At 53.9% G+C, this 111,484-nt stretch overlaps 1 protein-coding gene, 1 long non-coding RNA gene, 11 other non-coding genes and 1 pseudogene across 16 annotated transcripts; 13 read left to right on the top strand and 1 right to left on the bottom strand.

Annotated features, from left to right (window-relative positions):
• Positions 1-10,729: 10,729 nt before the first annotated feature.
• Positions 10,730-12,702, bottom strand: ARL4D (ADP ribosylation factor like GTPase 4D). The gene is made up of 2 exons (XM_055258892.2): positions 12,562-12,702; positions 10,730-12,002 (listed from the first exon to the last, which is right to left on the bottom strand). The coding sequence occupies exon 2, from the start codon at positions 11,928-11,930 to the stop codon at positions 11,325-11,327; it is 606 nt and encodes a 201-aa protein (XP_055114867.1). The 5' UTR covers positions 11,931-12,002; positions 12,562-12,702; the 3' UTR covers positions 10,730-11,324.
• Positions 12,703-15,548: 2,846 nt separating this feature from the next.
• Positions 15,549-15,648, top strand: LOC129470800 (uncharacterized; annotated as a pseudogene).
• Positions 15,649-22,314: 6,666 nt separating this feature from the next.
• Positions 22,315-35,157, top strand: LOC129470755 (uncharacterized). 4 transcript variants are annotated; one of them, XR_008653292.2, is made up of 4 exons: positions 22,315-23,846; positions 25,886-26,000; positions 33,772-33,911; positions 34,145-35,157. It is a non-coding gene; the product is annotated as an uncharacterized lncRNA (long non-coding RNA). The 4 variants fall into 4 exon arrangements; XR_008653290.2 differs by having other exon boundaries at positions 34,141-35,157; XR_010118210.1 differs by having other exon boundaries at positions 23,521-23,630; positions 34,141-35,157.
• Positions 24,721-24,910, top strand: LOC129470916 (U2 spliceosomal RNA). Its single transcript, XR_008653433.1, has one exon. It is a non-coding gene; the product is annotated as a U2 spliceosomal RNA (small nuclear RNA).
• Positions 35,158-52,366: 17,209 nt separating the features above from the next.
• On the top strand, positions 52,367-52,557 carry LOC129470892 (U2 spliceosomal RNA). The gene has a single exon (XR_008653409.1). It is a non-coding gene; the product is annotated as a U2 spliceosomal RNA (small nuclear RNA).
• A 5,908-nt stretch (positions 52,558-58,465) lies between these two features.
• Positions 58,466-58,656, top strand: LOC129470900 (U2 spliceosomal RNA). The gene has a single exon (XR_008653417.2). It is a non-coding gene; the product is annotated as a U2 spliceosomal RNA (small nuclear RNA).
• Positions 58,657-65,168: 6,512 nt separating this feature from the next.
• Positions 65,169-65,359, top strand: LOC134735393 (U2 spliceosomal RNA). The gene has a single exon (XR_010118439.1). It is a non-coding gene; the product is annotated as a U2 spliceosomal RNA (small nuclear RNA).
• A 6,525-nt stretch (positions 65,360-71,884) lies between these two features.
• Positions 71,885-72,075, top strand: LOC134735392 (U2 spliceosomal RNA). The gene has a single exon (XR_010118438.1). It is a non-coding gene; the product is annotated as a U2 spliceosomal RNA (small nuclear RNA).
• Positions 72,076-77,986: 5,911 nt separating this feature from the next.
• LOC129470898 (U2 spliceosomal RNA) lies at positions 77,987-78,177 on the top strand. Its single transcript, XR_008653415.2, has one exon. It is a non-coding gene; the product is annotated as a U2 spliceosomal RNA (small nuclear RNA).
• A 6,513-nt stretch (positions 78,178-84,690) lies between these two features.
• LOC134735391 (U2 spliceosomal RNA) lies at positions 84,691-84,881 on the top strand. The gene has a single exon (XR_010118437.1). It is a non-coding gene; the product is annotated as a U2 spliceosomal RNA (small nuclear RNA).
• A 6,528-nt stretch (positions 84,882-91,409) lies between these two features.
• LOC134735390 (U2 spliceosomal RNA) lies at positions 91,410-91,600 on the top strand. The gene has a single exon (XR_010118436.1). It is a non-coding gene; the product is annotated as a U2 spliceosomal RNA (small nuclear RNA).
• Positions 91,601-98,125: 6,525 nt separating this feature from the next.
• On the top strand, positions 98,126-98,316 carry LOC129470883 (U2 spliceosomal RNA). The gene has a single exon (XR_008653400.1). It is a non-coding gene; the product is annotated as a U2 spliceosomal RNA (small nuclear RNA).
• A 5,911-nt stretch (positions 98,317-104,227) lies between these two features.
• Positions 104,228-104,418, top strand: LOC129470884 (U2 spliceosomal RNA). Its single transcript, XR_008653401.1, has one exon. It is a non-coding gene; the product is annotated as a U2 spliceosomal RNA (small nuclear RNA).
• Positions 104,419-110,931: 6,513 nt separating this feature from the next.
• Positions 110,932-111,122, top strand: LOC129470904 (U2 spliceosomal RNA). Its single transcript, XR_008653421.2, has one exon. It is a non-coding gene; the product is annotated as a U2 spliceosomal RNA (small nuclear RNA).
• Positions 111,123-111,484: the final 362 nt, after the last annotated feature.

The following is a 111,484-nucleotide window of genomic DNA, read 5'->3' as shown; positions in this document are numbered from 1 at the left end:
AAGAAAGAAAGAAGGAAAGAAAGAAAGAGGAAGAAAAAGAAACAAAGAGAAACAAGGTGGGACAAGGGCAGATAAGGGTTGAGGCCAGGCCGGGAGTGAGAGTAGAAAAAGGACTGGGTTGCCAAGTGTGGATAACAATCAGGGCTGCGCTTGCCCGGGTCAGCTCACTCTTCTCTTCTCAGGCTACTCCCTGAGTGGATGCCTTGGTGCTCCACCCAGATTCCCGGTGCTGACTGTGAGTTTTGGCTGCCAATGGCTCTCCATCTCTGGACTTGCCCTTGGCCTAGAGGGCAGCCAATTAGCTGATAGGGGCATAAAAAACCAGCCTCCCTGACTCAGGTGGGATCCTTTCTGTCATGCAATTGTCCACCCAGAGCTTCCCACAGGATCAAGCCAAAACCAGACTCATCTGTGAAGCACATCCTTGCTTCCCCACTTTCTGCCCCACCCTGCTTCCCTTCCTCCCTTCTCCTGAGAGTTTGCCCCACAATAAACCATGTGCCGCCCAAATCCCTATCTCAGTCTGCACATCAAGGGAACCAGATCTAAGACACTTCTTTGGGTACAAATTGCACCTTAGCTCCAGTGCCTAGGATGCTGTGTCAGCCCCTAGTCAGCCTTCAGTGCACAATAAAGATTTTAAAAAATTTTTCGGCCGGGCGTGGTGGCTCACACTTGTAATCCCAGCACTTTGGGAGGCCGAGGTGGGTGGATGATATGAGGTCAGTAGCTCAAGACCAGCCTGGCCAACATGGTGAAACCCCGTCTCTACTAAAAATACAAAAATTAGCCGGGCCTGGTGCCGTGAGCCTGTAATCCCAGCTGCTCAGGAGGCTGAGGCAGGAGAATCACTTGAACTCAGGAGGCAGAGGTTGTAGTGAGCCCGGATCACGCCACTACACTCCAGCCTGGGCAACAGAGCAAGACTCCGTCTTGGAAAAAAAAAAAATTCTAGTCTCTCATTATGAAACTACAGTAAATAATGCTAAATACTATTCGTATTATATGTGGTTAATTGAAAGAAGGAATGATTGGTTGAATTAATGCTCTGGATGGGAGATAAGTAGGTGGGGGAATTTATTGTAGGACCACCCCCCCGTATACACACACACGTTAACCAGATGCCCATGGCTCATCCGAGTACATCCTGTCTACATATAGGCCACCTGCTTATACCTATGCAAAGTCAGGGACAGATAATCCAGTTTGTGGATTATCCAGACCCCCAGCTGGCATGTTCCTCCTCAATATTGCCTCCCTGAGCCCTCCCTCTGCTCCAGCACTTTCCGGAGGGTAGAGGGTGGGCAGAGACAGGCAGCAGGGGAGGGCAGGATGGTGAAATCTCAGTCTGTCAACACTGTTGCTGCTGCCTCAGCAGTCTGATGAAAGATTAGAAACTATTGGGTAAAATCATGTTAGGAATTTTCTGTGGATTCCAGGTATCTGTCCTCATCACCAAGTAGACAATTAAGAGTTGTTTGTGTGGTGACAACACCTTGAACAAGGCCAGGAAAATAACCTGCTAAGTAACCAAGTTTGGATCACTAGGAATCATAGTATGATAAGATACCGTCTTAAAACGATTTAAGATATGCAAAGTCCTCTCCTATTCTGAAAGCTTTCCAGGAAAAGAAGTATGTGGATCTTTCAGGCTTTTCAGTCCTTCCTATCAAGAAGGCCTTCCTATAATTTACCTTCCTTCCATACTGTTGCAGTTCTGGTCTGTTTCTCTTTTTTTTTTTTTTTTTTCTGAGACAGGGTCTCACTCTGTCACTGAAGCTGGAGTGCAGTTGCAGTTATTTGAACACAACGACTGCAGCCTCTACCTCCTGGGCTCAAGCTCTCCTCCCTCCTTAGCCTCCTGAGTAGCTGGGACCACAGGAGCCACCATGCACGACTAATTTTTCTTTTTGTAAAGACAGGATCTTCTTTAGTTGCCCAGGCTGGTCTTGAACTCTGAGTTCAAGCAATCCTCCCGTCTCAGCCTCCCAAAGTGCTGGTATTACAGACATGAACCCCTGTGCCTGGCCCTGTTTCTCTTCTGATTTCAGACAAAAAGAAGAACAAGTGTTTCATTCTTTTACCCATAATGCTCCTTCCAAATATGTGAATGCACTATCCATAGAAACAGAATGTGAAGCCAGGCGCAGTGGCTCACGCCTGTAGTCCCAGCACTTTGGGAGGCCAAGGTGGGTGGATTCCGAGGTCAGGAGTTCAAGACCAGCCTGGCCAACATAGTGAAACTCCATCTCTACTAAAAATACAAAAATTAGCTGGGCATGGTGGCAGGCGCCTGTGATCCCAGTTGCTTGGGAGGCTGAGGCAGGAGAATCGCTTGAGCCTGGGAGGCAGAGGTTGCTGTGAGCCAAGATCACGCCACTGCACTCCAGCCTGGGCGACAGAGCAAGACTCCATCTCAAAAAAAAAAAAAAAAGAAAAGAAACAGAATGTGAAGAATGTGAGCCACATATGTAATTTTAATGTTTCTGATAGCCACATTTTTAATGTTAAAAAGAAACAACTGAATCTAATTTTAATCATTTTATTTAACTCTATATAAAAAGTATCACTTCAACATATGTATAATCAATATAAAAAGTATTAATAAGAAATTTTACATTCTTTTTTCATGTGAAGGCTCTGAATCTGTTGTGTATTTTACACGTACAGCATATCTCAGCTCAGACCAGCCACACTCCCCATGTTCAATCACCATGTGTGGCTCATGGCTGCCATATTGGACACCACAGGTCTAGAGCTTGGGAGTTCCTTCCTTGACACCTGCCCTACAACCTACTCTTCTGGAGTAGGAGGTAGAGAATGCGAATCTAGATACAGCCTATCCTCAGCTGACAGTGGCAGGAGTTGAAGGACAGGGGTGGTGGACAGGGGTGGTGGACAGAGTCTGGGAGTGTCTCAGTCCAGGTAATTACAGGGAAAGGAGGAACAAAACTGTGTCTATTAAACCTCAGACTCAGGCCTTTCCTCCCGAGCAGTAGGTGGAGCCAAGAAAAGTGCTCCGAAGCCTACCATTCTCCAGGTCCCTCGTTAATCAGAATACTTAATTCTGGCTCCAAGTTGACTTCTTTTCCTTACCTCCTCCAGGAAGCCTTCCCAGATAAATTCTCCAACCTTAAAAATGAAAGAATTAGCTGGGCGTGGTGGCACATGCCAGTAGTTCCAGCTACTTGGGAGGCTGAGATGGGAGAATCGCTTGAAACTGGGAGGTCAAGGCTGCGGTGAGCCAGGATGGTATCTCTGCGCTCCAGCCTGGGTGACAGCAAAACTCTGTCTCAAAAACAAGCAAACAAATCAAAAACAAAAACAAAAACAAAAAACAGAGATGAAGAGAGAAAGACTATTAAAGAGCTTCCCATGCCCACCTTGTACTGAGAACTATAGAAAGTGAACTAGAAAAGATCTGCTATTGCCTACTCAATCCTCTCACTTTACAGATGAGTAAACTGAGGCCAGGAGACTAGAAATGGCTTGGTCAAAGTCACAGAAGTTGGTGGCAGAGCCAAGTCTTAACCTGTATGTTGCCTTGTGGGCTACTGTTTGGGGCACTGCATAGTCAGACTGGTGGCTCTGTTCCTCCCCCATCAGGATGGGAGAGTTCCAGAGAGTGAGTAAGCAGTTCTGTCTTCTCTCTCCTTAAGGATAAGAGAGGCATCTGGAATGCAAAGCAATGGTAATCTTATAAAAACAAATACAATCAAAAGCACAGAACTTCACTTTCAACAAGCTTTTGAAACCCAGCTGTCCCCCCACCCTCCTCCAAGGGATTTCTCATGAGATTTAACAAATTTAATAGGAGGAGGTGGGGACTGCTAAAGAGATAAGCTCTCCCGCTTCCCCACCTCCCCACCTCCCCACCTCCCCACCTCCCCACTCCACTGAGGAGGGGCATAGACCCAGGATTTTCCCAGGAGCCTTAAGTCAAGCCCCAAACACTCCAGAGTGACCAAGATATCTGCTACTTCAGGCTTCTGCTTCCTTTTACAAGAGTCCTTGAGCTATAGCAGTTGGTGGGAGTCCCTACATGGGGGTGGGGTGTCTGTATGGGGGAGGTCCAGGGCTCCACTGCTGCCCAATTCATTCGGGCTGAAGTTTCCTTCTCTGTGTTCCCTTCAGAGCATACCATCTTGGTCTCAGCCTCACTTCCTCCCTAAGCCAAATCCCGGGAATCTATTTCAGGACTTGTTTCGCCCACTCTGCCTGACGTCTGTGACAAGCTGGGTGCTAGGGAGTCCTCACCATCTGCCCACCTCCGCCACCAGCCAAGCAGTCCCAGGTGGCAGCTCAATCCTTAGCCCCAGAAAGTGAGCCCAAGCTTACTCGCTACCCCAGCAAATCCTCTGCTGAGTTGCTGGTGATTTTATTCCTTGCCTCCCAAAAAGCAAGGGCACCTTTACTGGCAGCTCTGGTGAAAAAATAAAAATTAAAAAAATAAGGAGGCCAGGTGTGGTGGCTCATGCCTGTAATCCCAGCACTTTGGAAGGCTGAGCCGGGCAGATCACCTGAGGTCGGGAGTTTGAGACCAGCCTGACCAAAATGGAGAAACCCTGCCTCTACTAAAAATACAAAATTAGCCAGGCATGGTGGTGCATGCCTGTAATCCCAGCTACTCAGGAGGCTGAGGCAGGAGAATCACTTGAACCCGAGAGGTGGAGGTTGTAGTGAGCCGAGATCATGCCATTGCACTCCAGCCTGGGTAACAAGAGTGAAACTCCGTCTCAAAAAAGAAAAAAAAAAAAAGCAAGAGCACTGTAATGTCTCCCCTACCATATACACACATCTCAGCTTGAAAAAGCCTTGAGATCTGGGGATAGAGGATGAGGAAGCTGGATTAAATTTCCCTCCCACCCAAACCTCTACACAAACACATAAACTTTGGCAGTATCTATGACTACTTTAAATATATATACCCTTTGAAACAACAATTGCAACTCTAGGAGTATATCTTATGGGAAAGCTTCCCCAAGTGTACCAAAAAATATATATGCAAGGAGGATCATGGCTGTGGGCAGACTGTGTCTTCAACAAGTGATTTAATTAATGAATGATGGTACATTCATACAATGGAATCTCATGTGGTCATCAAAAAGAATGAGAAAAATCCAGATGGAAGCCTTCCCTTCCGAAGCCCCTCCTCGTGAGGGCAAAGATGGCAGTGGTATAATGGAATAATGGCATGCATGGAATAATGTCCAAGATATAAATGAGAAAAGAAAAACTGTTTGCTTTATATAATTCCATATATGTTCTATAGACCTACCTCTTTTGTACATGCAGAGAAAAAAATTCCCAGAAGAATATATAAAAACCTGTTCACAATGGTTAGCTCTAAAGTTGAGATTATAAAGTTTCTTCTTTTTCTTTTTTTTTAGACAGGATCTTACTTTGTCCCCCAGGCTAGTGTGCAGTGATGCAATCTCAGCTCACTGCAGCCTCGACCTCCCAGGTTCAAGATATCCTCCTGCCTCAGCCTCCCAAGTAGCTGAAACTACAAGCATGTGGCACCATGTCTGGCTAATTTTTGTATTTTTTGTAGAGATGGGGTTTCACTATGTTGCCCAGGCCGGTCTTGAACTCCTAAGCTCAAGGGATCTACCCGCCTCAGCCTCCCAAAGTGCTAGGATTACAGGCATGAGCCACCGTGCCCAGCCGCTTTCTTCATTTTCTTTTTCTTTTTTTTTTTAATGTTTCATTAAACAAGTTGTGAGATTAGGTTTCTTCATTTTCTAAATTTAGATTTCTTCCACATAGAGATCTATAAGATCTATTACTTTTCCAATGAGGGAGAGAAAATTTTTCTTTTTAAAAAGAAGGAGCTGGCTGGGTGCAGTGGCTCACGCCTGTAATCCCAGCATTTTGGGAGGCCAAGGTGGGTGGATCACCTGAGGTCAGGAGTTTGAGACCAGCCTGGTCAAATGGCGAAACCCCATCTCTACTAAAAGTACAAAAAATTAGCCAGACATGGTGGCATGTGCCTGTAATCCCAGCTACTCCAGAGGCTGAGGCAGGAGAATCACTTGAACCTGGGAGATGGAGGTTGCAGTGAGCCGAGATCACACCACTGCACTCCAGCCTGGGTGACAGAGTGAGACTCCGTCTCAAAACAAAAACAAAAACAAACAAAAACTCTCAGGGTAAAGTAAAAATTAAAAAAAAAAAAAAGGCCGGAGGCCGGGCGCGGTGGCTCACGCTTGTAATCCCAGCACTTTGGGAGGCCGAGGTGGGCGGATCACGAGGTCAGGAGATCGAGACCACGGTGAAACCCCTTCTCTACTAAAAAAAAAAAAATACAAAAAATTAGCCGGGCGTGGTGGCGGGCGCCTGTAGTCCCAGCTACTCGGAGAGGCTGAGGCAGGAGAATGGCATGAACCCGGGAGGTGGAGCTTGCAGTGAGCCGAGATTGTGCCACTGCACTCCTGCCTGGGCGACAGAGCGAGACTCCGTCTCAAAAAAAAAAAAAAAAAAAAGGCCAGTAGCGGTGGCTCATGCCTGTAATCCCAGCACTTTGGGAGGCCGAGGCGGGTGGATCACGAGGTCAGGAGATTGAGACCATCCTGGCTAACATGGTGAAACCCCGTTTCTACTAAAAATACAAAAAAAAATTAGCGGGGCATGGTGGCGGGCACCTGTAGTCCCAGCTACTCAGGAGGCTGAGGCAGGAGAATGGCATGAATCCGGGAGGCGGAGCTTGCAGTGAGCCGAGATCACGCCACTGCACTCTAGCCTGGGTGACAGAGCCAGACTCCATCTCAAAAAAAAAAAAAAAAAAAAAAGGAACATGGCTGGGTGTGGCTTGTATTGTTAATCCCAGTGCTTTTGGAAGGCCAAGGCAGGAGGATCGTTTGAGGTCAGGGGTTCCAGACCACCCTGGGCAAGAGGGCAAGACCCCATCTCTACAAAAATAAAAAATAAAAAAAATAGGAATATCTAACATGTTCAAAAAAAATTTTTAAGGGAACAGTGAATACCCTCTTCTGGCTCATCCAGAGGAGGAGGTCCCATGCATCCACCCACAAACTCCCCAACAGATGGCCTTGGAAATGAAGTGCAGCCACACTGCCCACCCTTTCCAGCCGAATGCTGGCCTGGGTCTCTCTTGCCACCCTCACTCCCTCCCTTTCCTCTACCCACTGGCCCCATTCAAAAAGGCTTGTGTTAGAGAACATGCTGTCCTGTGTGCTCCTAGCACTTGGGCAGAACTCAGCACTTCCCAGGCCCTGGTGGAGGTGTCCATCTCAAGAAAGACTTGCAATGACACGTGGTCAGGATAAAGGGAGGATGGGAACTTCTGGCCAGATTTGAGGCCAGACCTCTTCTGGGCTTAGGAGATAAAGCTCTCACTCCCCAGGAAGGGGAGTGAGAGAGTGGAAAGCTGGTCCTTAATCTAATCAAGGAGAGGGAAGAGGGAGGGAGGGGGGAATCCGAGCTCTGAGATAACTGTGCTCGCTCCCTGTCTCCTACCTCCTATCCTCTGCCCTGGGAGTACAAAGATCTGGCCTGGGAGGAAGGAGCTGGGTGCACTGCTAAGTGGCTGTGTGTCCTCGGGCAAGTCACTGCCCACTCTGGGCCTTAGGGACTTCTTTCCTTCCTCTGTCTTCCTTGAGCCCTTGCAGCATGGAGAGGACTGGAAAGGGTATGGGAAAGCGGGGGACCACTGCCATCTTTGCCCTCATGATGAGGAGCTCCAGGAAAGGAAGCTCCTTTCCCATGCATTCCAACCTGTGCAAGAAGGGGTGGCTGGATGGGGAAGGGCAGCTCAGAAGAAAGCCTCAACTCTGGGGTTGGGCATGGTGGCTCATGCCTGTAATCCCAGCACTTTGGGAGGCCGAGGCAGGCAAATCGCTTGAAGTCAGGAGTTCAGGACCAGGCTGACCAACGTGGTGAAACCCCATCTCTACTAAAAATACAGAAATTACCCAGGCATGGTGGTGCATGCCTGTAATCCCAGCTACTTGGGAGGCTGAGACATGAGAATTACTTGAACCGGGGAGGTGGAGGTTGCAGCGAGCCAAGATCACACCACTGTACTCCAGCCTGGGTAACAGAGCAAAGTAAAAAGAAAAAAAGCCTCTACTCTGGAACTCTGGGTCTACAGCAGGTTTCCTTCAACTTCACAGGCACCTAGCCTCAGCCACACCACTCCTGGCCCCCAGGGAAGATCACCTCAGCACCCATGCCAGGGTCTTGAAGAAATCCTACTTAATAGAGAAGCCAGGCCGGGCGCGGTGGCTCACGCTTGTAATCCCAGCACTTTGGGAGGCCGAGGCAGGCGGATCACGAGGTCAGGAGATCGAGACCATGGTGAAACCCCGTCTCTACTAAAAATACAAAAAATTAGCCGGGTGTGGTGGCGGGCGCCTGTAGTCCCAGCTACTCAGAGAGGCTGAGGCAGGAGAATGGCGTGAACCCGGGAGGCGGAGCTTGCAGTGAGCCGAGATCGCGCCACTGCACTCCAGCCTGGGCGACAGAGCGAGACTCCGTCTCACAGTACAGGGCAAGTATAACCTCACTCTCCATCCTGCTCACACCCTCATTCCTTGCCCTTGCCCTGAGTTCAAAATGCAGAATCTCCGGGCAGGACTGGAGAGTGAGAGGTTCTCTCTCCCTCTCTTATCCTGCAGACAGGAAGTGATCCCCTCCCTTCCAGCTCTCCAGTCCCTTTGATGAGCCAAGGCAGGAGAATTATTCCAAAGCTCCTGACTCTGACCCGGCCACAATTTGTGGCTTTCTACTCAGAATTCCCCAGTGTTCCCCTCTCCCCACTACCCTGGCAGAGCAGTTGGCTTCTCCATCTCTCTCTGACGCCAGCCCCCATCTTCCTTTAGTGCCACCAGCTGGACAGTCAGGCCAGAGGGATTGGGGAAGAGCCTGGGACATTCAAAGGCCTCCTGTGGACCACGATCCGTGACCGCCCCCAGGGCTGGGCATGGGGAAGCAGAAGATACCTGTTTTAAGCAGGTAGGGAAGGAGTGTGGTTGGAAGAGCCAGAATCAGGAGCTGACATCTTGGAGGCCCCTCTGCTAGGGATGGGGAAACACCTCTGCACCTCTTCCCCCAAATCTGGAGACCTAAGTACACCAAGTGACAAGAAATGAAAAGATATAACTGAAGATTTTAAGACAAAAGAGCAGAATTTGGGTGGGGTGGGGTGGGGAGGAAAGATCTCCTGGCAGGACAGAGGGTCAGTTCTGGCCAGTTCCTTTCCAGCCTGGACTGGGGCCTCAACCTGTCCTTGGGCTATAGGACTGTGCCCCAAAAAGACTGGGAGAGGAGTCACAGGTGTGTCTGGGGGAGGGGCAGGTAGCACATGTTCCCAGCAGAACCAGCTCAGCAGTTCTGTCAAGCAGGCCCCAGCACTGACGCACACTTGGGCACCCTTCCGGATCAATGCACATCCACCCCCATCCTACCAGCTACAGGGATGGGGAGGGGACCAAATCTGAGCTTCTGGCAGCGCTGGGTAGGAAGAAGTAAGCTCTTTAGGAAACCTTCCCCAGAAGTGGGGGTTGCCGGCACCTTCTCTTTCTCCCCAGGTCCTTTCACCTGATTCCGGAGAAGAGGAGACAGAGTTGGGGAGAAGCGGGGTGTGAACGCTGAATCTGCTCTGGGGATTCTGTGTTTGCACAAAGGGTGGCAGGGGGTGGCTGGAGGGCTGGACAACTGGAAAGAATTGTGCTTGATTTTTTCTTTTTTAGAGACATGTTCTGCCTATGTTGCCCAGGCTGGTCTTGAACTCCTGGGCCCAAGCCATCCTCCTGCCTCAGCCTCCCAAAGTGCTGGGATTACAGGCGTGAGCCACTGTGCCCAGCCTTGTGCTTAGTTCTTACTCACTGCTCCCACCCAGAAGATTAAGAGGATCTAAGTGTTCTGCGTTATCAGACATAGCTGGCCCTGGTGCTGGTGAGTAGGGGCACTCAAGCTCTTGTAATGTTAGCATTTTATTCTTACAATCACCACAAATATTGGGGGCTTATGTCTTCCCCCTTCTATCTTGGAGTCTGGAGGGTGTATGTCCAGCAGTCCTCTCCGCCACCAGGCACAAACAGCTACTACTTCTGCCCCTCTCGTGAGAAGAGCTACCGTTCCCAGAACTGGAAAACTCATGGCTTAGTCACCAGGGCCAGGCTGGCTCAATCCAGCCCAGACCTCCCTAGCACCAGCCGCTGCCATCATGCCAGTGAGCCAGTCAGCAGGATTGAGTACACAGAGGTGACTTAAGGCCAGGGAGGAATTACTTTCCATTCTCACCACATCTTACAAGGAAGAAAAAAATCAAACCAACCTGAGACTGGGGAAGTGGGGAGGATAGGAACAGAATGGCTCTTCGAGGACTTACTATATAGACTTAGGTGTCACCAAGGTCAAGAACCTAGGAGCAGCTCAGACTAGCAAAATTTGAAGTTAAATCTGCAAGGAGCAGTTGATATAAGGGACAAGACCCAGAGGATGAGGGGAGGGATGTTAAATCGGAGAAAAAGGAAGTGACCCCACCCAAAAAACTACAGAAATCAGGCAATAGCTTGAGGGGTTTTCCACTCCCCCCTATAATTTTCACAAGCCATCCCATAACACACAATCTAATTTTTATAAGTGCTTGCTTTGCAAATTCAGCTTCAAGATAAATCTCCCTCCCCCAGCGCCACAACCCCATATAGAAATCTTGAATTGTCTCTGGGGCAAGATAAGGAGAGGAAAATGCCCCAGACCAAGGTAAGAGCTACAGTTATCAGTCTTTAATAACTTACAGGCAAATGCTAAAAAATAGTTAATAATAATACAGAGGACACACACGGCTTATAAAAAGGGTCATGGATCTACAAATGTGGGGAGGGGTTCTTGGCACTTTCACAGACACAAAAATAAAAACTATGTGACTGGTATCCCTAGAAAAGCAGCCTGGGGAGACTCCCCAGTTGGGGGACAGAGGAAGGGGAGATAGTTATTTCATCCCAAACACATTCTCCAAGTCACTTCCATCCCCCCCGCCCCCAAACACATCCAATTAAAAAGCCAGAGAAGAAAAACAAGAAACAGGGTCGAGGTAGAGTCACAGTTTACATTTACGTCTCCACAGTCCTGCAGCGCCCACTTCTCCAGAGAGGATGAGAGAGATGGGCAAAGACATCCCATCTCCCATCCCCACCCCAGTGTGGCGCCAAAACAGGACCCCCCCAGCTCCTCTCTCCTTCATTGAGGTGGACAGGTCCTGCACCCCAGTCTGACTGAGAGGTCACAGGCTGGCCCCACCCTGCTGTCCAAGTGTGCAGACCCCTACTAGGTGGGAGGAAAGGGAGGGGGGGCTCGGGTCACCGTCTCTTCTTGCCACCCCGAGCTGCCTTCTTCCTCTTAAGGATCATCTCATAGAGGCGCTCCAGGCCCTGCTGCAGGCCCAGACCGTCCACAGCGCTGCAGCCTTGCACATGAGTGAGAGTGGCGGCTGCTAGCTCTCGGACTGCCAGCCTCTTCTCCACCTCAGCAGCGCTCAGTGCCCCAGGCTGGTCCTGCTTGTTGGCCAGCACCAGCACTGGCACACCCTGGTTGTCCGAGGCCCGGCTGATTCGGTGCAACTCCACCTTGGCCTCCTCCAGCCGCTCAGCCTCCGCAGCGTCCACCACAAACACTAGACCGTCTGTCCGGCGGGTGTAAGAGCGCCACAGTGGTCGCAGCTTCTCCTGCCCCCCGACGTCCCACACTTGGAAGGTGATGCCACGTGATCCCCCGAGGGGCACCCGGATCTTCTCGGTGTTGAAGCCTTTGGTGGGGACACTCTGGACAAACTCTTTGAATTTGAGGCGGTAAAGGAGGGAGGTCTTTCCAGCAGAGTCCAGCCCAATGACCACGACATGCAGGGCTTGGAAGTGGGGCAAGAAGGAGGAGGCAGTGGGCGCCATCTCAGTCAAGTGGTTCCCCATAGTGAGCTAAGGCGCCTAGTAGAGGCAGGGAGGCCTTGAAATTGAAGGTTCCAGGGAGCACAGCTGGGTTATCTGAACCAAGAAAAGGTCATGGGAGAAAAAGGAGACGTTTAATAATACACACAAGATTTGAAACTTCTTGATCCCTTCCTAAATCAGCCGCCCATCCTTCATTTTTAAAATTCCTTTCCCTTTTTTTTTTTAAGGTATAACAGAGGTGTTCCCCCACTCCCTGGGGGGTCGTGAGGGGGGCGATGGGACCCAGAGACTCCCAGGTCCTGGGCCACTCAAGTAGGGGGTGAGGGCTCGATCCATGGACAGTGGGCTTCTAGAGCCTCTTCTCAGAGCTTATGGTGCCATCCCCCAGGCAAGATCCCCGCGGGACGGGAGAAGTCGACAGTGTCCCCAAACTAAGAGTTAGGGTGCAGACGCTGAGACCGGAGATTGAGTCCGGCTCCCACCCGCCCTCCGCAGCCCCAAGCCGTTGACACGGTGCCCTTCCTTACTCCGCGACCCCCGCCTCACTGCCCCGCGATACTCCCCTGCCCGCCCGCCCTCCTCCGATGGCGGACCCCAGCTCCAGCGGCCCGGCACCGGGGCCGCCTCAGCACGGTCTGCAGTGTCCGTTTACCTCTCGTGAGCCACGCTCTCCTCGAGCCTTTCCCGGTGAAACACCGCAGCCGCCCCGCGAGACCCCCGCAGACACCTAGCGCGCCTCCAACCGCTGCCTCTGCAGAGCCTGCCTAGGGTTCGGCCTTAAAAACCCGCGTGTGACGTCACAAGGCGCGGGACAATCAGCGGCGGCGGGGCGGAGTGTGGGGCTACAAGCGCTGCAGCCCCCACCGGAGGGACGCTTGCTTAATCCGTGGCTGCTCTATTTGACCTTTTCTACCACACTCTAATATTTGGAATTAAACTTGGAATTAATCCGGAATAGAGGGTGGGAGGGGAGAAAGGAACGTGCCTGGCAACGTTTGACTCGGGAGGAAAGATATGAATACTCTTAATATTCGCACTACCGTCGCATCCCCCTCCACCAGGCAGAGATACCACCCCACATGGACACTCCTTCGGCCAAAGGATCTACTCGGAGAGGCTGACAAGTCTTTCTCCTTTATCTTTCATAATTCAATTGTCAAACCTATGTGAACCTGGAGCCCCATAAAACAGCTGCTTCATAGTGCTAAGCCCATTATCTACAATAACCTGTTAGGGACTGTTGTCCGCCTTTTACAGATAAAGCCCTGAAGGGTTAAATGACTTATTTGAGGTTACACTCAACAGTATGTTTAGGCGCAGTGGATCATACCTGTAAACAGCACTTTGGGAGGCTGAGGCAGGCAGATCACTTGAGCTCAGGAGTTCCACCAGCCTGGACAACAGGGTGAAACCCCGTCAGTAATAAAAAGACAAAAATTAGCCAGGCGTGGTGGCGGGTGCCTGTAATCCCAGCTACTCGGGAGGCTGAGGCAGGAGAATCGCTTGAACCCGGGAGGTGGAGGTTGCAGTGAGCTGAGATAGCGCCACTGCATTCCAGCCTGGGCGACAGAGCAAGACTCTGTCTCAAAACAAAACACAACAAACAAAAAAAAATGTGTTTATTGGGCCAGACACGGTAGCTCACGCCTGTAATACCAGCACTTTGGGAGGCCGAGGTGGGTGAATCACCTGAGGTCAGGAGTTCGAGACCAGCCTGGCCAACATGGTGAAACCCCGTCTCTACTAAAAATACAAAAATTAGCCGGGCGTGGTGGCGGGGCCCTGTAATTGCAACTATTCGGGAGGCTGAGGCAGGAGAATCACTTGAACCCGGGAGGCGGAGGTTGCAGTGAGCTGAGATCATGCCATTGCACTCTGGCCTGGGCAACAGAGCAAGACTCCGTCTCAAAAAACAAAACAAAACAAAACAAAACAAAAAAAAAACAGTGTGTTTATTGACCTCATTCATACTGTGTGCTCTGAATGAGGCAGAGAGATGGTGGAGAAATAGAGGATGTCTCAGCTGTAGGACCAGGCCTCAAAGGGCTTAAGACTTAAGACTGGTAGTGACAGAATGAGACAGCACATGTATTGGGTCTTTGTAAATCATGAGATAGCACTTGTAGGATTTCAGAGGAGCGAGAGAATGTGTCAACTGGAAGCTTCTGGAAAGGTTTATAGATGTTCTTTAGCCCTATCTAGGACTGGTTAGGATAGGAAGGGCACAGGAATGAGTAGGGTCTCCCCAGCCACTGCAGCCTGCTACAGTCTGGGCAGCCCTGAAAGGAAGGAGATGCCACAAAGGGGCAGTGTGACCAAAAGGGTAACAGCAATTAGGTGGGGGAGGGGAGAGGGCCAATCAAAGAAGAATGAAATTGTAAATTGTAACTTTATTTATTTATTTATTTATTTATTTATTTTTGAGACGGAGTTTTGCTCGTTACCCAGGCTGGAGTGCAATGGCGCGATCTCGGCTCACAGCAACCTCCACCTCCCAGGTTCAAGCAATTCTCCTGCCTCAGCCTACCGAGTAGCTGGGATTATAGGCATGTGCCACCACGCTTGACTAATTTTGTACTTTTAGTAGAGACGGGATTTCTCCATGTTGGTCAGGCTGGTCTTGAACTCCCGATCTCAGGTGATCCGCCCGCCTCGGCCTCCCAAAATGTTGGGATTTACAGGCGTGGATTATTTTTTGTGTAACTCAGTATTAATCTTTTTAAAGGCTATGTGTGAGAGGGATTGGAAAAAGGAGAAGGGAAGTCATTGCCAGACAGCAGGGCCCAGCCTTTTCCTGCCCACCCGCCTCAATCAAGTGCTGATAAATAAGCTTCCCATCTGTTTGTCACCAGTGTGCTTTGCCACCTCCTTCCCCGCCCCCCACTAAAAAACCAGCCACCTGGTTTCCCCAGCAATGCAGGGAGCCTCCCCAAATCCCTAAAGACCTTAGGAAATTAGTCTAAGATTCTAAGATTAAGACCTTAGGAAATTAGTTTGTTACACCCCAAGTTGGAGGGTGACAGGTTGCAGCAGCAGCTAATGTACAGGAGACAGAGCTGAGCATGGTGAAGTTAGGAGAGGGGAAGACGGAGCAGGCCCAGCGGTTGAGAACCACTGCACTGTTGAGTGGCCACTGCATACCAGGCTCTGGTCTAGGAACTTTGCTTACTTTTCCTTTTTTAATACACAAGTCAAGCCCATGAAGTAACTATGGTTAGTCTAAAAAGAAGAAACTGAAGCACAGAAAGGTTAGGTAATTTGTTGAAGGTCATCCAGCTAGAAACAGGCCAAACCTGGCTTTGAACAAATGTTACAGTGGCTATGAGACTGAAAACACACAGAAACTGAAAACACACAAGTTGTCTTGTTTCTTCCACAATCTTCGAAGCTTCTTTAACATGGCTCCTGTAGTCTATCTTGGGACTTACATCCAAGATAGAAATTGTCACTTATCTGATAAAGGAAATGAAACTGACAATCCTACCCCACCCTTCCGTCTTTCATGTTTGCCAGAGGAGGTGTTAATGAACAAATGGGAAGGAAAAGGTGGGGCTGGGGAGGGGTAAAGAAAGGGGCCCAGCTTGTCCAGGTAGCACTAAGCTATGGGCCTACACTAATCCCTGCAGAGAACATCTGAACATTTGTACATTAAGCAATCATTTTTTTTTGAACGATACAGAGATTAGCATGGCCCCTGTGCAAGGATGACATGCAAATTCATGAAGCATTCCATATTTTTTCAAAATTAAAATAAAAATAATTTTTTTTTTTTTTGAGACGGAGTCTCGCTCTTTTGCCCAGGCCGGACAGCAGTGGCGCTATCTCGGCTCACACAAGCTTCGCCTCCCGGGTTCATGCCATTCTCCTGCCTCAGCCTCCCGAGTAGCTGGGACTACAGGCGCCCGCCACCGCGCCCGGCCAATTTTTTTGTATTTTTAGTAGAGACGGGGTTTCACTGTGTTAGCCAAGATGGTCTCAATCTCCTGACCTCGTGATCCACCCGCCTCGGCCTCCCAAAGTGCTGGTATTACAGGCATGAGCCACCGCGCCCGGCCATTTTTTTGTTTTTTAACAGACAAGGTCTCACTCTGTCACCCAGGCTGGAGTGCAGTGGCGAGACCATAGCTTACTGCAGCCTTGAACTCTTTGGCTCAAGAAATCCTCCGCCTCAGACTCCCGAGTAGCTGGGATTAAGGCGCGTGCCACCACAGGTGGCTAGAGAACTACTTTAGATTGGTGGAAGAGTGTGCAGGAGAACCTTTCAAAGAGGCGACGCTGAGCCAAGGTTTAAGTGACACTGAGTCAGATAAGCATCATTCTTCCTCAGAGCTGTCTCCTCCACCAGACTAAGTGATCAAGGGCAGCAGCTGGTTCTTATCTGTAGCTCTACCATGCCCAGCACCATGCCTGGCACACATAGGCAGTCAGAAAATCTTGAATGAATTAATGAATGCATGATGGAATAAATGTACTCAGGGGGCTCCGAGTATGAGAACCAAACCTCCACCCTTAGCGTGGGAGTTTCCCAGCCTGGGGTCCTTGGGCCCTTGGGGGTTCTGTTGATATTGGGTTGGCCAGGAATTCCTACAAACCCTGCATTTCTAGGCAGTGTCTGAGTAGTATAGAACTCTCAGGCCTTTATTGGAGAGGAGGAACTTAAAGGAGAAAAACAGGGACCAAAAATGGGGATGACACTGGAGAGAGAGGTTGCCCTTAGGACATGCTGGAACACCGGACTGAGATTCAGTGCGTGAGTCCCATCCTTCTTCCATCCCTCGCTAGTAGAGTGGCTTGAAAAAGTAAAAAGCCATTTCCGGCCGGGCACAGTGGCTCACGCCTATAATCCCAACACTTTGGGTGGCTGAGGCGGATGGATCACCTGAAGTCAGGAGTTCAAGACCAGCCTGGCCAACATGGGGAAACCCCGTCTCTACTAAAAATACAAAAAAATTAGCAGGGCTTGGTGGCGCACGCCTGTAGTCCCAGCTACTCTGGAGGCTGAAGGAGAATAGCTGGAACCGGGAAGGCGGAGGTTGCAGTGAGCCGAGATTGCGCCACTGCACTCCAGCCTGGGCGACAGAGCGATACTCTGTCTCAGAAAAAAGTAACTTCCCCGCCTGGGAGCCTCGGTTTCCTCATCTTGTAATGAGGGGCTTTAGATGTCTCCAGGTCGTTTCCCCATAACAGTCCATGTTCTGAAGTAAGGGAGGGTAGGAGGATGGGTGGAGCTCGTCTAGGAAGTGGGTGAGAACATCCTTGTCTCTGCGGCATCTTAACCAAGTACCTGTCTTCGTGAACAAACGAGGGAAAGGAGTCTGCAGGAGTAGGGGGTGGGGTGGGGGACTGGATGCCACGGAGCAGTTATCAGCTCAGGAATCACGAAGGCCCATTTTTCAAATCCCAGTTCTGTTTCCTCATGAACAAAATGGAGAAAACCCAACCTATCGCTAAGTATGGGTGTGGGGCAAAAATGTGTGAAAGGGCCCCAAAGATACCCTTCTCCCCAATCAGGAACTCTTTCCCTGGCAACCACCTCAAAATGAAGTCCTAGGGTGGAGCCAGGGGCTAGAAATAAGTAGATGCTGCCCCCTCGTGGATATATTTGTCACCGCCTGATTGGTGAAGAAAAGCGGAGTCGTAGTGGTTGAAGTTATTCAGGTTCCTTTGCCGGCTCCCGAAGTCTCCTTTCAGACAGGGCCTTTCCTACAGTTTCAGGTTAGAGGTAGAAAATACACCCTCTTCAAGTTTTTAGTGTGTGTGTGATACCAAATTAAAATGAACACTATTTGAGCAGAAACTCTAATTTTGTTGACATTTTCCATGTGTTTACAGAGGGTCTAATAGGTCCAGGGAACACTGAGGCAGGCAGGAGAGGGCTTCAGGGTGGGGAAGATCTTTTTTTTTTTTTCCTAGAGAGGGTCTTACTCTATGGCCCAGGCTGGAGTGCAATGGTGTGATCTCAGCTCACTGCAACCTCCACATCCTGGGCTTCAGTGATCCTCCCACCTCAGCCTCCTGAGTAGCTGGGACTTACAGGCTCCCACCACCATGCCCAGCTAATTTTTTTTTTTTTTTTTTTTTTTTTTTGAGGTGGAGTCTTGCTCTTTCACCCAGGCTGGAGTGCAGTGGCATGATCTTGCCTCACTGCAACCTCCACATCCTGGGTTCAAGCGATTCTCCTGCCTCAGCCTCCCGAGTAGCTGGGATTACAGGTGTGTGCTACCATGCCCAGCTAATTTTGGTATTTTTAGTAGAGACGGGGTTTCAACACGTTGCTCAGGCTGGTCTCAAACTTGGCTCAAGCAATCTACCTGCCTCGGCCTCTCAAAGTGCTGAGATTACAGGCGAGAGCCACCAGGCTCGGCCTCGGGAAGGTTTTCAAGAGCTCAGTTGCAGCCATGGTGTAATGTCTGCAGGCTATCCAAATGGGGACAAATGTCCAGAGTCCATTTGCTCAGGAGCCTGGAGCTCAGGGGAGGCCTTAGTTGGAGGCCTTGGGTTGTCAGTGAGAAAAGAGTCCTGAGATGGGTGGAATTCCCCAGAGAGCAATGGGGTGAGAGGAGGAAAGTGGTTCCATAACACTGTCATGAGCATCTCCACATTCAAGGCAGGGAAATGAAGTGAAAGATGGAGAAGCAGCATCTGGAGAGGTAGAAGGAAAACCACAGGACTTTAAAAGGCCACAAAGCTGCAAGTGCCTGAAGCCAAGGAAAGTAAGGACTTGAGGAAGGAAAAGGAAGTGGCCCTCAGCATCCAAGGACTGAGAGGCCAGAGGGAATTTGGACAGCCTGGGGATGGGGGTTCCGGGGGAGGAATGTCTAGGGGTGGCTAGATAAGGGGGCTGGAGATTTGGAGGAGAGTTATCTCAACAGAGGTGACAGTGCCAAGAAGGGTTCTCTCCAGAAAACGTAGAGTTGAACAAGGACTAAGCTGGCATTGGAGAACTTGCAGGAGACCAAGGGAGCCATCAGGAAAGCAACAGCAGATAGGGGTCACATCCTTCTGTGACCTTGCAGACAGGCAGTCATAGACCACCCAGGATTAGCCCTTATTGGACACAAAAGGAAACTCACAGGCTCTTAGATATGGGTAAAATGAGAATACCCCAGTCTCAGCAAGAATGTCAGTCTCAGAGCCAGATTTCATGGCCTGGGTGCCAGGACTTCCTGAGGAGCAGAATGAGGGCCTTGATGGTCCAAAGAGGTGTTATGGGCTCTTGGGACTTGGTGCGTGAAAGGCAATAAGCCCATAGTTGCTGGGGTGGGGGGCTCCTCTGCCTCCCTGTGGGCTCTGGAGACCACCGAAGACCAGCTGCATCCTCCTGACTGCATGCTTTCAGCATGTGCCACCCTTGGGGAAAGCCACCTGTGAACTATGTCAGGATGGTTGTTTTCATTTCCCCCAAAATTTGGAGCCCACTCTGAGGTCTAGCACAGCTCAGAGCTCTAGGGTAACCAACTCTCCCTGATCACCTGGAACTTTGCCAGTTTTAGTTCTCAAAGTCCCATATTCCAGGAAACCCCTAATCCCCTAGCAAACTGGATGGCTGGTTACCCCACTGGGAGCTCAGACCTCCTACTTGACTAGTGAGTTTTGACGTCACAGGGACCATCCTAAGTTGTGGGACAGAGGGCCTCTGGACTCCTGCAAGAGTCTGCACTCTCTTACCTGTGTCCTGTGCCTGAGGAGTGCGATCATAAAATAGAAAGCGAAAAACATGGTGACAAGTGGAGAGAGAGGGAAGAAGAAAGAAAGAAGCTTCATATTTTACTACATTTTTTCCTTTTAATAGTGATGGTGTCTCACTGTGTTGCTCAGGCTGGTCTCAACCTCCCGGGCTGAAGTGATGCTCCCGCCTCAGCCTACCTGAGTAGCTAAGACCACAGATGCACACCACCATGCCTGGCTAATTTTTGATTTATTATTATTATTTATTTATTTATTTTTATTTATTTATTTTTTTTGAGACGGAGTCTCCCTTTGTCGCCCAGGCTGGAGTGCAGTGGTGTGATCTCGGCTCACTGCAAGCTCCGCCTCCCGGGTTCCCGCCATTCTCCTGCCTCAGCCTCCCTAGGAGCTGGGACTACAGGCTCCCGCCACCACACCTGGCTAATTTTTTTTGTATTTTTAGTAGAGACGGGGTTTCACTGTGTTAGCCAGGATGGTCTCGATCTCCTGACCTTGTGATCCACCCGCCTCGGCCTCCCAAAGTTCTGGGATTACTGGCGTGAGCCACCGCACCCGGCCTATTTTATTTATGTATTTATTTTATTTTTGAGATGGAGCCTTGCTCTGTCGCCCAGGCTGGAGTGCAATGGTACCACCTCGGCTCCCTGCAACCTCCACCTCCCAGGTTCAAGAGATTTTCCTGCCTCAGCCTCCCGAGCAGCTGGGACTACAGGCACGCACCACCATGCCCAGCTAATTTCTGTATTTTTAGTAGAGACGGGGTTTCACCATGTTGACCAGGATGGTCTCAATCTCTTGACATAGTGATCTGCCCACCTCGGCCTCCCAAAGTTCTGGGATTACTGGCGTGAGCCACAGTGCCCAGCCTAATTTTTTTTTTTTTTTTTTTTTTTTTTTTTTTTGAGACAGAGTTTTGCTCTTGTTGCCCAGGCTGGAGTGCAATGGCACCATCTTGCCTCACCACAACCTCCGCCTCCTTGGGTCAAGGGATTCTCCTGCCTCAGCCTCCCGAGTAGCTGGGATCACAGGCATGCGCCACCACCCTTGGCTAATTTTTTATTTTTAGTAGAGATGGGATTTCTCCACGTTGGTCAGGCTGATCTCAAACTCCCGACCTCAGGTGATCTGCCCACCTCAGCCACTCAAAGTGCTAGGATTACAGGCATGAGCCACCATGCCCGGCCTATTATTATTATTTTGTAGAGACAGGGTATCCCTATGTTGTTCAGGCTGGTCTTGAATTGCTGGGCTCAAGTGATCTTCCCACCTTGCCCTCCCAAAGTGTTGGGATTACAGGCATGAGCCACCACCGCTGGCCTCCTGTATAGTTTTTTTTTTTTTTGGTCTATTTTTTTACAATTTTTATTTTTATTTTTAAAAATTATTTGTAGAGATGAGGTCTTGCTATATTGCCCAGGCTGGTCTCAAACTCTTGGGCTCAAGCAATCTGCCCACTTTGGCCTCCCAAAGTGCTGGAATTACAGGTATGAACCACCGTGCTTGGCCTTTATATACTTTTTTTTTTTTTGAGACAGAGTCGCACTCTGTCACCCAGGCTGGAGCGCAGTGGCATGGTCTTGGCTCACTGCAACCTCCACCTCCGGGTTCAAGCGATTCTCCCGCCTCAGCCCCCTGAGTAGCTGGAACTACGGATGCATGCCATCACACCCAGCTAATTCTTTTTATTTTTAGTAGAGATAGGGTTTCACTACATTGGCCAGGCTGGTCTCCGACTCCTGACGACGTAATCTTCCCTCCTCGGCCTCCCAAAGTGCTGGGATTACAGGCGTGAGCCACCGCGCCTGGCCTTGGCCCTTATATACTTATATAGTTCCATTTTTTTCACTTTGAAATCTTTGGCCCACTTGGCATTTATCTTGGTGTATGGTGAGTGAACCGTGATTGTAACACTGCACTCCAGCCTGGACAACAGAGGGAAACCTTGTCTCAAAATATAGATAGATATGGCCAGGCGCGGTGGATCATGCCTGTAATCCCAGCACTTTGGGAGGCCGAGGCGGGCGGATCACGAGGTCAGGAGATCGAGACCATCCTGGCTAACACGGTGAAACCCCGTCTCTACTAAAAATACAAAAAATTAGCTGGATGCGATGGCGGCGCCTGTAGTCCCAGCTACTCTGGAGGCTGAGGCAGGAGAATGGCGTGAACCCGGGAGGCGAAGCTTGCAGTGAGCCGAGATAGCGCCACTGCACTCCAGCCTGGGCGACAGAGCGAGACTCCGTCTCAAAAAAAAAATATATATATATATATATATAATCAGTCCGGTGTGGTGGCACGCGCCTGTAGTCCCAGCTACTTGGGAGGCTGATGCAGGAGAGCCGCTTAAACCCAGGAGGCGGAGGTTGCGGTGAGCTGAGATAGCACCACTGCACTCCAGCCCAGGCAACAGTGCGAGACTCCGTCTCAGAAAAAAGAACAGATAGATAGATAGACAGACAGACAGATAGGTAGGCCAGGCGCAGTGGCTCACGCCTATAATCTCAACACTTTGGGAGGCCGAGGTGGGTGGCTGCCATATTGCACTTCACAGGGTAATAGAATGGAGATGACAATGACACGGTGGAGATTGAGGTAAAGTGAAATGAGGGAAATACTTGCTGAGAGGTTAAAAAAAAAGTAAGGGGGCACCAAAAGACTCAGCAATCCAGATAAATGGCTTGATTGTCTTACAATCGAGATAAGATATATTGCATTGAACTATTATTTATTTTGATTACTGGAGGGTTCTGGAGGAGCACCCCCTGAAATTCGAACCTAGAGGACTGACCTCACCCTAATCCTGGCCGTGGCTAATAATAACGCCCATCTCTTAGGGCTGTTGAGTGAATTAAATGAGATAATGCACGTAGAGCCCTCGGACCCGAGGCTGGCATTGGGAAAGGCACAGTTTATATTTTTTGACCTGGTTGTTCACCAGGCATTCCCTGCCATCCCGCTTTCCATCCTGCAGGGGGAGCATGACTGACTGAGTGTCACTATCGGATCTATGATACCTTCTTGCTTTTCTGAAATCAAATAAAAGAGACAGAAACTCTCATCTCAACTGTTGTGTTAGGAAGGAGGACGGGAATGGTAAATGCTGACGCTACAGGCGGCAGTCTGTGCCTCAGAGAGAAAATTTATCCCAACCTTGCTGGGGGCCTTGACGCCCATCTTCCTCCAGAGCACCCAGACAGTCACCCCGCCCTCTGGGGTCCTCCCACACCGAGCCCGATCTTCCCCCTTCACGCCTGCCCCGGGCCAATAGCCTCCTAACTGCGTCCTCTCTGATTGTGTCGTGCTCATTATGCCCTATCCGTCGTTTCTTCGCTCCACAAACGTTTACTGAGCGCCTTCAACTTGCCAGGCACTAACTAGACTAGCGCAGGGAAACGGGGATAAGTACTGATGAGGGTCCCAGCCCTCAGCGATCGGATTTCAGAGGGGGAGATAAAGGATTGCCCAGAAGGGTAGTGAGTGGAATAGCTGATATAAACAACGGGGTGCGATGAAATACACAGGAGGGCTGCTAGTTACATAGGAGGCGGGTGCCGAGGGCTCTTAATTAAGGGAGGCTTCCTGGACGGGTGACACCCAAGTGGAGTCCTGACGACCTGCGTCAGAAGTAGCCAGGCCAGGAGGAGGTGAAAGGAATCCACGTCCCGAGCAGAGAGGCAGCTTTCCCTACACAGCACAGGACACGGTCCGTGCACCGAAGCCACAGGAGGCGCGGGCACAGGGGCTGGGGAGAATCCTTGCTGGGCCCTCGCCGTCCACGCGCCGCCTCCCTCTGCCCGGTGTCTGGTGCCAGCCTCCTGCCTGGCAGAGGAACTCCCGCCCCTGCTCCCCGAAGCCCCTCCAGGCCTTCCGCTTCCCTGACTCGGAATGGGCCCGTTGTCCAGTGGGTACGAGGCTGGTCTCCCTGCTCGCTGGTGACGACCTAAAGATCCAGCGCAGCCTGGATTCCTCTTGTGATGATATCTTGCGACCTCGTCTTTCTCCAGGAAAACAGGGACCGCTCTCCGCCTACAGGTCTCTTCCACAGACCTATCTTGCTTTCACCCCCTGTCTCTTTTGGTTCAGTCTTTTCGCTCATACAAACAAGGAAGTCGCCGCTAGCCCAGCCGTGGCTCCTTAGCTGGAGGCGGGCCCGGGAGTGGAGTCAACCGCGGTGGCCACGCCTCCTGGGAAAGGGCAGGGCATGCAAATTCGAAATGAAAGCCCGGAAACCCCGGAATTAGAACTGGCGTAAGATTTCTCTTGTTTTGTTGTTGTTGTTGTTTTGTTTTTGTGGGGTTTTTTTTTTTTTTTTTGAGACGGAGTCTCGCTCTGTCGCCCAGGCTGGAGTGCAGTGGCGCGATCTCGGCTCACTGCAACCTCCGCCTCCCGGGTTCAAGTGATTCTCCTGCCCAGCCTCCCTAGTAGCTGGGATTACAGGCGCGCGCCATCACGCCTGGCTGATTTTTGTATTTTCGGTTTTTTTTTTTTAGATGGAGTCTCACGCTGTCGCCCAGGCTGGAGTGTAGTAGCGCGATCTTGGCTCACTGCAACCTCCGTCTCCCAGGTTCAAGAGATTCTCGTGCATCAGCCTCCCGAGTAGCTGAGACTACAGGCACGTGCCACCACACCCGGCTAATTTTTGTATTTTTAGTAGAGACGGGGTTTCTCCGTGTTATCTAGAATTGTCTCTATCTCCTGACCTCGTGATCCACCTGCCTCGGCCTCCTAAAGTGCTGGGATTACGGGCGTGAGTCACCGTGCCCGGCACGCCCAGCTAATATTTTTTGTATTTTTAGTAGAGATGGGTTTTCCCCAGGCTGGTCTCGAGCTCCTGAGTCGAGATGGGGTTTCTCCACGTTAGCCAGAATGGTCTCAATCTCCTGACCTTGTGATCCACCGGCCTCGGCCTCCCAAAGTGCTAGGATTACTGGCGTGAGCCACTGCGCCCGGCAGATTTCTCTTTTAAAACGTGGAGAATAAGAAATCGGCCTGCGTGTATAATGGCGTCAATATTGGTGTGGACGAGACAAAGTGAATGAGGCAAGCAGCGAGGCTGGGGCTCTCACCGCGACTTGAATGTGGATGAGAGTGGGACGGTGATGGCAGGGAGGAAGGTGACAACATAGCTTCTCGTCCTTTTGGCTAAGATCAAGTGTAGTATCTGTTCTTACCAGTTTCATATCTGATACGTCCTCCATCCGAGGACAATTATATTAGATGGATTTTTGGAGCAGAGATGAAATAGGAGCTTGCTCTGTCCACTCCACACATCGACCTGGTATTGCTGTACCTCCAGGAATGGTGCACCCTCTCCTGGGATACAACGTGTTTGCAAGGTTAGAAAGAAAAGACTGCGCCGGGTAGTTTAGGATAGTTCGTAGGTTTTCTTACTCCTTTAAGTATCATAAGGTTCATGATTTATGGAGAGTATCCTAGGACCCAAAACGAGAATATTCATTTCCGAGTAGGGAACATGTTCGACTTTACTTGGAGGGCTTTAAATCTCAGCTTGGCAGTGGAGGGGTGATGACCTTTCAAAGGGATGGATTCCAGTGGTGTGTTGCCCAGGCTGGACTTGAACTTACTCTTTTTGTTTGTTTGTTTGTTTTTTGTTTTTGAGATGGAGTTTAGCTCTTGGTGCCCAGGCTGGAGTGCAATGGCGCCATCTCGGCTCACTGCAACCTCTGCCTCCTGGGTTCAAGCCATTCAACTGCCTCAGCCTCCCAAGTATCTGGGATCACAGGCGCCCGCCACCATGCCCAGCTAATTTTTGTATTTTTAGGAGAGACGGGGTTTCACCATGTTGGCCAGGCTGGTCTCGAACCCCTGACCTCAGGTGATCCACCCGCCTGGGCCTCCCAGATTGCTGGGATTACAGGTGTGAGCCACCACGCCCAGCTGAACTTCCTCTTCAGCCCCTGGAGTAGTTCTACTTTAAGGCAGGCACCGGCCGGGCGCGGTGGCTCACGCTTGTAATCCCAGCACTTTGGGAGGCCGAGGCGGGCGGATCACGAGGTCAGGAGATCGAGACCATGGTGAAACCCCGTCTCTACTAAAAATACAAAAAATTAGCCGGGCGTGGTGGCGGGTGCCTGTGGTCCCAGCTACTCGGAGAGGCTGAGGCAGGAGAATGGCGTGAACCCGGGAAGCGGAGGTTGCAGTGAGCCGAGATCGTGCCACTGCACTCCAGCCTAGGGGACAGAGCGAGACTCCGTCTCAAAAAAAAAAAAAAAAAAAAAAAAAGGCAGGCACCAATGTACTGGCTACAAACTTCCTTTTTTCCCCAGGAAAAACCAAGGCACAGGTAGTTTAAGCTACCGAGGAACGCACAGGAGCAGAACTCGAGTCCAAGCATCGTGGCTCCACCCTTCATGCTTGATGCATCTTTAGGCTCCATTCTAGGTATGTATATGGTTCACAGAATCAGCCACCAGCAGTTGCCTTGCAACCATGATGACAAATCTCTCCTGGCTCTTTTGGGTCTCATCCCTGTATCTATAAATTGCATCCCAGCATAAAGATCGGAATGTTCCTTTTGCTGACCCAATCTCTCACCCTTTCCAAACTCCAGAAATCTTGTCTGGCCTTGGCAAAACTTCCCCCTGCTTCTTTCTCTAAAGGCTATCTTCAGGCCGGGCACTGTGGCTCATGCTTGTAATCCCAGCACTTTGGGAGGCCCAGGTAGGAGGATGGCTTGAGCCCAGAAGGCCACAGTGAGGTGAGATCATGCCATTACACTCCAGCCTAGACGGCAAAGCCAGAGCCCCAACTCAAAACAAACGAACGAACAAACCAAGCACAAAAGAAACAGCCTAGGCAAGGTAGTGAAGCCCCGTTCAGGGTGACGAATATCTGTACAACAGCTATTTCAGAGGCTGAGGCAGGAGGATCAATTGAGTCTGGGAAGTGGATGCTCCAGTGAGCCGTGATTGCACCACTGCACTCCAGCCTTGGTGACAGAGCCAGACCCTGTCTCAAATAAATAAAAATAAAAATAAAGGAAAGAAAGGGTGGAAGCAGAAGTGGGTCCCATTGAACTTCAAGCCTTCAAGCTACAGCCGTGGCTGGACAGATTGAACTAGCAGACATGAGCAGTCACCATCTTGGCAGGGATTAATGGCCCTGATCCATCATCAGGAAGAGGGAGTGGTGCTCTTATGCAGGGAGGGCAGGTGGAATATGTGTGAACTCTGGTGATCTGTTTGGGTGCCACGTGTTACTCCCAGGTCCACCTGTGACATGAATGGACAAGTGCAGGAACCCTAACTTGAGAAAGATGTGGCCTCGAGGGGTTTAGACTTTTCAGGAATGAGAATTTGGGTCATGGTAGCCAGGGAAACCACCAGGATTAACAGAGGTGATAGCTGAGGAGGAGGGGGGATTTGGAGGGGAGAGGACAGGAGGCACTGGTTGAGTACCAGGGGCAGCCCTGTGACCAACTGCAACAAGAGGGGCTGTCGTTTGACTCACTAACTTTCTGTAGCTCTATGCAGTACAAAAGAGCAGGAGATGAAAGAATGGCAAGCAGAATGGGAGCCGGAAAATAACTGGAATGAACCCACACATTCCTGATTGACATTGACAGTAATATACAGGCACAGGCAGGCAGAGGCGTTTTCTCTTCAACTGGTTTCGAAATCAGTCTCTCTGTTAGAGCACAAGGCTATCTGAAGGTACACAGTGACCATCAACACTTAGCAAGCTTTGGCCGAATGTTAAGTGTCATTGTTGTTGGTTTAATTTGATATTGTTCTCTATTAAATAACATGCACAACAAATTTCTGGATTTTTATTAAAAGAGCATCTCCTGTGCTACATGCAAATATATGATCTGAGAAATTCTGACTCCTGGCTGTTAAAGTAGAAAAAGGTTTCCTTGTCTCAGAATAATGTTAGAACAGACATCAACTCACTGCTTCCAGAAGAGCAGCCACTCTTTGATTTCACAAACTCAATAAACAGTCTCAGTTGTTGTTTAGTATCATTAGGAAGACCACTATTTTGACAGAGGTTTCTAGGGCATGTCACAATGACATCAAATATCAAAGAAATGAGTAACAGGTTTGGTTATATGCAATGGCTACCTTCAACCCCCCAACTTCCTGTCCAGTGAAATTCCCTCTGACCTGCTCTCTGCATCTGCCTCTCCAGAAGCAGGGCAGACACAGGATTGTCAAACGTGCCTGCTTCCACCCTCTCCCCTAATGGTGACATGGACTCTGTTCTCAATAAGCACCTCCTGCCCTGCCCAAGGGTCCCTACCACCTCTCCCTGGCTCTGGGTCCACTTCTCTGTACCTTGGACATGGGCACAACATGTTGCCTATGAGGCACAGGATGAACAGCAGGGGCAGCCCTGTAACCAGCTGCAGCAAGAGGGGCTGCTGTTTGGCTCATGACCCTTATGCAGCTCCATGCAGTACAAAAAAGCAGGGGAGAGAAGAATGGCAAGTGGAAGGGGAGGCAGAAAACAACCGGAACAAATGCACATATATGATCGTGGCCTTGGGTTTTCATTTCCTTATGAGGGCTCCCGTGTCATGTAAAACTTATATTGAGTGTCTATGCTTTCCTCCTGCTAATCTATGTCAGTTTGAGTCTCAGGCCCAGCAGGGACCCTAAGGAGATAGAGGTAAAGTTTTTCTCCCCTACACAGTCATTGCCCACTCCCACCCTCATCTTGAGTTAACCACCGATCTACTTTATGTCTACAGAGTTCCCTTTCCTGGCATTTCATATGAAGGGAATCACACTGTATGTGGTCTTTTGTGTCTGACTGATGTCTTTCTCTGAGTGTGATGTTTCTGAGGTTCATCCCCATTGTGGCATGTGCTATTATGTTGTACCATTATGTTTTTATTCCTGAATATCACATTTTGTTTATCCATTCACCCACTGATGGACGTTTGAGTAGTTTTCAGTTCAGAGCTATTCGAATAATGCTGCTCTGAACATTTGCCTCTAAGTCTTTATAAGGACATATGTTGTCATTTCTCTCGGCCTGCCTGCTCATTACACATTGGTGTTCCAGGGATTCTGAAACGTACTCCTCTTCTCTTACACAAAATAGTATCTTTGTGTCATCTCTCCCAGTCCATGGCTACTGGGGACCACCTGTATACCTCACTCCTGATCATAGAAACAGAAGTCCAGTCTCTCCATGTTTTCAAAGGCCTCCAAGATTTTCAACTAACTTTCTTTCTTTCCTTCTTTCTCTCTCTCTTTCTTTCTTTCTTTTTTCTTTTCTTTTCTTTTTTTCAGGTCTCACTCTGCGGGCCGTGGTGGAGGGCAGTGGCATGACCATGGCTCACTGCAACCTCGACCTCCCCAGCTCAACTGACCCTCCACCTCAGCCTCCTGAGTAGCTGGGACTACAGGCGCATGCCACCATGCCTAGCTTCATATGTGCTTGCTTCCATCCTCTGCCCCTAATGGTGCCACATACTCTGTTCTCAATAAGCACCCCTGGCCCATGGGTCTTTAGACAGCCTTGCTCACACGGATTTGCCATCTCCCTTCAGGCCTTTCTGCCTCAACTTGCTGATTCTGTATTTTATAACCCCAGAAAGTGTTCTAAGATCCACTCAGCCACCGGGGTAAACATCTGGAGTTATAACTGTATCACTTGTTATCCAAATCCATGTGGTCCCCAAGTTTCAGATATTGGTAGTGAGAAATGAGGTCTCAAAAAACATATTTGCTTCTTCTCTCTCCCTCAGCCTCCCTCCTTCAGTCATCAAGTCCCAGAGCAGAATGCTTCCCAAACTCTGATGTGCATGTGCATTCTGGGGGAACCTTGTTAACATGCAGATTCTGATGCAATAGGTCTGGAGCCAGTGATTCTGCACTTCTAACCCACTCCCAGATGATATCAATGGTGCTGGTCTGGGGATCACACTGTGAGCAGCAAGACTGTAGCAAGATGCTCCATTTCTACTAAATATCTTTTTTTAAAGGGGCATATGGGCTTGGCACAATGGCTCACACCTGCAATCCCAGCACTTTGGGAGGCCGAGGGGGGAGGATCGCTTGAGGAGGAGTTTGAGACCACCCACGGCAACATAGGTAGACCTCATCTCTACAAAAAAAAAAAAAAAAATTTTAACAAAAATTAGCCAGGTGGCTGGGCATGGTGGCTCACACCTGTAGTCCCAGAATTTTGGAAGGCCAAGGCAGGTGGATCACTTGAGGTCAGGAGCAAGACTAGCCTGGCCAACATGGTGAAACCCTGTCTCTACTAAAAATACAAAAATTAGCTGGATGCACACGCCTGTAGTGCCGGCTACTCGGGAGGTTGAGGCAGGAGAATCGCTTGAACCCGAGAGACAGAGGTTGCAGTGAGCCGAGATCGTGTCACTGCACTCCAGCCTGGGTGACAGAGCAAGACTTCATCTCAAAAAATATTAGCCAGTTGTGGTGATGTGCGCCTGTAGTCCCAGCTACTTGGGAGGAGGAGGCAGGAGGATTGCTTGAGCCTGGGAGGTCAAGGCTGCAGTGAGCTGTGATCTCTTCACTGCATTCCAGCCAGGATGGCAAAGTGAGACTGTGTATCAAACAACAAAAAAACAGCCGGGAACAGTGGCTCATGCCTGTAATCCCAGCACTTTGGGAGGCCAAGGCAGGCGGATCGCGTGAGGTCGGGAGTTCAAGACCAGCCTGACCAACATGGAGAAACCTCGTCTCTACTAAAAATACAAAATTAGCTGGGCGTGGTGGCACATGCCTGTAATCCCAGCTACTAGGGAGGCTGAGGCAGGATAATCGCTTGAACTCAGGAGGCGGAGGTTGTGGTGAGCCGAGATCATGCCATTGCACTCCCAGCCTGGGCAACAAGAGCAAAATTCCGTCTCAAAAAAAAAAAAAAAAAAGAAAAGAAACAAAAAAAGGAGACATATGGAACACTAACTTTGCTGGCTACTGCAGCCAAACAATCTCCCTTCCCCCACCAAGGCCACACAGATTGGCACAGTTCTGTTTCTGTTGCTATAAGTGAAAGTTTTTGGTTGATAACTGTGAAGAGGCCCAGGAGGGAGAGAAAAGAATGGTGGGGCTGGGCAGGGGGTGGGGGTGGTGGAAGGAGTCAGAGAGGAGGCAAAGGAAAATAGGGAAACAAAATGGTATCTCTCTCCAAGCAGATCTCTTCAACTATCTGTGAAAACTGATGTGATGAAAAGGGGAATTTGAAGGAGCCATTCCAGAAGACGGGGCAAAAACTGAGGTGCAATCAGGGCCAAGAAAAACAGAAATAGCAGGACCTGGAGTTGCATAGGTTGAATAGTTGAATAAGCTGCTTTCCCCAGCTGGCAGGAAACCTGGCAGCCTTCTGGTGCCCAAGGACTGAAAACCTTAGAAGCACCTGGAGTTGGCAGCCTTGGCATGGTCAGCTTGGCACCTCTGGAGGTGCTCAGGCTTCCCTGGCAGCATTGTGAGCAGTGGATGGTGTTGAAGGGCAGCCGGAGGAGGAATGGAACACATGCTCCTTGCTAACCACAGGGACAAGGCCATGTTCACAGGTACACAAAGGCAGGTACACAAAGGTAGGTACACAATCAATCAAAAGTTTAAAAAACAGCCACGATACAGAAGGCTCTTTTGTTTAAAAGAAAGTTTCAGAAATAGACCTAAGTATATATGAGGCCTTTATTATATGATAAAAGTGGCATCTCAGACTGATGAAAAGGTGGGCTACTCCATATATGATGCTAAGGCAACTGGTTAGCCATCTTAAAAAAACAAAAGTTGGATGTGTAACTGAAATCATAGACTAGAACAAATAGGTTAGGGATGCAAATGCAAAGGATCAACAATTCAAAGGCCAGTGGGGAAAGGATCTGAGCAATCAGCTCATAGAAAAGAAAATAGAAGATCTTAAGCATGAAAAAGGTACCCCCCCTTACTGGTGTAAGAGATTCCACCACTTTTTTTTTCTTTTTCTTTTTTGAGACAGAGTCTGGCTCTGTCACCCAGGCTGGAATGCAATGGCATGATCTCAGCTCACTGTAACCACTGCCTACTGGACTCAAGCCATCCTCCCACCTCAGCCTCACAAGTAGCTGGGATGACAGGCCTGCACCACCATGCCCAGCTAATTTTGGTATTTTTTTGTAGAGATGGGGTTTTGCCAATGTTGCCCAGGCTGATCTCGAACTTCTGTGCTCAAGTGATCTGCCTGTCTCAGCCTCCCAAAGTGCTGGGATTACAGATGTGAGCCATGGTGCCAGGCTGGAGGGCGATGGTAAGATCTCGGCTCACCGCAACCTCTGCCTCCCAGGTGTTAGAAACAAGTGTTCGGTGCCGCAGAGAAAAACCACCACTTAAACAAAGAATTTCTCAGCCGGGCACGGTGGCTCACGCTTGTAATCCCAGCACTTTGGGAGGCCGAGGCGGGCGGCTCACGAGGTCAGGAGATCGAGACCACGGTGAAACCCCGTCTCTACTAAAAATACAAAAAAAAAATTAGCCGGGTGTGGTGGCGGGCGCCTGTAGTCCCAGCTGCTCGGAGAGGCTGAGGCGGGAGAATGGCGTGAACCCGGAAGGCGGAGCTTGCAGTGAGCGGAGATTGCGCCACTGCACTCCAGCCTGGGCAACAGAGCGAGACTCCGTCTCAAAAAAAAAAACAAAAAAAAAAACAAAGAATTTCTCAGCAAGGCACATTTACTTCTGCAGAAGGGTACGGCTTGTCTCTGACTGATCCCAAGAGCACACCAAGTAGGGTAGAGCATGGGTTTTTATCCCTAACACAGTTTCTGTTTCTGTGTCCTTTCCCCATTTGCTAGAGTCAGACAGCACAGTCTAAGCTGACCTAACTGACTAGTGCTTGAAATTGAATAAGGCCAATTAGGCGGGAAGGGAGAGGCTGTCCATTACCAACTAGGCGGGAAGGGTTGTTTACCGAGTAAGAGGTTTGCTAGTTACCCATTAAACAGAGAAACAAGTGCTCACTGGGCACAGTGGCTCACACCTGTAATCCCAGCACTTTGGGAGGCCGAGGCGGGCGGATCACGAGGTCAGGAGATTGAGACCATCCTGGCTAACATGGTGAAACCCCGTCTCTACTAAAAATACAAAAAATTAGCCAGGTGCTGTGGCGGGCGCCTATAGTCCCAGCTACTTGGGAGGCTGAGCCAGGAGAATGGCGTGAACCTGGGAGGCGGAGATTGCAGTGAGCCAAGATAGCGCCACTGCCCTCCAGCCTGGGCAAAAGAGCAAGACTCTGTCTCAAAAAAAAAAAAGAAAAAGAAAAAAAGAAACAAGTGCTCGTTCCTGATTAAGCAGGAAGGGCTGTGTACAGAGCAAGAAAGACCAAAGAAGCTTTGAAGAGGAACTTACTGTTTCTGGCAATTTTCCCCCTCTTGACTTTATAGTTCTTCCTCTTTAAATTCCTCTAACATATTTTGGCTTTGTTGCTCCTCTTGGTTGTCTAGAAGTAGGAGTTTATCTGAGTAGGGTGGGGGAGAATGGAGAGGGGTTTGGTAAGAGCTGTTTCTATAAGCCTTTGCACAAATCCACAAATGCAAGGTATGACACAACCTACAAGAATGAGTACACCGGTAATAATTGCAAGGGAGGTAAAGATTGAGGTCATGAGTCCCTTCCATTTCCAAACCATTTTTCCATGAGACCAGAGAAGGGGTGTTCAAGCGATTCTCCTGCCCCAGCCTCCTTAGTAGCTAGGATTATAGGCACGCACCACCACACCTGGCTAATTTTGTATTTTTAGTAGAGACAGGGTTTCTCCATGTTGGTGTCAGGCTGGTCTTGAACTCTCGACCTCAGGTGATCCACCTGCCTTGGCCTCCCAAAGTGCTGGGATTACAGGCGTGAGTCATCGCGCCCAACTTGCTAAAAGATCTAATCCCAGCTACTCAGGAGGCTGAGTCAGGAGACTACCCTGAACCCGGGAGGTGGAGGTTGCAGTGAGCCAAGATTGTGCCATTGCACTCCAGCACTCCAGCCTTGGAAACAGAGCGAGTCTCCGTTTAAAAAAAATAATAATAAATTAAAAAAAAATTTTTTTTTTTGGTAGAAACTGGGTCTCGCTGTGTTGCCTAAGCTGCTTAACCTCCGTCTCAAGGTTTCCTTCTGTAGGTAACCTTTGCGAGTTTGTAATGAGGAGAGCACTTATCACACAGCCTAGGCCAAACAGTAAATGCTTCCTATTGTATTGTCGGCAGGCAACGCAGTTGCTCAGGGGCTTCGGTATCACAGCCAAGACCCCTTCGGGAGAAGCTAGTCGGATACTGGGACCCACATTCCAGACTACTGAGCCATGGCCGCCCCCTTCGCTCCGTTTCTGCTCCCTCCACCCCACGAGGTAGGCACTGGTGTTTCCACTTCCCAGCTGGGGAAACTGAGAGTCCAGAGGTTAAGTAGTTTGTCCCCAGTCCCCACCGAGAGGGCAGGGAGCGGGGCGGGGCTGTGACTCCCAGGGCGGCAGCCCCTTCAGGGCGCGATCTCGCAGTCGCAGTCGGACTTCTCTCTGCGGCCCTGGGAAGGAGGTGGGGGCAGGGGGCTCATGGGCTCCGCTTTCGCCTCCGACCCAGCCAGACCGCGGAAGCTCCACTCTTCACAGTAATGGCTTTCCTCAAAAGAGCTCGGACCACTCTCCTCCAACTTCCTTCCGCAGACACCTCGTGACGCCCACGCCCATTTCGCTTGGTCACTGTCTTGACCCCGGGTGGGTCCATCAGCTCGTTGCAACCTAATTTTTGTATTTTTAGTAAAGACAGTGTTTCACCATGTTGGCCAGGCTGGCCTGGAACTCCTGTCCTCAGGTGATCTGCCCTCCTTGGCCTCCCAAAGTGGACAAAGACAGCATCTCTTTTTGAAAGGAGATACAGGCCAGGTGCGGTGGCTCACGCCTGCAATCCCAGCACTTTGGGAGGCTGAAGCAGGTGGATCACCTGAGGTCAGGAGTTCGAGACCAGCCTGACCAAAATGGAGAAACTCTGTCTCTACTAAAAATACAAAATTAGCCAGGCGTGGTGGCACATACCTGTAATCCTAGCTACTCAGGAGGCTGAGGCAGGAGAATCGCTTGAACTCAGGAGGCGGAGGTTGCGGTGAGCCTAGATCGCGCCATTGCACTCCAGCCTGGGCAACAAGAGTGAAACTCTGTCTCAAAAAAAAAAAAAAAAAAAAAAAAAAAAATTAAAAGAAGAAAGAAAGAAAGAAAGGAGATACAGTATGCCCCATGAGATGCTGAAAGGGACTCACCTCTTTTGAGACTAACCTAAGCATTTAAAGCCGTGGCTCCCTTTGAAATGGAATGATTAGGAGAAAATGCATTCTTGAAGAAATATACAGCAGTGCCCACCAAATAAATGCTGTATGGACTGGGAGAAGGCCATGTCCATCTTGATGTGGGGACTTTTAATGCCTTGATTGTACTTGCCTGTATTATTCTATGTTGTCAACGTGTCCTCTTAATACCAGGTCCTCCATGATAAGTTGCTCCCGATCCAGAAGTATTGCCCTAGCTGCAAAGAGCCCTGATTCTCAAATGTGGTCATGATCATGGTTACTGGTTGGCCCATAAAAAGAAAGTAAAAAAAAAAAAAGACATTGTCAGACTCTTTATTTGCTGAAGTGGCCTTCTTTTTATAGGATGGGGGTGGAAGGCCGCCTTCCATGGGTGTGTTTTCCACAATGACCTGCTAACAAAGGTGCATGGATTTCAGAGTCTGATTGGCCTACAGCAGCATTTGGCTTGTGGAGACAGTGGTTCCCTGATGAAAAACTGCCATGATGTAAGGAAGAGCCTGTCAGAGCGAGGCTGGGGTGCTGTGTGTTGGGGAGGTGGAGGTGTGGCTTCCCGGGAGAAGCTCCACCCGCTGGCTAAGTCTGGCACATGAACCAGTCTGTGAGGGGATGGCTGTGGGTGTAATGGGGGCAATTACAGTAGGAAGGAGCCCACGTGGAACCTGCATTCTCTGGGACAGGGCATTGCTGCATTCTCTGGGACAGGCCAAGGCCCAGATCCTACCTTCCCAGGTGGCTGGAGGGGTCGTAGATATACGAACCGGTCCCCTCATTTTCTCTTTTTTTTTTTTTTTTTTTGAGACGGAGTCTCGCTCTGTCACCCAGGCTGGAGTGCAGTGGCCCGATCTCGGCTCACTGCAAGCTCCGCCTCCCGGGTTCACGCCATTCTCCTGCCTCAGCCTCTCTGAGTAGCTGGGACTACAGGCGCCCGCCACCACGCCTGGCTAATTTTTTTTTGTATTTTTAGTAGAGACGGGGTTTCACTGTGGTCTCGATCTCCTAACCTCATGATCCGCCAGCCTCGGCCTCCCAAAGTGCTGGGATTACAAGCGTGAGCCACTGTGCCCGGCCTCCCCTCATTTTCTTGTTGCCCTGTGCTTAACTTTTCTGTACCTTTACTGAGGCTCTTTCCTCCGACTCCAGTGCCCAGACCCCCCTTCTCCCGAACATGAATGCCTGTCCATGGAAATTCAAGTCTCTGTCTCTCACCCAGGCTGGAGTGCAGTGATGCAATCTCGACTCACTGCAACCTCGACTCACTGCAACCTCTGCCTCCCAGGTTCAAGTGATTCTTGTGCCTCAGCCTCTGGAGTATCTAAGATCACAGGTGCACGCCACCATGTCTGGCTAATTTTTTGTATTTATAGTAGAGATGGATTTCGACATATTGGCCAGGCTGGTCTCGATCTCCTGGCCTCAAAGTGATCTACCCACCTGGGCCTCCCAAAGTGCTGGGATTACAGTTGTGAGCCACCACACCCAGCCTGTCCCTGAAATTCTATTGAAATGTGTGATAAAGTTGTTTTGTTTTTGTTTTTGTTTTCGCTTCTTGGCAAAGCCTAGTGTTTCTATTTTAGTGGATTCACCTGGCACTGAGGACTGCTATGGTGGTCTTCAGAGGCTCCTGGTATCGACTGCTTGTGAAACCGCTTGTGCAAAATTATGACTGAGACAGTGAAAGAGATCTAACGTAACCCACCCAATCTTGCTTCTAACCTCCAAATTGTCCTTATTCATTCCTGAGCATAGCCTGAACTAACTTTGGGAGAAGCTTAGTTTATATTTTATTTTATAGTTTAAAACAAAGATGTTAACAGCCCTTTCCCAAGGTAGACCTCCTTCTTGCCTGGGGACTAGATTGCCTTTGGAGGACTAACGTTAGCCACAAGATTAGAAATTATGGGCTGGGCCTCGTGGCTCACCCCTGTAATCCCAGCACTTTGGGAGGCCATGGCAGGTAGATCACCTGGGGTCAGGAGTTGAAGACCAGCCTGGCCAACGTGGTGAAACCCCATCTCTACTAAAGAATACAAAAATTAGCCGGGTGTGGTGGCACATGCCTATATACTCCCAGCTACTCGGGAAGCTGAGGTAGGAGGATCGCTTGAACCTGGGAGGTGGCTTGGAGGTTGCAGTGAGCCAGGATCTTGCCACTGCACTCCAGCTTGGGTGACAGAGACTCTGTGTCAAAAAAAAAAAAAAAAGGCCAGGCACGGTGGCTCAAGCCTGTAATCCCAGCACTTTGGGAGGCCGAGGCGGGCGGATCACAAGGTCAGGAGGTCGAGACCATCCTGGCTAACACGGTGAAATCCCGTCTCTACTAAAAACACAAAAAAATTAGCTGGGCGTGGTGGCGGGCGCCTGTAGTCCCAGCTACTCGGAGAGGCTAAGGCAGGAGAATGGCGTGAACCCGGGAGGCGGAGCTTGCAGTGAGCCAAGATTGCGCCACTGCACTCCAGCCTGGGCGACAGAGCGACACTCCGTCTCAAAAAAATAAATAAATAAATAAAGTTTAGAAATTATGGTTTAGGAGTCATGCAGCTGGAGGCTACAAGATTCTGACCCTTCCTAAATTGCTCCTAAGATCAGTGCTTGAGATATTCTGCAGACCCTGCACTTGATGGATCAGCTGGCACCACCCAGATTGATTAACTGGCTCATGTGATCTTGGGGCCCCCACCCAGGAACTTAATCAGCACAAGGAGACAGCTTCAACTCCCTATGATTTCATCCCTGACCAGTCAGCACTCCTGGGCTCACTGGCTTCCCCCTACCCACCAAGCTGTCCTTAAAAAGTCTGCTCCCCAAATGCTCGGGTAGACTGATTTGGGTAATAATAAAACTCCAGTCTCCTACACAGCCAGCCCTGCATGAATTACTCTTTCTTTTTTTTTTTTTTTTTTTCTTTTTTGAAATGGAGTTTCACTTTCGTTGCCTAGGCTGGAGTGCAATGGCAGGACCTTGGCTCACCGCCTCCTCCGCCTCACAGATTCAAGCGATTCTCCTGCCTCAGCCTCCCCAATAGCTGGGATTATAGGCACGTGCCACCACGCCTGGCTAATTTTTGGTATTTTTAGTAGAGACAGGGTTTCACTATGTTGGCCAGGCTGGTCTCAAACTCCTGCCCTTAGGTGATTCACCTGCCTCGGCCTCCCAAAGTGCTGGGATTACAGGTGTGAGCCACTGCGCCCAGCCAAATTACTCTTTCTCTGTTGTAATTCCCCTGTTCTGATGAATCAGCTCTGTTTAGGCAGCAGGCAAGGCGAACCCCTTGGGCATTACACTTGGACAGAGGTGACATCCCCCAGGTAGTGAGTGCAAAGAACTAATGCTGCAGCTGTCTTCCATGTATCTGCCACTCACTGTAGAATGACCCTGAAGTTCTGCATTTCTGCTCTGTATGGGTCAGGCCCAAGAAGCCTCATCTCTTATCCCGTGTCTGATTCCTGAAACCTTGCTCATTTTCCTACTGTCCTCTCTATTCCCAGCCTCCTTTCTTCTTTCCCTCTATCCTCCACTTAGGACATTGATTGCTTTCCTTTCTCTGTTGGTTCTCCCCACCCCTCATTCCATTGTGCCTTGTACCCATACTGCCCACTGCCTCCTCTTATTGCTGTCATCTGTCCTGGTGGCCAGTCACTCTCATGCCAACACTTACTTATTCCTTGAAGGTTTTAGCTCCTGGCTCACTTTCCAACATAACTCCTGTCATCAATTGACACCCAGTTCCCCAGTTCCTTGACCTAGGCCTTACCTACCCCAGCCACTCACTTCCCTGGTCTAAGTCTAGATCTTGTCATTGCTGATGCCATTACGCCATCCACCATCCACTTCCAGGGTCACACTCTCCAATCACCTTCTACCACCCCTCCCTCTGTTACTCTGTGGTACATGTTACTCCACTCCCCCACTGCCCATCCCCTTTCATGTTTCTTTCCTCTTTAACTCTTACACCTTTTTTCTTTTTCTTTTTTTTTTTTGAGAGAGTCTCAATCTGTCACCCAGGCTGGAGTGCAGTGGCACGATCCTCTCACTGCAACCTCTGCCTCTCAGGTTCAAGCAATTCTCCTGCCTCAGCCTCCTGAGTAGCTGGGATTACAGGCGTGCACCACCATGCCCGGCTAATTTTTGTATTTTTAGTAGAGACACCGTTTCACTATGTTGGCCAGGCTGGTCTTGAACTCCTGACCTCATGATCCACCTGCCTCAGCCTCCCAAAGTGGTGCTGGGATTAAGGCGTAACACCGTACCTGGCCTCTTGAAGACTCTTTTTTTTTTTTTTTTTGAGACGGAGTCTCGCTCTTTCACCCAGGCTGGAGTGCAGTGGCGCAATCTCGGCTCACTGCAGGCTCCGCCCCCCGGGGTTCACGCCATTCTCCTGCCTCAGCCTCCCGCGTAGCTGGGACTACAGGTGCCCGCCACCTCGCCCAGCTAATTTTTTTTTTGTATTTTTAGTAGAGACGGGGTTTCACCGTATTAGCCAGGATGGTCTCGATCTCCTGACCTCGTGATCTGCCCGCCTCGGCCTCCCAAAGTGCTGGGATTACAGGCGTGAGCCACCGCGCCCGGCCTTGAAGACTCTTAAGTCATTTTTGGGAATCAATGGATTAACTACAGAAGATTTCCCAGGATGATGAAACAGCAAATCGTTTCAAGATGCAGAAGAAGTAAGACCGCTAAGATCCCACAATGTGTCTTGGATTTTGGGAAAGAGAAAAGCAGAACCAGAAGTGGGTCTGGGATTCACAGCCAGGCCATACCCTGTGTCCTGGCTAATAGGATCGACTGCTGCTACTTTAGCCAATTACGGCTTTGGCCTTCCTCTACTCTTCCCTCCTTCTTGGTGAGATTTGTTAAGATCCTCAATCATAGACTTACCCCCACTTCCTGAGAGCATCCCAGAGAAAGGACGCCTCAAACCACCTAATACATGCCCAAATCCTATAATAAACCATCCCTGACACCCTCTTACTTATTTGCCTCACAGTTCCCCATAGCATGCAAAACGTTCTTCCTCAAAGCTAACTCATGTCATGACAGGTGTGTTCCTGGTGGCCTTTGGCTGGATGGTGCTGACAGATTATAAGAGGGTACCAATAGATCTATACGGTCATTGCAAGACAGAATGAGTTTTATTCTGTTTAAAAAGGGAAGAAAACGGTAGAGCATGGTGGCTCACGCATGTAATCCCAGCACTTTGGGAGGTAGAGGTGGGCAGATCACTTGATGTCAGGCGTTTGAGGCCAGTCTGGCCAACATGGTGAAACCCTGTCTCTACTGGAAATGTTGCAGGATTCCGGAGGACGAGAGAGACCTCGGGTTGAAACAGGAGAATCTTTATTGAGTGCACTCAGGCCCACCTGACTCAACGTCCAAAAGACTGGGCCCGGAACAAAGACAGTCCTTGACTTTTATACATACTTCACAGACGGTGGTGGGCTAGCTTGAAGCAAGCTTACAGTGGCGTGAAAAGCAGGGATACAGAGGCAGGACAAAGACAGGATTGCACATGACTGTTGCCAAGCAACCCAGATGTCCGTTATCTAGGTTTGTCTGGGCATGGACTTATCCTATAACCTTCACTATGGTGCCCAGGCAGCTGTAGTTCAGGCCTATTCAGGCTTCTCATGACCTTCATTGTACTTCTTAGATAAAACAGAATACTTGAAGTCACTAGTTACATGTAGGCAGAAACCTACCCAGGTGCTGAGGCAAGAGACTGAGGGCACAACCTGTTCCAATATAATAAAGAAAATAGTTAGGGCTGGGCGCAGTGGCTCACGCTTGTAATCCCAGCACTTTGGGAGGCCGAGGCGGGCGGATCACGAGGTCAGGAGATCGAGACCACGGTGAAACCCCGTCTCTACTAAAAAATACAAAAGATTAGCCGGGCGTGGTGGCGGGCGCCTGTAGTCCCAGCTACTCGGAGAGGCTGAGGCAGGAGAATGGCGTGAACCCGGGAGGCGGAGCTTGCAGTGAGCCGAGATTGGATTGGGCCACTGTACTCCAGCCTGGGCGACAGAGCGGGACTCCGTCTCAAAAAAAAAAAAAAAAAAAAAGAAAAGAAAATAGTTAGAATAAGAAATGTTATATTAGAAATAGGATACAGAGCCACGTGCGGTGGCTCCCAGCACTTTGGGAGGCCAAGGCGGGCGGATCACGAGGTCAGGAGATTGAGACCATCCTGGCTAACAGGGTGAAACCCCGTCTCCACTAAAAATACAAAAACAAAAAATTAGCTGGGCATGGTGGCAGGTGCCTGTAGTCCCAGCTACTCAGGAGGCTGAGGCGAGAGAATGGTGTGAATCCAGGAGGTGGAGCTTGCAGTGAGCTGAGATCGTGCCGCTGCACTCCAGCCTGGGCGACAGAGTGAAACTCCATCTCAAAAAAAAAGAAAAAAGAAATAGGATATAGAGATGATTATATATGGATATTATCAATCATTAGTTTTTAGTATGAATCTCTGTATTATTATTATAACCGAGGAAAGACCAGCCAATACAGAGTCAGGAGCTGAAGGGACATTGTGAGAAGTGAGCAGAAGATAAGAGTGAAAGTCCTCTGTCACATCCCGATAAAGGCCGCTTGAGGACACCTTGGTCTAGCGGTAGCACCAGTGCCTGGGAAGGCACCCGTTACTTAGCAGACCTTGGTCTTGCGGTAGCACCAGTGCCTGGGAAGGCAACCATTACTTAGCGGACCAGGAAAGGGAGTTTCCCTTTCCTTGGGGGGAGTTAGAGAACACTCTGCTCCACCAGCTCTAGAGGGAGGTCTGACATTAGCCAGGCCTGCCCGCAGTCATCCGGAGGCCTAAACCCCTCCCTGTGGTGCTGTGCTTCAGTGGTCACGCTCCTTGTCCACTTTCACATTCCACCTGTACACCTGGTTCCTCTTTTAAGTTCCTAGAAGATAGCAGTAGCGGAATTAGTGAAAGTATTAGTCTTTGATCTCTCTGACAAGTGCATAGAAAAAATGCTGACGTATGCGGTCCTCCCTCTCTGCTTCGGCTACCACAAAGAACACCCCCATGTGACTTGCTTGACCTTATCAATCACTGGGGATGACTCACTCTCCTTACCCTGCCCTCTTGCCTTGTATACAATAAATAGCAGCATGTCCAGGCATTCGGGGCCACTACTGGACTCCGTGCATTGATGGTAGTGGCCCCCTGGGCCCAGCTGTCTTTCCTACTATCTCTTAGTCTCGTGTCTTGTTTTTCTACCATCTTTGTCTCTGCACACGAAGAGAACAACCCGCAAGGCCCAGTAGGGCCGGACCCTACAGTTACAGAGAACAGGAATCTATAAACTCATTCCATAAAACAAAGGAAAATTTGTTTTTCTTCTCCTTATGTTGAGGGAGTGCCGAGAGAGTCTCCAGAGCACATTAGATAATATTATCAAGACTTTTCCTGGGTCTGGGCTGTGCCTGTTGCTGCCTCTGGGACAAGTCAGCCTAATACACGAAAATTTCTTTCTTTTAAATTTTATTTTTCTTTAATTCCCCACCTTAAAACCACAAAAATTAGCCAGGCATGGAGGTGCATGCCTGTAATCCCAGCTACTTGGGAGGCTGAGGTGGGAGAATCGCTTGAACCCTGGAGGCAGAGGCCGCATTGAGTCAAGATCGTGCCACCGCATTTCAGCCTGAGCAACACAGTGAGACTCCATCTCAAAAAAACAGGGGGTGGGGGGGGGGGGAAGAAAGAAACGTATTTATTTCATTGGAAGACCTGTAAAAGAACAAAGGTCATGAAATATCAGTATGTACATCTAGAATTGCTCCAAAAAGAAACGGAAATGAATGGGGGCTCGGGGTGGGAGAAGAATGGATTAGTCAGCTATAACTTTGGGTCCAAGGGACCCTGGTGGTATAGTGGGGGTTAACTTTGCAATCGCTGACTCAGGTGAGCCTCTTAGTGTTGAGAAGTGAAATCATCCTGTTTCCCTAATGTATAGATCTTACATTTTCCAGACAGCTGATTCTCACTTTCTTCTTCAACCTCCAAAGAACCTCAGCTGACTACCTTGCTTTCTATGTCCCCAGGGGAATAGAAACAATCAGAGGAAACTTCCGTGAGTTCCCCGGACACATCCACCCACCTCCTCCACGTGTAACCACCACCTCTACCTTCCCCTCTGGTGCTGTGGATGAGCCATCCGTGCTCCTGGCAAAGGCCCACCTGACACTTGGGCACAGGAACCCATCCATCCCTCCTTACCTCTGGCAACTCTCCCTCTCTCCTGCATCCTTCATATTCTCTGGGTTGTATTCTCTTCCAGCCCCCGCCCCCTGCCCACCCCCAGCAGGTAAAATGCTGTTATTGTTTCCACTGTAAAACAAACCCTAAAAATAAATAAATAAACCCTAGCTTGACCCCACTTCACTCTATAGTTACCATCTCATTTCCCTTCTTTTAACAGGAAAACTCCTCCAAACACTTGTCTATATTTGTCCCTGTCATTCTCTCTCTCTCCCCTCTCTATTTTTTATTTTATTTATTTATTCATTTATTTGAGACGGAGTCTCACTCTGTCACCCAGGCTGGAGTGCAGTGGCATAATCTCGGCTCACTGGAACCCCTACCTCTTGCGTTAAAGCAATTCTCCTGCCTCAACCACCTGAGTAGCTGGGATTACAGGCGCCCACCACCTCGGTGGGCTAATTTTTGTATTTGTAATTGAGATGGGGTTTCACCATGGTAGCCAGGCTGGTCTCAAACTCCTGACCTCAAGTGATCTGCCCACCTCCGTCTCTCAAAGTGGTGGGATTAGAGGCGTGAGCCACCATGCCCGGCCTATTTATTTTTTTGAGACAGAGTCTCCCTCTGTTGTCCAAGCTGGAGTGCAGTGATGCCATCTCGGCTCACTGCCACCTCTGCCTCCCAGGTTCAAGCGACTCTCCTGCCTCAGCCTCCCTAGTAGCTGGAATTACAGCCATGCACCACCACACCTGGCTAATTTTTGTATTTTTAGTAGAGATGGGGTTTCACCATGTTGGCCAGGGTGGTCTTGAGCTCCTGACCTCAGGTGATCTGCCCGCCTCAGCCTCCCAAAGTGCTGGGATTACAGGCATGAGCTGCTGTGCCCAGCCTCAATTATTTTAATCTCTGAATAACTTCAGACTTGCAGAAAAGTTAAAAGACTTACATGGAGAACTTCTCTACCCTCTTCCCCATCCCTGCAAGGTACACAGTTGGTAAAGCAAGAAGTCTGGGGTTCAGTGACACACTTCTTAACTCCCAAGTTCGTGCTCTTTCTTTTCTCTCTCTCTCTCTGTTGTCTCTCCCTCCCTCCCTCACTCCCTCTCTCTCCCCTTGATGGCCACATTTACTTTATAATTTTCTCTCTCTTTCTCTGTCTCACTCTCTCTCTTACACAGCACACACACTCATAAGAAGACACCTATATACATTTTTTTCCTGAACCATTGGTAAGTAATTTGCACACGGGATGTCCCTTCACCCCCCAGTCCACCAATACTTCGGTGTGTTTCCTAAGAACAAAGGCCTTCTGGAAGTTTCACATTAATTCCATACTGGAATCTACAGTCTGAGTTCAGATTTCACCAATTGTCCCAATAAAGTCTTTTAGGTTTTTCTGGCCCAGGATCACTTGTCACTTTTGGTTGTCAGGTCTCTTTAAGTCTCCTTCAGCCTTATGTGTTGTGGCTTTTTTTTTTTTTTTTTTTGAGACAGAGTCTCACTCTGTTCCCCAGGCTGTAGTGCAGTGGTGCTATCTTAGCCCACTGCAACCTCTGCCTCCCGGGTTCAAGAGATTCTCCTGCCTCAGCCTCCCAAGTAGCTGGGATTACAGGACACTGCCACCACACCAGAGTAATTTTTGTATTTTTAGTAGAGACAGGGTTTCACCACATTGGTCAGGCTGGTCTTGAACTCCTGACCTCAAATGATCCGCTCGCCTCGGCTTCCCAAAGTGCTGAAATTACAGGCGTGAGCCACTGCGCCTGGCAGATTTTTTTTTTTTTTTTTTTTGAGACGTAGTTCCGCTTTTGTCGCCCAGGCTGAATATGGCAGTCGCTCTGGCCAAACCCTTGGAGTCATCCTCCACTCCTTTCTCTCAACCCTCATTCCAACTGTCCGCAAAGGCCATCAGCTCTGCTTTCAAAGTACACCCAGAATCTGGCCACTCCTCAGCTCCCGCACTGTCCCCATCCTGGCCCAAGCCCTCGCGCTCTCTTTCCTGGGAGGGTGCTATGGTCTCCTCGCCGGTCTTCCGGTTTCTCGGCCCTGGCTCCCTGTGGCTTGTCTGAGCTCTCGCGTTCACAGGGAAGTAGTGGTCGCGCTCACTGTGCTACCGCCCTCCTTCTGCGCGCCCCCTCCGCGGGCGGGGAGCCCACAAGACCCAGCCCGATCGGACGCCCACCGGGGTCACCTCCCGGACCCCCGCTCCTCCTGCCCAGCCCACCGCCCCGCGCAGCCCCAGCCACTCCGTCCTCTTGGCCCACCCCAGGGCGTCGGAACTGGTGGTTCCCTCGGCGGTTCCAGGCCCCTCTCCTCCTTCCGCGGCAGAAGCAGCTTCGCAGCGCCACTCAGTGAGCGGAGATTACCAGGGCCTGTTTCCCAAGGCTCCGCCCAGCCCTCGAACCTGTAGGAGCAAGCGCTGCCTCCCCCGGGACTGCGCCCTCGCCTTAAGGAAAACGCCGGTCGAGACGGTTGAGAAATGGCTAGAGGGACGGAGACGTAAGTGCCTGTTTCCGTGTGGTCAACTATACAAAATATGTAATTACATGTCTATAACACATATAATAAAGTAAGTCCAGGCCGGGCACGGTGGCTTACGCCTGTAATCCCAGCACTTTGGGAGGCCGAGGCAGGAGGATCACGAGGTCAGGAGTTCGAGACGAGACTGGCCAACAGTGAAACCCCGTCGCTACTAAAAATACAAAAATTTAGCCTGATGTGCTGGTGTGCGCCTTTAATCCCAGCTACTCGTGAGGCTCAGGCAAGAGAATCGCGTGAACCCGGGAAGCGGAGGCTGCAATGAGCCGAGATGGCGCCACTGCACTCCAGCCCGGGCAACAGTGCGAGAATTCGTCTTAAATAAATACATAAATCAAGTCCGCAAAATGATGTTAGTCGGTGATAATAGGGCCAGCCTGCAGGGAGGACGGAGCTCGGCGCTTGTGGGGCGGGGCATGCAAATTTCAGATGGCTGTTTGGCTCGGGAGCTATGGGAATAAAAAGAGAAAGTAAATATCCCCCGAAACTTATAACAGTATTACTTATGCAATGTTACAAATTGTAAGAAGGAACACTGTGTGAACCTAGGGAAGAGAGTGCTTCTTTACTTGACAATCACTTTTCTGACCGTGAGCTCAAGATGAGTGGGAGAAGGAGTGCTGTGGCCAAAGGAAAAACTGTGGTATTGTTTTTCGGTCTTTTGGCGCACGTCACGTGTAGTGTTTCTTTTTATCACTTTAACATCTATTACTTTTTCCATCCACGCCCAATACATTAAGTGGGTTTTTGGAGCAGGCGAGAGGGAATAGAGACATGTACGCATCGACCTAATAGATTAAGTGGGTTTCTGGAGCATGCGAGACGGAATAGAGGTTTGTACGCATCGGCCTGGTATTTCAGTACTTCCAGAAACGCTACGATGTGGTTTCCTAAACGTAGAGAGAGGAAGAAGCGTGAGAGGAACCTGCGGGGCGGTTTGGTTTGCACGCCCGGTGCCTGTGACACGCTCACACGCCGGCTTGGCTTAAGCGCTCCTTGAAGTACCATGAAGACGGTAGGATTTTTGCGGAAGGCACACTTCCGTTTTCACTGTGACTACTGCGCTTTGGGAAGGCCACGAGTGACCAACTCCTTTGGAGGTCCTTAGATCTCAGCTTGACAGTCGAGTGGATGTCGTCTGGTGGTGGTGGTGGTGGTGGTGGTGACCTTTTAAAGGAATGGGATCCACCCGGAATTGAACTTCTCCTCTCTCTCTCTCTCTCTCTTTCTGTCTCTCTCTCCCCCCCTGCTTTCCCCCGCTCTCTCTTTTCGTTTCCCCCACCCCCTCCCAAGTTATGGGGTACATGTGCAGGACGTGCAGGTTTGGAACATAGGTACACGTGTGCCACGGTGCTTTGCTGCAGCTATCCACCAGTCATCTAGGTTTGAAGCCCCGCATGCGTTGGCCATTTGTCCTAATGCTCTCTCTCTCCCCTTGCCCCCCACGCGCCGTCAGGGCCCGCTGTGTGATGTTCCCCTCCCTGTGTCCATGTGTTCTCACTCACTGTTGAACTCCCACTTAGGAGTGAGAACATGCGGTGTTTGGTTTTCGCTTCCTGTGTCAGTTTGCTGAGAATGAGGCCTTCCAGCATGTTCCTGCAGAGGGCATGAACTCATCCTTTTTGATGGCTGCGTAGTAATTCCATGGTGTATACGTGCCACATTTTCTTTATCCAGCCTATCATTGATGGGCATTCGAGTTGGTTCCAAGTCTTTGCTATTGTAAATAGTGCTGCAGTAAACATACGTGTCCGTGTGTCTTCCTAGTAGGAACTTCTTCCTCTTCAGCCCGCTGAGTAGCTGGCACTTTAAGGCAGGTGCCAACGCACCGGCAACAAGCTTCCTTTTTTGCCCAGGAAAAAACTGAGGTGCAGGTAGTATAAGCCATTTGTCACGGAAGGCACAGGAGCAGAAACTCGAGTCCAAGCATCGTGGCTCCACCCTTCATGCTTGATGCATCTTTAGGCTCCGTTCTAGGTACGTGTATCCTTTACGGGATCAGCCACCGGCAGTTGCCTTGCAACCATGATGACAAATCTCTGCCGGCTCTTTTGGGTCTCGTGCCTGTATCTATACGTTGCATCCCAGCAAAAAGATCGGAATGTCCCTTTCGCTGACCCAGTCTCTCACCCTTTCCAAACCCCAGAGATCCTGTCTGTCCTCCGAAGAACTCCCCCTGCTTCTTTCTCTAAAGGCTGCCTTCAGGCCGGGCACAGTGGGAGGATCGCTGGAGCCCAGAAGGCCGCAGTGAGGTGACATCACGCCATTGCACTGCAGCCCCGGCGACAGAGCCAGAGCCCCGTCTCGAAACAAACAAACAAACAAACAAAAAACAGACAAACAAACAAAGACAAAGAAAGAAAGAGCCCAGGCAACCTAGCGAAAACCCGTTTGCGCTGGCGCGTATCTGTACCCCAGCTATTCCAGAGGCTGAGGCGGGAGGATGGGTGGACGCTGGGAGGCGGATGCTGCAGTGAGCAGTGATTGCACCACTGCACTCCAGCCTGGGTGACAGAGCCGGAGCCCGTCCCAAATAAATAAAGAAACATAAGAATAAAGGAACCAGTTTGTAGAAAGCGGGAGAGGGTCCCATTGAACTTCAAGCCTTCAAGCAACAGCTGTGGCCGCCACAGCTGTTGCTTGAAGGTTGGACCAGCAGGCTGGAGGAGTCGCCATCTTGGCAGGGATCATTGACCCTGATCTATCGTCGGGAGGAGGAAGAGCTGATCTTATGCAGGGAGGGCAGGTGGACTATGTGTGGCCTCTGGTGATCTGTTTGGGTGCCAGGTGTTACTCCCAGGGCCACCTGTAACTGTGACTGTGCAGCAACCGTGACTTGAGAAGGGCCTGGCCACGGGGGGCTTAGGCCCCTCGGGGATGAGAGTTTGGTTCCCGGTACCCAGGGAAACCACCGGCATCGGCAGAGGTGATAGCTGAGGAGGAGCGGGGATTTGGAGGAGAGACACAGGATGAGTACCGGGGGCAGCCCCGTGATCAGCAACTGCTGCAAGAGGGGCTGTTGGTTCGACTCACTCGTCTTCGGCGGCTCTATGCGGTACTGAAGGGCAGAAGACAGAAGGTACGAAAACCACAAAAATTAGCCGGGCGTGGTGCTGCGCGTCAATAATCCCAGCTACTCGGGAGGCTGAGACAGGAGAATCGCTTGAACCCGGGAGGCGGAAGTTTCAGCGAGCCGAGATCACGCCACTGCAGTCCAACCTGAGGGTCCGAGCGAGACCCTTATCTCAGAAAATAAAGACAGAATGAAAGAGGCCGGCGCGGTGGCTCACGCCTGTAATCCCGGCGCTTTGGGAGGCCGAGGCGGGCGGATCGCCTGAGGTGAGGAGCTCGAGACCAGCCTGGCCGACATGGCGAAACCCCCCTAAAAATACAAAAATTAGCCGGGCGTGGTGGCCTACGCCTGTAATCCCAGCTACCCGAGAAGCTGAGGCAGGAGAATCGCTGGAACCCGGGAGGTAGAGGCTGCCGTGAGCCGAGATCGCGCCTCTGCACTCCAGCCTGGGTGACAGAGCAAGAGTTTGTCTCAAAAAAAAAAAAAAAAAAAAAAAGCCTGGGTGAGCGGTGGCTCAAGCCTGTAATCGCAACACTTTGGGAGGCGGCAGCTGGGCAGATCACCAGAGGTCGGGTGTTGGAGACCAGCCCGACCAACATGGAGAAACCCCGTCTGTACGAAGAACACAAACTTAGCCGGGCGTGGTGGCACACACCTGTAGTCCCAGCTGCTCGGGAGGCTGAGGCAGGAGAATCGCTTGAACTCGGGAGGCGGAGGTTGCAGAGAGCCTAGATCGCGCCATTGGACTCCAGGCTGGGAAACGAGAGCGGAAACTCCGTCTCAAAAAAAAAAAAAAAAAAATTTGTGAGAATTTTACTGACACTGCCGTCAAAACCTCATGTGTATTTCACACTTACAGCACAGCTCCATTAGAACTGACGACATTTCCAGGGCTCCCTAGATACCCGTGGCTAGCGGCTGCCACACTACACCGTGCTGGGCGGTAGAATGGGGATGAGAAGACACGACGGCGGAGATCGGGATGGCGTGAAGGGAGGGAAACACTCGCCCGCAGGAAGAAAATAAAATAGCAAGGGGGCACCGAAAGACTCAGTAGTCCACATGAATGTCTTGATTATCTTGTAGCTGAGATAATGTGGGCTCCAGCTCTACGGGGTCTGTGGGTTTTCTCTTCGTGTGTGCGGAGACGGAGACGAGAGACCGTAGAGATAAAGAGAGAAGACAAAGAGATAGGAAGAAAGACAGCTGGGCCCGGGGGACCACTGCCACCAAAGCGCGGAGACAGGTAGTGGCCCGGGATGCCTGGAGGCGCTGCTGTTCATTGTATTCAAGGCAAGGGGGCAGGGTAAGGAGTGTCAGTCATCTCAGATGATGGATAGGTCACGCGAGTCACGTGTCCACTGGACAGGGGGCCTTTCCCTTTGTGGTAGCCGAGGTGGAGAGGGAGGACAGCAGACGTCAGCGTTTCTTCCACGCACTTATCAGAAAGATCAAAGACTCTGGTACTTTCACTAATTCTGCTACTGCTCTCTTCTAAGAACTTAAAAGGGGGAGCCAGGTGTACAGGCGGAACATGAAAGCGACCAAGGAGGGTGACCCCTGAAGCCCACAGCATCACAGGGAGACGTTGAGGCCTCCGGATGACTGCGGGAAGGCCTGTCCAATGTCAGGCCTCCCTCGAGAGGTGGTGGAGCAGAGTGTTCTCTATCTCCCCTGGAGAGAGGGAGATTCCCCTTCCCGGTCTGCTAAGTAACGGGTGCCTTCCCAGGCACTGGCGCCACCGCTAGACCAAGGTCTCCTAAGTAACCAGGGCCTTCGCAGGCAACTGGCATTACCGCTAGGCCAAGGAGCCCTCAAGCGGCCCTTCTCTGGGCGTGAATGAGGGCTCACACTCTTGTCTTCTGGTCACCTCTCACTGTGGCCCTTCAGCTCCTAACTCTGTGTGGCCCGGTTTTCCCTAGGTAAGCATAATAGAACGGAGATTATTATGGTAATAGAACAAAGAGTAATGCTACAAACTAATGACTAAGAATAGTCAGATGTAATCATATCCGTATCCTATCTCTAGTAGAACTTTTCTTATTCTAATTATTTTTCTTTATTATACTGGAACAGCTTGTGCCTTCGGGCTCTTGCCTCGGCACCCGGGTGGCTTGCCGCCCACAAGGTAAGATATATTGCGTTGAACTATAAGTTATGTTGATTGCTGAATGGTTTAGGGCGGGGGTGGGGTGGGGCACCCCCTGAAATTCTGCCCTGGAGGAGTGGCCTCACCCTAACCCTGGCCGTGGCTAATATTAAGGCCCACCACTCAGGGCGGTGGAGTGAAATGAATTTTCGAGGCAATGCGCGGAAAGCCCTCGGCCCTCCGCTGAAGCTGCCTTAGGAAGGAGGAAGGGAGAGGGAAATGCTGACCCCGCAGGCGGCAGTCTGTGCCTCGGAGAGAAACTTTGTCCCAACCTTGCTGGGGGCCTTGACGCCCATCTTGCCCCAAGAGCACCCCGGCAGTCACCCCTGCCCTCTGGGGTCCTGCCACCCCGAGCCCGACCTTCCCCCTTTTCCCCCCGCGCCGGGCCGATAGCCTCCTAACTGCGTCTTCTCTGTTGCGGTCTGTCGTGCTCATCACGTTTGCGTCGTTTCCTCGCTCCGCAAACGTCGCCTGGGCGCCTTCCACACGCCAGGCGCCAGACTCGCGGCGGGGAAACAGGGAGAAGCACTGAGGAGGGGTCCCAGCCCTCAGTGATGGGATTTCAGAGCGGGAGATAAAGGATTGCCCAGAAGGGTGGTGAGTGGAATAGCTGATATAAACAACGGGGGTGCGATGAAATACACAGGAGGGCTGCTAGTCACATAGGGGGCGGGTGCCGAGGGCCCTAGACTAAGGGAGGCTTCCTGGACGGGTGACACCCAGGCGGAGTCCTGACGACCTGCGTCAGAAGTAGCCAGGCCAGGAGGAGGTGAAAGGAATCCACGTCCCGAGCAGAGAGGCAGCTTGCCCTACACAGCACAGGACACGGTCCGTGCACAGGAGCCCCAGGAGACGCAGGCACGGGGGCTGGGGAGAATCCTTGCTGGGCCCTCGCCGTCCACGCGCCGCCTCCCTCTGCCGGGTGTCTGGTGCCAGCCTCCTGCCTGGCAGAGGAACTCCAGCCCCTGCTCCCGGAAGCCCCTCCAGGCCTTCGGCTTCCCTGACTCGGCATAGGGCCCCTCGTCCCCTCGGGTACGGGGCCGGTCTCCCCGCCCGCTCGCGGCGAAGCAGAGGCCCAGCGCAGCCCGCGCTCCTGCCCTGGGGCCTCCTCTTTCTCCAGGAAAACGTGGACCGCTCTCCGCCGACAGGTCTCTTCCACAGACCCCTCTCGCCTTCGCCCCCAGTCTCTTCCGGTTGTGTCTTTTGGCTGGCTGGATAGAAACGAGGAAGTCGCCCCCCGGCGGAGCCGCGGCTCCGCCAGGCAGAGGCGGCCCCGGGGGCGGAGTCAAGCGCGGAGGCCACGTCCTCCGTGAAGGGGCGGGGCATGCAAATTCGGAATGAAAGCCCGGGAACGCCGGAAGAAGCACGGGTGTAAGATTTCCCTTTTCAAAGGCGGAGAATAAGAAATCAGCCCGAGTGTGTGAGGGCGTCAATGGTGCCGTGGACGAGACAGAGGGAATGGGGCGAGGAGCGAGGCTGGGGCTCTCACCGCGACTTGAATGTGGATGAGAGTGGGACGGCGACGGCGGGCGCGGAGGCGCCCGCATCGCTTCTCGGCCTTTTGGCTAAGATCAAGTGTAGTATCTGTTCTTATCAGTTTAATATCTGATACGTCCTCTATCCGAGGACAATATATTAAATGGATTTTTGGAGCAGGGAGATGGAATAGGAGCTTGCTCCGTCCACTCCACGCATCGACCTGGTATTGCAGTACCTCCAGGAACGGTGCACCCCCTCGGGGGATACAACGTTGTTTCCTAAAAGTAGAGAGAGGAAGAGACGTGAGAGGCACAGAGATGAACCTGCGGGGTGGCTGTGGCTTGCACGTCCGGTGCCCGTGACACGCTGACACGCCGGCTTGGCTTAAGCGCTCCTTGAAGTACCGTGAGGACGGTAGGCTTTTGCGGCAGGCACACTTCCGTTTCCACTGTGACTACTGCGCTTTGGGAAGGCCACGAGTGACCTACTCCTTTGGAGGTCCTTAGATCTCAGCTTGACAGTCGAGTGGGTGTCGTCTGGTGGTGGTGGTGGTGTTGGTGGTGGTGACCTTTTAAAGGAATGGGATCCACCCGGAATTGAACTTCTTCTCTCTCTCTCTCTCTTTCTGTCTCTCTCTCCCCCCCTGCTTTCCCCCGCTCTCTCTTTTCGTTTCCCCCACCCCCTCCCAAGTTATGGGGTACATGTGCAGGACGTGCAGGTTTGGAACATAGGTACACGTGTGCCACGGTGCTTTGCTGCAGCTATCCACCAGTCATCTAGGTTTGAAGCCCCGCATGCGTTGGCCATTTGTCCTAATGCTCTCTCTCTCCCCTTGCCCCCCACGCGCCGTCAGGGCCCGCTGTGTGATGTTCCCCTCCCTGTGTCCATGTGTTCTCACTCACTGTTGAACTCCCACTTAGGAGTGAGAACATGCGGTGTTTGGTTTTCGCTTCCTGTGTCAGTTTGCTGAGAATGAGGCCTTCCAGCATGTTCCTGCAGAGGGCATGAACTCATCCTTTTTGATGGCTGCGTAGTAATTCCATGGTGTATACGTGCCACATTTTCTTTATCCAGCCTATCATTGATGGGCATTCGAGTTGGTTCCAAGTCTTTGCTATTGTAAATAGTGCTGCAGTAAACATACGTGTCCGTGTGTCTTCCTAGTAGGAACTTCTTCCTCTTCAGCCCGCTGAGTAGCTGGCACTTTAAGGCAGGTGCCAACGCACCGGCAACAAGCTTCCTTTTTTGCCCAGGAAAAAACTGAGGTGCAGGTAGTATAAGCCATTTGTCACGGAACGCACAGGAGCAGAAACTCGAGTCCAAGCATCGTGGCTCCACCCTTCATGCTTGATGCATCTTTAGGCTCCGTTCTAGGTACGTGTATCCTTTACGGGATCAGCCACCGGCAGTTGCCTTGCAACCATGATGACAAATCTCTGCCGGCTCTTTTGGGTCTCGTGCCTGTATCTATACGTTGCATCCCAGCAAAAAGATCGGAATGTCCCTTTCGCTGACCCAGTCTCTCACCCTTTCCAAACCCCAGAGATCCTGTCTGTCCTCCGAAGAACTCCCCCTGCTTCTTTCTCTAAAGGCTGCCTTCAGGCCGGGCACAGTGGGAGGATCGCTGGAGCCCAGAAGGCCGCAGTGAGGTGACATCACGCCATTGCACTGCAGCCCCGGCGACAGAGCCAGAGCCCCGTCTCGAAACAAACAAACAAACAAACAAAAAACAGACAAACAAACAAAGACAAAGAAAGAAAGAGCCCAGGCAACCTAGCGAAAACCCGTTTGCGCTGGCGCGTATCTGTACCCCAGCTATTCCAGAGGCTGAGGCGGGAGGATGGGTGGACGCTGGGAGGCGGATGCTGCAGTGAGCAGTGATTGCACCACTGCACTCCAGCCTGGGTGACAGAGCCGGAGCCCGTCCCAAATAAATAAAGAAACATAAGAATAAAGGAACCAGTTTGTAGAAAGCGGGAGAGGGTCCCATTGAACTTCAAGCCTTCAAGCAACAGCTGTGGCCGCCACAGCTGTTGCTTGAAGGTTGGACCAGCAGGCTGGAGGAGTCGCCATCTTGGCAGGGATCATTGACCCTGATCTATCGTCGGGAGGAGGAAGAGCTGATCTTATGCAGGGAGGGCAGGTGGACTATGTGTGGCCTCTGGTGATCTGTTTGGGTGCCAGGTGTTACTCCCAGGGCCACCTGTAACTGTGACTGTGCAGCAACCGTGACTTGAGAAGGGCCTGGCCACGGGGGGCTTAGGCCCCTCGGGGATGAGAGTTTGGTTCCCGGTACCCAGGGAAACCACCGGCATCGGCAGAGGTGATAGCTGAGGAGGAGCGGGGATTTGGAGGAGAGACACAGGATGAGTACCGGGGGCAGCCCCGTGATCAGCAACTGCTGCAAGAGGGGCTGTTGGTTCGACTCACTCGTCTTCGGCGGCTCTATGCGGTACTGAAGGGCAGAAGACAGAAGGTACGAAAACCACAAAAATTAGCCGGGCGTGGTGCTGCACGTCAATAATCCCAGCTACTCGGGAGGCTGAGACAGGAGAATCGCTTGAACCCGGGAGGCGGAAGTTTCAGCGAGCCGAGATCACGCCACTGCAGTCCAACCTGAGGGTCCGAGCGAGACCCTTATCTCAGAAAATAAAGACAGAATGAAAGAGGCCGGCGCGGTGGCTCACGCCTGTAATCCCGGCGCTTTGGGAGGCCGAGGCGGGCGGATCGCCTGAGGTGAGGAGCTCGAGACCAGCCTGGCCGACATGGCGAAACCCCCCTAAAAATACAAAAATTAGCCGGGCGTGGTGGCCTACGCCTGTAATCCCAGCTACCCGAGAAGCTGAGGCAGGAGAATCGCTGGAACCCGGGAGGTAGAGGCTGCCGTGAGCCGAGATCGCGCCTCTGCACTCCAGCCTGGGTGACAGAGCAAGAGTTTGTCTCAAAAAAAAAAAAAAAAAAAAAAAAGCCTGGGTGAGCGGTGGCTCAAGCCTGTAATCGCAACACTTTGGGAGGCGGCAGCTGGGCAGATCACCAGAGGTCGGGTGTTGGAGACCAGCCCGACCAACATGGAGAAACCCCGTCTGTACGAAGAACACAAACTTAGCCGGGCGTGGTGGCACACACCTGTAGTCCCAGCTGCTCGGGAGGCTGAGGCAGGAGAATCGCTTGAACTCGGGAGGCGGAGGTTGCAGAGAGCCTAGATCGCGCCATTGGACTCCAGGCTGGGAAACGAGAGCGGAAACTCCGTCTCAAAAAAAAAAAAAAAAAAATTTGTGAGAATTTTACTGACACTGCCGTCAAAACCTCATGTGTATTTCACACTTACAGCACAGCTCCATTAGAACTGACGACATTTCCAGGGCTCCCTAGATACCCGTGGCTAGCGGCTGCCACACTACACCGTGCTGGGCGGTAGAATGGGGATGAGAAGACACGACGGCGGAGATCGGGATGGCGTGAAGGGAGGGAAACACTCGCCCGCAGGAAGAAAATAAAATAGCAAGGGGGCACCGAAAGACTCAGTAGTCCACATGAATGTCTTGATTATCTTGTAGCTGAGATAATGTGGGCTCCAGCTCTACGGGGTCTGTGGGTTTTCTCTTCGTGTGTGCGGAGACGGAGACGAGAGACCGTAGAGATAAAGAGAGAAGACAAAGAGATAGGAAGAAAGACAGCTGGGCCCGGGGGACCACTGCCACCAAAGCGCGGAGACAGGTAGTGGCCCGGGATGCCTGGAGGCGCTGCTGTTCATTGTATTCAAGGCAAGGGGGCAGGGTAAGGAGTGTCAGTCATCTCAGATGATGGATAGGTCACGCGAGTCACGTGTCCACTGGACAGGGGGCCTTTCCCTTTGTGGTAGCCGAGGTGGAGAGGGAGGACAGCAGACGTCAGCGTTTCTTCCACGCACTTATCAGAAAGATCAAAGACTCTGGTACTTTCACTAATTCTGCTACTGCTCTCTTCTAAGAACTTAAAAGGGGGAGCCAGGTGTACAGGCGGAACATGAAAGCGACCAAGGAGGGTGACCCCTGAAGCCCACAGCATCACAGGGAGACGTTGAGGCCTCCGGATGACTGCGGGAAGGCCTGTCCAATGTCAGGCCTCCCTCGAGAGGTGGTGGAGCAGAGTGTTCTCTATCTCCCCTGGAGAGAGGGAGATTCCCCTTCCCGGTCTGCTAAGTAACGGGTGCCTTCCCAGGCACTGGCGCCACCGCTAGACCAAGGTCTCCTAAGTAACCAGGGCCTTCGCAGGCAACTGGCATTACCGCTAGGCCAAGGAGCCCTCAAGCGGCCCTTCTCTGGGCGTGAATGAGGGCTCACACTCTTGTCTTCTGGTCACCTCTCACTGTGGCCCTTCAGCTCCTAACTCTGTGTGGCCCGGTTTTCCCTAGGTAAGCATAATAGAACGGAGATTATTATGGTAATAGAACAAAGAGTAATGCTACAAACTAATGACTAAGAATAGTCAGATGTAATCATATCCGTATCCTATCTCTAGTAGAACTTTTCTTATTCTAATTATTTTTCTTTATTATACTGGAACAGCTTGTGCCTTCGGGCTCTTGCCTCGGCACCCGGGTGGCTTGCCGCCCACAAGGTAAGATATATTGCGTTGAACTATAAGTTATGTTGATTGCTGAATGGTTTAGGGCGGGGGTGGGGTGGGGCACCCCCTGAAATTCTGCCCTGGAGGAGTGGCCTCACCCTAACCCTGGCCGTGGCTAATATTAAGGCCCACCACTCAGGGCGGTGGAGTGAAATGAATTTTCGAGGCAATGCGCGGAAAGCCCTCGGCCCTCCGCTGAAGCTGCCTTAGGAAGGAGGAAGGGAGAGGGAAATGCTGACCCCGCAGGCGGCAGTCTGTGCCTCGGAGAGAAACTTTGTCCCAACCTTGCTGGGGGCCTTGACGCCCATCTTGCCCCAAGAGCACCCCGGCAGTCACCCCTGCCCTCTGGGGTCCTGCCACCCCGAGCCCGACCTTCCCCCTTTTCCCCCCGCGCCGGGCCGATAGCCTCCTAACTGCGTCTTCTCTGTTGCGGTCTGTCGTGCTCATCACGTTTGCGTCGTTTCCTCGCTCCGCAAACGTCGCCTGGGCGCCTTCCACACGCCAGGCGCCAGACTCGCGGCGGGGAAACAGGGAGAAGCACTGAGGAGGGGTCCCAGCCCTCAGTGATGGGATTTCAGAGCGGGAGATAAAGGATTGCCCAGAAGGGTGGTGAGTGGAATAGCTGATATAAACAACGGGGGTGCGATGAAATACACAGGAGGGCTGCTAGTCACATAGGGGGCGGGTGCCGAGGGCCCTAGACTAAGGGAGGCTTCCTGGACGGGTGACACCCAGGCGGAGTCCTGACGACCTGCGTCAGAAGTAGCCAGGCCAGGAGGAGGTGAAAGGAATCCACGTCCCGAGCAGAGAGGCAGCTTGCCCTACACAGCACAGGACACGGTCCGTGCACAGGAGCCCCAGGAGACGCAGGCACGGGGGCTGGGGAGAATCCTTGCTGGGCCCTCGCCGTCCACGCGCCGCCTCCCTCTGCCGGGTGTCTGGTGCCAGCCTCCTGCCTGGCAGAGGAACTCCAGCCCCTGCTCCCGGAAGCCCCTCCAGGCCTTCGGCTTCCCTGACTCGGCATAGGGCCCCTCGTCCCCTCGGGTACGGGGCCGGTCTCCCCGCCCGCTCGCGGCGAAGCAGAGGCCCAGCGCAGCCCGCGCTCCTGCCCTGGGGCCTCCTCTTTCTCCAGGAAAACGTGGACCGCTCTCCGCCGACAGGTCTCTTCCACAGACCCCTCTCGCCTTCGCCCCCAGTCTCTTCCGGTTGTGTCTTTTGGCTGGCTGGATAGAAACGAGGAAGTCGCCCCCCGGCGGAGCCGCGGCTCCGCCAGGCAGAGGCGGCCCCGGGGGCGGAGTCAAGCGCGGAGGCCACGTCCTCCGTGAAGGGGCGGGGCATGCAAATTCGGAATGAAAGCCCGGGAACGCCGGAAGAAGCACGGGTGTAAGATTTCCCTTTTCAAAGGCGGAGAATAAGAAATCAGCCCGAGTGTGTGAGGGCGTCAATGGTGCCGTGGACGAGACAGAGGGAATGGGGCGAGGAGCGAGGCTGGGGCTCTCACCGCGACTTGAATGTGGATGAGAGTGGGACGGCGACGGCGGGCGCGGAGGCGCCCGCATCGCTTCTCGGCCTTTTGGCTAAGATCAAGTGTAGTATCTGTTCTTATCAGTTTAATATCTGATACGTCCTCTATCCGAGGACAATATATTAAATGGGTTTTTGGAGCAGGGAGATGGAATAGGAGCTTGCTCCGTCCACTCCACGCATCGACCTGGTATTGCAGTACCTCCAGGAACGGTGCACCCCCTCGGGGGATACAACGTTGTTTCCTAAAAGTAGAGAGAGGAAGAGACGTGAGAGGCACAGAGATGAACCTGCGGGGTGGCTGTGGCTTGCACGTCCGGTGCCCGTGACACGCTGACACGCCGGCTTGGCTTAAGCGCTCCTTGAAGTACCGTGAGGACGGTAGGCTTTTGCGGCAGGCACACTTCCGTTTCCACTGTGACTACTGCGCTTTGGGAAGGCCACGAGTGACCTACTCCTTTGGAGGTCCTTAGATCTCAGCTTGACAGTCGAGTGGGTGTCGTCTGGTGGTGGTGGTGGTGTTGGTGGTGGTGACCTTTTAAAGGAATGGGATCCACCCGGAATTGAACTTCTTCTCTCTCTCTCTCTCTTTCTGTCTCTCTCTCCCCCCCTGCTTTCCCCCGCTCTCTCTTTTCGTTTCCCCCACCCCCTCCCAAGTTATGGGGTACATGTGCAGGACGTGCAGGTTTGGAACATAGGTACACGTGTGCCACGGTGCTTTGCTGCAGCTATCCACCAGTCATCTAGGTTTGAAGCCCCGCATGCGTTGGCCATTTGTCCTAATGCTCTCTCTCTCCCCTTGCCCCCCACGCGCCGTCAGGGCCCGCTGTGTGATGTTCCCCTCCCTGTGTCCATGTGTTCTCACTCACTGTTGAACTCCCACTTAGGAGTGAGAACATGCGGTGTTTGGTTTTCGCTTCCTGTGTCAGTTTGCTGAGAATGAGGCCTTCCAGCATGTTCCTGCAGAGGGCATGAACTCATCCTTTTTGATGGCTGCGTAGTAATTCCATGGTGTATACGTGCCACATTTTCTTTATCCAGCCTATCATTGATGGGCATTCGAGTTGGTTCCAAGTCTTTGCTATTGTAAATAGTGCTGCAGTAAACATACGTGTCCGTGTGTCTTCCTAGTAGGAACTTCTTCCTCTTCAGCCCGCTGAGTAGCTGGCACTTTAAGGCAGGTGCCAACGCACCGGCAACAAGCTTCCTTTTTTGCCCAGGAAAAAACTGAGGTGCAGGTAGTATAAGCCATTTGTCACGGAACGCACAGGAGCAGAAACTCGAGTCCAAGCATCGTGGCTCCACCCTTCATGCTTGATGCATCTTTAGGCTCCGTTCTAGGTACGTGTATCCTTTACGGGATCAGCCACCGGCAGTTGCCTTGCAACCATGATGACAAATCTCTGCCGGCTCTTTTGGGTCTCGTGCCTGTATCTATACGTTGCATCCCAGCAAAAAGATCGGAATGTCCCTTTCGCTGACCCAGTCTCTCACCCTTTCCAAACCCCAGAGATCCTGTCTGTCCTCCGAAGAACTCCCCCTGCTTCTTTCTCTAAAGGCTGCCTTCAGGCCGGGCACAGTGGGAGGATCGCTGGAGCCCAGAAGGCCGCAGTGAGGTGACATCACGCCATTGCACTGCAGCCCCGGCGACAGAGCCAGAGCCCCGTCTCGAAACAAACAAACAAACAAACAAAAAACAGACAAACAAACAAAGACAAAGAAAGAAAGAGCCCAGGCAACCTAGCGAAAACCCGTTTGCGCTGGCGCGTATCTGTACCCCAGCTATTCCAGAGGCTGAGGCGGGAGGATGGGTGGACGCTGGGAGGCGGATGCTGCAGTGAGCAGTGATTGCACCACTGCACTCCAGCCTGGGTGACAGAGCCGGAGCCCGTCCCAAATAAATAAAGAAACATAAGAATAAAGGAACCAGTTTGTAGAAAGCGGGAGAGGGTCCCATTGAACTTCAAGCCTTCAAGCAACAGCTGTGGCCGCCACAGCTGTTGCTTGAAGGTTGGACCAGCAGGCTGGAGGAGTCGCCATCTTGGCAGGGATCATTGACCCTGATCTATCGTCGGGAGGAGGAAGAGCTGATCTTATGCAGGGAGGGCAGGTGGACTATGTGTGGCCTCTGGTGATCTGTTTGGGTGCCAGGTGTTACTCCCAGGGCCACCTGTAACTGTGACTGTGCAGCAACCGTGACTTGAGAAGGGCCTGGCCACGGGGGGCTTAGGCCCCTCGGGGATGAGAGTTTGGTTCCCGGTACCCAGGGAAACCACCGGCATCGGCAGAGGTGATAGCTGAGGAGGAGCGGGGATTTGGAGGAGAGACACAGGATGAGTACCGGGGGCAGCCCCGTGATCAGCAACTGCTGCAAGAGGGGCTGTTGGTTCGACTCACTCGTCTTCGGCGGCTCTATGCGGTACTGAAGGGCAGAAGACAGAAGGTACGAAAACCACAAAAATTAGCCGGGCGTGGTGCTGCGCGTCAATAATCCCAGCTACTCGGGAGGCTGAGACAGGAGAATCGCTTGAACCCGGGAGGCGGAAGTTTCAGCGAGCCGAGATCACGCCACTGCAGTCCAACCTGAGGGTCCGAGCGAGACCCTTATCTCAGAAAATAAAGACAGAATGAAAGAGGCCGGCGCGGTGGCTCACGCCTGTAATCCCGGCGCTTTGGGAGGCCGAGGCGGGCGGATCGCCTGAGGTGAGGAGCTCGAGACCAGCCTGGCCGACATGGCGAAACCCCCCTAAAAATACAAAAATTAGCCGGGCGTGGTGGCCTACGCCTGTAATCCCAGCTACCCGAGAAGCTGAGGCAGGAGAATCGCTGGAACCCGGGAGGTAGAGGCTGCCGTGAGCCGAGATCGCGCCTCTGCACTCCAGCCTGGGTGACAGAGCAAGAGTTTGTCTCAAAAAAAAAAAAAAAAAAAAAAAGCCTGGGTGAGCGGTGGCTCAAGCCTGTAATCGCAACACTTTGGGAGGCGGCAGCTGGGCAGATCACCAGAGGTCGGGTGTTGGAGACCAGCCCGACCAACATGGAGAAACCCCGTCTGTACGAAGAACACAAACTTAGCCGGGCGTGGTGGCACACACCTGTAGTCCCAGCTGCTCGGGAGGCTGAGGCAGGAGAATCGCTTGAACCCGGGAGGCGGAAGTTTCAGCGAGCCGAGATCACGCCACTGCAGTCCAACCTGAGGGTCCGAGCGAGACCCTTATCTCAGAAAATAAAGACAGAATGAAAGAGGCCGGCGCGGTGGCTCACGCCTGTAATCCCGGCGCTTTGGGAGGCCGAGGCGGGCGGATCGCCTGAGGTGAGGAGCTCGAGACCAGCCTGGCCGACATGGCGAAACCCCCCTAAAAATACAAAAATTAGCCGGGCGTGGTGGCCTACGCCTGTAATCCCAGCTACCCGAGAAGCTGAGGCAGGAGAATCGCTGGAACCCGGGAGGTAGAGGCTGCCGTGAGCCGAGATCGCGCCTCTGCACTCCAGCCTGGGTGACAGAGCAAGAGTTTGTCTCAAAAAAAAAAAAAAAAAAAAAGCCTGGGTGAGCGGTGGCTCAAGCCTGTAATCGCAACACTTTGGGAGGCGGCAGCTGGGCAGATCACCAGAGGTCGGGTGTTGGAGACCAGCCCGACCAACATGGAGAAACCCCGTCTGTACGAAGAACACAAACTTAGCCGGGCGTGGTGGCACACACCTGTAGTCCCAGCTGCTCGGGAGGCTGAGGCAGGAGAATCGCTTGAACCCGGGAGGCGGAGGTTGCAGAGAGCCTAGATCGCGCCATTGGACTCCAGGCTGGGAAACGAGAGCGGAAACTCCGTCTCAAAAAAAAAAAAAAAAAAATTTGTGAGAATTTTACTGACACTGCCGTCAAAACCTCATGTGTATTTCACACTTACAGCACAGCTCCATTAGAACTGACGACATTTCCAGGGCTCCCTAGATACCCGTGGCTAGCGGCTGCCACACTACACCGTGCTGGGCGGTAGAATGGGGATGAGAAGACACGACGGCGGAGATCGGGATGGCGTGAAGGGAGGGAAACACTCGCCCGCAGGAAGAAAATAAAATAGCAAGGGGGCACCGAAAGACTCAGTAGTCCACATGAATGTCTTGATTATCTTGTAGCTGAGATAATGTGGGCTCCAGCTCTACGGGGTCTGTGGGTTTTCTCTTCGTGTGTGCGGAGACGGAGACGAGAGACCGTAGAGATAAAGAGAGAAGACAAAGAGATAGGAAGAAAGACAGCTGGGCCCGGGGGACCACTGCCACCAAAGCGCGGAGACAGGTAGTGGCCCGGGATGCCTGGAGGCGCTGCTGTTCATTGTATTCAAGGCAAGGGGGCAGGGTAAGGAGTGTCAGTCATCTCAGATGATGGATAGGTCACGCGAGTCACGTGTCCACTGGACAGGGGGCCTTTCCCTTTGTGGTAGCCGAGGTGGAGAGGGAGGACAGCAGACGTCAGCGTTTCTTCCACGCACTTATCAGAAAGATCAAAGACTCTGGTACTTTCACTAATTCTGCTACTGCTCTCTTCTAAGAACTTAAAAGGGGGAGCCAGGTGTACAGGCGGAACATGAAAGCGACCAAGGAGGGTGACCCCTGAAGCCCACAGCATCACAGGGAGACGTTGAGGCCTCCGGATGACTGCGGGAAGGCCTGTCCAATGTCAGGCCTCCCTCGAGAGGTGGTGGAGCAGAGTGTTCTCTATCTCCCCTGGAGAGAGGGAGATTCCCCTTCCCGGTCTGCTAAGTAACGGGTGCCTTCCCAGGCACTGGCGCCACCGCTAGACCAAGGTCTCCTAAGTAACCAGGGCCTTCGCAGGCAACTGGCATTACCGCTAGGCCAAGGAGCCCTCAAGCGGCCCTTCTCTGGGCGTGAATGAGGGCTCACACTCTTGTCTTCTGGTCACCTCTCACTGTGGCCCTTCAGCTCCTAACTCTGTGTGGCCCGGTTTTCCCTAGGTAAGCATAATAGAACGGAGATTATTATGGTAATAGAACAAAGAGTAATGCTACAAACTAATGACTAAGAATAGTCAGATGTAATCATATCCGTATCCTATCTCTAGTAGAACTTTTCTTATTCTAATTATTTTTCTTTATTATACTGGAACAGCTTGTGCCTTCGGGCTCTTGCCTCGGCACCCGGGTGGCTTGCCGCCCACAAGGTAAGATATATTGCGTTGAACTATAAGTTATGTTGATTGCTGAATGGTTTAGGGCGGGGGTGGGGTGGGGCACCCCCTGAAATTCTGCCCTGGAGGAGTGGCCTCACCCTAACCCTGGCCGTGGCTAATATTAAGGCCCACCACTCAGGGCGGTGGAGTGAAATGAATTTTCGAGGCAATGCGCGGAAAGCCCTCGGCCCTCCGCTGAAGCTGCCTTAGGAAGGAGGAAGGGAGAGGGAAATGCTGACCCCGCAGGCGGCAGTCTGTGCCTCGGAGAGAAACTTTGTCCCAACCTTGCTGGGGGCCTTGACGCCCATCTTGCCCCAAGAGCACCCCGGCAGTCACCCCTGCCCTCTGGGGTCCTGCCACCCCGAGCCCGACCTTCCCCCTTTTCCCCCCGCGCCGGGCCGATAGCCTCCTAACTGCGTCTTCTCTGTTGCGGTCTGTCGTGCTCATCACGTTTGCGTCGTTTCCTCGCTCCGCAAACGTCGCCTGGGCGCCTTCCACACGCCAGGCGCCAGACTCGCGGCGGGGAAACAGGGAGAAGCACTGAGGAGGGGTCCCAGCCCTCAGTGATGGGATTTCAGAGCGGGAGATAAAGGATTGCCCAGAAGGGTGGTGAGTGGAATAGCTGATATAAACAACGGGGGTGCGATGAAATACACAGGAGGGCTGCTAGTCACATAGGGGGCGGGTGCCGAGGGCCCTAGACTAAGGGAGGCTTCCTGGACGGGTGACACCCAGGCGGAGTCCTGACGACCTGCGTCAGAAGTAGCCAGGCCAGGAGGAGGTGAAAGGAATCCACGTCCCGAGCAGAGAGGCAGCTTGCCCTACACAGCACAGGACACGGTCCGTGCACAGGAGCCCCAGGAGACGCAGGCACGGGGGCTGGGGAGAATCCTTGCTGGGCCCTCGCCGTCCACGCGCCGCCTCCCTCTGCCGGGTGTCTGGTGCCAGCCTCCTGCCTGGCAGAGGAACTCCAGCCCCTGCTCCCGGAAGCCCCTCCAGGCCTTCGGCTTCCCTGACTCGGCATAGGGCCCCTCGTCCCCTCGGGTACGGGGCCGGTCTCCCCGCCCGCTCGCGGCGAAGCAGAGGCCCAGCGCAGCCCGCGCTCCTGCCCTGGGGCCTCCTCTTTCTCCAGGAAAACGTGGACCGCTCTCCGCCGACAGGTCTCTTCCACAGACCCCTCTCGCCTTCGCCCCCAGTCTCTTCCGGTTGTGTCTTTTGGCTGGCTGGATAGAAACGAGGAAGTCGCCCCCCGGCGGAGCCGCGGCTCCGCCAGGCAGAGGCGGCCCCGGGGGCGGAGTCAAGCGCGGAGGCCACGTCCTCCGTGAAGGGGCGGGGCATGCAAATTCGGAATGAAAGCCCGGGAACGCCGGAAGAAGCACGGGTGTAAGATTTCCCTTTTCAAAGGCGGAGAATAAGAAATCAGCCCGAGTGTGTGAGGGCGTCAATGGTGCCGTGGACGAGACAGAGGGAATGGGGCGAGGAGCGAGGCTGGGGCTCTCACCGCGACTTGAATGTGGATGAGAGTGGGACGGCGACGGCGGGCGCGGAGGCGCCCGCATCGCTTCTCGGCCTTTTGGCTAAGATCAAGTGTAGTATCTGTTCTTATCAGTTTAATATCTGATACGTCCTCTATCCGAGGACAATATATTAAATGGATTTTTGGAGCAGGGAGATGGAATAGGAGCTTGCTCCGTCCACTCCACGCATCGACCTGGTATTGCAGTACCTCCAGGAACGGTGCACCCCCTCGGGGGATACAACGTTGTTTCCTAAAAGTAGAGAGAGGAAGAGACGTGAGAGGCATCAGAGATGAACCTGCGGGGTGGCTGTGGCTTGCACGTCCGGTGCCCGTGACACGCTGACACGCCGGCTTGGCTTAAGCGCTCCTTGAAGTACCGTGAGGACGGTAGGCTTTTGCGGCAGGCACACTTCCGTTTCCACTGTGACTACTGCGCTTTGGGAAGGCCACGAGTGACCTACTCCTTTGGAGGTCCTTAGATCTCAGCTTGACAGTCGAGTGGGTGTCGTCTGGTGGTGGTGGTGGTGTTGGTGGTGGTGTTGGTGGTGGTGACCTTTTAAAGGAATGGGATCCACCCGGAATTGAACTTCTTCTCTCTCTCTCTCTCTTTCTGTCTCTCTCTCCCCCCCTGCTTTCCCCCGCTCTCTCTTTTCGTTTCCCCCACCCCCTCCCAAGTTATGGGGTACATGTGCAGGACGTGCAGGTTTGGAACATAGGTACACGTGTGCCACGGTGCTTTGCTGCAGCTATCCACCAGTCATCTAGGTTTGAAGCCCCGCATGCGTTGGCCATTTGTCCTAATGCTCTCTCTCTCCCCTTGCCCCCCACGCGCCGTCAGGGCCCGCTGTGTGATGTTCCCCTCCCTGTGTCCATGTGTTCTCACTCACTGTTGAACTCCCACTTAGGAGTGAGAACATGCGGTGTTTGGTTTTCGCTTCCTGTGTCAGTTTGCTGAGAATGAGGCCTTCCAGCATGTTCCTGCAGAGGGCATGAACTCATCCTTTTTGATGGCTGCGTAGTAATTCCATGGTGTATACGTGCCACATTTTCTTTATCCAGCCTATCATTGATGGGCATTCGAGTTGGTTCCAAGTCTTTGCTATTGTAAATAGTGCTGCAGTAAACATACGTGTCCGTGTGTCTTCCTAGTAGGAACTTCTTCCTCTTCAGCCCGCTGAGTAGCTGGCACTTTAAGGCAGGTGCCAACGCACCGGCAACAAGCTTCCTTTTTTGCCCAGGAAAAAACTGAGGTGCAGGTAGTATAAGCCATTTGTCACGGAACGCACAGGAGCAGAAACTCGAGTCCAAGCATCGTGGCTCCACCCTTCATGCTTGATGCATCTTTAGGCTCCGTTCTAGGTACGTGTATCCTTTACGGGATCAGCCACCGGCAGTTGCCTTGCAACCATGATGACAAATCTCTGCCGGCTCTTTTGGGTCTCGTGCCTGTATCTATACGTTGCATCCCAGCAAAAAGATCGGAATGTCCCTTTCGCTGACCCAGTCTCTCACCCTTTCCAAACCCCAGAGATCCTGTCTGTCCTCCGAAGAACTCCCCCTGCTTCTTTCTCTAAAGGCTGCCTTCAGGCCGGGCACAGTGGGAGGATCGCTGGAGCCCAGAAGGCCGCAGTGAGGTGACATCACGCCATTGCACTGCAGCCCCGGCGACAGAGCCAGAGCCCCGTCTCGAAACAAACAAACAAACAAACAAAAAACAGACAAACAAACAAAGACAAAGAAAGAAAGAGCCCAGGCAACCTAGCGAAAACCCGTTTGCGCTGGCGCGTATCTGTACCCCAGCTATTCCAGAGGCTGAGGCGGGAGGATGGGTGGACGCTGGGAGGCGGATGCTGCAGTGAGCAGTGATTGCACCACTGCACTCCAGCCTGGGTGACAGAGCCGGAGCCCGTCCCAAATAAATAAAGAAACATAAGAATAAAGGAACCAGTTTGTAGAAAGCGGGAGAGGGTCCCATTGAACTTCAAGCCTTCAAGCAACAGCTGTGGCCGCCACAGCTGTTGCTTGAAGGTTGGACCAGCAGGCTGGAGGAGTCGCCATCTTGGCAGGGATCATTGACCCTGATCTATCGTCGGGAGGAGGAAGAGCTGATCTTATGCAGGGAGGGCAGGTGGACTATGTGTGGCCTCTGGTGATCTGTTTGGGTGCCAGGTGTTACTCCCAGGGCCACCTGTAACTGTGACTGTGCAGCAACCGTGACTTGAGAAGGGCCTGGCCACGGGGGGCTTAGGCCCCTCGGGGATGAGAGTTTGGTTCCCGGTACCCAGGGAAACCACCGGCATCGGCAGAGGTGATAGCTGAGGAGGAGCGGGGATTTGGAGGAGAGACACAGGATGAGTACCGGGGGCAGCCCCGTGATCAGCAACTGCTGCAAGAGGGGCTGTTGGTTCGACTCACTCGTCTTCGGCGGCTCTATGCGGTACTGAAGGGCAGAAGACAGAAGGTACGAAAACCACAAAAATTAGCCGGGCGTGGTGCTGCGCGTCAATAATCCCAGCTACTCGGGAGGCTGAGACAGGAGAATCGCTTGAACCCGGGAGGCGGAAGTTTCAGCGAGCCGAGATCACGCCACTGCAGTCCAACCTGAGGGTCCGAGCGAGACCCTTATCTCAGAAAATAAAGACAGAATGAAAGAGGCCGGCGCGGTGGCTCACGCCTGTAATCCCGGCGCTTTGGGAGGCCGAGGCGGGCGGATCGCCTGAGGTGAGGAGCTCGAGACCAGCCTGGCCGACATGGCGAAACCCCCCTAAAAATACAAAAATTAGCCGGGCGTGGTGGCCTACGCCTGTAATCCCAGCTACCCGAGAAGCTGAGGCAGGAGAATCGCTGGAACCCGGGAGGTAGAGGCTGCCGTGAGCCGAGATCGCGCCTCTGCACTCCAGCCTGGGTGACAGAGCAAGAGTTTGTCTCAAAAAAAAAAAAAAAAAAAAAAAGCCTGGGTGAGCGGTGGCTCAAGCCTGTAATCGCAACACTTTGGGAGGCGGCAGCTGGGCAGATCACCAGAGGTCGGGTGTTGGAGACCAGCCCGACCAACATGGAGAAACCCCGTCTGTACGAAGAACACAAACTTAGCCGGGCGTGGTGGCACACACCTGTAGTCCCAGCTGCTCGGGAGGCTGAGGCAGGAGAATCGCTTGAACCCGGGAGGCGGAAGTTTCAGCGAGCCGAGATCACGCCACTGCAGTCCAACCTGAGGGTCCGAGCGAGACCCTTATCTCAGAAAATAAAGACAGAATGAAAGAGGCCGGCGCGGTGGCTCACGCCTGTAATCCCGGCGCTTTGGGAGGCCGAGGCGGGCGGATCGCCTGAGGTGAGGAGCTCGAGACCAGCCTGGCCGACATGGCGAAACCCCCCTAAAAATACAAAAATTAGCCGGGCGTGGTGGCCTACGCCTGTAATCCCAGCTACCCGAGAAGCTGAGGCAGGAGAATCGCTGGAACCCGGGAGGTAGAGGCTGCCGTGAGCCGAGATCGCGCCTCTGCACTCCAGCCTGGGTGACAGAGCAAGAGTTTGTCTCAAAAAAAAAAAAAAAAAAAAAGCCTGGGTGAGCGGTGGCTCAAGCCTGTAATCGCAACACTTTGGGAGGCGGCAGCTGGGCAGATCACCAGAGGTCGGGTGTTGGAGACCAGCCCGACCAACATGGAGAAACCCCGTCTGTACGAAGAACACAAACTTAGCCGGGCGTGGTGGCACACACCTGTAGTCCCAGCTGCTCGGGAGGCTGAGGCAGGAGAATCGCTTGAACCCGGGAGGCGGAGGTTGCAGAGAGCCTAGATCGCGCCATTGGACTCCAGGCTGGGAAACGAGAGCGGAAACTCCGTCTCAAAAAAAAAAAAAAAAAAATTTGTGAGAATTTTACTGACACTGCCGTCAAAACCTCATGTGTATTTCACACTTACAGCACAGCTCCATTAGAACTGACGACATTTCCAGGGCTCCCTAGATACCCGTGGCTAGCGGCTGCCACACTACACCGTGCTGGGCGGTAGAATGGGGATGAGAAGACACGACGGCGGAGATCGGGATGGCGTGAAGGGAGGGAAACACTCGCCCGCAGGAAGAAAATAAAATAGCAAGGGGGCACCGAAAGACTCAGTAGTCCACATGAATGTCTTGATTATCTTGTAGCTGAGATAATGTGGGCTCCAGCTCTACGGGGTCTGTGGGTTTTCTCTTCGTGTGTGCGGAGACGGAGACGAGAGACCGTAGAGATAAAGAGAGAAGACAAAGAGATAGGAAGAAAGACAGCTGGGCCCGGGGGACCACTGCCACCAAAGCGCGGAGACAGGTAGTGGCCCGGGATGCCTGGAGGCGCTGCTGTTCATTGTATTCAAGGCAAGGGGGCAGGGTAAGGAGTGTCAGTCATCTCAGATGATGGATAGGTCACGCGAGTCACGTGTCCACTGGACAGGGGGCCTTTCCCTTTGTGGTAGCCGAGGTGGAGAGGGAGGACAGCAGACGTCAGCGTTTCTTCCACGCACTTATCAGAAAGATCAAAGACTCTGGTACTTTCACTAATTCTGCTACTGCTCTCTTCTAAGAACTTAAAAGGGGGAGCCAGGTGTACAGGCGGAACATGAAAGCGACCAAGGAGGGTGACCCCTGAAGCCCACAGCATCACAGGGAGACGTTGAGGCCTCCGGATGACTGCGGGAAGGCCTGTCCAATGTCAGGCCTCCCTCGAGAGGTGGTGGAGCAGAGTGTTCTCTATCTCCCCTGGAGAGAGGGAGATTCCCCTTCCCGGTCTGCTAAGTAACGGGTGCCTTCCCAGGCACTGGCGCCACCGCTAGACCAAGGTCTCCTAAGTAACCAGGGCCTTCGCAGGCAACTGGCATTACCGCTAGGCCAAGGAGCCCTCAAGCGGCCCTTCTCTGGGCGTGAATGAGGGCTCACACTCTTGTCTTCTGGTCACCTCTCACTGTGGCCCTTCAGCTCCTAACTCTGTGTGGCCCGGTTTTCCCTAGGTAAGCATAATAGAACGGAGATTATTATGGTAATAGAACAAAGAGTAATGCTACAAACTAATGACTAAGAATAGTCAGATGTAATCATATCCGTATCCTATCTCTAGTAGAACTTTTCTTATTCTAATTATTTTTCTTTATTATACTGGAACAGCTTGTGCCTTCGGGCTCTTGCCTCGGCACCCGGGTGGCTTGCCGCCCACAAGGTAAGATATATTGCGTTGAACTATAAGTTATGTTGATTGCTGAATGGTTTAGGGCGGGGGTGGGGTGGGGCACCCCCTGAAATTCTGCCCTGGAGGAGTGGCCTCACCCTAACCCTGGCCGTGGCTAATATTAAGGCCCACCACTCAGGGCGGTGGAGTGAAATGAATTTTCGAGGCAATGCGCGGAAAGCCCTCGGCCCTCCGCTGAAGCTGCCTTAGGAAGGAGGAAGGGAGAGGGAAATGCTGACCCCGCAGGCGGCAGTCTGTGCCTCGGAGAGAAACTTTGTCCCAACCTTGCTGGGGGCCTTGACGCCCATCTTGCCCCAAGAGCACCCCGGCAGTCACCCCTGCCCTCTGGGGTCCTGCCACCCCGAGCCCGACCTTCCCCCTTTTCCCCCCGCGCCGGGCCGATAGCCTCCTAACTGCGTCTTCTCTGTTGCGGTCTGTCGTGCTCATCACGTTTGCGTCGTTTCCTCGCTCCGCAAACGTCGCCTGAGCGCCTTCCACACGCCAGGCGCCAGACTCGCGGCGGGGAAACAGGGAGAAGCACTGAGGAGGGGTCCCAGCCCTCAGTGATGGGATTTCAGAGCGGGAGATAAAGGATTGCCCAGAAGGGTGGTGAGTGGAATAGCTGATATAAACAACGGGGGTGCGATGAAATACACAGGAGGGCTGCTAGTCACATAGGGGGCGGGTGCCGAGGGCCCTAGACTAAGGGAGGCTTCCTGGACGGGTGACACCCAGGCGGAGTCCTGACGACCTGCGTCAGAAGTAGCCAGGCCAGGAGGAGGTGAAAGGAATCCACGTCCCGAGCAGAGAGGCAGCTTGCCCTACACAGCACAGGACACGGTCCGTGCACAGGAGCCCCAGGAGACGCAGGCACGGGGGCTGGGGAGAATCCTTGCTGGGCCCTCGCCGTCCACGCGCCGCCTCCCTCTGCCGGGTGTCTGGTGCCAGCCTCCTGCCTGGCAGAGGAACTCCAGCCCCTGCTCCCGGAAGCCCCTCCAGGCCTTCGGCTTCCCTGACTCGGCATAGGGCCCCTCGTCCCCTCGGGTACGGGGCCGGTCTCCCCGCCCGCTCGCGGCGAAGCAGAGGCCCAGCGCAGCCCGCGCTCCTGCCCTGGGGCCTCCTCTTTCTCCAGGAAAACGTGGACCGCTCTCCGCCGACAGGTCTCTTCCACAGACCCCTCTCGCCTTCGCCCCCAGTCTCTTCCGGTTGTGTCTTTTGGCTGGCTGGATAGAAACGAGGAAGTCGCCCCCCGGCGGAGCCGCGGCTCCGCCAGGCAGAGGCGGCCCCGGGGGCGGAGTCAAGCGCGGAGGCCACGTCCTCCGTGAAGGGGCGGGGCATGCAAATTCGGAATGAAAGCCCGGGAACGCCGGAAGAAGCACGGGTGTAAGATTTCCCTTTTCAAAGGCGGAGAATAAGAAATCAGCCCGAGTGTGTGAGGGCGTCAATGGTGCCGTGGACGAGACAGAGGGAATGGGGCGAGGAGCGAGGCTGGGGCTCTCACCGCGACTTGAATGTGGATGAGAGTGGGACGGCGACGGCGGGCGCGGAGGCGCCCGCATCGCTTCTCGGCCTTTTGGCTAAGATCAAGTGTAGTATCTGTTCTTATCAGTTTAATATCTGATACGTCCTCTATCCGAGGACAATATATTAAATGGATTTTTGGAGCAGGGAGATGGAATAGGAGCTTGCTCCGTCCACTCCACGCATCGACCTGGTATTGCAGTACCTCCAGGAACGGTGCACCCCCTCGGGGGATACAACGTTGTTTCCTAAAAGTAGAGAGAGGAAGAGACGTGAGAGGCATCAGAGATGAACCTGCGGGGTGGCTGTGGCTTGCACGTCCGGTGCCCGTGACACGCTGACACGCCGGCTTGGCTTAAGCGCTCCTTGAAGTACCGTGAGGACGGTAGGCTTTTGCGGCAGGCACACTTCCGTTTCCACTGTGACTACTGCGCTTTGGGAAGGCCACGAGTGACCTACTCCTTTGGAGGTCCTTAGATCTCAGCTTGACAGTCGAGTGGGTGTCGTCTGGTGGTGGTGGTGGTGGTGTTGGTGGTGGTGACCTTTTAAAGGAATGGGATCCACCCGGAATTGAACTTCTTCTCTCTCTCTCTCTCTTTCTGTCTCTCTCTCCCCCCCTGCTTTCCCCCGCTCTCTCTTTTCGTTTCCCCCACCCCCTCCCAAGTTATGGGGTACATGTGCAGGACGTGCAGGTTTGGAACATAGGTACACGTGTGCCACGGTGCTTTGCTGCAGCTATCCACCAGTCATCTAGGTTTGAAGCCCCGCATGCGTTGGCCATTTGTCCTAATGCTCTCTCTCTCCCCTTGCCCCCCACGCGCCGTCAGGGCCCGCTGTGTGATGTTCCCCTCCCTGTGTCCATGTGTTCTCACTCACTGTTGAACTCCCACTTAGGAGTGAGAACATGCGGTGTTTGGTTTTCGCTTCCTGTGTCAGTTTGCTGAGAATGAGGCCTTCCAGCATGTTCCTGCAGAGGGCATGAACTCATCCTTTTTGATGGCTGCGTAGTAATTCCATGGTGTATACGTGCCACATTTTCTTTATCCAGCCTATCATTGATGGGCATTCGAGTTGGTTCCAAGTCTTTGCTATTGTAAATAGTGCTGCAGTAAACATACGTGTCCGTGTGTCTTCCTAGTAGGAACTTCTTCCTCTTCAGCCCGCTGAGTAGCTGGCACTTTAAGGCAGGTGCCAACGCACCGGCAACAAGCTTCCTTTTTTGCCCAGGAAAAAACTGAGGTGCAGGTAGTATAAGCCATTTGTCACGGAACGCACAGGAGCAGAAACTCGAGTCCAAGCATCGTGGCTCCACCCTTCATGCTTGATGCATCTTTAGGCTCCGTTCTAGGTACGTGTATCCTTTACGGGATCAGCCACCGGCAGTTGCCTTGCAACCATGATGACAAATCTCTGCCGGCTCTTTTGGGTCTCGTGCCTGTATCTATACGTTGCATCCCAGCAAAAAGATCGGAATGTCCCTTTCGCTGACCCAGTCTCTCACCCTTTCCAAACCCCAGAGATCCTGTCTGTCCTCCGAAGAACTCCCCCTGCTTCTTTCTCTAAAGGCTGCCTTCAGGCCGGGCACAGTGGGAGGATCGCTGGAGCCCAGAAGGCCGCAGTGAGGTGACATCACGCCATTGCACTGCAGCCCCGGCGACAGAGCCAGAGCCCCGTCTCGAAACAAACAAACAAACAAACAAAAAACAGACAAACAAACAAAGACAAAGAAAGAAAGAGCCCAGGCAACCTAGCGAAAACCCGTTTGCGCTGGCGCGTATCTGTACCCCAGCTATTCCAGAGGCTGAGGCGGGAGGATGGGTGGACGCTGGGAGGCGGATGCTGCAGTGAGCAGTGATTGCACCACTGCACTCCAGCCTGGGTGACAGAGCCGGAGCCCGTCCCAAATAAATAAAGAAACATAAGAATAAAGGAACCAGTTTGTAGAAAGCGGGAGAGGGTCCCATTGAACTTCAAGCCTTCAAGCAACAGCTGTGGCCGCCACAGCTGTTGCTTGAAGGTTGGACCAGCAGGCTGGAGGAGTCGCCATCTTGGCAGGGATCATTGACCCTGATCTATCGTCGGGAGGAGGAAGAGCTGATCTTATGCAGGGAGGGCAGGTGGACTATGTGTGGCCTCTGGTGATCTGTTTGGGTGCCAGGTGTTACTCCCAGGGCCACCTGTAACTGTGACTGTGCAGCAACCGTGACTTGAGAAGGGCCTGGCCACGGGGGGCTTAGGCCCCTCGGGGATGAGAGTTTGGTTCCCGGTACCCAGGGAAACCACCGGCATCGGCAGAGGTGATAGCTGAGGAGGAGCGGGGATTTGGAGGAGAGACACAGGATGAGTACCGGGGGCAGCCCCGTGATCAGCAACTGCTGCAAGAGGGGCTGTTGGTTCGACTCACTCGTCTTCGGCGGCTCTATGCGGTACTGAAGGGCAGAAGACAGAAGGTACGAAAACCACAAAAATTAGCCGGGCGTGGTGCTGCGCGTCAATAATCCCAGCTACTCGGGAGGCTGAGACAGGAGAATCGCTTGAACCCGGGAGGCGGAAGTTTCAGCGAGCCGAGATCACGCCACTGCAGTCCAACCTGAGGGTCCGAGCGAGACCCTTATCTCAGAAAATAAAGACAGAATGAAAGAGGCCGGCGCGGTGGCTCACGCCTGTAATCCCGGCGCTTTGGGAGGCCGAGGCGGGCGGATCGCCTGAGGTGAGGAGCTCGAGACCAGCCTGGCCGACATGGCGAAACCCCCCTAAAAATACAAAAATTAGCCGGGCGTGGTGGCCTACGCCTGTAATCCCAGCTACCCGAGAAGCTGAGGCAGGAGAATCGCTGGAACCCGGGAGGTAGAGGCTGCCGTGAGCCGAGATCGCGCCTCTGCACTCCAGCCTGGGTGACAGAGCAAGAGTTTGTCTCAAAAAAAAAAAAAAAAAAAAAAAGCCTGGGTGAGCGGTGGCTCAAGCCTGTAATCGCAACACTTTGGGAGGCGGCAGCTGGGCAGATCACCAGAGGTCGGGTGTTGGAGACCAGCCCGACCAACATGGAGAAACCCCGTCTGTACGAAGAACACAAACTTAGCCGGGCGTGGTGGCACACACCTGTAGTCCCAGCTGCTCGGGAGGCTGAGGCAGGAGAATCGCTTGAACTCGGGAGGCGGAGGTTGCAGAGAGCCTAGATCGCGCCATTGGACTCCAGGCTGGGAAACGAGAGCGGAAACTCCGTCTCAAAAAAAAAAAAAAAAAAATTTGTGAGAATTTTACTGACACTGCCGTCAAAACCTCATGTGTATTTCACACTTACAGCACAGCTCCATTAGAACTGACGACATTTCCAGGGCTCCCTAGATACCCGTGGCTAGCGGCTGCCACACTACACCGTGCTGGGCGGTAGAATGGGGATGAGAAGACACGACGGCGGAGATCGGGATGGCGTGAAGGGAGGGAAACACTCGCCCGCAGGAAGAAAATAAAATAGCAAGGGGGCACCGAAAGACTCAGTAGTCCACATGAATGTCTTGATTATCTTGTAGCTGAGATAATGTGGGCTCCAGCTCTACGGGGTCTGTGGGTTTTCTCTTCGTGTGTGCGGAGACGGAGACGAGAGACCGTAGAGATAAAGAGAGAAGACAAAGAGATAGGAAGAAAGACAGCTGGGCCCGGGGGACCACTGCCACCAAAGCGCGGAGACAGGTAGTGGCCCGGGATGCCTGGAGGCGCTGCTGTTCATTGTATTCAAGGCAAGGGGGCAGGGTAAGGAGTGTCAGTCATCTCAGATGATGGATAGGTCACGCGAGTCACGTGTCCACTGGACAGGGGGCCTTTCCCTTTGTGGTAGCCGAGGTGGAGAGGGAGGACAGCAGACGTCAGCGTTTCTTCCACGCACTTATCAGAAAGATCAAAGACTCTGGTACTTTCACTAATTCTGCTACTGCTCTCTTCTAAGAACTTAAAAGGGGGAGCCAGGTGTACAGGCGGAACATGAAAGCGACCAAGGAGGGTGACCCCTGAAGCCCACAGCATCACAGGGAGACGTTGAGGCCTCCGGATGACTGCGGGAAGGCCTGTCCAATGTCAGGCCTCCCTCGAGAGGTGGTGGAGCAGAGTGTTCTCTATCTCCCCTGGAGAGAGGGAGATTCCCCTTCCCGGTCTGCTAAGTAACGGGTGCCTTCCCAGGCACTGGCGCCACCGCTAGACCAAGGTCTCCTAAGTAACCAGGGCCTTCGCAGGCAACTGGCATTACCGCTAGGCCAAGGAGCCCTCAAGCGGCCCTTCTCTGGGCGTGAATGAGGGCTCACACTCTTGTCTTCTGGTCACCTCTCACTGTGGCCCTTCAGCTCCTAACTCTGTGTGGCCCGGTTTTCCCTAGGTAAGCATAATAGAACGGAGATTATTATGGTAATAGAACAAAGAGTAATGCTACAAACTAATGACTAAGAATAGTCAGATGTAATCATATCCGTATCCTATCTCTAGTAGAACTTTTCTTATTCTAATTATTTTTCTTTATTATACTGGAACAGCTTGTGCCTTCGGGCTCTTGCCTCGGCACCCGGGTGGCTTGCCGCCCACAAGGTAAGATATATTGCGTTGAACTATAAGTTATGTTGATTGCTGAATGGTTTAGGGCGGGGGTGGGGTGGGGCACCCCCTGAAATTCTGCCCTGGAGGAGTGGCCTCACCCTAACCCTGGCCGTGGCTAATATTAAGGCCCACCACTCAGGGCGGTGGAGTGAAATGAATTTTCGAGGCAATGCGCGGAAAGCCCTCGGCCCTCCGCTGAAGCTGCCTTAGGAAGGAGGAAGGGAGAGGGAAATGCTGACCCCGCAGGCGGCAGTCTGTGCCTCGGAGAGAAACTTTGTCCCAACCTTGCTGGGGGCCTTGACGCCCATCTTGCCCCAAGAGCACCCCGGCAGTCACCCCTGCCCTCTGGGGTCCTGCCACCCCGAGCCCGACCTTCCCCCTTTTCCCCCCGCGCCGGGCCGATAGCCTCCTAACTGCGTCTTCTCTGTTGCGGTCTGTCGTGCTCATCACGTTTGCGTCGTTTCCTCGCTCCGCAAACGTCGCCTGGGCGCCTTCCACACGCCAGGCGCCAGACTCGCGGCGGGGAAACAGGGAGAAGCACTGAGGAGGGGTCCCAGCCCTCAGTGATGGGATTTCAGAGCGGGAGATAAAGGATTGCCCAGAAGGGTGGTGAGTGGAATAGCTGATATAAACAACGGGGGTGCGATGAAATACACAGGAGGGCTGCTAGTCACATAGGGGGCGGGTGCCGAGGGCCCTAGACTAAGGGAGGCTTCCTGGACGGGTGACACCCAGGCGGAGTCCTGACGACCTGCGTCAGAAGTAGCCAGGCCAGGAGGAGGTGAAAGGAATCCACGTCCCGAGCAGAGAGGCAGCTTGCCCTACACAGCACAGGACACGGTCCGTGCACAGGAGCCCCAGGAGACGCAGGCACGGGGGCTGGGGAGAATCCTTGCTGGGCCCTCGCCGTCCACGCGCCGCCTCCCTCTGCCGGGTGTCTGGTGCCAGCCTCCTGCCTGGCAGAGGAACTCCAGCCCCTGCTCCCGGAAGCCCCTCCAGGCCTTCGGCTTCCCTGACTCGGCATAGGGCCCCTCGTCCCCTCGGGTACGGGGCCGGTCTCCCCGCCCGCTCGCGGCGAAGCAGAGGCCCAGCGCAGCCCGCGCTCCTGCCCTGGGGCCTCCTCTTTCTCCAGGAAAACGTGGACCGCTCTCCGCCGACAGGTCTCTTCCACAGACCCCTCTCGCCTTCGCCCCCAGTCTCTTCCGGTTGTGTCTTTTGGCTGGCTGGATAGAAACGAGGAAGTCGCCCCCCGGCGGAGCCGCGGCTCCGCCAGGCAGAGGCGGCCCCGGGGGCGGAGTCAAGCGCGGAGGCCACGTCCTCCGTGAAGGGGCGGGGCATGCAAATTCGGAATGAAAGCCCGGGAACGCCGGAAGAAGCACGGGTGTAAGATTTCCCTTTTCAAAGGCGGAGAATAAGAAATCAGCCCGAGTGTGTGAGGGCGTCAATGGTGCCGTGGACGAGACAGAGGGAATGGGGCGAGGAGCGAGGCTGGGGCTCTCACCGCGACTTGAATGTGGATGAGAGTGGGACGGCGACGGCGGGCGCGGAGGCGCCCGCATCGCTTCTCGGCCTTTTGGCTAAGATCAAGTGTAGTATCTGTTCTTATCAGTTTAATATCTGATACGTCCTCTATCCGAGGACAATATATTAAATGGATTTTTGGAGCAGGGAGATGGAATAGGAGCTTGCTCCGTCCACTCCACGCATCGACCTGGTATTGCAGTACCTCCAGGAACGGTGCACCCCCTCGGGGGATACAACGTTGTTTCCTAAAAGTAGAGAGAGGAAGAGACGTGAGAGGCATCAGAGATGAACCTGCGGGGTGGCTGTGGCTTGCACGTCCGGTGCCCGTGACACGCTGACACGCCGGCTTGGCTTAAGCGCTCCTTGAAGTACCGTGAGGACGGTAGGCTTTTGCGGCAGGCACACTTCCGTTTCCACTGTGACTACTGCGCTTTGGGAAGGCCACGAGTGACCTACTCCTTTGGAGGTCCTTAGATCTCAGCTTGACAGTCGAGTGGGTGTCGTCTGGTGGTGGTGGTGGTGTTGGTGGTGGTGACCTTTTAAAGGAATGGGATCCACCCGGAATTGAACTTCTTCTCTCTCTCTCTCTCTTTCTGTCTCTCTCTCCCCCCCTGCTTTCCCCCGCTCTCTCTTTTCGTTTCCCCCACCCCCTCCCAAGTTATGGGGTACATGTGCAGGACGTGCAGGTTTGGAACATAGGTACACGTGTGCCACGGTGCTTTGCTGCAGCTATCCACCAGTCATCTAGGTTTGAAGCCCCGCATGCGTTGGCCATTTGTCCTAATGCTCTCTCTCTCCCCTTGCCCCCCACGCGCCGTCAGGGCCCGCTGTGTGATGTTCCCCTCCCTGTGTCCATGTGTTCTCACTCACTGTTGAACTCCCACTTAGGAGTGAGAACATGCGGTGTTTGGTTTTCGCTTCCTGTGTCAGTTTGCTGAGAATGAGGCCTTCCAGCATGTTCCTGCAGAGGGCATGAACTCATCCTTTTTGATGGCTGCGTAGTAATTCCATGGTGTATACGTGCCACATTTTCTTTATCCAGCCTATCATTGATGGGCATTCGAGTTGGTTCCAAGTCTTTGCTATTGTAAATAGTGCTGCAGTAAACATACGTGTCCGTGTGTCTTCCTAGTAGGAACTTCTTCCTCTTCAGCCCGCTGAGTAGCTGGCACTTTAAGGCAGGTGCCAACGCACCGGCAACAAGCTTCCTTTTTTGCCCAGGAAAAAACTGAGGTGCAGGTAGTATAAGCCATTTGTCACGGAACGCACAGGAGCAGAAACTCGAGTCCAAGCATCGTGGCTCCACCCTTCATGCTTGATGCATCTTTAGGCTCCGTTCTAGGTACGTGTATCCTTTACGGGATCAGCCACCGGCAGTTGCCTTGCAACCATGATGACAAATCTCTGCCGGCTCTTTTGGGTCTCGTGCCTGTATCTATACGTTGCATCCCAGCAAAAAGATCGGAATGTCCCTTTCGCTGACCCAGTCTCTCACCCTTTCCAAACCCCAGAGATCCTGTCTGTCCTCCGAAGAACTCCCCCTGCTTCTTTCTCTAAAGGCTGCCTTCAGGCCGGGCACAGTGGGAGGATCGCTGGAGCCCAGAAGGCCGCAGTGAGGTGACATCACGCCATTGCACTGCAGCCCCGGCGACAGAGCCAGAGCCCCGTCTCGAAACAAACAAACAAACAAACAAAAAACAGACAAACAAACAAAGACAAAGAAAGAAAGAGCCCAGGCAACCTAGCGAAAACCCGTTTGCGCTGGCGCGTATCTGTACCCCAGCTATTCCAGAGGCTGAGGCGGGAGGATGGGTGGACGCTGGGAGGCGGATGCTGCAGTGAGCAGTGATTGCACCACTGCACTCCAGCCTGGGTGACAGAGCCGGAGCCCGTCCCAAATAAATAAAGAAACATAAGAATAAAGGAACCAGTTTGTAGAAAGCGGGAGAGGGTCCCATTGAACTTCAAGCCTTCAAGCAACAGCTGTGGCCGCCACAGCTGTTGCTTGAAGGTTGGACCAGCAGGCTGGAGGAGTCGCCATCTTGGCAGGGATCATTGACCCTGATCTATCGTCGGGAGGAGGAAGAGCTGATCTTATGCAGGGAGGGCAGGTGGACTATGTGTGGCCTCTGGTGATCTGTTTGGGTGCCAGGTGTTACTCCCAGGGCCACCTGTAACTGTGACTGTGCAGCAACCGTGACTTGAGAAGGGCCTGGCCACGGGGGGCTTAGGCCCCTCGGGGATGAGAGTTTGGTTCCCGGTACCCAGGGAAACCACCGGCATCGGCAGAGGTGATAGCTGAGGAGGAGCGGGGATTTGGAGGAGAGACACAGGATGAGTACCGGGGGCAGCCCCGTGATCAGCAACTGCTGCAAGAGGGGCTGTTGGTTCGACTCACTCGTCTTCGGCGGCTCTATGCGGTACTGAAGGGCAGAAGACAGAAGGTACGAAAACCACAAAAATTAGCCGGGCGTGGTGCTGCGCGTCAATAATCCCAGCTACTCGGGAGGCTGAGACAGGAGAATCGCTTGAACCCGGGAGGCGGAAGTTTCAGCGAGCCGAGATCACGCCACTGCAGTCCAACCTGAGGGTCCGAGCGAGACCCTTATCTCAGAAAATAAAGACAGAATGAAAGAGGCCGGCGCGGTGGCTCACGCCTGTAATCCCGGCGCTTTGGGAGGCCGAGGCGGGCGGATCGCCTGAGGTGAGGAGCTCGAGACCAGCCTGGCCGACATGGCGAAACCCCCCTAAAAATACAAAAATTAGCCGGGCGTGGTGGCCTACGCCTGTAATCCCAGCTACCCGAGAAGCTGAGGCAGGAGAATCGCTGGAACCCGGGAGGTAGAGGCTGCCGTGAGCCGAGATCGCGCCTCTGCACTCCAGCCTGGGTGACAGAGCAAGAGTTTGTCTCAAAAAAAAAAAAAAAAAAAAAAAGCCTGGGTGAGCGGTGGCTCAAGCCTGTAATCGCAACACTTTGGGAGGCGGCAGCTGGGCAGATCACCAGAGGTCGGGTGTTGGAGACCAGCCCGACCAACATGGAGAAACCCCGTCTGTACGAAGAACACAAACTTAGCCGGGCGTGGTGGCACACACCTGTAGTCCCAGCTGCTCGGGAGGCTGAGGCAGGAGAATCGCTTGAACCCGGGAGGCGGAAGTTTCAGCGAGCCGAGATCACGCCACTGCAGTCCAACCTGAGGGTCCGAGCGAGACCCTTATCTCAGAAAATAAAGACAGAATGAAAGAGGCCGGCGCGGTGGCTCACGCCTGTAATCCCGGCGCTTTGGGAGGCCGAGGCGGGCGGATCGCCTGAGGTGAGGAGCTCGAGACCAGCCTGGCCGACATGGCGAAACCCCCCTAAAAATACAAAAATTAGCCGGGCGTGGTGGCCTACGCCTGTAATCCCAGCTACCCGAGAAGCTGAGGCAGGAGAATCGCTGGAACCCGGGAGGTAGAGGCTGCCGTGAGCCGAGATCGCGCCTCTGCACTCCAGCCTGGGTGACAGAGCAAGAGTTTGTCTCAAAAAAAAAAAAAAAAAAAAAGCCTGGGTGAGCGGTGGCTCAAGCCTGTAATCGCAACACTTTGGGAGGCGGCAGCTGGGCAGATCACCAGAGGTCGGGTGTTGGAGACCAGCCCGACCAACATGGAGAAACCCCGTCTGTACGAAGAACACAAACTTAGCCGGGCGTGGTGGCACACACCTGTAGTCCCAGCTGCTCGGGAGGCTGAGGCAGGAGAATCGCTTGAACCCGGGAGGCGGAGGTTGCAGAGAGCCTAGATCGCGCCATTGGACTCCAGGCTGGGAAACGAGAGCGGAAACTCCGTCTCAAAAAAAAAAAAAAAAAAATTTGTGAGAATTTTACTGACACTGCCGTCAAAACCTCATGTGTATTTCACACTTACAGCACAGCTCCATTAGAACTGACGACATTTCCAGGGCTCCCTAGATACCCGTGGCTAGCGGCTGCCACACTACACCGTGCTGGGCGGTAGAATGGGGATGAGAAGACACGACGGCGGAGATCGGGATGGCGTGAAGGGAGGGAAACACTCGCCCGCAGGAAGAAAATAAAATAGCAAGGGGGCACCGAAAGACTCAGTAGTCCACATGAATGTCTTGATTATCTTGTAGCTGAGATAATGTGGGCTCCAGCTCTACGGGGTCTGTGGGTTTTCTCTTCGTGTGTGCGGAGACGGAGACGAGAGACCGTAGAGATAAAGAGAGAAGACAAAGAGATAGGAAGAAAGACAGCTGGGCCCGGGGGACCACTGCCACCAAAGCGCGGAGACAGGTAGTGGCCCGGGATGCCTGGAGGCGCTGCTGTTCATTGTATTCAAGGCAAGGGGGCAGGGTAAGGAGTGTCAGTCATCTCAGATGATGGATAGGTCACGCGAGTCACGTGTCCACTGGACAGGGGGCCTTTCCCTTTGTGGTAGCCGAGGTGGAGAGGGAGGACAGCAGACGTCAGCGTTTCTTCCACGCACTTATCAGAAAGATCAAAGACTCTGGTACTTTCACTAATTCTGCTACTGCTCTCTTCTAAGAACTTAAAAGGGGGAGCCAGGTGTACAGGCGGAACATGAAAGCGACCAAGGAGGGTGACCCCTGAAGCCCACAGCATCACAGGGAGACGTTGAGGCCTCCGGATGACTGCGGGAAGGCCTGTCCAATGTCAGGCCTCCCTCGAGAGGTGGTGGAGCAGAGTGTTCTCTATCTCCCCTGGAGAGAGGGAGATTCCCCTTCCCGGTCTGCTAAGTAACGGGTGCCTTCCCAGGCACTGGCGCCACCGCTAGACCAAGGTCTCCTAAGTAACCAGGGCCTTCGCAGGCAACTGGCATTACCGCTAGGCCAAGGAGCCCTCAAGCGGCCCTTCTCTGGGCGTGAATGAGGGCTCACACTCTTGTCTTCTGGTCACCTCTCACTGTGGCCCTTCAGCTCCTAACTCTGTGTGGCCCGGTTTTCCCTAGGTAAGCATAATAGAACGGAGATTATTATGGTAATAGAACAAAGAGTAATGCTACAAACTAATGACTAAGAATAGTCAGATGTAATCATATCCGTATCCTATCTCTAGTAGAACTTTTCTTATTCTAATTATTTTTCTTTATTATACTGGAACAGCTTGTGCCTTCGGGCTCTTGCCTCGGCACCCGGGTGGCTTGCCGCCCACAAGGTAAGATATATTGCGTTGAACTATAAGTTATGTTGATTGCTGAATGGTTTAGGGCGGGGGTGGGGTGGGGCACCCCCTGAAATTCTGCCCTGGAGGAGTGGCCTCACCCTAACCCTGGCCGTGGCTAATATTAAGGCCCACCACTCAGGGCGGTGGAGTGAAATGAATTTTCGAGGCAATGCGCGGAAAGCCCTCGGCCCTCCGCTGAAGCTGCCTTAGGAAGGAGGAAGGGAGAGGGAAATGCTGACCCCGCAGGCGGCAGTCTGTGCCTCGGAGAGAAACTTTGTCCCAACCTTGCTGGGGGCCTTGACGCCCATCTTGCCCCAAGAGCACCCCGGCAGTCACCCCTGCCCTCTGGGGTCCTGCCACCCCGAGCCCGACCTTCCCCCTTTTCCCCCCGCGCCGGGCCGATAGCCTCCTAACTGCGTCTTCTCTGTTGCGGTCTGTCGTGCTCATCACGTTTGCGTCGTTTCCTCGCTCCGCAAACGTCGCCTGAGCGCCTTCCACACGCCAGGCGCCAGACTCGCGGCGGGGAAACAGGGAGAAGCACTGAGGAGGGGTCCCAGCCCTCAGTGATGGGATTTCAGAGCGGGAGATAAAGGATTGCCCAGAAGGGTGGTGAGTGGAATAGCTGATATAAACAACGGGGGTGCGATGAAATACACAGGAGGGCTGCTAGTCACATAGGGGGCGGGTGCCGAGGGCCCTAGACTAAGGGAGGCTTCCTGGACGGGTGACACCCAGGCGGAGTCCTGACGACCTGCGTCAGAAGTAGCCAGGCCAGGAGGAGGTGAAAGGAATCCACGTCCCGAGCAGAGAGGCAGCTTGCCCTACACAGCACAGGACACGGTCCGTGCACAGGAGCCCCAGGAGACGCAGGCACGGGGGCTGGGGAGAATCCTTGCTGGGCCCTCGCCGTCCACGCGCCGCCTCCCTCTGCCGGGTGTCTGGTGCCAGCCTCCTGCCTGGCAGAGGAACTCCAGCCCCTGCTCCCGGAAGCCCCTCCAGGCCTTCGGCTTCCCTGACTCGGCATAGGGCCCCTCGTCCCCTCGGGTACGGGGCCGGTCTCCCCGCCCGCTCGCGGCGAAGCAGAGGCCCAGCGCAGCCCGCGCTCCTGCCCTGGGGCCTCCTCTTTCTCCAGGAAAACGTGGACCGCTCTCCGCCGACAGGTCTCTTCCACAGACCCCTCTCGCCTTCGCCCCCAGTCTCTTCCGGTTGTGTCTTTTGGCTGGCTGGATAGAAACGAGGAAGTCGCCCCCCGGCGGAGCCGCGGCTCCGCCAGGCAGAGGCGGCCCCGGGGGCGGAGTCAAGCGCGGAGGCCACGTCCTCCGTGAAGGGGCGGGGCATGCAAATTCGGAATGAAAGCCCGGGAACGCCGGAAGAAGCACGGGTGTAAGATTTCCCTTTTCAAAGGCGGAGAATAAGAAATCAGCCCGAGTGTGTGAGGGCGTCAATGGTGCCGTGGACGAGACAGAGGGAATGGGGCGAGGAGCGAGGCTGGGGCTCTCACCGCGACTTGAATGTGGATGAGAGTGGGACGGCGACGGCGGGCGCGGAGGCGCCCGCATCGCTTCTCGGCCTTTTGGCTAAGATCAAGTGTAGTATCTGTTCTTATCAGTTTAATATCTGATACGTCCTCTATCCGAGGACAATATATTAAATGGATTTTTGGAGCAGGGAGATGGAATAGGAGCTTGCTCCGTCCACTCCACGCATCGACCTGGTATTGCAGTACCTCCAGGAACGGTGCACCCCCTCGGGGGATACAACGTTGTTTCCTAAAAGTAGAGAGAGGAAGAGACGTGAGAGGCATCAGAGATGAACCTGCGGGGTGGCTGTGGCTTGCACGTCCGGTGCCCGTGACACGCTGACACGCCGGCTTGGCTTAAGCGCTCCTTGAAGTACCGTGAGGACGGTAGGCTTTTGCGGCAGGCACACTTCCGTTTCCACTGTGACTACTGCGCTTTGGGAAGGCCACGAGTGACCTACTCCTTTGGAGGTCCTTAGATCTCAGCTTGACAGTCGAGTGGGTGTCGTCTGGTGGTGGTGGTGGTGGTGGTGGTGGTGGTGTTGGTGGTGGTGACCTTTTAAAGGAATGGGATCCACCCGGAATTGAACTTCTTCTCTCTCTCTCTCTCTTTCTGTCTCTCTCTCCCCCCCTGCTTTCCCCCGCTCTCTCTTTTCGTTTCCCCCACCCCCTCCCAAGTTATGGGGTACATGTGCAGGACGTGCAGGTTTGGAACATAGGTACACGTGTGCCACGGTGCTTTGCTGCAGCTATCCACCAGTCATCTAGGTTTGAAGCCCCGCATGCGTTGGCCATTTGTCCTAATGCTCTCTCTCTCCCCTTGCCCCCCACGCGCCGTCAGGGCCCGCTGTGTGATGTTCCCCTCCCTGTGTCCATGTGTTCTCACTCACTGTTGAACTCCCACTTAGGAGTGAGAACATGCGGTGTTTGGTTTTCGCTTCCTGTGTCAGTTTGCTGAGAATGAGGCCTTCCAGCATGTTCCTGCAGAGGGCATGAACTCATCCTTTTTGATGGCTGCGTAGTAATTCCATGGTGTATACGTGCCACATTTTCTTTATCCAGCCTATCATTGATGGGCATTCGAGTTGGTTCCAAGTCTTTGCTATTGTAAATAGTGCTGCAGTAAACATACGTGTCCGTGTGTCTTCCTAGTAGGAACTTCTTCCTCTTCAGCCCGCTGAGTAGCTGGCACTTTAAGGCAGGTGCCAACGCACCGGCAACAAGCTTCCTTTTTTGCCCAGGAAAAAACTGAGGTGCAGGTAGTATAAGCCATTTGTCACGGAACGCACAGGAGCAGAAACTCGAGTCCAAGCATCGTGGCTCCACCCTTCATGCTTGATGCATCTTTAGGCTCCGTTCTAGGTACGTGTATCCTTTACGGGATCAGCCACCGGCAGTTGCCTTGCAACCATGATGACAAATCTCTGCCGGCTCTTTTGGGTCTCGTGCCTGTATCTATACGTTGCATCCCAGCAAAAAGATCGGAATGTCCCTTTCGCTGACCCAGTCTCTCACCCTTTCCAAACCCCAGAGATCCTGTCTGTCCTCCGAAGAACTCCCCCTGCTTCTTTCTCTAAAGGCTGCCTTCAGGCCGGGCACAGTGGGAGGATCGCTGGAGCCCAGAAGGCCGCAGTGAGGTGACATCACGCCATTGCACTGCAGCCCCGGCGACAGAGCCAGAGCCCCGTCTCGAAACAAACAAACAAACAAACAAAAAACAGACAAACAAACAAAGACAAAGAAAGAAAGAGCCCAGGCAACCTAGCGAAAACCCGTTTGCGCTGGCGCGTATCTGTACCCCAGCTATTCCAGAGGCTGAGGCGGGAGGATGGGTGGACGCTGGGAGGCGGATGCTGCAGTGAGCAGTGATTGCACCACTGCACTCCAGCCTGGGTGACAGAGCCGGAGCCCGTCCCAAATAAATAAAGAAACATAAGAATAAAGGAACCAGTTTGTAGAAAGCGGGAGAGGGTCCCATTGAACTTCAAGCCTTCAAGCAACAGCTGTGGCCGCCACAGCTGTTGCTTGAAGGTTGGACCAGCAGGCTGGAGGAGTCGCCATCTTGGCAGGGATCATTGACCCTGATCTATCGTCGGGAGGAGGAAGAGCTGATCTTATGCAGGGAGGGCAGGTGGACTATGTGTGGCCTCTGGTGATCTGTTTGGGTGCCAGGTGTTACTCCCAGGGCCACCTGTAACTGTGACTGTGCAGCAACCGTGACTTGAGAAGGGCCTGGCCACGGGGGGCTTAGGCCCCTCGGGGATGAGAGTTTGGTTCCCGGTACCCAGGGAAACCACCGGCATCGGCAGAGGTGATAGCTGAGGAGGAGCGGGGATTTGGAGGAGAGACACAGGATGAGTACCGGGGGCAGCCCCGTGATCAGCAACTGCTGCAAGAGGGGCTGTTGGTTCGACTCACTCGTCTTCGGCGGCTCTATGCGGTACTGAAGGGCAGAAGACAGAAGGTACGAAAACCACAAAAATTAGCCGGGCGTGGTGCTGCGCGTCAATAATCCCAGCTACTCGGGAGGCTGAGACAGGAGAATCGCTTGAACCCGGGAGGCGGAAGTTTCAGCGAGCCGAGATCACGCCACTGCAGTCCAACCTGAGGGTCCGAGCGAGACCCTTATCTCAGAAAATAAAGACAGAATGAAAGAGGCCGGCGCGGTGGCTCACGCCTGTAATCCCGGCGCTTTGGGAGGCCGAGGCGGGCGGATCGCCTGAGGTGAGGAGCTCGAGACCAGCCTGGCCGACATGGCGAAACCCCCCTAAAAATACAAAAATTAGCCGGGCGTGGTGGCCTACGCCTGTAATCCCAGCTACCCGAGAAGCTGAGGCAGGAGAATCGCTGGAACCCGGGAGGTAGAGGCTGCCGTGAGCCGAGATCGCGCCTCTGCACTCCAGCCTGGGTGACAGAGCAAGAGTTTGTCTCAAAAAAAAAAAAAAAAAAAAAAAGCCTGGGTGAGCGGTGGCTCAAGCCTGTAATCGCAACACTTTGGGAGGCGGCAGCTGGGCAGATCACCAGAGGTCGGGTGTTGGAGACCAGCCCGACCAACATGGAGAAACCCCGTCTGTACGAAGAACACAAACTTAGCCGGGCGTGGTGGCACACACCTGTAGTCCCAGCTGCTCGGGAGGCTGAGGCAGGAGAATCGCTTGAACCCGGGAGGCGGAAGTTTCAGCGAGCCGAGATCACGCCACTGCAGTCCAACCTGAGGGTCCGAGCGAGACCCTTATCTCAGAAAATAAAGACAGAATGAAAGAGGCCGGCGCGGTGGCTCACGCCTGTAATCCCGGCGCTTTGGGAGGCCGAGGCGGGCGGATCGCCTGAGGTGAGGAGCTCGAGACCAGCCTGGCCGACATGGCGAAACCCCCCTAAAAATACAAAAATTAGCCGGGCGTGGTGGCCTACGCCTGTAATCCCAGCTACCCGAGAAGCTGAGGCAGGAGAATCGCTGGAACCCGGGAGGTAGAGGCTGCCGTGAGCCGAGATCGCGCCTCTGCACTCCAGCCTGGGTGACAGAGCAAGAGTTTGTCTCAAAAAAAAAAAAAAAAAAAAAGCCTGGGTGAGCGGTGGCTCAAGCCTGTAATCGCAACACTTTGGGAGGCGGCAGCTGGGCAGATCACCAGAGGTCGGGTGTTGGAGACCAGCCCGACCAACATGGAGAAACCCCGTCTGTACGAAGAACACAAACTTAGCCGGGCGTGGTGGCACACACCTGTAGTCCCAGCTGCTCGGGAGGCTGAGGCAGGAGAATCGCTTGAACCCGGGAGGCGGAGGTTGCAGAGAGCCTAGATCGCGCCATTGGACTCCAGGCTGGGAAACGAGAGCGGAAACTCCGTCTCAAAAAAAAAAAAAAAAAAATTTGTGAGAATTTTACTGACACTGCCGTCAAAACCTCATGTGTATTTCACACTTACAGCACAGCTCCATTAGAACTGACGACATTTCCAGGGCTCCCTAGATACCCGTGGCTAGCGGCTGCCACACTACACCGTGCTGGGCGGTAGAATGGGGATGAGAAGACACGACGGCGGAGATCGGGATGGCGTGAAGGGAGGGAAACACTCGCCCGCAGGAAGAAAATAAAATAGCAAGGGGGCACCGAAAGACTCAGTAGTCCACATGAATGTCTTGATTATCTTGTAGCTGAGATAATGTGGGCTCCAGCTCTACGGGGTCTGTGGGTTTTCTCTTCGTGTGTGCGGAGACGGAGACGAGAGACCGTAGAGATAAAGAGAGAAGACAAAGAGATAGGAAGAAAGACAGCTGGGCCCGGGGGACCACTGCCACCAAAGCGCGGAGACAGGTAGTGGCCCGGGATGCCTGGAGGCGCTGCTGTTCATTGTATTCAAGGCAAGGGGGCAGGGTAAGGAGTGTCAGTCATCTCAGATGATGGATAGGTCACGCGAGTCACGTGTCCACTGGACAGGGGGCCTTTCCCTTTGTGGTAGCCGAGGTGGAGAGGGAGGACAGCAGACGTCAGCGTTTCTTCCACGCACTTATCAGAAAGATCAAAGACTCTGGTACTTTCACTAATTCTGCTACTGCTCTCTTCTAAGAACTTAAAAGGGGGAGCCAGGTGTACAGGCGGAACATGAAAGCGACCAAGGAGGGTGACCCCTGAAGCCCACAGCATCACAGGGAGACGTTGAGGCCTCCGGATGACTGCGGGAAGGCCTGTCCAATGTCAGGCCTCCCTCGAGAGGTGGTGGAGCAGAGTGTTCTCTATCTCCCCTGGAGAGAGGGAGATTCCCCTTCCCGGTCTGCTAAGTAACGGGTGCCTTCCCAGGCACTGGCGCCACCGCTAGACCAAGGTCTCCTAAGTAACCAGGGCCTTCGCAGGCAACTGGCATTACCGCTAGGCCAAGGAGCCCTCAAGCGGCCCTTCTCTGGGCGTGAATGAGGGCTCACACTCTTGTCTTCTGGTCACCTCTCACTGTGGCCCTTCAGCTCCTAACTCTGTGTGGCCCGGTTTTCCCTAGGTAAGCATAATAGAACGGAGATTATTATGGTAATAGAACAAAGAGTAATGCTACAAACTAATGACTAAGAATAGTCAGATGTAATCATATCCGTATCCTATCTCTAGTAGAACTTTTCTTATTCTAATTATTTTTCTTTATTATACTGGAACAGCTTGTGCCTTCGGGCTCTTGCCTCGGCACCCGGGTGGCTTGCCGCCCACAAGGTAAGATATATTGCGTTGAACTATAAGTTATGTTGATTGCTGAATGGTTTAGGGCGGGGGTGGGGTGGGGCACCCCCTGAAATTCTGCCCTGGAGGAGTGGCCTCACCCTAACCCTGGCCGTGGCTAATATTAAGGCCCACCACTCAGGGCGGTGGAGTGAAATGAATTTTCGAGGCAATGCGCGGAAAGCCCTCGGCCCTCCGCTGAAGCTGCCTTAGGAAGGAGGAAGGGAGAGGGAAATGCTGACCCCGCAGGCGGCAGTCTGTGCCTCGGAGAGAAACTTTGTCCCAACCTTGCTGGGGGCCTTGACGCCCATCTTGCCCCAAGAGCACCCCGGCAGTCACCCCTGCCCTCTGGGGTCCTGCCACCCCGAGCCCGACCTTCCCCCTTTTCCCCCCGCGCCGGGCCGATAGCCTCCTAACTGCGTCTTCTCTGTTGCGGTCTGTCGTGCTCATCACGTTTGCGTCGTTTCCTCGCTCCGCAAACGTCGCCTGGGCGCCTTCCACACGCCAGGCGCCAGACTCGCGGCGGGGAAACAGGGAGAAGCACTGAGGAGGGGTCCCAGCCCTCAGTGATGGGATTTCAGAGCGGGAGATAAAGGATTGCCCAGAAGGGTGGTGAGTGGAATAGCTGATATAAACAACGGGGGTGCGATGAAATACACAGGAGGGCTGCTAGTCACATAGGGGGCGGGTGCCGAGGGCCCTAGACTAAGGGAGGCTTCCTGGACGGGTGACACCCAGGCGGAGTCCTGACGACCTGCGTCAGAAGTAGCCAGGCCAGGAGGAGGTGAAAGGAATCCACGTCCCGAGCAGAGAGGCAGCTTGCCCTACACAGCACAGGACACGGTCCGTGCACAGGAGCCCCAGGAGACGCAGGCACGGGGGCTGGGGAGAATCCTTGCTGGGCCCTCGCCGTCCACGCGCCGCCTCCCTCTGCCGGGTGTCTGGTGCCAGCCTCCTGCCTGGCAGAGGAACTCCAGCCCCTGCTCCCGGAAGCCCCTCCAGGCCTTCGGCTTCCCTGACTCGGCATAGGGCCCCTCGTCCCCTCGGGTACGGGGCCGGTCTCCCCGCCCGCTCGCGGCGAAGCAGAGGCCCAGCGCAGCCCGCGCTCCTGCCCTGGGGCCTCCTCTTTCTCCAGGAAAACGTGGACCGCTCTCCGCCGACAGGTCTCTTCCACAGACCCCTCTCGCCTTCGCCCCCAGTCTCTTCCGGTTGTGTCTTTTGGCTGGCTGGATAGAAACGAGGAAGTCGCCCCCCGGCGGAGCCGCGGCTCCGCCAGGCAGAGGCGGCCCCGGGGGCGGAGTCAAGCGCGGAGGCCACGTCCTCCGTGAAGGGGCGGGGCATGCAAATTCGGAATGAAAGCCCGGGAACGCCGGAAGAAGCACGGGTGTAAGATTTCCCTTTTCAAAGGCGGAGAATAAGAAATCAGCCCGAGTGTGTGAGGGCGTCAATGGTGCCGTGGACGAGACAGAGGGAATGGGGCGAGGAGCGAGGCTGGGGCTCTCACCGCGACTTGAATGTGGATGAGAGTGGGACGGCGACGGCGGGCGCGGAGGCGCCCGCATCGCTTCTCGGCCTTTTGGCTAAGATCAAGTGTAGTATCTGTTCTTATCAGTTTAATATCTGATACGTCCTCTATCCGAGGACAATATATTAAATGGATTTTTGGAGCAGGGAGATGGAATAGGAGCTTGCTCCGTCCACTCCACGCATCGACCTGGTATTGCAGTACCTCCAGGAACGGTGCACCCCCTCGGGGGATACAACGTTGTTTCCTAAAAGTAGAGAGAGGAAGAGACGTGAGAGGCATCAGAGATGAACCTGCGGGGTGGCTGTGGCTTGCACGTCCGGTGCCCGTGACACGCTGACACGCCGGCTTGGCTTAAGCGCTCCTTGAAGTACCGTGAGGACGGTAGGCTTTTGCGGCAGGCACACTTCCGTTTCCACTGTGACTACTGCGCTTTGGGAAGGCCACGAGTGACCTACTCCTTTGGAGGTCCTTAGATCTCAGCTTGACAGTCGAGTGGGTGTCGTCTGGTGGTGGTGGTGGTGTTGGTGGTGGTGTTGGTGGTGGTGACCTTTTAAAGGAATGGGATCCACCCGGAATTGAACTTCTTCTCTCTCTCTCTCTCTTTCTGTCTCTCTCTCCCCCCCTGCTTTCCCCCGCTCTCTCTTTTCGTTTCCCCCACCCCCTCCCAAGTTATGGGGTACATGTGCAGGACGTGCAGGTTTGGAACATAGGTACACGTGTGCCACGGTGCTTTGCTGCAGCTATCCACCAGTCATCTAGGTTTGAAGCCCCGCATGCGTTGGCCATTTGTCCTAATGCTCTCTCTCTCCCCTTGCCCCCCACGCGCCGTCAGGGCCCGCTGTGTGATGTTCCCCTCCCTGTGTCCATGTGTTCTCACTCACTGTTGAACTCCCACTTAGGAGTGAGAACATGCGGTGTTTGGTTTTCGCTTCCTGTGTCAGTTTGCTGAGAATGAGGCCTTCCAGCATGTTCCTGCAGAGGGCATGAACTCATCCTTTTTGATGGCTGCGTAGTAATTCCATGGTGTATACGTGCCACATTTTCTTTATCCAGCCTATCATTGATGGGCATTCGAGTTGGTTCCAAGTCTTTGCTATTGTAAATAGTGCTGCAGTAAACATACGTGTCCGTGTGTCTTCCTAGTAGGAACTTCTTCCTCTTCAGCCCGCTGAGTAGCTGGCACTTTAAGGCAGGTGCCAACGCACCGGCAACAAGCTTCCTTTTTTGCCCAGGAAAAAACTGAGGTGCAGGTAGTATAAGCCATTTGTCACGGAACGCACAGGAGCAGAAACTCGAGTCCAAGCATCGTGGCTCCACCCTTCATGCTTGATGCATCTTTAGGCTCCGTTCTAGGTACGTGTATCCTTTACGGGATCAGCCACCGGCAGTTGCCTTGCAACCATGATGACAAATCTCTGCCGGCTCTTTTGGGTCTCGTGCCTGTATCTATACGTTGCATCCCAGCAAAAAGATCGGAATGTCCCTTTCGCTGACCCAGTCTCTCACCCTTTCCAAACCCCAGAGATCCTGTCTGTCCTCCGAAGAACTCCCCCTGCTTCTTTCTCTAAAGGCTGCCTTCAGGCCGGGCACAGTGGGAGGATCGCTGGAGCCCAGAAGGCCGCAGTGAGGTGACATCACGCCATTGCACTGCAGCCCCGGCGACAGAGCCAGAGCCCCGTCTCGAAACAAACAAACAAACAAACAAAAAACAGACAAACAAACAAAGACAAAGAAAGAAAGAGCCCAGGCAACCTAGCGAAAACCCGTTTGCGCTGGCGCGTATCTGTACCCCAGCTATTCCAGAGGCTGAGGCGGGAGGATGGGTGGACGCTGGGAGGCGGATGCTGCAGTGAGCAGTGATTGCACCACTGCACTCCAGCCTGGGTGACAGAGCCGGAGCCCGTCCCAAATAAATAAAGAAACATAAGAATAAAGGAACCAGTTTGTAGAAAGCGGGAGAGGGTCCCATTGAACTTCAAGCCTTCAAGCAACAGCTGTGGCCGCCACAGCTGTTGCTTGAAGGTTGGACCAGCAGGCTGGAGGAGTCGCCATCTTGGCAGGGATCATTGACCCTGATCTATCGTCGGGAGGAGGAAGAGCTGATCTTATGCAGGGAGGGCAGGTGGACTATGTGTGGCCTCTGGTGATCTGTTTGGGTGCCAGGTGTTACTCCCAGGGCCACCTGTAACTGTGACTGTGCAGCAACCGTGACTTGAGAAGGGCCTGGCCACGGGGGGCTTAGGCCCCTCGGGGATGAGAGTTTGGTTCCCGGTACCCAGGGAAACCACCGGCATCGGCAGAGGTGATAGCTGAGGAGGAGCGGGGATTTGGAGGAGAGACACAGGATGAGTACCGGGGGCAGCCCCGTGATCAGCAACTGCTGCAAGAGGGGCTGTTGGTTCGACTCACTCGTCTTCGGCGGCTCTATGCGGTACTGAAGGGCAGAAGACAGAAGGTACGAAAACCACAAAAATTAGCCGGGCGTGGTGCTGCGCGTCAATAATCCCAGCTACTCGGGAGGCTGAGACAGGAGAATCGCTTGAACCCGGGAGGCGGAAGTTTCAGCGAGCCGAGATCACGCCACTGCAGTCCAACCTGAGGGTCCGAGCGAGACCCTTATCTCAGAAAATAAAGACAGAATGAAAGAGGCCGGCGCGGTGGCTCACGCCTGTAATCCCGGCGCTTTGGGAGGCCGAGGCGGGCGGATCGCCTGAGGTGAGGAGCTCGAGACCAGCCTGGCCGACATGGCGAAACCCCCCTAAAAATACAAAAATTAGCCGGGCGTGGTGGCCTACGCCTGTAATCCCAGCTACCCGAGAAGCTGAGGCAGGAGAATCGCTGGAACCCGGGAGGTAGAGGCTGCCGTGAGCCGAGATCGCGCCTCTGCACTCCAGCCTGGGTGACAGAGCAAGAGTTTGTCTCAAAAAAAAAAAAAAAAAAAAAAAGCCTGGGTGAGCGGTGGCTCAAGCCTGTAATCGCAACACTTTGGGAGGCGGCAGCTGGGCAGATCACCAGAGGTCGGGTGTTGGAGACCAGCCCGACCAACATGGAGAAACCCCGTCTGTACGAAGAACACAAACTTAGCCGGGCGTGGTGGCACACACCTGTAGTCCCAGCTGCTCGGGAGGCTGAGGCAGGAGAATCGCTTGAACCCGGGAGGCGGAAGTTTCAGCGAGCCGAGATCACGCCACTGCAGTCCAACCTGAGGGTCCGAGCGAGACCCTTATCTCAGAAAATAAAGACAGAATGAAAGAGGCCGGCGCGGTGGCTCACGCCTGTAATCCCGGCGCTTTGGGAGGCCGAGGCGGGCGGATCGCCTGAGGTGAGGAGCTCGAGACCAGCCTGGCCGACATGGCGAAACCCCCCTAAAAATACAAAAATTAGCCGGGCGTGGTGGCCTACGCCTGTAATCCCAGCTACCCGAGAAGCTGAGGCAGGAGAATCGCTGGAACCCGGGAGGTAGAGGCTGCCGTGAGCCGAGATCGCGCCTCTGCACTCCAGCCTGGGTGACAGAGCAAGAGTTTGTCTCAAAAAAAAAAAAAAAAAAAAAGCCTGGGTGAGCGGTGGCTCAAGCCTGTAATCGCAACACTTTGGGAGGCGGCAGCTGGGCAGATCACCAGAGGTCGGGTGTTGGAGACCAGCCCGACCAACATGGAGAAACCCCGTCTGTACGAAGAACACAAACTTAGCCGGGCGTGGTGGCACACACCTGTAGTCCCAGCTGCTCGGGAGGCTGAGGCAGGAGAATCGCTTGAACCCGGGAGGCGGAGGTTGCAGAGAGCCTAGATCGCGCCATTGGACTCCAGGCTGGGAAACGAGAGCGGAAACTCCGTCTCAAAAAAAAAAAAAAAAAAATTTGTGAGAATTTTACTGACACTGCCGTCAAAACCTCATGTGTATTTCACACTTACAGCACAGCTCCATTAGAACTGACGACATTTCCAGGGCTCCCTAGATACCCGTGGCTAGCGGCTGCCACACTACACCGTGCTGGGCGGTAGAATGGGGATGAGAAGACACGACGGCGGAGATCGGGATGGCGTGAAGGGAGGGAAACACTCGCCCGCAGGAAGAAAATAAAATAGCAAGGGGGCACCGAAAGACTCAGTAGTCCACATGAATGTCTTGATTATCTTGTAGCTGAGATAATGTGGGCTCCAGCTCTACGGGGTCTGTGGGTTTTCTCTTCGTGTGTGCGGAGACGGAGACGAGAGACCGTAGAGATAAAGAGAGAAGACAAAGAGATAGGAAGAAAGACAGCTGGGCCCGGGGGACCACTGCCACCAAAGCGCGGAGACAGGTAGTGGCCCGGGATGCCTGGAGGCGCTGCTGTTCATTGTATTCAAGGCAAGGGGGCAGGGTAAGGAGTGTCAGTCATCTCAGATGATGGATAGGTCACGCGAGTCACGTGTCCACTGGACAGGGGGCCTTTCCCTTTGTGGTAGCCGAGGTGGAGAGGGAGGACAGCAGACGTCAGCGTTTCTTCCACGCACTTATCAGAAAGATCAAAGACTCTGGTACTTTCACTAATTCTGCTACTGCTCTCTTCTAAGAACTTAAAAGGGGGAGCCAGGTGTACAGGCGGAACATGAAAGCGACCAAGGAGGGTGACCCCTGAAGCCCACAGCATCACAGGGAGACGTTGAGGCCTCCGGATGACTGCGGGAAGGCCTGTCCAATGTCAGGCCTCCCTCGAGAGGTGGTGGAGCAGAGTGTTCTCTATCTCCCCTGGAGAGAGGGAGATTCCCCTTCCCGGTCTGCTAAGTAACGGGTGCCTTCCCAGGCACTGGCGCCACCGCTAGACCAAGGTCTCCTAAGTAACCAGGGCCTTCGCAGGCAACTGGCATTACCGCTAGGCCAAGGAGCCCTCAAGCGGCCCTTCTCTGGGCGTGAATGAGGGCTCACACTCTTGTCTTCTGGTCACCTCTCACTGTGGCCCTTCAGCTCCTAACTCTGTGTGGCCCGGTTTTCCCTAGGTAAGCATAATAGAACGGAGATTATTATGGTAATAGAACAAAGAGTAATGCTACAAACTAATGACTAAGAATAGTCAGATGTAATCATATCCGTATCCTATCTCTAGTAGAACTTTTCTTATTCTAATTATTTTTCTTTATTATACTGGAACAGCTTGTGCCTTCGGGCTCTTGCCTCGGCACCCGGGTGGCTTGCCGCCCACAAGGTAAGATATATTGCGTTGAACTATAAGTTATGTTGATTGCTGAATGGTTTAGGGCGGGGGTGGGGTGGGGCACCCCCTGAAATTCTGCCCTGGAGGAGTGGCCTCACCCTAACCCTGGCCGTGGCTAATATTAAGGCCCACCACTCAGGGCGGTGGAGTGAAATGAATTTTCGAGGCAATGCGCGGAAAGCCCTCGGCCCTCCGCTGAAGCTGCCTTAGGAAGGAGGAAGGGAGAGGGAAATGCTGACCCCGCAGGCGGCAGTCTGTGCCTCGGAGAGAAACTTTGTCCCAACCTTGCTGGGGGCCTTGACGCCCATCTTGCCCCAAGAGCACCCCGGCAGTCACCCCTGCCCTCTGGGGTCCTGCCACCCCGAGCCCGACCTTCCCCCTTTTCCCCCCGCGCCGGGCCGATAGCCTCCTAACTGCGTCTTCTCTGTTGCGGTCTGTCGTGCTCATCACGTTTGCGTCGTTTCCTCGCTCCGCAAACGTCGCCTGAGCGCCTTCCACACGCCAGGCGCCAGACTCGCGGCGGGGAAACAGGGAGAAGCACTGAGGAGGGGTCCCAGCCCTCAGTGATGGGATTTCAGAGCGGGAGATAAAGGATTGCCCAGAAGGGTGGTGAGTGGAATAGCTGATATAAACAACGGGGGTGCGATGAAATACACAGGAGGGCTGCTAGTCACATAGGGGGCGGGTGCCGAGGGCCCTAGACTAAGGGAGGCTTCCTGGACGGGTGACACCCAGGCGGAGTCCTGACGACCTGCGTCAGAAGTAGCCAGGCCAGGAGGAGGTGAAAGGAATCCACGTCCCGAGCAGAGAGGCAGCTTGCCCTACACAGCACAGGACACGGTCCGTGCACAGGAGCCCCAGGAGACGCAGGCACGGGGGCTGGGGAGAATCCTTGCTGGGCCCTCGCCGTCCACGCGCCGCCTCCCTCTGCCGGGTGTCTGGTGCCAGCCTCCTGCCTGGCAGAGGAACTCCAGCCCCTGCTCCCGGAAGCCCCTCCAGGCCTTCGGCTTCCCTGACTCGGCATAGGGCCCCTCGTCCCCTCGGGTACGGGGCCGGTCTCCCCGCCCGCTCGCGGCGAAGCAGAGGCCCAGCGCAGCCCGCGCTCCTGCCCTGGGGCCTCCTCTTTCTCCAGGAAAACGTGGACCGCTCTCCGCCGACAGGTCTCTTCCACAGACCCCTCTCGCCTTCGCCCCCAGTCTCTTCCGGTTGTGTCTTTTGGCTGGCTGGATAGAAACGAGGAAGTCGCCCCCCGGCGGAGCCGCGGCTCCGCCAGGCAGAGGCGGCCCCGGGGGCGGAGTCAAGCGCGGAGGCCACGTCCTCCGTGAAGGGGCGGGGCATGCAAATTCGGAATGAAAGCCCGGGAACGCCGGAAGAAGCACGGGTGTAAGATTTCCCTTTTCAAAGGCGGAGAATAAGAAATCAGCCCGAGTGTGTGAGGGCGTCAATGGTGCCGTGGACGAGACAGAGGGAATGGGGCGAGGAGCGAGGCTGGGGCTCTCACCGCGACTTGAATGTGGATGAGAGTGGGACGGCGACGGCGGGCGCGGAGGCGCCCGCATCGCTTCTCGGCCTTTTGGCTAAGATCAAGTGTAGTATCTGTTCTTATCAGTTTAATATCTGATACGTCCTCTATCCGAGGACAATATATTAAATGGATTTTTGGAGCAGGGAGATGGAATAGGAGCTTGCTCCGTCCACTCCACGCATCGACCTGGTATTGCAGTACCTCCAGGAACGGTGCACCCCCTCGGGGGATACAACGTTGTTTCCTAAAAGTAGAGAGAGGAAGAGACGTGAGAGGCATCAGAGATGAACCTGCGGGGTGGCTGTGGCTTGCACGTCCGGTGCCCGTGACACGCTGACACGCCGGCTTGGCTTAAGCGCTCCTTGAAGTACCGTGAGGACGGTAGGCTTTTGCGGCAGGCACACTTCCGTTTCCACTGTGACTACTGCGCTTTGGGAAGGCCACGAGTGACCTACTCCTTTGGAGGTCCTTAGATCTCAGCTTGACAGTCGAGTGGGTGTCGTCTGGTGGTGGTGGTGGTGGTGTTGGTGGTGGTGACCTTTTAAAGGAATGGGATCCACCCGGAATTGAACTTCTTCTCTCTCTCTCTCTCTTTCTGTCTCTCTCTCCCCCCCTGCTTTCCCCCGCTCTCTCTTTTCGTTTCCCCCACCCCCTCCCAAGTTATGGGGTACATGTGCAGGACGTGCAGGTTTGGAACATAGGTACACGTGTGCCACGGTGCTTTGCTGCAGCTATCCACCAGTCATCTAGGTTTGAAGCCCCGCATGCGTTGGCCATTTGTCCTAATGCTCTCTCTCTCCCCTTGCCCCCCACGCGCCGTCAGGGCCCGCTGTGTGATGTTCCCCTCCCTGTGTCCATGTGTTCTCACTCACTGTTGAACTCCCACTTAGGAGTGAGAACATGCGGTGTTTGGTTTTCGCTTCCTGTGTCAGTTTGCTGAGAATGAGGCCTTCCAGCATGTTCCTGCAGAGGGCATGAACTCATCCTTTTTGATGGCTGCGTAGTAATTCCATGGTGTATACGTGCCACATTTTCTTTATCCAGCCTATCATTGATGGGCATTCGAGTTGGTTCCAAGTCTTTGCTATTGTAAATAGTGCTGCAGTAAACATACGTGTCCGTGTGTCTTCCTAGTAGGAACTTCTTCCTCTTCAGCCCGCTGAGTAGCTGGCACTTTAAGGCAGGTGCCAACGCACCGGCAACAAGCTTCCTTTTTTGCCCAGGAAAAAACTGAGGTGCAGGTAGTATAAGCCATTTGTCACGGAACGCACAGGAGCAGAAACTCGAGTCCAAGCATCGTGGCTCCACCCTTCATGCTTGATGCATCTTTAGGCTCCGTTCTAGGTACGTGTATCCTTTACGGGATCAGCCACCGGCAGTTGCCTTGCAACCATGATGACAAATCTCTGCCGGCTCTTTTGGGTCTCGTGCCTGTATCTATACGTTGCATCCCAGCAAAAAGATCGGAATGTCCCTTTCGCTGACCCAGTCTCTCACCCTTTCCAAACCCCAGAGATCCTGTCTGTCCTCCGAAGAACTCCCCCTGCTTCTTTCTCTAAAGGCTGCCTTCAGGCCGGGCACAGTGGGAGGATCGCTGGAGCCCAGAAGGCCGCAGTGAGGTGACATCACGCCATTGCACTGCAGCCCCGGCGACAGAGCCAGAGCCCCGTCTCGAAACAAACAAACAAACAAACAAAAAACAGACAAACAAACAAAGACAAAGAAAGAAAGAGCCCAGGCAACCTAGCGAAAACCCGTTTGCGCTGGCGCGTATCTGTACCCCAGCTATTCCAGAGGCTGAGGCGGGAGGATGGGTGGACGCTGGGAGGCGGATGCTGCAGTGAGCAGTGATTGCACCACTGCACTCCAGCCTGGGTGACAGAGCCGGAGCCCGTCCCAAATAAATAAAGAAACATAAGAATAAAGGAACCAGTTTGTAGAAAGCGGGAGAGGGTCCCATTGAACTTCAAGCCTTCAAGCAACAGCTGTGGCCGCCACAGCTGTTGCTTGAAGGTTGGACCAGCAGGCTGGAGGAGTCGCCATCTTGGCAGGGATCATTGACCCTGATCTATCGTCGGGAGGAGGAAGAGCTGATCTTATGCAGGGAGGGCAGGTGGACTATGTGTGGCCTCTGGTGATCTGTTTGGGTGCCAGGTGTTACTCCCAGGGCCACCTGTAACTGTGACTGTGCAGCAACCGTGACTTGAGAAGGGCCTGGCCACGGGGGGCTTAGGCCCCTCGGGGATGAGAGTTTGGTTCCCGGTACCCAGGGAAACCACCGGCATCGGCAGAGGTGATAGCTGAGGAGGAGCGGGGATTTGGAGGAGAGACACAGGATGAGTACCGGGGGCAGCCCCGTGATCAGCAACTGCTGCAAGAGGGGCTGTTGGTTCGACTCACTCGTCTTCGGCGGCTCTATGCGGTACTGAAGGGCAGAAGACAGAAGGTACGAAAACCACAAAAATTAGCCGGGCGTGGTGCTGCGCGTCAATAATCCCAGCTACTCGGGAGGCTGAGACAGGAGAATCGCTTGAACCCGGGAGGCGGAAGTTTCAGCGAGCCGAGATCACGCCACTGCAGTCCAACCTGAGGGTCCGAGCGAGACCCTTATCTCAGAAAATAAAGACAGAATGAAAGAGGCCGGCGCGGTGGCTCACGCCTGTAATCCCGGCGCTTTGGGAGGCCGAGGCGGGCGGATCGCCTGAGGTGAGGAGCTCGAGACCAGCCTGGCCGACATGGCGAAACCCCCCTAAAAATACAAAAATTAGCCGGGCGTGGTGGCCTACGCCTGTAATCCCAGCTACCCGAGAAGCTGAGGCAGGAGAATCGCTGGAACCCGGGAGGTAGAGGCTGCCGTGAGCCGAGATCGCGCCTCTGCACTCCAGCCTGGGTGACAGAGCAAGAGTTTGTCTCAAAAAAAAAAAAAAAAAAAAAAAGCCTGGGTGAGCGGTGGCTCAAGCCTGTAATCGCAACACTTTGGGAGGCGGCAGCTGGGCAGATCACCAGAGGTCGGGTGTTGGAGACCAGCCCGACCAACATGGAGAAACCCCGTCTGTACGAAGAACACAAACTTAGCCGGGCGTGGTGGCACACACCTGTAGTCCCAGCTGCTCGGGAGGCTGAGGCAGGAGAATCGCTTGAACTCGGGAGGCGGAGGTTGCAGAGAGCCTAGATCGCGCCATTGGACTCCAGGCTGGGAAACGAGAGCGGAAACTCCGTCTCAAAAAAAAAAAAAAAAAAATTTGTGAGAATTTTACTGACACTGCCGTCAAAACCTCATGTGTATTTCACACTTACAGCACAGCTCCATTAGAACTGACGACATTTCCAGGGCTCCCTAGATACCCGTGGCTAGCGGCTGCCACACTACACCGTGCTGGGCGGTAGAATGGGGATGAGAAGACACGACGGCGGAGATCGGGATGGCGTGAAGGGAGGGAAACACTCGCCCGCAGGAAGAAAATAAAATAGCAAGGGGGCACCGAAAGACTCAGTAGTCCACATGAATGTCTTGATTATCTTGTAGCTGAGATAATGTGGGCTCCAGCTCTACGGGGTCTGTGGGTTTTCTCTTCGTGTGTGCGGAGACGGAGACGAGAGACCGTAGAGATAAAGAGAGAAGACAAAGAGATAGGAAGAAAGACAGCTGGGCCCGGGGGACCACTGCCACCAAAGCGCGGAGACAGGTAGTGGCCCGGGATGCCTGGAGGCGCTGCTGTTCATTGTATTCAAGGCAAGGGGGCAGGGTAAGGAGTGTCAGTCATCTCAGATGATGGATAGGTCACGCGAGTCACGTGTCCACTGGACAGGGGGCCTTTCCCTTTGTGGTAGCCGAGGTGGAGAGGGAGGACAGCAGACGTCAGCGTTTCTTCCACGCACTTATCAGAAAGATCAAAGACTCTGGTACTTTCACTAATTCTGCTACTGCTCTCTTCTAAGAACTTAAAAGGGGGAGCCAGGTGTACAGGCGGAACATGAAAGCGACCAAGGAGGGTGACCCCTGAAGCCCACAGCATCACAGGGAGACGTTGAGGCCTCCGGATGACTGCGGGAAGGCCTGTCCAATGTCAGGCCTCCCTCGAGAGGTGGTGGAGCAGAGTGTTCTCTATCTCCCCTGGAGAGAGGGAGATTCCCCTTCCCGGTCTGCTAAGTAACGGGTGCCTTCCCAGGCACTGGCGCCACCGCTAGACCAAGGTCTCCTAAGTAACCAGGGCCTTCGCAGGCAACTGGCATTACCGCTAGGCCAAGGAGCCCTCAAGCGGCCCTTCTCTGGGCGTGAATGAGGGCTCACACTCTTGTCTTCTGGTCACCTCTCACTGTGGCCCTTCAGCTCCTAACTCTGTGTGGCCCGGTTTTCCCTAGGTAAGCATAATAGAACGGAGATTATTATGGTAATAGAACAAAGAGTAATGCTACAAACTAATGACTAAGAATAGTCAGATGTAATCATATCCGTATCCTATCTCTAGTAGAACTTTTCTTATTCTAATTATTTTTCTTTATTATACTGGAACAGCTTGTGCCTTCGGGCTCTTGCCTCGGCACCCGGGTGGCTTGCCGCCCACAAGGTAAGATATATTGCGTTGAACTATAAGTTATGTTGATTGCTGAATGGTTTAGGGCGGGGGTGGGGTGGGGCACCCCCTGAAATTCTGCCCTGGAGGAGTGGCCTCACCCTAACCCTGGCCGTGGCTAATATTAAGGCCCACCACTCAGGGCGGTGGAGTGAAATGAATTTTCGAGGCAATGCGCGGAAAGCCCTCGGCCCTCCGCTGAAGCTGCCTTAGGAAGGAGGAAGGGAGAGGGAAATGCTGACCCCGCAGGCGGCAGTCTGTGCCTCGGAGAGAAACTTTGTCCCAACCTTGCTGGGGGCCTTGACGCCCATCTTGCCCCAAGAGCACCCCGGCAGTCACCCCTGCCCTCTGGGGTCCTGCCACCCCGAGCCCGACCTTCCCCCTTTTCCCCCCGCGCCGGGCCGATAGCCTCCTAACTGCGTCTTCTCTGTTGCGGTCTGTCGTGCTCATCACGTTTGCGTCGTTTCCTCGCTCCGCAAACGTCGCCTGGGCGCCTTCCACACGCCAGGCGCCAGACTCGCGGCGGGGAAACAGGGAGAAGCACTGAGGAGGGGTCCCAGCCCTCAGTGATGGGATTTCAGAGCGGGAGATAAAGGATTGCCCAGAAGGGTGGTGAGTGGAATAGCTGATATAAACAACGGGGGTGCGATGAAATACACAGGAGGGCTGCTAGTCACATAGGGGGCGGGTGCCGAGGGCCCTAGACTAAGGGAGGCTTCCTGGACGGGTGACACCCAGGCGGAGTCCTGACGACCTGCGTCAGAAGTAGCCAGGCCAGGAGGAGGTGAAAGGAATCCACGTCCCGAGCAGAGAGGCAGCTTGCCCTACACAGCACAGGACACGGTCCGTGCACAGGAGCCCCAGGAGACGCAGGCACGGGGGCTGGGGAGAATCCTTGCTGGGCCCTCGCCGTCCACGCGCCGCCTCCCTCTGCCGGGTGTCTGGTGCCAGCCTCCTGCCTGGCAGAGGAACTCCAGCCCCTGCTCCCGGAAGCCCCTCCAGGCCTTCGGCTTCCCTGACTCGGCATAGGGCCCCTCGTCCCCTCGGGTACGGGGCCGGTCTCCCCGCCCGCTCGCGGCGAAGCAGAGGCCCAGCGCAGCCCGCGCTCCTGCCCTGGGGCCTCCTCTTTCTCCAGGAAAACGTGGACCGCTCTCCGCCGACAGGTCTCTTCCACAGACCCCTCTCGCCTTCGCCCCCAGTCTCTTCCGGTTGTGTCTTTTGGCTGGCTGGATAGAAACGAGGAAGTCGCCCCCCGGCGGAGCCGCGGCTCCGCCAGGCAGAGGCGGCCCCGGGGGCGGAGTCAAGCGCGGAGGCCACGTCCTCCGTGAAGGGGCGGGGCATGCAAATTCGGAATGAAAGCCCGGGAACGCCGGAAGAAGCACGGGTGTAAGATTTCCCTTTTCAAAGGCGGAGAATAAGAAATCAGCCCGAGTGTGTGAGGGCGTCAATGGTGCCGTGGACGAGACAGAGGGAATGGGGCGAGGAGCGAGGCTGGGGCTCTCACCGCGACTTGAATGTGGATGAGAGTGGGACGGCGACGGCGGGCGCGGAGGCGCCCGCATCGCTTCTCGGCCTTTTGGCTAAGATCAAGTGTAGTATCTGTTCTTATCAGTTTAATATCTGATACGTCCTCTATCCGAGGACAATATATTAAATGGATTTTTGGAGCAGGGAGATGGAATAGGAGCTTGCTCCGTCCACTCCACGCATCGACCTGGTATTGCAGTACCTCCAGGAACGGTGCACCCCCTCGGGGGATACAACGTTGTTTCCTAAAAGTAGAGAGAGGAAGAGACGTGAGAGGCATCAGAGATGAACCTGCGGGGTGGCTGTGGCTTGCACGTCCGGTGCCCGTGACACGCTGACACGCCGGCTTGGCTTAAGCGCTCCTTGAAGTACCGTGAGGACGGTAGGCTTTTGCGGCAGGCACACTTCCGTTTCCACTGTGACTACTGCGCTTTGGGAAGGCCACGAGTGACCTACTCCTTTGGAGGTCCTTAGATCTCAGCTTGACAGTCGAGTGGGTGTCGTCTGGTGGTGGTGGTGGTGTTGGTGGTGGTGACCTTTTAAAGGAATGGGATCCACCCGGAATTGAACTTCTTCTCTCTCTCTCTCTCTTTCTGTCTCTCTCTCCCCCCCTGCTTTCCCCCGCTCTCTCTTTTCGTTTCCCCCACCCCCTCCCAAGTTATGGGGTACATGTGCAGGACGTGCAGGTTTGGAACATAGGTACACGTGTGCCACGGTGCTTTGCTGCAGCTATCCACCAGTCATCTAGGTTTGAAGCCCCGCATGCGTTGGCCATTTGTCCTAATGCTCTCTCTCTCCCCTTGCCCCCCACGCGCCGTCAGGGCCCGCTGTGTGATGTTCCCCTCCCTGTGTCCATGTGTTCTCACTCACTGTTGAACTCCCACTTAGGAGTGAGAACATGCGGTGTTTGGTTTTCGCTTCCTGTGTCAGTTTGCTGAGAATGAGGCCTTCCAGCATGTTCCTGCAGAGGGCATGAACTCATCCTTTTTGATGGCTGCGTAGTAATTCCATGGTGTATACGTGCCACATTTTCTTTATCCAGCCTATCATTGATGGGCATTCGAGTTGGTTCCAAGTCTTTGCTATTGTAAATAGTGCTGCAGTAAACATACGTGTCCGTGTGTCTTCCTAGTAGGAACTTCTTCCTCTTCAGCCCGCTGAGTAGCTGGCACTTTAAGGCAGGTGCCAACGCACCGGCAACAAGCTTCCTTTTTTGCCCAGGAAAAAACTGAGGTGCAGGTAGTATAAGCCATTTGTCACGGAACGCACAGGAGCAGAAACTCGAGTCCAAGCATCGTGGCTCCACCCTTCATGCTTGATGCATCTTTAGGCTCCGTTCTAGGTACGTGTATCCTTTACGGGATCAGCCACCGGCAGTTGCCTTGCAACCATGATGACAAATCTCTGCCGGCTCTTTTGGGTCTCGTGCCTGTATCTATACGTTGCATCCCAGCAAAAAGATCGGAATGTCCCTTTCGCTGACCCAGTCTCTCACCCTTTCCAAACCCCAGAGATCCTGTCTGTCCTCCGAAGAACTCCCCCTGCTTCTTTCTCTAAAGGCTGCCTTCAGGCCGGGCACAGTGGGAGGATCGCTGGAGCCCAGAAGGCCGCAGTGAGGTGACATCACGCCATTGCACTGCAGCCCCGGCGACAGAGCCAGAGCCCCGTCTCGAAACAAACAAACAAACAAACAAAAAACAGACAAACAAACAAAGACAAAGAAAGAAAGAGCCCAGGCAACCTAGCGAAAACCCGTTTGCGCTGGCGCGTATCTGTACCCCAGCTATTCCAGAGGCTGAGGCGGGAGGATGGGTGGACGCTGGGAGGCGGATGCTGCAGTGAGCAGTGATTGCACCACTGCACTCCAGCCTGGGTGACAGAGCCGGAGCCCGTCCCAAATAAATAAAGAAACATAAGAATAAAGGAACCAGTTTGTAGAAAGCGGGAGAGGGTCCCATTGAACTTCAAGCCTTCAAGCAACAGCTGTGGCCGCCACAGCTGTTGCTTGAAGGTTGGACCAGCAGGCTGGAGGAGTCGCCATCTTGGCAGGGATCATTGACCCTGATCTATCGTCGGGAGGAGGAAGAGCTGATCTTATGCAGGGAGGGCAGGTGGACTATGTGTGGCCTCTGGTGATCTGTTTGGGTGCCAGGTGTTACTCCCAGGGCCACCTGTAACTGTGACTGTGCAGCAACCGTGACTTGAGAAGGGCCTGGCCACGGGGGGCTTAGGCCCCTCGGGGATGAGAGTTTGGTTCCCGGTACCCAGGGAAACCACCGGCATCGGCAGAGGTGATAGCTGAGGAGGAGCGGGGATTTGGAGGAGAGACACAGGATGAGTACCGGGGGCAGCCCCGTGATCAGCAACTGCTGCAAGAGGGGCTGTTGGTTCGACTCACTCGTCTTCGGCGGCTCTATGCGGTACTGAAGGGCAGAAGACAGAAGGTACGAAAACCACAAAAATTAGCCGGGCGTGGTGCTGCGCGTCAATAATCCCAGCTACTCGGGAGGCTGAGACAGGAGAATCGCTTGAACCCGGGAGGCGGAAGTTTCAGCGAGCCGAGATCACGCCACTGCAGTCCAACCTGAGGGTCCGAGCGAGACCCTTATCTCAGAAAATAAAGACAGAATGAAAGAGGCCGGCGCGGTGGCTCACGCCTGTAATCCCGGCGCTTTGGGAGGCCGAGGCGGGCGGATCGCCTGAGGTGAGGAGCTCGAGACCAGCCTGGCCGACATGGCGAAACCCCCCTAAAAATACAAAAATTAGCCGGGCGTGGTGGCCTACGCCTGTAATCCCAGCTACCCGAGAAGCTGAGGCAGGAGAATCGCTGGAACCCGGGAGGTAGAGGCTGCCGTGAGCCGAGATCGCGCCTCTGCACTCCAGCCTGGGTGACAGAGCAAGAGTTTGTCTCAAAAAAAAAAAAAAAAAAAAAAAGCCTGGGTGAGCGGTGGCTCAAGCCTGTAATCGCAACACTTTGGGAGGCGGCAGCTGGGCAGATCACCAGAGGTCGGGTGTTGGAGACCAGCCCGACCAACATGGAGAAACCCCGTCTGTACGAAGAACACAAACTTAGCCGGGCGTGGTGGCACACACCTGTAGTCCCAGCTGCTCGGGAGGCTGAGGCAGGAGAATCGCTTGAACCCGGGAGGCGGAAGTTTCAGCGAGCCGAGATCACGCCACTGCAGTCCAACCTGAGGGTCCGAGCGAGACCCTTATCTCAGAAAATAAAGACAGAATGAAAGAGGCCGGCGCGGTGGCTCACGCCTGTAATCCCGGCGCTTTGGGAGGCCGAGGCGGGCGGATCGCCTGAGGTGAGGAGCTCGAGACCAGCCTGGCCGACATGGCGAAACCCCCCTAAAAATACAAAAATTAGCCGGGCGTGGTGGCCTACGCCTGTAATCCCAGCTACCCGAGAAGCTGAGGCAGGAGAATCGCTGGAACCCGGGAGGTAGAGGCTGCCGTGAGCCGAGATCGCGCCTCTGCACTCCAGCCTGGGTGACAGAGCAAGAGTTTGTCTCAAAAAAAAAAAAAAAAAAAAAGCCTGGGTGAGCGGTGGCTCAAGCCTGTAATCGCAACACTTTGGGAGGCGGCAGCTGGGCAGATCACCAGAGGTCGGGTGTTGGAGACCAGCCCGACCAACATGGAGAAACCCCGTCTGTACGAAGAACACAAACTTAGCCGGGCGTGGTGGCACACACCTGTAGTCCCAGCTGCTCGGGAGGCTGAGGCAGGAGAATCGCTTGAACCCGGGAGGCGGAGGTTGCAGAGAGCCTAGATCGCGCCATTGGACTCCAGGCTGGGAAACGAGAGCGGAAACTCCGTCTCAAAAAAAAAAAAAAAAAAATTTGTGAGAATTTTACTGACACTGCCGTCAAAACCTCATGTGTATTTCACACTTACAGCACAGCTCCATTAGAACTGACGACATTTCCAGGGCTCCCTAGATACCCGTGGCTAGCGGCTGCCACACTACACCGTGCTGGGCGGTAGAATGGGGATGAGAAGACACGACGGCGGAGATCGGGATGGCGTGAAGGGAGGGAAACACTCGCCCGCAGGAAGAAAATAAAATAGCAAGGGGGCACCGAAAGACTCAGTAGTCCACATGAATGTCTTGATTATCTTGTAGCTGAGATAATGTGGGCTCCAGCTCTACGGGGTCTGTGGGTTTTCTCTTCGTGTGTGCGGAGACGGAGACGAGAGACCGTAGAGATAAAGAGAGAAGACAAAGAGATAGGAAGAAAGACAGCTGGGCCCGGGGGACCACTGCCACCAAAGCGCGGAGACAGGTAGTGGCCCGGGATGCCTGGAGGCGCTGCTGTTCATTGTATTCAAGGCAAGGGGGCAGGGTAAGGAGTGTCAGTCATCTCAGATGATGGATAGGTCACGCGAGTCACGTGTCCACTGGACAGGGGGCCTTTCCCTTTGTGGTAGCCGAGGTGGAGAGGGAGGACAGCAGACGTCAGCGTTTCTTCCACGCACTTATCAGAAAGATCAAAGACTCTGGTACTTTCACTAATTCTGCTACTGCTCTCTTCTAAGAACTTAAAAGGGGGAGCCAGGTGTACAGGCGGAACATGAAAGCGACCAAGGAGGGTGACCCCTGAAGCCCACAGCATCACAGGGAGACGTTGAGGCCTCCGGATGACTGCGGGAAGGCCTGTCCAATGTCAGGCCTCCCTCGAGAGGTGGTGGAGCAGAGTGTTCTCTATCTCCCCTGGAGAGAGGGAGATTCCCCTTCCCGGTCTGCTAAGTAACGGGTGCCTTCCCAGGCACTGGCGCCACCGCTAGACCAAGGTCTCCTAAGTAACCAGGGCCTTCGCAGGCAACTGGCATTACCGCTAGGCCAAGGAGCCCTCAAGCGGCCCTTCTCTGGGCGTGAATGAGGGCTCACACTCTTGTCTTCTGGTCACCTCTCACTGTGGCCCTTCAGCTCCTAACTCTGTGTGGCCCGGTTTTCCCTAGGTAAGCATAATAGAACGGAGATTATTATGGTAATAGAACAAAGAGTAATGCTACAAACTAATGACTAAGAATAGTCAGATGTAATCATATCCGTATCCTATCTCTAGTAGAACTTTTCTTATTCTAATTATTTTTCTTTATTATACTGGAACAGCTTGTGCCTTCGGGCTCTTGCCTCGGCACCCGGGTGGCTTGCCGCCCACAAGGTAAGATATATTGCGTTGAACTATAAGTTATGTTGATTGCTGAATGGTTTAGGGCGGGGGTGGGGTGGGGCACCCCCTGAAATTCTGCCCTGGAGGAGTGGCCTCACCCTAACCCTGGCCGTGGCTAATATTAAGGCCCACCACTCAGGGCGGTGGAGTGAAATGAATTTTCGAGGCAATGCGCGGAAAGCCCTCGGCCCTCCGCTGAAGCTGCCTTAGGAAGGAGGAAGGGAGAGGGAAATGCTGACCCCGCAGGCGGCAGTCTGTGCCTCGGAGAGAAACTTTGTCCCAACCTTGCTGGGGGCCTTGACGCCCATCTTGCCCCAAGAGCACCCCGGCAGTCACCCCTGCCCTCTGGGGTCCTGCCACCCCGAGCCCGACCTTCCCCCTTTTCCCCCCGCGCCGGGCCGATAGCCTCCTAACTGCGTCTTCTCTGTTGCGGTCTGTCGTGCTCATCACGTTTGCGTCGTTTCCTCGCTCCGCAAACGTCGCCTGAGCGCCTTCCACACGCCAGGCGCCAGACTCGCGGCGGGGAAACAGGGAGAAGCACTGAGGAGGGGTCCCAGCCCTCAGTGATGGGATTTCAGAGCGGGAGATAAAGGATTGCCCAGAAGGGTGGTGAGTGGAATAGCTGATATAAACAACGGGGGTGCGATGAAATACACAGGAGGGCTGCTAGTCACATAGGGGGCGGGTGCCGAGGGCCCTAGACTAAGGGAGGCTTCCTGGACGGGTGACACCCAGGCGGAGTCCTGACGACCTGCGTCAGAAGTAGCCAGGCCAGGAGGAGGTGAAAGGAATCCACGTCCCGAGCAGAGAGGCAGCTTGCCCTACACAGCACAGGACACGGTCCGTGCACAGGAGCCCCAGGAGACGCAGGCACGGGGGCTGGGGAGAATCCTTGCTGGGCCCTCGCCGTCCACGCGCCGCCTCCCTCTGCCGGGTGTCTGGTGCCAGCCTCCTGCCTGGCAGAGGAACTCCAGCCCCTGCTCCCGGAAGCCCCTCCAGGCCTTCGGCTTCCCTGACTCGGCATAGGGCCCCTCGTCCCCTCGGGTACGGGGCCGGTCTCCCCGCCCGCTCGCGGCGAAGCAGAGGCCCAGCGCAGCCCGCGCTCCTGCCCTGGGGCCTCCTCTTTCTCCAGGAAAACGTGGACCGCTCTCCGCCGACAGGTCTCTTCCACAGACCCCTCTCGCCTTCGCCCCCAGTCTCTTCCGGTTGTGTCTTTTGGCTGGCTGGATAGAAACGAGGAAGTCGCCCCCCGGCGGAGCCGCGGCTCCGCCAGGCAGAGGCGGCCCCGGGGGCGGAGTCAAGCGCGGAGGCCACGTCCTCCGTGAAGGGGCGGGGCATGCAAATTCGGAATGAAAGCCCGGGAACGCCGGAAGAAGCACGGGTGTAAGATTTCCCTTTTCAAAGGCGGAGAATAAGAAATCAGCCCGAGTGTGTGAGGGCGTCAATGGTGCCGTGGACGAGACAGAGGGAATGGGGCGAGGAGCGAGGCTGGGGCTCTCACCGCGACTTGAATGTGGATGAGAGTGGGACGGCGACGGCGGGCGCGGAGGCGCCCGCATCGCTTCTCGGCCTTTTGGCTAAGATCAAGTGTAGTATCTGTTCTTATCAGTTTAATATCTGATACGTCCTCTATCCGAGGACAATATATTAAATGGATTTTTGGAGCAGGGAGATGGAATAGGAGCTTGCTCCGTCCACTCCACGCATCGACCTGGTATTGCAGTACCTCCAGGAACGGTGCACCCCCTCGGGGGATACAACGTTGTTTCCTAAAAGTAGAGAGAGGAAGAGACGTGAGAGGCATCAGAGATGAACCTGCGGGGTGGCTGTGGCTTGCACGTCCGGTGCCCGTGACACGCTGACACGCCGGCTTGGCTTAAGCGCTCCTTGAAGTACCGTGAGGACGGTAGGCTTTTGCGGCAGGCACACTTCCGTTTCCACTGTGACTACTGCGCTTTGGGAAGGCCACGAGTGACCTACTCCTTTGGAGGTCCTTAGATCTCAGCTTGACAGTCGAGTGGGTGTCGTCTGGTGGTGGTGGTGGTGGTGGTGGTGGTGGTGTTGGTGGTGGTGACCTTTTAAAGGAATGGGATCCACCCGGAATTGAACT

This window comes from Symphalangus syndactylus, chromosome 20 (genome assembly GCF_028878055.3).
Source record: "Symphalangus syndactylus isolate Jambi chromosome 20, NHGRI_mSymSyn1-v2.1_pri, whole genome shotgun sequence".
NCBI lineage: Eukaryota > Metazoa > Chordata > Mammalia > Primates > Hylobatidae > Symphalangus > Symphalangus syndactylus.
Note: the sequence above shows the minus strand (reverse complement) of the source record. Positions and strands in the feature narration are given on the sequence as shown.

Excerpts from the sequence above, each read along its gene's own strand:
- ARL4D (XM_055258892.2), bottom strand. The coding sequence starts at position 11,930 with ATGGGGAACCACTTGACTGAGATGGCGCCCACTGCCTCCTCCTTCTTG.